This window comes from Biomphalaria glabrata, chromosome 2, assembly GCF_947242115.1.
Source record: "Biomphalaria glabrata chromosome 2, xgBioGlab47.1, whole genome shotgun sequence".
In the NCBI taxonomy this organism is placed as follows: Eukaryota; Metazoa; Mollusca; class Gastropoda; family Planorbidae; genus Biomphalaria; species Biomphalaria glabrata.
In genome coordinates, this window is record NC_074712.1 from 49,772,025 (window position 1) to 49,916,203 (window position 144,179).

General features: G+C 35.1%; 4 protein-coding genes across 10 annotated transcripts; 2 read left to right on the forward strand and 2 right to left on the reverse strand.

Annotated features, from left to right (window-relative positions):
• The first annotated feature begins 5,970 nt into the window (after positions 1 to 5,970).
• LOC106072518 (uncharacterized) lies at positions 5,971 to 16,134 on the forward strand. 3 transcript variants are annotated; one of them, XM_013232903.2, is made up of 4 exons: positions 5,971 to 6,211; positions 7,527 to 9,506; positions 10,158 to 10,255; positions 10,572 to 16,134. In XM_013232903.2, the coding sequence occupies exons 2-4, from the start codon at positions 7,527 to 7,529 to the stop codon at positions 10,873 to 10,875; spliced, it is 2,382 nt and encodes a 793-aa protein (XP_013088357.2). In that variant the 5' UTR covers positions 5,971 to 6,211; the 3' UTR covers positions 10,876 to 16,134. The 3 variants fall into 3 exon arrangements, with proteins under 3 accessions (XP_013088357.2, XP_055877065.1, XP_013088356.2); XM_056021090.1 differs by having other exon boundaries at positions 5,971 to 6,190; XM_013232902.2 differs by having other exon boundaries at positions 5,971 to 6,182.
• Positions 11,545 to 40,303, reverse strand: LOC106072510 (polycystic kidney disease protein 1-like 2). The gene is made up of 34 exons (XM_056021089.1): positions 40,116 to 40,303; positions 37,488 to 37,658; positions 36,767 to 36,919; positions 36,342 to 36,460; positions 35,877 to 36,044; positions 34,530 to 34,619; positions 34,185 to 34,322; positions 32,633 to 32,720; positions 31,944 to 32,122; positions 31,615 to 31,848; positions 31,189 to 31,424; positions 30,855 to 30,965; positions 30,568 to 30,674; positions 30,420 to 30,461; positions 30,225 to 30,325; positions 29,533 to 29,760; positions 28,664 to 28,834; positions 28,131 to 28,291; positions 27,779 to 27,961; positions 27,444 to 27,594; positions 27,135 to 27,291; positions 26,783 to 26,911; positions 26,383 to 26,579; positions 24,908 to 25,025; positions 24,069 to 24,316; positions 20,030 to 20,192; positions 19,448 to 19,704; positions 17,754 to 17,920; positions 16,876 to 17,085; positions 15,657 to 15,837; positions 15,372 to 15,557; positions 14,627 to 14,873; positions 11,791 to 11,866; positions 11,545 to 11,681 (listed from the first exon to the last, which is right to left on the reverse strand). Exons 1-34 carry the CDS (start codon positions 40,192 to 40,194, stop codon positions 11,609 to 11,611), a joined length of 5,319 nt encoding a protein of 1,772 aa, XP_055877064.1. The 5' UTR covers positions 40,195 to 40,303; the 3' UTR covers positions 11,545 to 11,608.
• Positions 40,304 to 56,315: 16,012 nt separating this feature from the next.
• On the forward strand, positions 56,316 to 57,479 carry LOC129924718 (uncharacterized). The gene has a single exon (XM_056021216.1). The coding sequence runs from the start codon at positions 56,316 to 56,318 to the stop codon at positions 57,477 to 57,479; it is 1,164 nt and encodes a 387-aa protein (XP_055877191.1).
• A 15,273-nt stretch (positions 57,480 to 72,752) lies between these two features.
• LOC106065764 (polycystic kidney disease protein 1-like 2) lies at positions 72,753 to 110,492 on the reverse strand. Of its 5 annotated transcripts, none has more exons than XM_056021092.1 (35): positions 110,366 to 110,492; positions 109,068 to 109,261; positions 108,544 to 108,714; positions 107,852 to 108,004; positions 106,382 to 106,500; positions 105,159 to 105,326; positions 103,310 to 103,396; positions 103,055 to 103,192; positions 102,749 to 102,836; positions 102,005 to 102,177; positions 101,672 to 101,905; positions 98,036 to 98,271; positions 97,425 to 97,535; positions 97,136 to 97,242; positions 96,989 to 97,033; positions 96,777 to 96,877; positions 96,029 to 96,256; positions 92,574 to 92,744; positions 91,899 to 92,059; positions 90,547 to 90,729; positions 90,209 to 90,356; positions 89,475 to 89,622; positions 88,325 to 88,453; positions 87,230 to 87,426; positions 86,817 to 86,934; positions 86,387 to 86,634; positions 85,978 to 86,152; positions 84,525 to 84,775; positions 83,732 to 83,895; positions 83,391 to 83,600; positions 81,230 to 81,410; positions 80,869 to 81,054; positions 80,353 to 80,599; positions 73,966 to 74,041; positions 72,753 to 73,817 (listed from the first exon to the last, which is right to left on the reverse strand). In XM_056021092.1, exons 1-35 carry the CDS (start codon positions 110,443 to 110,445, stop codon positions 73,733 to 73,735), a joined length of 5,511 nt encoding a protein of 1,836 aa, XP_055877067.1. In that variant the 5' UTR covers positions 110,446 to 110,492; the 3' UTR covers positions 72,753 to 73,732. The 5 variants fall into 5 exon arrangements, 4 of the variants coding, with proteins under 4 accessions (XP_055877067.1, XP_055877066.1, XP_055877068.1 ...); XM_056021091.1 differs by having other exon boundaries at positions 83,732 to 83,898; XM_056021093.1 differs by lacking the exon at positions 110,366 to 110,492 and adding an exon at positions 110,246 to 110,329 and having other exon boundaries at positions 72,754 to 73,817; positions 83,732 to 83,898.
• Between the last annotated feature and the right edge of the window lie 33,687 nt (positions 110,493 to 144,179).

Below are 144,179 nucleotides of genomic sequence, written 5' to 3' on the forward strand. Positions count from 1 at the left end.
TCTTAAGCGAGCAATTCTTGAATATATGGATGTTTGAATGTATGTATGTATACATTGAAAACGAATCAACCGAGCGAGGCTTGGTCACCTGGTACTATATATTAATCCCCATAAGCTTGGAGACTAAAAATAACACAAGTGATAAGACCGACCAGTTTTTCAAGTTCAATCTCATTACGTCTATAATACTGTTACCACGTCTTAGAGCAGATGTAGGCTGTACAAATAGATAACGAATTACCATAAATACAAATGTTGACAAGAGTGACACACTGTCAGCACAACAAGAGTGACACACTGTCAGCACAACAAGAGTGACACACTGCCAGCACAACAAGAGTGACACACTGTCAGCACAACAAGAGTGACACACTGCCAGCACAACTTTAACTTGATAGTGATGGTTAAAAAATATAAATAGCAGTTGAAAATATTTGGCAATTTCTTAAAATTATTATTTATTAGTCGCAGGCGTGTTCTACTGGAAGAAACAATTTTTTAAAAACTAAATTGATTCATTTTTGCGAAAGTATTCTTTCGAATCTCACTAGTTAAGTTGAGAGAGGGGATCATGTCACATGGACAACTCTTGACCCCTTTAACTAAGGCCAGGGCGTCTTTAGACGAAACTGTAGTGCTGCTGGAGAACTTGTTCGTCTGGGCATACATAAATGTTGGTTAATGAGACTATGGAGTTAATGAAACTATGGAGTTAATAAGACTATGGAGTTAATGAGACTATGGAGTTTATGAGACTATGGAGTTTATGAGACTATGGAGTTTATGAGATTTTGCTTTTTTTTTCAGTTCCCCTTATTAGCTTGCAAACTCTTGTGGGTTCAAAAAGGTGTGTGGACACTGAGTGGGTAGGCATATAGGGATCTCGAAAACGGCTCTAATGATTTTCTTAGAAATTTTACAGTTTATGTATATCGTTAAGAACAAAATACTAGCTAATTTACCACACAGGGGAAACTCTGGTTTGACGGTTATAATTTTAAAAAATATAATGATCTTTAACATTAAATTTGGAGATGAAAATGAAAACTCTCTCTCTTATATTCGCTGAGGAACAGTTTGACGTTCAGGAACATTTTGCAGACATCAGTCTAGCAGACTACTAGCTATGCTTGCAAGTCTGGATATAAGAGATCATTTGTATTGACCCAAACAAATGGAAAGTCAGTTTAAACTACAATTGACCACCTCAGCATATATATATATATATATATATATATATATATATATATATATATAAATAATATATATATATATATATATATATATATATATATATATATATAAATAATATATATATATATATATATAGTAAAAAAGTAAAGTTCCCTTTTCAGACCTTGTGGTCTCTATATATATATATCACTTAACTATAATCTATCTCTAACTAGATCCAGAATTCTCTGTCCCTAGTGCGCAGTGGTCATATAAACAGGGAAGACAATAAGAAAGTATGCGCCTAAATAAAAAAAAAAATACTGAAAACAAAATAATGGTAAAATCATGTGTGGTGGGTGTGTGTAACACTTCTTAACAATGTGGGGGCGCTGTAGCCTGCATACCGAATATAAATATTTCGGAGTAGTAAAACATTCTTACAATTTAATAATGTGTTTAGATTATAATTAGATAGATTATAATTTCCATACAAAATGTGAATACTTGTACATTATCAAATTCATTTTTGCTAATTTAATGTATTACCCCTCCCTTTTTTTTTCTTTGAAACTAAGTTCCGGTTTAGTTAATTAACATGATGTGAACATAGACATATATATATAGACTGGACGATAAAGTAAAAATTATTATGGGAAACATTTGGGAAAAGATAAGTTTGTATGAGTTATACAGCAGTTATGAGCAGTGTAAAATTAAAAGTATTTATAGTTTGTTTGTTTTTCAGCCATAACCTATATAATTGATAGAACCCCTTCTGTATTATTATATCTCTAATCGTGCCTAATTATAAATAGTTTTAAATGCTAGATTTAGATCTAGTCTATATCATGGGCGTAGCCAGGATTTTTTTTCGGGGAGGGTTTGGGGGGGGGGGGGATTCCGGGGGAATTCCCCCCCCCCGCGGAAAAAAATTATATGTATATATATATATATATATATGTGTGTGTGTGTACATAATTAATCTTTATTACATTCTGACCCTTTCGGAAGACGTTTATTGTTTATTGTAGACTCCCCGCCCTTGCTAGCAAGGGGGTCTGGTTGAGTTCGCAGCGCTCCCCCAGCGCGGGGCGAAGCCCCGCCGCCGAGCACTATTTCTGGTATTGAAAGCCAACACAATGCATATTCTGAGGTAACTACAGTGCATTATCTTTTATCTTGCTATTAAAAAGTTTTATTTCAAAAACCTGATGTGCTATTATTACTGACTTAGACCCTCTCGCGCCGTTCGGCGCATTTTCCGGCAAGCTGTTTCCGCAACTCTTATTTTGCGTAATTCATTTTGTCGGAGAACATGTCCCGCAAAACCTCATGCGACGCTCTGTCACAACCTTATTAAGGATTCGACTCCCAGTTCGGCATATGATTTCTTTTATTTAGACCCGATCTCTATGACTGACTCCTAAAATCTGTCTTAGCCATCTTTGTTGAGACACATTTAATGATTTTCAATTTCGGCAGAAGACTATTCACACTTAATTAATGGAGCCCAAGCCACTGGTAGAAATTTGTAACCTTTCTTGACTACGCTCTTGGAATTACATGCCTGTATTTCGCTTTAGATTTTATATCGAAAAGGAAAGTTTTTTCGTCAAATCATCTGTTGAGGGGTTTTAAACTAAGAAATCTCTGGAGTTTTTTTGTTTTGTTTTTAATTCAAAACCATATTTAGCTACGATCATAGAATTTGGTGACTGTAGTTTGCTTTAAAATAATATTGAAGAGAGAGGTTTTCAACTCTAAACGCTCTGTAGGGGAATTTTAAACTCAAAACCATCTGGAGGGGCTTTAAACTCAAAACCCCTTTGGCTACGCTCATAGATTTTATAGTGTGTAATTTACTTTTTTTTTATATTGAAGAGGTACTTTTTAGCTTGAAACCCCAACTGGAGGGGAGGGGGGTTTAAACTCAAAACCCCTTTAGCTACGCTCATAGAATTTTGAGTGTGTAATTTGCTTTTTTTATATTGAAGATGGCGTTTATCGTAAATTTTGGAGGGGGTTTTAAAATCAAAATCTTCCTCAACTGTGCTGTTGGAATTTGGGGATTGTTGTTTGCATTTTTTTTGTTTTGTTTTATAGAAGAGGGGGATTTAACTGCAAAAACCTCTGGTAGGGGGTTTAAAATTCAAAACCCCCTGTAGGGGGTTTAAAGCTCAAAGCCCCCTGGTAGAGGGATTTGTATCTCAAAACCCCCTGATAGGTGTTTTTTAAATCTCAAAACCCTCTGGTAGGGGGATTTAAACTCAAAACCCCCTGGTAGAGGGTTTTTAACTCAAAACTGCCTCGGCTGTGCTGTGGTAAGTGATGATTTAGTGTTAAAATCTCACCTAAAATAAACAAAATGAAAGCAAAAATCAGTCACTTAATTCCGTTCCCCCCCCCCGCAGGGGGGATTTCATTTCGGGGGGGGTTTGAACCCCAAGAACCCCCCCTGGCTACGCCCATGGTCTATATAAATACTATAGTGAAAAAATACTACTTACTACTAGATCTAGTACTATACTACTATACTATACTATAAACTATAATTGTAATCTGTATAGTCTAGTCTATAGTTAGTATATAAATAGTCTAGGACTAGATTCAAGATTGTCACTAGATCTATAATCTATACTTATACTAGATCTAGTCTATAGTCTGCATGCATAGATAATAGACTGACTAGTTTAATAGTTAGTAGTAAAAAGTATGAAAAGTATTAGACCTAGTTATTACAAATATTAGTCATATTTATTAGATTTAGATCTATCAATATTAAACTAGTGACAGTCACGGTGTCAGTGATAGGCCTACTGAATTATTCTGACTTACTGAAACTGAAAGTTAATGTGTATAATATTCATTTTTTTTTCAACCTTTAGAATTTATCCTTGGCCTATCGTACTACGAACATTAGATCACGTTCTGCTCATTTTCTTTGACTTTTTTGACTAAAAACTAATTCTAACAATTTGAATCGATAAGACGACCGCCATACATTAATAAAGAAGCCACGTCAACAAACATAGATCCACATCACAAACCTATATATATATTTGCCTATGTCTATGATTATGAAACAAAGGCAAAATATTGGGAATATGGCAGTTTTGTACTTTTCAAAACTAAAGATCATAATTATATATTGGCTGAAATGTTAGTCCTAGAATTTATAGCTCGATTGCCGCCATTTTTTTTTCACATAGATAGAGTACATAAAACATATTTGACTTCCCCCAAATAAAAATAACTTCCTACTTCCAGTCTATATTTATTTATGTCTATGGATGTGAATTTATTTAATCATCTGTATTTACCATAGACATAAATAAATATAGACTGGCCGATTAAAGAGTTTTATGAAACGAAAATTTTTGACTTGCAATTTTGTGTACTTTATTATACAGCATTTATGAGCAGTATAAAAGTTAAGTATTCATATCTATTTCAGCCGTAACCTATATAAGTATTACATTATTTTCATTAGTGTTTTTTTTTAATCTCTCAGCGTGAAGATCATGCAATTTTTCAGAATTCGGAAATCCGAATACAATAGATGTACATGTTTTCAAGTTACATGAAGTTACTTCCTTCAGCCAGTCTATAATTATTTATGTCTATGGTATTTACGTTCAACTTCTTCTTCCATTTGACTGTGATAATAATAAGAAAACAATTTAAATTTGGAAACATTTCTTTTTACATTATTTTATTGATACAAATCAATAACGTGGTGTTGTTGTTTCAAATGTAGGAGCACTTATAGGCCTACAAAACGGACAGTTAGGCCAGGGATGCACTTAGTCATATGCCGAAACACAAGCCATGGTTTAAAGTCCCAATATACAAAAGTATGTAAGAAATGTTCCCCTTATTATAAATAGGCCCATGTAGCACTGTATTCATTAATATAGTTTCCAGAAATTCATAAGAAATGTTTAGTTTCATTTTTATAAATATTGTTATTTAACTTAAAAAAATAGTTTAAAGTTCAGTCTCTTGAGAGGTAACTTTGATGCTTTGAGCTGAAATAAATGATGTAATAATCCTATACTATAATAGCATACCATTGGTCATGAGATAAATGGGGAAGAAAGTATGTGGACACAAAGGCAGCGACACAGCTGCCAAGCTAAAATCAGACAGAATCGGTTCCATGTTATCCGCGACTTGCGAGTTGAAAATGTACAGGTCTCAGGAAGAACAAGTCAAATATAAATTAAAAAAAAAAAAAAAATCTTGCTTATATCGAGTGAAAATGAATTAACTTTTTGTTAGGGAAGTTTATAATTTAGTATAACTTTGTACATTTTTCATATAAAACAATTATTATTGATTCATACGTTGTCATTGTGCAAAGTTTCAACTTGATCTCAGAATGGAAAGTGCGAGAAAATAAGCGGACACACCAAGTGACTAGCTAGACGCTTGATCGAAAGCTTAGGGTCCAGTGCTTTAGTGACATCATGAAAATGTCAACACAGTAAGGTTTATACATCTAGGACTTTATGTAAAGCTCCACGTCCCCCCCCCCTTCCACACTCCTTATTGCTCACTAGCGTTTGATATTTTGAAATGTTATACAAGATTTTCAACTATTTTCTACTATTTTAAAGTCCATATTCTTTTTAATGTGTTGTATGTTATTACACTTGCTGGTTGAAAGATAAGCCAGAAATATCTTCTTTATTCTTATTATACTGATACCAACTTTTTCGTTTAATTGTCCGCACAATTCTGTTCCAGGAACGTTAGCGATAAGAACAATTTCAGTTTCATTTGTATAAATTATAGTATTGGCCAGCACGGACGGTCTCACAATGTATAAGTTAAGATCTTTAGGATAAAATCTCTTGAAGTCTACATTTAATAAACGACATAAAGACTTTCTTCTAAAAGACTCTCTAGATCTTTAATGAACTTGTTATTGTGTGTGTGTGCCTAAGGTTTGAGAAACAGCCTGTGTTTACAGATCGCAGTGCAGAGATCACATTGTGTTCAGGGTAAGGAGGTAACAATGGGATGAAGGGAGGTACGGTACAAATTTCGTTCTATAATAAAACATTGATTCTACATTAGCCTCATTTTTAAAGCTAGATTTATTTCGCTTAGACATTTATTTTTCTATTATCATACTGCGGTGGCTAAGTGGTTAAGCGCCTGGTTTCCGAACCTGGAGTCCTGGGTTCGAATCTCGGAGAAGACTGGGATTTTAAATTTCGGTATTTTTAGGGCACCCCTGAGTCCTCTAATGGGTACCTGACTTTGGGGAAAAGTAAAGGCGGTTGGTCATTGGGCTGGCTGCTCTTTAACTTTTAGTCAAAGAAACAGATGACCTTAACATCATCTGCCATATCAGTATCACAAGGTCTAAAAGGGGAACTTTTTTTTTATTGTTGATGACAACATATGAATAATTCAAAACATTAACCAATTAGTTAATTAATTTGTCTTATATCAATAATTTTGTTTTACATGAAAAATGTACTAAATCAGCGGCGGGCGACAAGTGACTAACACGCACAGTCGCAACCAGACCAAACAAACAAAACAGTCGTGAACTCTTATAAGAAAACCAAAAAACAAACCTTCTTTATTTAAAAGTGTTTAGCTGGACCCTTAAAAACGGAAACTTTGAGTCGGTATTCAAACTCGAGCAACTATATTTTGTTTTTAAATTGCTTTTGAAAAGGCAGCACGGAAACCTTTTATTTAACACAAGTGATTGGACCATAGCGCTTTGATGCTATAAGCATGAGGGTTGAGCTGAACATAAACACTTTTTTTTAAATTATTTCCAATCGCACACATGTATTATTTCTAGTTTAGATCTATTACAAATTGATTACATTATTGATTCAAAATATTTGATACAATTTCACCCAATATAAGATTGTTATAAAAAAGATTGTGATAAAAAGTAGGCTACGTTCATATTTAACTGTAAATATGTTTGGTGGTGGTGGCAGCTAAGTGTCGAAAACCTCGCAACCCATGTGGCTCGAACTTCAGTCCCGATATAGATAAGAACATTTTCATTCAAGACTTTATTCAAGCTGAGTTACGGTTGCTGATTGCCTAACGGCAGCACGGAACCTTCTCCCGTATATCTCTCCTCCCAGTTAAATGTTCACAAAATAGTTGACCAGAGCGTAATGAACATACTACATGCATGACATGCAATACAAGCATGCTTTACAAAAACAATACTAAAAAATAAAAATGTAATAAAATATTCGCGCACTGTAAGAAAAGATATAAATCTACATAAACGATATGTGACTATAATGTATAACATTTGTATTGAAAATATTACTGAAATCATTCTAAATGCGTATTCTCACCAGATGTCTGCCGCCACTGAAGACGAGATCACTTTCCCAGAGTTCCCCTGTAACTTCAATCTTGTCACCGGAAATAAAGTTTCACAGCAACGTTTTTTGCATGTTAAAAATAACGTGACAAGTGATTTAGAACTTTCCAGGAACTCGCAGGAAGAGCGAATCAGGGATTTGAATCTTTTGACTTGGGTTTTATTTAATTTAAATGAAAAGTCAGAAGCTTTAGAGAAAAATGCAACGGTTCTAGAGCTTACAAACAGAAGAAATGTAACAGCTCTTGGCAATTTGGTCTTTCTATCACAGAGTCGAGGTTACAAGATCGAGTCGGACAAATATTTAGAGAAGTTAAAGGAGCTGCAAAACCAACCAGAGTTTGATCGTTTGAAAACTGAAGCTATAGCGGAACAAGCTTACAGCTATAGTAGACTTGGTGGCGCTGACAACTATAAGCTTTGTCGAAGATACTTTCAACAATGCACTTTAAAATGTCCGAATAATTATCTCTGGAAGTATGGGCTTGCTTTGGCATGTAAACGGCTTTTAAATTACAATATACAGTTTACTAGTAAGCAGCCTATCGACACTGAAGAACTAAAGCTAGAGTGCATTCAGTTGTTTTTTGAAGTAGGCGAGCGTGCAGATAGTAATTTAAGAGGACTTGCTTACGCTCAATTGGTCAATTTAAGACAAGTGTACTCTTACCCTAAAAACAATGCGTCTAGAATGTTTAAAGCTCAAAATATCCACGAGTTGTTGGAATTGGCGCGTCGTTTTGGCGGAGACAACCCTGCTGTGTTGACTCAGTGTGGGAAAAGTTTCAAAAGCATTGACGTCGATAAGGCCATCGATATTTTACGACAATCTTTGATGTTGCAAGAAAATAGCACAGCTTACCATCATCTAGGATTATGTCTTAGCCGAAAAGCAAGCTTGATAGCTGGAGGTAAATATCATTCTAGAAATACCAGATTTGGAGCTCACCCATCTAGATACAAGAGTCCTACTGGATATGACCCATTTGTCAAATTGCCATTTTATGTAACAAATGCTTTTGGACAACTTGATAAAGATGATCCACTAGTAGAGGAAGCGATCAAGTTTTACCACAAAGCCATTGATATCTCCCACGAAGAAAACGTTCCCGCTAAACTGAGTCTTGCTGATCTATATTTCTCAATAGATCAGTTCGAGCACGCTCTGGCACAATATAATCAAGTAATAGATCAACCAGAAGCAAAGTTTCTCCTGTGTTTAATATCAGCACATGAAGGCGCCGGAAAATGTCTACAAAGATTGAGCAATGCTGCTACTGAATCTAATCCAGAACGTCGAAGGAGAGAAGCCAGAGAACAATTCACAAAGGGATTTAGTTTGGCAGCAGATTTAGCATCAAAATATTCTCAATCTGAAATCATGATTTGGGATTCTCTTAAACAATTAATAAATGCTGATGAACAAAGTACCTCCAATGGCGCGAGGAACAATCAGACGATCAAGCTTTTGGAGCTGATGAAAAACAAGGACGTATCCGAAGTATTAAACGAAATGCTAAAGGATGATCTAGAAGTAAACAATGTGAACGACTTTGAAGAAAGACTTGAGCATTACATAGCTGAACGAGATTTTGAAGGTGCTCTCGCGTTTTTGAACCTGTCCAGACTACACAGTGCTCTCGTTAACGACGATAGTTGGAGCAGTTCTAACCTTACTGATTTAAAATACAAGACCTACCTGGCAGCTGCCTGGAATCGTGTGCTCAAGTACAGCCCAGATGCCAGGCGAGTCTTTCAACAGATGTTTGAGTTAACATACGGACAGTGTGTAGGCATGGTGAAAGAAGAAGATGATGACGAGGTCATGGAGTCAAAGGTTAAACACGATGTTCTCATTGTCAGTGACACGACACAGGACTGCCAAGTGACGTTAAATGTAGCAGAAAATTTGTATCTGGTTTTGAAAATAGTATTTGGTATTGATACAGTGAAGGTAAGATCAATGTGTAAATAGAATTAATTGTCATTGTTTGTGCCGCTCAGGTGTTAACAAAACAACATTACTAGAACTGTAGTTTATAACTTGTCAGTTATTAGTTGATTTACAAGTAGTCTTTCAAAAGAGATAGTATGTAGGCAATATTTGTAAAAGATCTATAGACTAGACTATATATATATATCAATACGCGATTGCTGATTGATCAAGCAGTTCGATGCTAGGTAAAAAGTTCGAAACCTGGATTTTTGTGCCACAGGATACTTTGGAAGTCCTTAAGTTAACCTGACTTGTATACCTGAATTATTTGGGTAAAGTAAAGATGGTAGTCGGTTGTGCTGGCCATATAACATTCTTGTTAAATCTTGTTAAAACTGAGTTTTGAGTTTATCTTAGATTTAAAAACAGACAGGTTATTTCTATTTATGTCATTGAAGTTGTGCCTTCACTTTTGTTTATGTCCATGACAACAACACGTTAGGAAACATTAAATTAAACGAAAAAAAAAACCCTAGACCAACGTTTTTTCGTTAGCACACTGAAATTAGATTAATGATGTCATTTTGAAACAGCATTTAGGAGCAAAATGTATTGCCAGACACAGGCTAAGTAAATAGAAAATAACGTATTTTAATATTACTGTTTCAGTATAAAGTAGAGAGTTCTTGCTTTGAACATGATCAACTCTCGCAGGCAATGGAAAACTTTAGCTTGACCCTGTGGGTCCTAGGAGACAATGACTCAGGGTAAGGCACTAACAGCTGCATAGATTTGTTTTTAAAGTTTAAAAAAAAATGTGAATGTTAAAAGAAGTGTACTAAAAGTGCACACTTTCTATTTTGTTTTTTAAATGATCAGAATTGTAGAGTTTTGTTTTGTTACATACTAGGCTGCACAAACTGTTACATTCATGCAAGAAATTCAATCTTTGAATTCGTTTTAATATTTATGATAAAGCTGATTCCTATCAGAAAGTAATTGACCAAATAACAAGATGAACCAATTATTTTAGAGTAATCTAATCCAATATGATTCCAGAGAATTAATTTTTCATCTTTCTAGTGCCTACAAGAAGATGTTGGAAGAAGTCAGAATATCTCTAGCCACAGAGATCATATTCATGAGTGTTAGAGAAAAGACTGCAAGTCCTCAAATTTTAACAAGGAAGCAAGTCTTAGATCTGAAGAAGTCACCCTGGAAACAAACAACTTTATTTGAACACTGTTTGAGAGATCAACTTGTGGAATTGTCCAATAAATGCATTGTGGAGAAACTGTTCCATGGAAATCCACAGACTCTAATGAAACTGTTTTGCTTTCTTGTTGGGGAAAACTTTGACAAGAGAGAAGATCTTTTCTCAAGTTAAGTTATCACTTAGTAACAAAACCTTAATACTGTTTATATTTATTTGTAATGACATCAATGGCTGTGAATGCTAACAAATATTTATTATGAAATATACATAAGTATTTTGAGTTTAATTAGAAAATACTTTCATATTTGTTTTGTATGCACATTCTTAGTCAAAAGTGTTGCAAAAGGCTTCTATATAGAACATACTTTTTTTTTTATACCTGTAACATTATTATGGACAATACTATTTCATTTGTCATATTTCTAACATTTAGTATCATTTACTTACATTTAAATAATCAAGTATAAAAAGAACAATATTTTATTTCTTGTTCTTAACACAACAAAAAAAAACCTTAGAAGGTAAATTTCTTTATACTACTCAAAGTGAAGAGCAATGAAACTTTATATGCATAATAAACAAAGTCAGGCTTGCAGAAGAAATGAAAAATTTTTATTTTAGAAAAATTAATACACTAAACAATGATCAAATGGACCTGATTATACAGAAAACAGGCATTGGAAGTTAATTACAGAAAATAAATTATAAGAGTTATAAGAATTTTGTGAAAATGCATCAACATAGTTATGCCATACTTAAAAAGAGTATTTTAAATATTTTTAAAGGACCATTTTGTAAAACAAAAACAAATGAAGTTATCACAATGTAAGATTTAAAAAATTAAACAAATTAATACATTCATTCAAGTCACTAAACACATCCATTTTGCATATTTTTAAGACAACTATTGCAGAAGATTCAAATTTTTCATCTTTCTTGAATATGGATTGATTTCTTTGTCAAGTTCTTTAATTAATCTAAATTAATGATTAAAAAGAAATGGGCATTAGGAAATGTATAAAAAAAAGAAAATGAAGATGAATTTATTATTACTATTACCTTAATTACTAATTTGAAATTATCCACCTCTCTAATTTTCTCTCAAATTCGTCCATAATATTTTCTAGTGGGTCATATGTGTCCTCTTCACTCACTGTGATATCTGTGTAGAAGGATTATTAAATAGTTTTTATTTTAAAAGGAGTAAAATAATACTGCTACATTTATCAAGTAATAAAATAGTTTTCCCTCTAAGAAATAATGTGTTTTCATATTTATATCCATTAATTTGATGATAAGTTCATTGGGAGCACAACTGATTCGAACCTGGGACTCCTGCCAAGCTCTTGATTGCACAGCCACCGCGCCTCCTACAATTGTTGTAAATGCATTGAATTTTATCATTTTGAAAAAGGTAATTCCCAACTACCAAGTAGCAATATTAATTGGTGTGATGAAAGGTTAGGAGCACCTTTCGAAGCTCAAATCATTTTGTTGCAATTTGATACAAAAATAAGTCTTGTTTATATCATAAAGGAGTTAAAATCATATCAAAATATGTAGCTTCATACTGTATAATGTGAATTTTTTTTTAAAGAAAGATTTTGTTTGAAAGAATTATGATAAGATAAGATAATTTTTATTGGTCCATTCAGCGTAACTACTGTAACAACAACAATATAGATGCAAATATGAACAACATTCACACGAAACACATACACATACTCACAACCAATGCTTTATGTATTAGACTACTATGTACTTCTTGATGACGACAGATGACATTGTAACACTGACCAAAATTGGAATGAAGCAGTTTTTAAATCTTTCTGTTTTAGTCTTTGGTCTAATCTGATGTTACAGTGGGTGCAGGTTGTCTTTAAGAATCGTGTTTTGGAAAGACATCTTTCCTGAAAATGCTCTTCAAGAGATGGTAGCTGTATTCGAGTGATATACGATGCTTTTTTATTTAGTCTATGTCTTTGTGCCAGTGAAGTATTACCATACCAGCAGGTGATGGCAAAGTTAATTAGACTGCTGATGGTTGCTGTATAGAAAATTCTTATTTTTTTGTTTTGTCGATTTTAAATTTCCTCAGCTTTCTAAGATAGAAGAGTCGTTGATGAATTTTGGTGTAAAGGTTTTGACAGTGTTCACTTCATTTTGGTTTGTTGTTGATGGTTGTACCTAGGTATTTATATTCTTGCACTTGATCTACAGTTAGGTTGTTTATCTGAATTTCTGCAAGATGGCCTTTATTAAAAGATTCAATTTAACATTTTCTTTGTCTATATATTTCTAATTCTAAAACATAATTAAAAGGTTTTCCTTCCATGTTAAATGTCTATCTTTATATTTAAGCCACTTTATGTTGTGACCAGAATTCCTAATACCTAGAACTAAAATATTAGTTTCTTTTCTTTATATGTTAATGAAATAAAATGAGCTAGATTGTTTTAGGTAGATAATATGCAAATAATTATTACTGCCTGGTTAATAGTGTGGGGTGTAAGAATATTCAACAAAAACACATTCTCATTTAATTAGGGGATATGAGTTTTGACTGCTTGTGTAGGGTTCAACCAACTGCCATAGGCTGGCCAGGGTATTTTAGAGCATGCGATTTAATGGGCACCTTTTCAAGTCCTGCCCTCATGCTAAGGAGGTGAGCAGTGTACTCCTAAATAGGACTGCTCAAGTAGCTACTGGACTACACAGCTGCTGTGTGTCAGTGGTAAACGACCGTATGCCTGTGTGCAGGGTTACTGCTATGGCTTCCAGTGTGCCTACACCTACCACTTCACTGCTTGACTGCTTGTTAAGTGGATTGGCACAACATGTCGACCTCACTCTCTCGTCCTAAAGACCAACTCCAGAAGAAAGATTTGGTTGACATGTAAGGTCCATCCATCCATTGCATTGGTGCTACAGCTTTCAGAGGGCCCTGACCTGCTTTAGCACATCTCTACATTCTGATCTATCCTGTGCTTTACGTCTCCATGCACAGACTTTTAGCTGTTGTAGATCTGCCTCAAGCCACCGTACTCTTGATCTGTCTTTGGAGCACTTTCCTTTTGGTTTTTGCTGGTGAACAATCTTTGCTCCTCTGTTCTCTGGCATTCTTTCGAGGTGACCTGCCCAAAGTAATCTGCTCCCTTTTATGTTCTTCACTATGGAGGGCTCTTCATATAGCTGGTATATTTCTTGGTTGGTGCCATTCCTCCATCCGGTTTCCTCATGTATGGCACCATAAATTTTTCTGAGGATTTTTCGTTCCCTTGTGTTAAGTAGATTTTCTGTGGTTTTGGTCAGCGTTCAGGTTTGCTTACATATGACAACAGGTCTGATGATGGTTTTGTATGACATTTTAGGTGCTCAGATAAATGTGTTTGTTTTACATATTTAGATGTAATTTGGGATTATAACATCCTAGACCAAACCTCCAGTATGGCAGCAAGCAAACCTGGGATGATAAAGATGACAGTCCAAATTGCATAACACATGACCAGGCTGTCATCCCATGAAATAGAAAATGTACAAAACAAGTATGTGTAGAAAAGAGAAGATCTGACTATCTCATTAAGTATACTTGTAACCTAGCTGTACAGTTTTGTTTTGGAATATTCACAAACATAGTACAATAATCTTTTTCAATTTTCTAAAAAAGCTAATTGATAAAGCAAATTCATCTACCCAATAAATTAAATTATTATAATTTTTCTTACAACACACCTATCCCATATGTTACAAATGTTTAGCTATTTTAAAAAAAATTTCATCTACTTTTAACAAAAACATTGTAACACAATGCATGCTCAATATAACTTTTTTAAAAATCTACTACTATATGTTGTTGTATACACACAAAATGACTCATGCCTGTGAAGCTTTAACATTCACTTAACTAACATGAAGATCTTACCATCTTGAATGATATCCTTTAACCTGTCAGTAGGATCTCTTGTTCTCCCAAACAAGTTCAAAAACGAGTCCCACAAAACAATGAAAATTTTGGTTGATTCCTTACTCTGGCGAGTCTTTTCGTTGGTCACAAGTAGATCCATGAGAATGGCAATGAAGTAGTTGGTCAAAAAAACAACCACAATAAATACGAAGAAACAGAAGTATACAATTGTCATCCACTCATCTGACAAAGGCACATTAGTATCCTAAGAGAGGAAAAAAGTACAATTAGTCAACTCTGATTTTACTAAACAGTCTTACTGTATTTGGTACAGAAAATACATTAACCATATCCTGCATGTGTTTTAGTGATAAAAACATAAGGAGAAGCGTTAACATTTATATAAATAGAGAGGTTAGTGTAGACAGTTACAGTTAGCTCAAGTAAAGGATACTAAAAATTAAAAAACTTCTCATAAACATTTTTTTTCTTAGCTATTCTATGAAGTAGTCATTAATAATAAAAAAAAAGTAGCAGACTTATTAAACATATAAATAAAGTCTGTCTGTTTGAGATATTAATATAAATCTATCTATAATAAAATTATAGAAAGCCTATAAAGTTAAAAAGGTGGCCTTCACAATATCTCTATGTTATGTGTTATGCCCTATTGTAATTTTCACAAGAGATATATGTATTTTCTTTACAGAAATTTTGGCCCATTAAAGGAAATTTGCTAGAGTAGGGGGAATAAAATATTTACTCTAAAGCTTGAGCGCCCAAGTAGGCCCGTAAAAAGTGACTCTGCGGTGGTCCAAATGTCTTTGAAATAATAACTTGTCTTTCCAAATAGAGCACATCCTGTGCCAATAAAGCCAATCAATATTAAGACATTGAAGAGAAAGAAACTAGGAAACACTTTGACTGCCTTCGACAAGACACTAAACACCTGTAGACAAAAACAACTTCATTAACAGATTGAAAAAATACATTTATTATACATTTAAAGCTAGTTGCTAAACATTCCCTAGTTGAATTTATATCTTACTTTCATGGTCTTATCAGAGTAGCTAGCCAGTTTCAACAGCCTTGTGTAACCAATGGCAACAAGAAATGCAAGACATAAATTATAAGTTGAGTCCCAGACAACAATTTGGTAAAAATTGATATAATACTTGCGACTTTCTGACAATTTTTTCAGTGCAGATTTTGTATAACTGAGTCTTAGCCTATTTTGAAAATAGATAGATATATATAAAATTTTAAATTATTAACAATTTTAAAATATATATTGCAATATCATTAAATCATCTTGATATAGCAGTTTTTAAATTACTTCAACTAATTTGTTTAATTAAAATAATTATATTGTTTTTTATATTCTCTTGTAATTATTATAGTTCTACTTATCTTTGTAATTGGAGTATTGTTAATATTTATATTAATCCTTGTGTATCCTTCTATGTAAACTATACATTTTATGAAAATAGGTCAACATTATTAATAAAACAAATACAGTAGCCTAACGTAAATGTATTTTTTTTCTTTCCTTAACAAATGGACATATGTTGGCAAGACTGCACTACTAACAGTGATGTCCTTGCTAATGCTGGTATGGACAGTATAGAGGGACTTCTTATGATCTGACAGTTACATAGGCAGGGCACATATCCTGTATGGGGGATGAACGTATGCCAAAAGCAGTCTTTTTTTGTAAGCTGAAAGGTTAGGGTTAGGGTAACAGAGGTGCCCCCCAGAAATGCTTTAAAGACCAGCTTAGGTGCCAACTTGCTTTAACCGACATAGAAAAGAGTACCTGGTTGCAGGTGGCTTCAGAATAAAACAGCTGGAGGTCTTTTATGGGACACACATTTGAAACCTAAAGAAAATCTGCTGCTGAGGACAGACGTAGGCGGTGAAAAGAAAATCTAAACTGACCACTGGCAGACAATGGTTATGCCTGCACAGGATGTGGCATAGTGTGTAGGTCGCAGCTGGTGCCGTATAGCCACAGAAATACTACATTCCTCATTAATCTTTGAACTACATATATATGTATATATATACTAGTCAAATAGTATAGATAACAAAAATGCTAAAGTTTAACTAGTATAATCACAGTAACATAGTCAACATAGTTTATTTTAGTCAACAAAAATCACATAAACCTGCATCCTCTGAAAGGAACCATACTCTTTTTTTGTTTGTTTATATGTCTGTCTTACAAATGTATGCCAAGGGAAATAATAGGAGCTTCCATAACTTACATGAACATAATGACAGCACACAATGCTAAAATGACAGCACAAATATCCAGCAGAAACCAACCATCTTTCAATGCTGACCATTTTTTCTTGCCCACCATAAAGACAACATACATGAAAGCAAGTATTGTTAAGACTATCCCTAACACTTGACACAGTTGAACATAAGTTCCAAGATGACCGGAAGGGTTGTGTACAGTGAATGGGTACACACTGAAAAAAAAAAGTACAAGACAAAGTACAATTATTAAATTATATTAAGATAAAATTTGATAAATTTTATTGGTCCAAACAAATGGGGATTCACTTTGACTGCAATTGTCCACCTCAGCATAACTACTATAACATTAAAATTATATAGATGCAAACACAAACAACATCCACATTTGTAACACAAGCACAGACAGTTCTTTAAAACTTTCAACCTATAACAAGTTGCTAAATGTAATATTTAGTTAAAGAAGAAGTAAAAATTAAATATTTTTTCTGATAGGATTTTCCCTTCCATTTATTTGAAAACATAGTTTTAAAGAAAAAAACATGGCATGGGCACAACTGGAGGGCAAGCATAAAGGAGGGGCCAAAGGTCGCAGATGGCAAACATGCCAGAAGTAGGAAAATGGCTGAACAAACTGAGTCAAAATAGATTACAAACGCCTAACTTGCAATGTGTATCAAGGTTTGGCCTGATTAGTTGATGAGAAGTTACCAAGGGAACAGATTGTCATACAATGCCATAGACATAGAATAGACACAGTTTTAATCAACAATATCTTATATAAGTATTTTTGGTCTTCAAATAATATATGACAAGCTCATCACTTCTTGTCTATTCTGTTAGTTTATTGATCTTTTAGATAGGAAAATGAATGTCCACTCACTTAACAAATGGAACAATTCTTCCTATTTCTGTGAACTCTGCTAGAAGTATAACAACAGCAAAGTGGTTGATGTTAGGACAGTAAACTGTAAACTCTAAGAACACAGCTCTAGTTTGTTGGTCGATCCAAGAAGTTTCTTTTAATTTTATAATAAGATCTTGCGAAAGCTGTAAGACAGAGGAAAAAAAATCATAAAATATTCTGGCAATTTGATAATTTCAAAGTTCTTGCTTAGCTAAATGAAAATAAATAAATTTTCTTGATAATTCATTCAGTACTATTTTTTTTTTATTTTAAATAATATTTATTAATGTTATCCAGGCACATGTATAGATCAAAGGTTGATTCTACTTTGAGTTTTGTAAGACAGTTGTCATATAGTATAAATGCTTTTAAATTATGATATACATCATCTCTAGCAGGCACTTTGGCTGAGTGGTAAAGCACTAGGCTTCTGAGCTTGGGGTCCAGGGTTCTAATCCTGGTGAAGACTGGGATGTTAAATTTTGGGATCTATGGGCACCTCTGAGTCCACCCAGCTCTAATGGGTACCTGATATTAGTAGGGCAGTTGGTCTTGTGCGCATCTTGCTTGGTATTTTCTTATGAGCACCATAAAGTTTCGTGAGTTTCTGTTCCTAAGGGTGCGCTTTGTTGTCATTACGTCTTTGCCTTTGTTGGGGTTGTGCTGACTTTGCTGAGTTGCGTTCTTGGGTGTTTTCTTCCCCAGTATTGGGTAAGTTAGTTTATTTTACTGCTTTCGGAATGTTGTAGCTCAAAATTCGTTGGTCCTATGATCTTGGGAATGGAGATCTCAAGGAATGTTTATTTTTTATTATTTAGGGACGCAGGCTTGGGACTCTGTTGGAGTCAAGCCTGATAGTGATTGTATGGTCTGGTTGTTGCCTCCAGGGTTAGGGTTGTGGGCTTCTCCGGGCCCTGATCAATGGTGGCATTGAGAATTAAGTTGTGCTATGTTATTGGAGTAAGATGTTTAAATTATATTTGCCTTGTAAATGCTACTAGATCTTATTCGTTCATCATTATATCATAACATTTCATTTGCTTATTAAATTTTTAAACTTACAATTTTGTTGTTAACTAATACAAGTTAACTGATTGTTATCGTTGAACAATTGTTGTGTTCTCTAAATGTTAAATTGAAAACCTGTAATTAGTGTTAGCCAGTCATTGGTTCGATGCCGATATTATTTGCTTGGGTTTAAACTGTCAAGGTGGGAAACCTGGGAGTTTGAGGAACTTATGTCTATGCATAGATATTTTAAGTTATGTTTTAAATACTTAATAAAATAAAGAATTTGACAACAGACCACTTATTGTGTTTAATGCATCACTGGCCAAAGTACCAAAATGTTCCCATCCTTTAAGACTTTATAAAAGAGAAAACATTTTTACATGTAAATATATAAAAAAAAAAGATTTAAATACAAGCCAGTCAACAAATAAAGGTGCCAATCCCACAAAGAAGCAAGTAACCCCCCTCTCAATACACACACAACTGACCACAAGAAAGTCAGTGTTTTCAAACTTATACCATTCCCCTCCCCCTTTTTACAATGAAATATATTTTGTTGTGTCCACTATTAGCCAGCTGGGAGTCTGAAATTTCATATAGTGTTTTAATACACATTATGCCACCCCCTTTCCCTCGGTATGACACTGCCATTGCCTCACCTTGGCGTCGTTAAACAAATTTGTTATGTAGCCTCCTCCACCATAGGTACTGTAAGCTCCAACTATAGGAAGCCCCCAAAGTTCTAGTGGGGACTTGTAAGTCCAAGCGTTAATGAGCCTGTACTTGGTATTAAGATTCTCCAGCACTGAACAAGGCTTTGGTTTCCACTCCAGACAGAAATCATCAGTTTCTTCAACACCAGAACGGTAACTGGGAACACAGCTTTTGAGTTGTGTGTCTAACAGGGAACAATTCTCTATTAGGGGAAAACAAAAGTCTGGCATTAATTTTCTAAATTGATGTTAAAAGGTTGTTTATGATTTACTAGACTACATTTTTTGATGCAAAGTGGTGATCAGGCTTCAAATTTTTTAGCCAAGTCTCATGCAACTCAAGGCAGCTATAGTTGTTGGTTTACCATTACTGATGCAAATATTATGGTAGAGTTTAAAGATAAGTGCTGCTTAAACTAGAATCAACTTTCAAATGGCCAACCAGCCAACTCATTGCTCTATTTCAGCTTTTTTCAACACATTTTCTAAAAATATAAGATAGAATAACAAAACCTGACCATATCAAACCTTTTCGAATACGAACTTGTCGCAGTCTTGCTTCTCCCATGAGATATAAGTCATTTACTTTTGTATACAGTTTTTGATCTTTATAACTTCCATCTAAATCTGGATATAGCCATTCTGTTAGATTTTGAGAAGTCCAATTGAAATATTCACCACTTGAATTAATCTTTGAAATAAAATCAATTAAAAATGTTTTAACTAGGAATTATATAATGTATGTGCTAGAGCAGGGGTGGGCAAATTACGGCCCGCGGGCCACATGCGGCTCGCCAGAGTATTTTATGCGGCCCGCCGACTCCTACTGAAATCAGGTGTGCCCACAGTATATACATATAAAAATGCAAATGTATTAAAAATAATATCCATATAAATTATTGAAACTGTCTCATTATAAAAAAGTTTCAAGTAAACGAAGAATATGCTTATTAATCAATACACTCAATAGAAGACACAATCTCTGGTCAGTATTTATTCGATGCTATGAAGAACTGTGTTGAATGTTGGGTAGGCTTGGAACAAGATGGCAAGTGTAACAACTGATGGAGCTTGATCTTTGACTGAGTAAACTAGTTTTTTTTTTTTTTTTTTTGTTTTTTTTATAAAAAAAAATATCCCAACCATAAACTCTAAACATGAAAGTTTGCACAAAGCTGCATAAAATTTCAATATGTTATTAACCTAAAAGAATTACTATTCAAATTAAATAGAGCTAGGGGATGTTAACAACAGGTAGTTTCGATTTATGAACAAGTAATCCAATCTATCCGCTATCTTAGAATGGGCAAGGCAAATGAGAAGAATATAAAATCTCAAGTAAGAAATTGTTATGTTACTTGAAGGACATTGACTGCAACTTTGTTACCAATATTTCTAATGAAGAGTGGAAGACAGATTTCATGTGTTTCATGTGTTTCATAAATACCATAGCAATGGGCCTCTTGCTTATGAAATAAATATGCATGTTAAATCTTTTCAAACAAGGCTTTCTCATTTCTACAAGCAAGCAAAAGAAAACAGGTTTTGTCATTGAAAGGTGAAACTATTTCTAGTGAAATAATAAGTACAAGAATTATTTAGATTCCTTAATTGTGCAATTTATAAAATCGAATTATAAGACGTCAAGAACCGTATTTCAATACCATCAGCTCACCATTTAGTGCAAAAGCTGATTCTACTCCTGAGGCCATAACTCTAATCAAAGAGAAGTTCCAGTCAGTACTTCCACATGAGTCTTTTGGGGGCCAGAAGCTGTAATTCCACACTTTAAAAAAACTTTGCTGCTGTTCACACTATTTGGGTACACATATGTCTGTTCTTCTTCATTCTCATTTTACATGTTTGAGGGTTCAGATCAGTAATCCTACATGTGAGATTAACCACGCAGTGGTTTCCAGATCAGGCAGTTCTCGGAATAGTTTTGATTCTATATGAGGGTTTAGGGGCCAGAATCTTGTTCGGGTCTCTTGATTTAGTATGCACCCTTGAAGGACATGGCCAGCAATCTCTGGCGATGCTCCGCAAGGGCAAATTTGGCTCGTCCCGACATTTAACTTCCGGAACATATATTGTCTCATTGAGTGAACAAGCATTTTTTTTTTGTGGAAACTAAACAAGTATAATTATTACTGGTCGTTTTTGACTGGCTCTAATTCGACAGCAATCACAAGGGTAACAACTAATAAGCTAGTATCACAGTTCTGGAACATTATGCACGAGTGTAAAAAGTAAAATACTGCACATTAAGTACAACTGTATATTTGTGGGGATAATGTTATATAAAAGACGACAGCAATTTAAAACGAAAATCGTAAAATGGGTTTCAAAATTTGCTAACTCTTGTTGTATTTCCTTAACGTGGAGTGTGGAAAAAAAGAAACGTGAATATAATAGTGTAAATACGAATTAAAAGACATTCTACATAGTTAGCTAGAGTATCTTTCTAAGTTATATATATATATATATATATATATATATATATATATATATATATATATAGGCCTATATATATATATATATATATATATATATATATATATATATATATATATATATATATGCGGCCCGCCCATTCCCAAATTTAAAAAAATGTAGCCCTCGATACAAAAAGGTTGCCCACCCCTGTGCTAGAGCATATGAAATTAAACAAACACAATATAAATTAACAGTTTAGAACAGTGGTGGGCAAATTAAAGCAGCGGGCCACATGCAGCCCGCCATAGTGTTTTATGAAGCCCGCAGAACCTACAGAAATTAGGTGTGACCACAGTATACACATATACAAATATATTAAAATATTTCTAAATACCTCTATAAATTATTGAAACTGTCTAATTATAAAAAGTTTCAAGTAAACGAAGTTTATTCTTATTGGCTCTACTTCAATACACCCAGTCTCAGGTGGCAAGTGTAACAACCAATGGAGCTCCGTCTTTGACTGAGAAAAACATTTATTTTAACTAAAGAATATCACTATTATAAACTTTAAACAGGAATGTTTACACAAATCTGAATAAAATGTCAATGTATTAACCATAATGCAGCATATTAGAGTTAGGGGACTTAACCACAGGCAGTTCCATAAAGTACTTGAAGATATAGAAGCAAAATATTCCGATGGCTGAAATGTAAGTGCATGTGAAATCTTTTTAAACAAGGCTTTCCCATTTGTCAAGACAAGCCAGTAAAAACAGGTTTTTTCATTTCCCTTTACTGAAAGGTGAAACTATTTCTAATAATAATAGTAAGGCTTCTCTTCGTGTTCGAAGATTAATGAGGAATGCAGTCTTTCCCATGGCTATGCAGACCCAGCTGTGACCTACATATTTTGTCTCATCTATCACAGGCATAACCATTGTCCTCCGGTGGTCAATTTAGATTTTCTTTTTGTCATCTACACCTGTCATCAGCGGCAGATTTTCTTTTGGTCTCAAATTTGTATCCCACGCCTTTGTAAGTCAGAGAAACTATTTCTAGTGAAATGGTTAAAAGTAAAAGACTTATTTTGATTCCTTAATTGTGGAAGAACCAGTTTTCAATACCATCAGCTCACCATTTAGCGCAGAAACTGATTCCGCTTCAGAGGACATAACTCCAAACAAATTATGACCTGAAAGAGAAGTTCCAGTCATTTCTTCCACAGGAGTTTTAGGATGCCAGAAGCTGTATTTCCACACTTAAAAAACTTTGCTGCTAAACTTTCAAATTATTTGGGTACAAATACACATGTGAACAAGTACTGTTAGTGGAAACTAAGCAAGTGTAATCACAGGTCGATGCTGATTGACTGTAATTTGACAGCATTCACAAGGATAACAACTAGCAAGCTTGTTTCACTGTTTGGGAACGAATGAGTGTAAACAGTTAAATACTTCACATTAAGTACAACTGTGTGTTTGTGGTGAAATGTTGTGATGTAAAAAGACAACAGCAATTTTTTAAAATTGTAAAATTGGTTGAAATTGCTCAATTGGGAATGTGAAAAATGAAATGTTAATATATATAAGGTATAAATATGAATTAAAAGACATTATACACAGTTAGCGTATTTTTCAAAGTTGTAAGTACATAAATATATTTATATGCAGCCCCCCATTCCCAAATTTTTCTTAACGCGGCCCTTGATACAAAAAGATTGCCCACCTCTGGTTTAGAACATTGATATAACCTTGTGTAATTTTGAACAATGGTAATCTTATGAACAAGAGTTCAAGACTTCTTATTTTCTGATCACTTGGTCTCAAATGTGAATCCTGCGGCTTTTGTAAATGACCTCCAGAAAATACACTGCTGAGAACAGACATAATTGAAGAAAAGAAAATCTAAATCAACCACCGGCGCTGGATGTGGCAAAATAAGTAGGTCACAGCTGGGGCTGCGTAGCTATGGGAAAGGGTTAGGGTTAATCTTCGGACTCAGACACAAGCCTTGTTATTATTATTGTCTGATCAAGACAGTGCATACAAATTATATAAAAATATATATTTGAAGCAATATCATCAATAAAATGTGTGAGAATACTAACACATAATAATTAAATGTTTACCTTCATAAAGCCAGAAACATGGTCTGTAATAAGCTGATCATTGATAACTTTATAAATCTGATAAGCATTACTGCTGCGATTAGTATAACAAAGGCTGCTGACTATCAACAGATAAATTGTATGAATAAGGAACTCTGTCAAGGTGTTTTTTATCATCACATAAATCTTGCGCCTCAGCGTAACCATCTTCAGAGCTGACTGTGACAAGGGTGCTGAAAGGTCCATGATAACAGAAGAAATGTCACGACCTAAAACAAAGGTGGATTATTATTATTTAAATGCAGTTATCAGTATAGATTGTTCCGCTATACTAAAGTAAAAGTCCCACCTTCAAACCTTGTGGTCTGTAGAACAGAAGATGTAAAGATCATATATTTCTGTGGCCTATAGTTAATGAGGGTGTCATGTAACCAGCACAATGATCAACCACCTTTACTTTTCCACAACTACTGTCAGGTACCCATTTGAGCTGGGTGGACTCAGTGGCGCCCAAAGATCCCAAAATAAAAAATCCCAGTTTTCACCATGATTTGAACCCCGGACGCCAAGCGCTTTATCGTTCAGCCACCGCACCTCCTACTATACTATTTGTTGTAAATTTTTTAGGGTAGTCTCCCATGCTCTAATATCCAGTGTGCTTGCCAATTTCTCAAATTTGTTCTTACTGTTTGCATCAGTATTTTATTTATTCATTTCCATATAAAAGAATCACATTTGGAAACTGTTTGCATGTGATCTACATCATTATTGTGATAATATAACACTATTACCAAGTGATATATGCATGTAATATTGTGTCATTTTTAAAAATTAAAAACTAAATCAATACAATGATTTACTTTCTTTCAATCCATACTCCTTGTTGACTTCAGAAATGAGGGATAAATCTAACTCATGTAAACTCCTCTGTTTGACTTTTTTCACCAACAAAGCAAGAATGACTGAAATAACTATAACCTAGAAAAAAACAAAAGTATTTTAACTTCTAAAATTCAATTATGGATTTGTTCAAAAGATCTTTGTAAAACAAAAATTTAATTCTTACATAAAACTAAATATACACAATAATGGCCTCCCTCAGTCATGAAGTGACTATGGATCATCTCATGGACATGAAATGAATGCCTGGGCTGTAGTCGGAACTATGTCACCCACACATCAGTTCCCCCCCCCCTTCCATGCAGTTGATGTATCCAGAGGAATGGCAGCGCCGATACAGTTTGGGGTCAGCAGCGTCACAGGTTCTGCCAGGGTGTAGCACTGATTGCTGCTAACTGCCTTAGCGTCACCAGCTCCTGATTTTTCCTCAGGGTTGACCCCGAAGCCTTTCCCATGATTGGGTATAGCTGCAAGGCAACAGAGGTTTGAATTTAGAGTTTTCCTTCTCCTAGGTGAGTAGCTAGCCATGGCTAAGGCGCCAGTTACTCGCCATTGCCCCTTCTCCTGTTGTCATTGCTGGAAGTGGTAATGGATGTAAGCACTCCACTACCTATAAAATGCTTCCTAATGGCATGCATCTCAAATAGCCTCTGACAACCAGTCTGACTCCTGGCCTTCACAAGTGGCTCAGATATTGAGTCCAGCGGAATTGCTCTCACACAATAATAATATTACACAAATGTGTTTTTATTTAAAAAAAAAATGATCGTATTATATTTTCTAAAGAAAACAAATTAATTCCTTTTTCAATCAGTCCTTTTTAAAGAAATAACATTTCAGAATCATAATTATGTTTAAAATATATTGTTGTAAACCTGGTGGTGACACAGATGGGGATAGTGCTGTGTGTTTTTAGCCTACCCAAATTGCCCCAGTCCAGCGCAGGATGAGGGGTCAACTGTGACCAGTGATAGTACACGCCAGTTCGGCAACGACCTGTGTGTAAATATTACGCACGCAAGTCACGACAATTGTTATCATTCTGAGTGGTCAAGAACGTTCCATCCGATTCTAGAAGGCCAGTAGAGACACTATATAAGAGCGAGTGTGTCAGAAAGACTGAACTTCACGTTACCTCGCAATGTGACCAGTACGAGGCGAGAACCAGCACGGTGTGTGAAGTCAGGCGGAGCAAGACTAGGTTTTTGAAAAGACAGTGTTAATGTTGTTGCTAACTGTACAGTGTTTGTAATGTATTTGCAATTAAACTGACTGATACTTTGGAGCCCTGAGTTGTGAGGTTCTTTAAGTTCGTTGTGTCGTGTGGTGCAGTTTGAAGAGAGCCTGGATAGTAGGAGAGCTATGTAACAATATATATATATATATATATTAAAATAAAAGAAACAGAGTTCTAAATAGTAGACCTTGCTATTACCTTAAAAGGATCCACTACAAAGAGAGACTGTAAAAAAGCTAAAATGAAAGTAGTCAGCCATTCTTTGGTTACATCTTGTCCCCACTCCATGCTGTACAGTATCACAAAGAAACTACAAACTACCACAGTCATAGCTACTAGAACCCAGGCCAAATATCGACATTGTTGAGGCCATGTACCTTTCAGGTCTCGAGAACCTTGAAAATATGCAAGTGAATTGGAAAAAACTTTAAACTAAAAATATAATTTTACATTTACATAAATTAAAAGGATGATTTTTATGCCCTAAATTCATAATTATTTATTTTATTTATTAGACATCAAAGCCCTACTTTTGGTCTAATGAAATTAGATACATGATAATAGATATTAAGTGTCACATTTTTTTCATATAACTTACTTGATTTTATTAATAAAATTTTCTCCATTCCCTCCAACTGTTTTTCTAATTTCACCATCCAAGGCAAGGAACATTTGCACTGTTTTTTCTTTAAATTTTCAAATAGTTCCTTTTCTTTCTTTTTTTCATCTGAAATAAAAAACAATTATGAAAACAAAAATAAAATTTAAATTTCATTCAAACATTCATGTCAAAGAACTTAACAGCACTATTTTTTGTTTTCTGAAAATATAAATGTGAAAAAACATTTGACTTTTTTCTGTAACACCAGTTAAAAAACAATTGATACTGAAGCCATTGCTATTGAAAAACAAAGTCCTACATAATGTAATGATAAAAACATAAAACTAACCTTTATTGTGACTCTGTGTATTTTCTGTAACCTTGTATGTATCTAAATGTTCTTCTTTAACTGGCAGATCTGATTTAGTTCTCGATTTTCTAAATATGGTCATAATTGTCAGCATTGGGGTGGCCGTGATCAAAGCAGAGAGAAACGAATAGTAAATCTGTTGAAAAAAAAACATATACAAAGAAAAAAAAATAAATACACTATAAAAAAATGTAACAAATAAAATTGATAAAATATAAAAGTCTAAGTGCTAGTTATTATTTTAAATATCGAATAGGTCATACTTTAAATATCTAAAAACAAATTTACCTGCTGATAACCAATTCGTAATGGTCCTATTTCAAAATCAACTTTATCCTGCTTCCTGTTAACATCTGGAACATTAATCTTATAAAACATAGCACTAGTGATCATTGCAAGCATAACAAATGCAAGACAACACATTGACCTTTCAACTCGGCTGTAAAAAGAATATTTTTCAAAGTGTAATGTTTTTAAGTTATAGCAGAAAGAAATGTTAATAATTTGTACTTATTGTAGTAAAAACTAAACACATGTTTTCTGACTATCTAAAAAAGACAACAAAAAAAAATTAAAATTAAACACTGACAAAGAAGATTCGATACAAAAATTCAGCTACATACCTAAACCGACTATTCTGTGGTCTAATAAATACAGATAGCCATATGTGATCATCTGTGAGATGCTGTTTTGTATTAGTAAAAAATAGATTCTTCAATGTTTCTAGTTCATCCACACAAGTAGCAGCTATTGTTGTTTCTAATGAATATTCTGGTGACAGCCATTCTCCGCAGACAAAATAAAAGCTAAAATTTAGAAAAAAAAAGAAGCTTTTTTTCTGTTATATAAAAAGAGATATTTTTGTTATTTCAATTAAATTGTCCTTTACAAAAGCTATAAGGATTGCATTATGCTGCAGAGTCAACATTTGTAACTTTTGTAGCAATTAAACCTAAAATTTGTATTCAAACATACGCTTTATTACTTTGTAGATCCACAATATCTATTTGATCCAAATACCATGTAGATGCATTGCCTTTGCCAGAACTATCATGCCAGATTTTCATGCACTGTAGATCCCCTAAGCATTTATCACAGGCCATGACAAAATGACTCACACTACCAGAAGGGAAACCCTAAAAATATATTTGTTAATACATTCTTAAATATTAATCACCATATTTTAAGTATGGAATTGCAGGTTTTTGGTACTTGAATTATTTCTACTTTGTTTACATGTTTGAGATGTTTCTTCAGAATTGAAGATAATTAAATCCTAGCACAAACCTCAAGCAAGGAAAGCAAGGGTAAGTGTAGGGGAGGTTTTCAAACTGGGAGTGTCGAGATGATAACTCAAAGGGCACACCACATCACCAGACAGACATTTTTATGTTGCTACAATGTTTTTACTTTTTAAGGCTTGATGAATAGTTGTATTTAAATTTATTAAAGATTTTTCTATAGAATCATTGTAAAAAATAACAACTTGCATTTATCTCAAGACTCACTTCTTTAATTCCATCAGACAACTTTCTGACCCCAGTATCATGATCTTGTCCAGATAGACAGAAGTAAACATTAGACTTTGTCCCAGCAGACCTTCTGAGCCCAGTGTGGACAGTGATCAGGTAAAAGTAGGTATCATCACAATAGTTGTCAACCAATGGGAACACACCCCACTGAGGAGAACATTTGTTTACTTTTATATACTGAGACCAGATTTTAAATAACTTTTTTTCAAGAAACTAGATCACTAGAAGTTATATTAAACATTAAATGTCTCAAGAAACTAGATCACTTAAACAAGTTATATTAAACATTAAATGTCTCTGTAAATATGAGATATTAAATATAAGGTAAATAGGGGGCAACTGAAAGTACAGCAGATGTTAAGTGCAAAGACAGTGCAAGCAAGTGCCCAAAGTGCAGCGTGAACAGGGCAGATTTAATTGTTTGAATACAATAACTTACTTGCCATAAGTTCAGAGAAAAAAACAACAAAATAATTATTTTATCATGACAATAATTCTTTTATTAAATGTATTTTTCTAAAGATGACCAAGAGAAATTGATTTAAGTCAGAAAAAAAAATGAGTTAGCTTGTTGTTTTTTTCAAATGAAAATCTATAAATCTTATAAAATGTTATAGCTAGTTTTCTTTTATTTATTTATTATATTTAAAGATTTTGAAAAAAAAATAAATTCTTTTCTATATATTATAATGTTAAAGATGTTAAGCACTTTAGTCTAAGCAAAATCATATTTTTCAATTTATCAAGAATGAAGTTTGGCCAACTAATACCAGTCATAAATTTAACTTCAATTTTTATTCCTACAGTCAACTTATAACAGAAATAAACAAATACAAACATATTACCTGAAACATTCCTTTTTTGTCCATGTAGTGAGCCCAAAATCCTGTCAGGGTAAACATTACATACAAAGTGATCAGTACACCAAAGACTATGCCTTGAGCTTTAATGTCAAACTTGCTGAAGACAGTACCAAAGTGAATTGTATTGGGTTCAAAATTAAAAGAGACTGCACTAATTATTTCTTTTCCATCTCCACAGGTACACACCACATTGCCTTTTTCTTTAGTCAGCTGGAAAAATCAATTGATACCTATTCAGCAAAGATTCTTTAGAATTAGATAAAATGGAATGAATGAGAGAAAAAGAATAGATTGAGATAAATAAAATGAGTTAAAGTTTTATTGAGAAAGATTATCATTTCAGTTTAACATCAGAAGTTTGGATCACAATTTTTATTACTCCTTTAGCTATAAGTGATTGGATTTTCATTAACTTTCTTAGTTAAAAACAAATTTATGTTACTAGACAATTCTTCTCAATAAAAATTTAAGGGTTTTTGTTTTTTATCTTCAGTGAAAAATATGCAGCAAAGTTAATCTTATTCTGGAATTTTTTTTATATATGTACATATCTCTTTACAAAGTAATATGTGGAATCATTGAGGGTAGAGCTTCATAATCATGTTTTATTAATGACCCCCAACATACAGTACATAAACAGAGCAAAAGGTAACCAAATAATTCTTTTAAATTACCTTACACTTATCAGTCTGCCAGTCTTTGACTGTATCATTCCATGAGAAACATGCAGATGTTGTCACACCAAATAAATATGCATCATTCAGATTGTAAGAATCTATTCAAGATAGACATTAGTATATATTACATTGAGTAAGGAGGCAACAAATATTGGCAACTAATTTGTATTCTCATGAATGGCTGATCAATACCTGATCTTTTCTGTAAGTTTAAACTTGACTTAACAGTATCATCTGCAAAAAAATATTTATATAATTAAAAAATTGTTTTTTTTAATTAAAAAGATTTTTCAAACATAACATTGATAAAAACTTAGCAAAAAAAATGATATGGACATACTTATATTAGGTTTTAGACCAATATAAACAGTTCCAGCTGTAGAAAATGTTTTAGGTGGAAAACAAATTTCTTCACAAGGTTGAAATGTTTTACTTGTCAACTGCTTTCTAGAAAGCAAAAGAGAAAATTTGTTTTTGTTAAACAAATTAGTTTCCTATTTATAAATCTACATCATAACTTTTAAAATGATGGTAAATTTTAATTTTTTAACAAAGTAAATACTTTATTGAAAGTTTTATAGTCTTTTTCTATCTTTTATCGATACACTAGCAATCCTCTAAACTAACTTGATATCATAGACTAAATCTGTTGGTTCAATGTCCATTCTTAAATACAAGGTATATGTAACCAAAGGGTTGAAAGGACGCAGTTTCAAGCAGAAAAACAAATGGGTTTGTCTGAAAAAAAAATGTATATTATATTTACATTTTATTTATTAATACTGATATTTATATTTAAAATTTTTTATAAAGTTTTTTTTTTTCAGTCAAACTCTAGAATTGAATCTTTTTATTCACATGTGATGTTGAAAGGTGAAATGCATTGGAGCATGTCTGAAATACTCTCTAAGCTGTTATTAATAAAAGAAGAAGACATTACACAATGACAGAGTTTTCTTACTTGTATTCAAATTGGTGATAGAACATCTGGGAGGCATCACCTTCAATAAATTGAGGGGTTATTGTTGTTAAAGTTTCTGTCACGCTACAGTTACTTTCTTTTGTTTCATGGATGATTCTAGGACTTGATAAATTCAGTTTGTTACCATCACTGTCATCAACAGAGCCAATAATGATGTCAGCATTGATTAATTTAGAGTTCTGTCCTTGTATAAATATATTCTTGGTCTTAATAGCCTAAAGTTAAAAAACAACAAAAACTGCAACATGAGAAAATGTTATATTAGTTTTATATATTTAATATCATATTTTTTTCATAGGAAACAATTATACAAAGTTACTGTAAAAGCCATGTGATAAAAATATACACTTATTTGCCTAAGCAAACAAAGGAAACTACAACCCATAAGGAAGGAAGTTGACTTACTTTAACAACCATGAGAGACTGGTCCTTGTCACCAAGGTTTACACCATCAAATGTGAATCCCAGTGGTGGAATGTAGTCTGTTGAGTTTGTGACATCAGCAATGGTGGTCTGTTGTGTTGTCATCAAATAACTTTGTTTAGTTTTATTAAACTTTCCAGTAGGGTCTTCCATTTTGGGCAGCACTGTCAGAAGTTGATCCCATGAGGATGTAATATTGCTATTGATGCTCTCAATCTAAACAAAATATTACAACAGATTTATACATTTTTATAGTATCAATAAATAATTAGTAATAGTAATCTTTATTAGTTTTCATGGTCAATGTTTACCTGTGCAGATTGTTGATAGACTTGTAAATCCATCTTTTGTATCTCAGATTCAATGAAATTTTGAGTCTCTACATCACTGAGTCCCTGCTTCAATGCTTTCATTTTAATATTAGAATAGATGTCATCTAAGTTGTAATTAGACTGATACTCTATGATATTGTGGATCACGTCTGTTATTTCTAGATTTCAGAAAACAATATTCTTAAGAATGTTAAAAAAAATATTTTTAATTTAAAAAATTGCTATCTGTATCAACCTTTTTTTTTAATGGTCCCAACAGTATAAAACTTAAATTATCTATTTTATCCGCTTTACCTTACATGTAAAAAAAATGTTTTACATGTTTCGGATGTTCCTTCAGAGTTGAAGATAATTACTTCCTAGTCCAAACCTCCCGCAGGACGACGGGGGATGGGAGCGGGCAGGGTTTGAACCCGGGACCATCGATAAATCTGTACGACAGTCCAGCGTGCAAACCGCACGACCAGGCTGCCATCCATATAAGTTTATAACTCTAATTAATTGTCTTTTCATATACCTTGCCTTTAAGTTTTATTAAATGTGGTAAGAAGAATGTTTTTAATAAACACAATTTCTTTTGCAATATATTAATATTAAACCAATGTATTAGTTTTGATTAGAAAAGAAAATTGAAGTGTAAATGAAAACAAAGTCAAACTTGCTATTACCATCAATGCAATGATTTAAATCAGGTAACTTTGATTGCACATTTTTCACTTTATTTGTCAAAGACTGAACAGCACTTGATGCTGTTACCTGAATTAAAATAAATAATAAATATAAATTAATTTTTTTATTTATGTATTAGTCCAATCATTTTTACATTTAATCTTTTTTTTTTAACCATAAATTTAATATTTAACAAAGTACAATAAATCTATAAACACTATGTCTCTTGATTCATAATATACATTATGTCAGAATAAACGTTTTATATATGTGGTATATAGTATTTAAATTAAATTATATGTTTGTAAAGAAAATGTTGAATAATAAAATGACATTTAATCAATGACTAATTGTTTCCTCACAATTTCAATCAATAAGGACATTTGAAATAAAGGATAGAAAGTGATGGGCTAAAGAAAATAGTAACAATAATTTAAAATTGAGGAATAATGATAGTGACAAAATACATTTTAATGATTCTGAAGATTAAGGATGAGTGCCATGTTTCACATGACTATATAAACTATGTTGTAACCTGCAGAATTTTACCACATCTGATGCAGATAAATCCATAATCTCCCAGGGGTCTATTTGACTTTTATTTTGTCATCTGAACCTGTCTATGGGTCTCCTGTGACCTTTGAGAGAGCTCTCAAACTCTTTCATAGGCCATCTGCTGCCAGCTACTTTCCTCTAAGCCAGTGAGGAATGATATTGTATTGTAAAATAAATTCCATAGTCACAAAGAAATAATCTTGTACACCTAGACATTTTGTAGTAGAAATTTTTTTAATCTCAAAACAAAATAAAGTGACAAAAATAAATAAAAGTCGATCCAGAAACAAAGGGGAAGAAAACGTGAAGAGGTTCTTAACAAAAAATACAAATAAATGTTCACAACATTTTTTGAACAAGAGACTTTTTGAAAAGTATAATTATAAGGTATCACATGGAAGTGTATATTGAGCTGATGGTGTACATAAGTGGAAGTAGCTATGAAGAAGATTATATAGGATAAATAATTGAAAGTAGCTATAAAGAAGATTATATAGTATAAATAATTGGAAGTAGCTATAAAGAAGATTACTTAGGTGGCTAAACGGCATAGAGGTTGACTTCCAGACGAGGGTCTGAATCCTGGTGAAGACTGGGATAATTAATTTCGGGATCTTTGGGCGTCTCTGAGTCCACCCAGCTCTAATGGGTTCCTGACATTATTTGGGGAAAAGTAAAGGTGGTTGGTTGTTGTGCTGGCCATATGACACCCTCTTTAACGATAGGCCACAGAAAGATGGCCTTTACATAATCTGACCTATAGAACACTAGGTCTGAAAAAGGAACTTTACTTTATGTAGAAGATTAAATAGGATTTGTGCATGTTTAGATATTCATAAGCTAGAGGAATTCAGTATTTTTAACAACCAATTCTTATTTTCTTATTTCTTTTAGTAGCAATATATACCACTTCTTCAATTTACAAGAATTTTAAAAAGTGAACATTTTAATAGTAGTTTCCCCCTCTCCATGCAGATGATGTAAAGGATAGTTTACCATTGAATCAGGTGTCATCAGATTTGTGTCATTAGTCAGAACTGACATGGAGTTAGCCATCATTTGTATTTCTTCAGGGGCTCTGACATTATAATTTTCAATTAAACCCCCCACTATCTCGACTAAATTTGTTGCAGTCTGAAATAAAAAAAACAAACTTCCAATGTAGTACATAAAACCTTAACAATCACAATTTTAACACAATCAATAATTATAATTAATGTGACAACTGTTAATTATAACTCATTTGGTTGTACATTTTTTTGTTAACAATCAAATCATTGTACATCAAAAAAAAAGATCTAAATTTAAAATGTGTTACTTAGATTTAAAAAAGAACAATACCTGAGAAAAAGAGGTAACCACTGGCTTATTTAAAGGAATTGCTGTGGTGGTAGTTGCTTCATTTAATTGCTCCTCACTAACAGATTTAGCCTTTTAAAAGTAATTGTTTTCAATGATTTTAGCAGCAATAATGCTAAATGCTACATTAATAAAAATTGTATAGTGTTTGTGTTTTCTGCATTAAAACAGATAAATATGCCAACCCCTACTTCTTTAAATACACATATCCCCATATATATATATAAATATATATATATATTGTTACAAATGAACAGTGATAGGTAGAGGTCAACGTATGACCCCGGCAAGATGACACAGCAGCGAGTGTTCTCTGGAATGTACATGTATAAACAAAGACAGGATGTGACGTGTCCTTACGTGTTATTCCAGAAGGTACTAGCAATGTCCAGTGACAGATAGAGGTCACAACTTGTGACCCTGGCAAGATGACACTGCAGCCGATGTTTTCTGGAATCTACATGTATAAACAAAGACAGGATGTGACGTTTCCTCACGTGTTATTCCAGAAGATACTAGCAGTGTTTGTGCAACTTTGGAGGAGCAATTAGGGACTATATAAGCCAGAGAGTTAATGTGAAAGTCAGTCGTGAGTGAGCCGTTACAGTCGATACAAACGATGTAAGACGTGTGCGACTCTAGTGGAAGAGAAATGTGTACGACTCGATGCAAGTTAACTAGGGTAGAGTTAACTGGAGTGGACTACTGTCGTTTAAGTCTATACAGCAAACTACAGTGGACTTGAGCCGTTACAGTCGATACAGTCGATGTAAGACATGTGCGGCTCTGATTCGGTAGACTTGAGTACGAATTGGTTCAGCTTTTGGAGACCTGGAGCAACACTGGGAAGTGTGTCGTTGGTCTGTTCTGTGGAATACGGCTCAATGCAAGTTGAGAATAGATGAATTGCAACGAAGTGAAGAGATGAATTGCAACGAAGTATAGCTAACTGTAAACTGACAGATATTGTACAGTCTTCTACGCTACATGTTACAGTAACAAATTGTTAGAGTTAATAGTTTATATGAAGCTGAAAGTTTTAGTCGTCAAGTTCTATACATTGTTTTTATTTGTGTGCCTACTAGTACATTTAGCCAGAAGATTCAGAAATATGTAACAATATATATATATATATATATATATATATATATATATATATATATATATATATATATATGTATATATATATATATATGTATATATATATAAATCAAACATTTGTACATTTTTTTACATACATTAATCCTCAGAATAAAGTTAAAACACACACAAAATATCATAGAATGAAAATGACATTAGACTTATGAAGTGTTCACTAGAAGGACCTACCAAAGATGAAAGTGAGGATGTCAAAGTGGCTGCTCTTTTGGCAATCTTTAAAGAATCCTTGACACTTATACTGGAGTTCATTTTCTTCATCATATCAAAAGCAATATCATCCACACTACCACTAGTTGTAGATGTTGACGTAGTCAGCTGATTATACATTGGCTTGATCTGTTAGTAAACAATTCTAGTATTTATTTGATTATATTCAAACTATTCTGATACATTTTTTTTCTAAATGCATATCTGTAACAATTATATTTGTATATTGTATTGTACACTTTTAAAGAATTTTGGTTGTAAGTTTTGACAAATTCTATGTTTATTTGATGTGATTTCAATGATCTATTGGTTGAGTTACGATTCTTAAGACATTGTTATTGTTGTTAGAGGTCTGAGAATTTTAGAATCTGATATTAAAATTGGCTATATTATTTAGAATAATAACTAAGTTCATTACTCACTAACCTGAACATTAAGAGTAAAGTTTACTTTGCTCCTATAAATGTCTATTATATATACAACTACTTCACAAGACAATGCAGAGTTTGGACAGTCAGATAAAAGAGTTGAAGCTTGAACCTCACCTAAAGAAAATATAGTTACTTCAAGGATTTAGTTTTAATTTTAAACTAATATTTTCAGCAAATAAATTACTTCTGTTTATTGAATTAAATAGAATCTAACATCAAATTCACATCTAGACAGATAACTAAATGTGACAAAATGTTAAAAAATAAATAAAAACAAATAAAAATAAGATGCATTTTGCATGTTGGTTTAAGGTATGAATAAAAGTAAAACTTATCACATGAACACCAAACTTGATGATTTCTTGTCAACAAAAAAAAAGATCTTATCTTGAATGTTCAAAAATATCTTAAACTACTTACTTCCAAAATAAACCAAATGAAACCCAACAGATGTTGTCTGATAAATTGCATACTGTAGACCAAAATTTGTATCCATTTGGCTTCTAGTTGCTCGTATCTCTTCATCTTTCCAGCCAATACATTTAAGTGAGAAAATAGTCTCTAGAGCTATGCCTATTTAATGGGAGATTTCCAACAATAAAAAATTAATAAGTAGCTTCAAAGTCTCAATTTTTTTTCAAATGTCAACTTTGAATTGAAACTAATTAAAATTAAATGTTTATATGACTGCTTAAACACATCTCATACTTTGAACTGAAAGATCTCTTTTATAAAGCCTTTGTTTTTGTTGCTCTTGTTTTTATACATATATTATAGCCACTCTACATAATTTTGCTTAATAAATTCTGCCCAATGAATTATTTTTCATACATTTGAACATTCAAAAATAAAAAAGCAAAAACCTTTACACCATCAAATATGTCACATTAATTAAAATATCACAGTCAATGTAGGTCTAATGTTAATAAAATTATATTTAGTATAGACCTAGTTATATATTCTTCTTTCCTCATTTCACTGAAAACATTTTTTAGTAAAAATCTCAATTTGAGAATAAGTTTTACCTCTAGTAATAGTAACTTTATAGGTTAATGGATTGGATTAGGATTCCTTGTTTAGCTTTATAAGTTAAAACCAAAATGTATATTACAAAATAAATTAAATAAATTAACTTTCTAACCTTGTGAAGGTGTCACTGTGCATGTACCATTATAAGGTTTCATGTTTGTATACACAACATGCATGGCTTTGGTTTCAGCATAATTGCCAACTTGCACAATTAGCTCTATTAGGTAAGTCGTTGCCTCTTCCCACCATCCACCTTCTGTATCAAATCTGCTGCTGTTTCGGTCTAGAGAATAATTTAAAGTGTTACACTAATGCGTTAAACAGTTTTAGTTTAACACATACCAAGCAGCCAGTACAGATAAAGATGTAACATATTTTCGCATAAATAACCTGCACAGGTGTATACCCCCGAACATACGTATACCCCGCACAAATTACAAAATAAGTAAAAACAAAATAGTACAACCCGCATCTTTATATACCTCACATGTGCTATATATGCGTGACTTGCCATAAACTACAGATATATAAAGTTATTGCTCTTCAGACATCTGTCCCTTGAGATGTAATCCTGCACCAGTTGTTGTTCTCAAAAGCGATACAACATATTATATGTGAAATTTTAGCCTAATTGTCATATCTGTACAAAGTGAACTATGAGAGGTATAAAGACCCACAGGTATGTCCATAGATTCCGTTATGCCATGTTTATGAGTAAAATAAATTTTGTAAGCCCAGCCCAGCTGTCATTCGTTTGTACCTCTGGTTATATGTGCAAAAATATGGTATATACTATATATATATACTAGTTAATGAGAAGTAAATTAAGACTAAATCCCATTTTTTAGATGAGACAGAAACCACTAAACTGTAATTTAATTGTTTATGCAGCATCAATCTTTCAACTTACAATATTGTATAGGGAAACTATTTTGTTTTAAAAATCAAAATCAATAAAGAAAAGTGAAAGACTGACTAAGTCATATCTTTGGCATCAAATTAATTACAAAATAATGCTAAATAATTGGTAATTGCACTATATAATTTAGCCTAAATATATAATCTTAGAGCAGTGTTTCCCAAAGTGTGGCCCACCTCAAAGGTATGGTGAAAATATGAATGAGGTACACATTACACCATATTTACTCTGCTGATTTTTTAAAATACCCATTTATTATGTTCAGTTAATAAATTAGAATATAACATTAATAATTTTTTATGTTTTAAATCTCATTTTATTACTATTTTATTTTATATTTTTACAAACTCAAAACTGGTGTTATTTTATATTTTAAGAATAAATTCTATAAAGATCAGGAAATGAATATAGATGTTACATTTTGAGAAGACACTACTTCTTCCTGGCAATCAAATCATTAAATAAGAACAATCTGATATAAACTTTGTCAAATGTAAATTATGAGTGAGTCTGGTGTGAATGTACACTTTGGTTTCTAATAGTTATAATGTTTTTTGTTTGGTGTAATGCACAAATTGAAAGACAAATTTCCATACGGACAATAAAGATTATTATTATTATTATTATTTTTCAACATCAAAAAGTTTCAATTTTTATCAAACTATTTGAGACACTTAAAAAAAGCACAAATTGAATTTTACTTGTAAGAGATCTATATTATAGTTTTTATGTAGGGCCTACCAAATAAAAATGGCATTAAAGATATGTTTATTTTATAAAGCTTAGCCATGTAGAATGGGAGGTCATTTTTTACATATATGTGGAAAACCAACTCCTAGATACCTCCTTCCCCCCATTGGTCCACAAATGAGATTGGACCAAAAGCGCTCTGAGCATGCTATAAGCATGAAAGTAGCGCTATATAAAAGCTATAATAATAATAATAATAATAATATGTCCTAAAATATAGACCTATATATGTTTTATTTCCCTATGTGTGATTTTAAAAAGTTTGGATCACAACATATTTTAATTCTCAAGTATTGAAAAGCTTTTTGCGAGGGGTATGTTATGACATGATTAGGAATTAGTTATTTGTTTCGGGAATAGGGTAAAGTTTTACTTAGCGACGATGACGTAAAGTTGGTTAAAAAACAAGAACGATCTAAATGACGCAAAAAGAAGACGCTTCTTGTAGAGCAGTACAATAGATATATGGATTTACGGACATAGCTGACATCGGACAATTCCCTTCTTGATTATTAAATATATGTGTAGAACAACATCAGCGTCGACTACATATTTGATTGTTTCGGCCTTTCGCCGGTGTTACTGAAGTAGTTGAGTTCAGCGTTACTTCCAGTCAGATCTACACTAGATATATTTCCAAGAATCAACACCGCGCGGAAGCCTTAACAGTACTTGGTGTTCCAATAATTATAGAAGGAGTACACATATGTTTGGAGGTATGGTGGCTGAGTAATAAATTGCTCAGCTTCCGAATTGGGTGTCCTTGGTTTGAATCCTCATGAAGACTGGGATTTCGAATTCTGGGATCTTAAGGGTTTCGCTGAAACAACCCAGCTCTACTGGGTAGCTGACATTAGTTGGGTACTTGACACCCTTTTTAATTGTGGGCCACGGAATCAAATGACCTTTTTTACATCATCTGCCCTATAGATTGTAAGGTCTGAAAGTGGAACTTTACTTTTTTATGTTTTGACACATGTCTAAAGTTTGGGAAACACTGCTTTAGAGGATTAATACAACTAATTAAGGACATATAAATACTAGAAAAGAAAAAAAAGTTATATAGGCTACATGAGGTTATCTTCGTTCCCCAAAAGCTGTCTGAAATCTCTTGAAGTGAATTCGAAGAATTGTGAGCATTTGTATACATATACACAGACCATTTATACTGGGCTTCATATATATCTCTGAATGTGCATATTGAACAATCTATTTCTGCCTTATACACAGTTCTGTCTTCTGTACTGAGTTTTCTATCACAGTTCCAAATACATCTGAAAAAAATAATAAATGAAGAGCTGATGGAAATTTGTTGCATCCTAGATAACTAAAATAACTAAATGTAGATGATAGATCTAAATCTATATAATATGTATAATATTATGTTAACATCAAAGAAATTGAAACATTAATTTTCAATGTCAAAGCAAAATCTGATACCTATAGATCTAATATTAGGCACACGAAATGACAGCCATAAGGTGCCCATAACTATAAGATAATAAGTGCATGAGCATCTTATTGACACTTATTCATTTTTCTCTTGGCAGATTATGATTAAGGTTAAGGTAACTAGATAAAGCTACTAGAGGCCTGGATTTTTTTGTCTTTAAAATTTAAAGGCATATATAATAATATATAAATATATCTATATTATATGATTCTAGATTTACATCTAACTCTAACTAAAATATTTCATAGAGCAACAGGTCCTCAATCATGCTAATTGCTGATCTAGACCAATTACCTTACCTTTACCTATCCCTTAGTCTGTTGGACCGCTGGGGCACCAGGCAAGATTTGTCGACCGTCTTTCTCCATTCCTCTCTTTTTTTGCCTTGTTTAGAACCTCTCTCAATGGCAGGCCTGTCCATTCTTTAATGTTGTCCTCCCATCGCTTTTTCTGTCTGCCTCTTCTTCTTTTTACCTGGCACTGTTCCCTGAAGGAAGGTCTTTGCGAGCCCCGTAGATCTTGTAATGTGGCCAAAGGTTTTAAGCTTTCGTCTTTTCACAATAGTTAGCAGGTCATCATGGGCTCCGATCGCTACAGTAACCCTGTCTCTGATTTCTTGGTTTGTGATGTGGTCTTTGAATATGATGCCTAGGATCCTTCTGTAGCATCTCAATTCCATTGCTAGGATCCTCCTCTCAAGCTCTGCTTTCAACGTCCACGACTCGCAAGCATATAAAAATTTGGCCATGACCAGAGAGCGCATCAGTCTGATTTTGGTGCCGAGGGCTAAGCCCTTATCTTTCCATATTATTTTAAGTTTTGAAAGGGCTGCTAGACCAATATGAACGCCAATCGCGAAAACAGTATGAAAAGATCGACTATATCTAGGTTTAAAACTAAACTTAGATCTAAATCTAGAAAAAAAGTAATGTTACCATTTTAAGTTATCGATAATGGTGCCATTTTTACTTCATTTAAAAACAAATACGCGAATTAATAAGTTGATTATACTTGATTATAGTATTGCAATGAAATCAATATTAGATTTTTTGTCCGTGAAAAAAAAACAACACTTATTTTCAACACGTCGCCCAGACCCTGAGCCTCAAGCAACTGTTTGAAAAACTCCTCTGAATATGATATAGTATAGTCGTGTGGGGCAGTTCACTTTATATATGCGGCATATACTTCGTTCCGACTTGCTTCTGCCTTCTTGTTAACATTTTCAACACTTTATAATTTAAGCTTTAAGGATTAAAGCATAAGATATCTTAATTCTTATCTTATGGAGGCCTATTAAATACGTTCCTTCAAAAGACAAGATATAATCACGTCCTACACGTATCCATAAGTTAATCTATTGACCTTGTAGCGCATGCATGTAAATTAGAGACTTATAACTCAGGGGCGGACTAACTATTAGGACATTCGGGCATGAATGCCAGTAAATTGTTTTAAGATTTTATACAATTCTCTTTAAAAGAAACACCCTGAGCGTCGTGATTTAAAAAAAAACACCATCTTATACACTTAAAGTCTAATAAGCCTATTAATCTAAAGTCTAAAGTATTGTCGTATACATCCGATACGATCCGTATTTAGTGCTTCTAGTAGACGCCAGTTCCTTATACATATTTACTAAACGATAAACAAGAAACTTAAGGCCTTTATTTCTTATAGATATCGACTTTATTTTGAATAATAACCACTCAGCCACCGGGCTCCCATGACCTTGTGTGATAGGCAGTTTAATAATATGTATTTTATTGTCCACGACAAGTGGGAGAATTAGAAATTGTCAGTGGTCACCAGGACCAAGGATTTTGTATTGTAGATTAAAAACTATTAGGCCTACTTACTTTATTGATACATCATTAATATCAGAATCTAAAAACTGCACAATTTGTGTGGCTATTGCAGAACGAGTGTCTTTTGTAACAATCACTTCAAAGAGTATTGTATCGTTCACTTTGAATGACTGTGCACTAATTGTCATCTTGCCTGCAGATGGTGTGGATATGGCTCTACAATGTGGCAGCTGTCTGTAGCTTGTATCATTGTGGTAATAAGGCAAGGCATATCTTGTGATACTTTCTGGCTGTGACAGATAGAAGCAAGACCAATTAAATGCTAAATTACTGTATTCAGCAAGCAACGGTGGATCGATGGATACAGAATTAGCGTCCAGTTGCAAATTCTGATTACTTGGGACTTGTCTGTATATGCCTTTATCTATTTTAGCCACAAGAGGAGCAGGTCCAACTTCTAGATACATTGTGTCTGATTCTTTTTCCCTTTTACCAATAACAGAAACATTTAGTTGAATTTTATACAGACCGGCTGATTTGATGCATATGAAATCCATTACTATTGCCATTGGTTGGGTTATTTTTTCTTCGGTCCAATGATAGTTTTCATACGTATCTGCATGGTTTTGGGGATACCCAAAAGAATTTTTCCAGACCTGCCATGTCATATTAAACTGATCCGATTCGTTGCAGGCACTGGTTCTTTCAGATCTACCGCTTATTTTCGGTAGTGTTGAAAGCCAGGCTTTCAATGGCGTTGTTGGGTCCCTGTAGGTTGATTCAAACAAGTCAATAGTTGAAATACATGGTACATATGTTTCAAAATCGTAGGAGATCTCTTCTGTAATATTATACAATGAAGTCCTGGCCGTTGCTCTTTTAATTGCCACATCTGAGTAAGTGACATTGATATCATTTTTACTTAGTGGATATGGAAATGTTACAGTTTTTATGAGGGGATTCATATCAATATCTGCAAGCACAGGTGAATTCCATTCATATCGAACAAGTTTGAATGTTGTCTGTTCGTTGATTCTTATTAAAAAGCGATGTTTTTCTTGGTAAAAATCAACGAACACTCCAATTCTAAGATTCACCACATCGGAATGCGACATATTAAAAGCTTCAAATGTCACATTGATTGGATAAGTGCCCCTTTTATTAAAGGTGTGCTTAATTATTTTGTTGTTTTCAGAAAATGTGAAAGATGTATTGGATTCACCAGGCCCGAAATCTATTGTAATCATCAAATCAGGATAATCCCCTTTTAAAAAGCTTTGGATTATCTCGAGAGAGCCCACGGCGTTTCCATGGACAGGATAAGGTTCTGGATTTCTTAAGACTTCAACAGAAGAATGAATAGCTGGAGACACAATTTGAAATGTGACCTGACCTTTAACTGTAAGAGAAAAAGGGAAATAAGATGACTTCGTTTATTATGCAAATTATTTTAAATGAATGTTGTTTTATTTTTTCAAATGTCTGTAAAGCTTACATTTCGAATACGACTTTCACGATTTTCCTATAAATTCAACAGACATTGCATTACTTTTGAAAAAAATATCATAAGCTAATTGGCCACACATTGAAACCTCTGGTTTGATCGAAGAAAGTTTTAAAGTTTTGTAATCATATAAATATTAACTCTTTCTTTCCTAATTGACGATACCATCGTTGATTTGACCTCATTAAGATAAATTGATGCTTGATTTTATAAACTGCACTTTGTCTTTTGTAAAAAGAGCATGCATTCCCATATAATTTTATACCCCCCCCCCCCCTCAAAAAAAAAAAAACATGTTCTGATAACAAACGCAAAAGTTATTCAAGTTTTATCATAACAGGGTAAAAAAAAAATACTTTGAGCAAAATGAAGCATTTTGACGGAACATGTAAAATAATCACGGAGAGAAAGAGTTAAATTTGCCTTACGTCTTTTTAGGAATGACATTATTCCGACGTCAAAGAAAAAAATAATTGAACACTTAACGTCACACGGCTTCAATGTGAATTACCTCATTCGACTCAAATGTTTCTTAATAATAAATACAAAGTTGAATCATTATAATGATTCTTATACTCTTAAACGAACAATTTGTGTATAGGCCTATATATATATATATATATATATATATATATATATATATATATATATATATATATATATATATTGTTATAAACTTGGTGGTGGCACAGAGAGGGGTAGTGTTGTGTGTGTAGTCAGCCGACGCAAATCGCCCCAGGCCAGCGCTAGACGAGCGGTCAACCGTGACGAGTTACGACTGTCAGCCGAGACGAGTGTCAACACGGCGGTTCGGGAAGGATCGACGGCGGTCCGGGAAGGATCGACGTCGTGAACAGAGCTCAGGAGCGTCACGAGAGTTGTAGTCATCTGACCACCTAGAAACGTCGAGCGGCGTTCTGTCCGGTTCGAGAAGGCCAGTAGGGACCCTATATAAGAGCGGAGGTGTCGCAGTCAAGACGGTTCACGGCAGGGGTTCAGAGCCCGGTTCACTACAGTCCGGACGACTACAGCACAGTTCAGCGGTGTGGTTCTGTACGGAGCATTACGACGGTTCAGTGCGGAGTACTATCAAGTACAGTTGAGACGAACGGCGTCTTGATCTTGGTCTGTGATCAAGTCCGACACAACGAGCCTAGTGTGTGAAGTCAGTCCTGAACTGTTGAACCCAGTGAAAGCCTGGAGCGAGACGGAGAGGCCAGTGCGAGAGTTGATACGGCGGTACGGTGTTATCGAAGAGGTATTTGTACAGCCTGTGTTACGTGCTGCCAATTGAACAGTATTGGCTCATATTTATTCAACTATTAAAGTGTTACGTTACTTTGGAGCCCTGAGTTGTCAAGTTCTTTAAGTTGGTGGAGTATGGTGCAGTTGCAGAGAGCCTGGATAGTGAGATTCGTAACAATATATATATATTATATATATAAATATATATATTTCATCCCCCGGTCATTTCATCCCCAGTCACTTCATCCCCTGTTATTTTCATCATCTGATCATTTATCTAACAAATAGTAGTTGTAAAAATCGTGAAATGTGCAATATTTAGTGTATTCATTTTTTATGTAAATGACAAAAAAGTGTAACACATTAGATATGAATGGACCTCATTCACCAATCGTAAACAAACAACATTTAGCCACGTGATTCTCTATCTCTTCTATACACATTACGTAATCCATAAAAGCTGTCACGTGATACGTTTTTTTTACTTTGTTTTATCAATATTATCAATATTAAAATTAAATGCCATTTAAAAACTATAAAATTTAACATGTATAAATATAGAGGTAATGTAGAAAAGTTTTTTTTTGTTCATCTACATCAATAAGATAGATAAGATATCGATTGTAAGTACAGAAGACGATCCATCGATTCATATTGCTGAACAATGTTTGTTATTCTCTTAGCCAGTGTTGGATATTTCTTCCCTGGACGTTCTTCAGTGCCGGCGCTAGCCTCTAAAAATGATGCCTTGCAACTGACTTATTTCAAGGCTAAAAATGACACGACCATTTTTAAGAAAGAGCGATTGAAAAATAAAATAAAGTGAAACATGGTCGTACTTTACCACACCTTGGCTTTTGATGATAAGTTATCAGCGGCAAGGTCATAATTATTCTAATGGCACTTCTATCTCTCAAATGATTTTCACTACTTGCACCACATCTTGGCCTTTGATCATTACGGTATGCGAAGAATAATATTTTAATATTACATCCCCCACATCCAATAGAAGCGCCAAGTGGAAGAGGAAACACTTAAACGCACAAGTAACGTGTCCAAAAATATCTAAAAGCATTCTACATAATCATATTTATATATTAGATGAAAATATGGCAGTCAAAGCCTTAACGTCACAATTAAACAATGAAAAAGAAAAATATTTAATTGGGGGTGAAAATGACAGGGGGATAAAATGACCAGGGGATATATGGACGTTATAATATATAATATATATGAATATTTATTAATTGCATTGTAATACTTTAATAATGAATACCCTTTTCATGCAAGTTTCATTCTTAAAACATTCACAGAGCGCTATGGTCCAATCTCTTTGGCAGGACAGTGTAACAGAGATGCCCTACTGAAACGCTTCTTTAGAATACAAACGTAATGTTTTTTGTTATCTTAGGGGAAAAAAGCACCATTTTACTTTGTTTGAAAGTGCATATTTTACTTTATAACTTAGAGATTTTACATCACTTGATGTTTCGTGCTAAAGCCATTATGAATATACTAATGGTAATATTAATCGTCTGAACGTAACAGTTTGAGAAGTTGCACTGCAAATACTTTCAACCAATCCAATAATAAGTCAATAAATTTATGCAAAAGATGCAATGTAAAACTACACGGCGTGAGCTGCGTTTTTTCTAGACACTTATATAGGCCTATATATAAGGCACTTATGATACTTGCTATTGCAGTCGCCTTGTACAATGCCATTTGATACTATTACTACACCAGCGAGCATATACCCGATCGCTCGTTTTCTTCATTACAAAGATGTTTTAAAATGAGTTTCCATAATTTTATATTTTAGCTGTTTATTTTCTATCTATCTATCTATCTATCTATCTATCTATCTATCTATCTATCTATCTATCTATCTATCTATCTATCTATCTATCTATCTATCTATCTATCTATCTATCTATCTATCTATCTATCTATCTATCTATCTATCTATCTATCTATCTATCTATCTATCTATCTATCTATCTATCTATCTATCTATCTATCTATCTATCTATCTATCTATCTATCTATCTATCTATCTATCTATCTATCTATCTATCTATCTATCTATCTATCTATCTATCTATCTATCTATCTATCTATCTATCTATCTATCTATCTATCTATCTATCTATCTATCTATCTATCTATCTATCTATCTATCTATCTATCTATCTATCTATCTATCTATCTATCTATCTATCTATCTATCTATCTATCTATCTATCTATCTATCTATCTATCTATCTATCTATCTATCTATATAATCTAATCTAATCTAATCTAATCTAATCTATCTATCTATCAAGACAGACAGACAGACAGACAGACAGATAGACGTGGAGGGGGGGCTAAGCTACCACGTTTTACAAAGCTTCTATCAACTCACTCTGCCTGTATGGTCAAAAGTTTTAGCACGTGATTTCTCCCACACCCAATCTCGGATTAGACTGAAAGTTTGCACAATCATTTCTTTTACCTAACAACACAAGAATCAATAACTAAAAAATAATCAATTAGTTAAGTATGGGAAAGAAATCGCACCTGATAGATGTGATGGTAAGAGTTGAATTAGTCCCCTCGGAAAGGCGTAAACCCTGAGTGAACACGTTTAGTTTTATGCGAACACATAACATTGACCCAAATACCCCTCTCCCCCCCCCCCCCACACACTTTTTTCCCTAACTGGTCCAGACAAGTGATAGGATCATGGTAGATTGAGAAAGCTAAAAGCAACATAAACAGTTCTTAAGTTCTTATACATATTTCTAATCGCACAGATTTATTATGCTAGTTCAGTGAAGTAATTACATGACTGATCCAAACTAATTGGTAGAATTACACGTAATACTTATAAGCTTTGTCTTTTAATAAAAGTATTTTTATAAATGTTTTTCTTGTTACATCCTAGACGTAATCCTGCACTGCTAACAACATTGGATATCTTTTTTCTACACTTATAATGAAAGTTGTAAAATATTTGTCAACAAAGGTCAATTTGTTTTTTAAAAGTTGGAAGCTTTCTTCAAGATTTGCCCGAACGGGCCGAACGTAAAGTTATACTTCTACACAACTTTGAGTTACACTGGCTATCTTGAGCTGCATCCCAACACAATAAACCTTTTAACAAAGATTTATGATTGAAAAAAAAGTTACCTTGTGAAACTAGATTCTCACACACCACAGAGGCTGTGTATATGCCTACGCTTGCGTACTTATGGTTTTTGGTGTAAATATACAAGGTTTCTGCGTCTGGAGTTAGATCATCGTCATATGTTTTAATCACCTTTGTAAAGTCACCCCAGTCAACAGTACAATTTGGCTATAAGAAAAAAATTGGCAATAAAATAATAGTAGAAATATAAATGTATGAATAAACTGGCCTCATAAATTTGACTTTTGATATGAAATTGCAAGAGTGATCCAAAGTCCCATTAGTTATTATGTAACAAAACTTAACTTTAATATAGGTCTACTAGTATATACATGTACTTGCGATACAGAAGTAGTTTTGAAACTCGGTCTATAGTATCATTGAACCTGAAACTTACATGATACACAATGTAGACATGATTACGATACCTTTCTATAGAGTCTAGGGGACAATGTTAGCACTTAGAAAAACTTAAAAGTAAAATTTCCCCTTTCAGACCTTGCGATCTATTTGGGCAGACGATGTTAAGGTCATCTGTTTCTATGGCCAACGGTTAACTAGTAGGGTGTAATGTGGCCAGCACAACGACCAACCGCCTTTACTTTACCCAACTAAGTCAGGTACCCATTAGTGTTGGGTGAACTCAGGGGCGCCCTAAAAAATCCCAAAATTCAAAATCCCAGTTATCACCGAGATTCGAACACAGGACCCCAGGTTCGAAAGCCTAGCGCTTACCAACTCAGCGGCCGCACCCCCTCAGCACTTAGAAGATTCACTAAATAGATTCCTTTATCCTCAAAACATGCATAACGTTCGTGATCTACGCGTCGTTTTGATGCAGCCATTTTATGGCCACCGCTTTGGCGAAGCCTTTTTGACGCGAGAAGTTCTGACGATAATTTATAAAACACACAGTTTTCATGCTAAACATTTTGTTTCTACTATGGTATAGTAATAATATTAGTAATAATAAGGCTTGTCTTCGAGTCCGAAGATTAATGAGGAATGCAGTATTTCCCGTGGCTACGCAGCCCCAGCTGTGACCTACATATGTTGCCATATCCAGAGTAAGCATAACCGTTATATGGTATACTATACTATACTATACTATACTATACTATACTATACTATACTATACTATACTATACTATACTATACTATACTATACTATACTATACTATACTATACAGAAATGCATATTGCGAACTAGGGATGGTTGCCTGGTCGTGTACTAAGCTTGGGACTGTCGTCTCGTTGGTCCAGATTCGAATACTGCCCGCCGAAATCCAGGCCGTCCTGTGGGTCGTTTGGGCTAGGATGTTGCCTAATAATGTTCGATTCTCATGGAAAATCCAAAAGATGTAAAACATAAAAGCTATGACTACTATGGAAGGTTAGATTACTACCTAAGACCAAGATATTGATTTGCTCCCACCCCCTCTACACACACGTGCGCACATAATATATAGGCGAAGATAAGATTCATCCGTTTTTCTTTTTTTTTTAAATGGTGACACCAAAAAAAATTTAAATAAATCATTTTCATGTCTGTGCCAAAACGCCTGCGCCAGAACGATCACCGCGCCTAAACGGCAGTGCCAAAACGTCCTGCTATGTCTTTTGTAAAATACCATAACAATTTTTGAGGGACTGACTTTTTACAAAATCATACATCAACTCACTCTGTCAGTCTGTCTGGTAAAAAGTTTGTAGGCCTACACGTTATTTCTCCCACTCCCAATCAAGGATCAAGTTGAAATTTCGCACAATTAGTACCTGACAAAACAAGAATCGAGAAAAGAAAATAACCAATTAGTTAATTAACTATTGATAATTGTTTTTTGTATCGAAAAAGGGAAAGAAATTGTACTTCACAGATGAGGTGGTGAAAGTTGAATTAATCCCTTTTATTCTTTGTGTAGAGAATTAGGTAGTCATTTAAAAGTTTGAAAGTAACATATTATGCCTGAACCTTCTATTTTCATAATCGTTTCACTGGCCCAAAAGCTAGTGTATAGGCTTGAGGAAGCTTGAGCCCTCCAATTCAAATTCAAGTGGTACTTCTTATTTGTTAAATTAACAATGCAATTAAAAAGCGATCACTTTAACATTGACACATTCTCCACCGCCCCCTTTCCCACTGGTCCAAATAAGTGATAGGATCATATAAAGCTCTTCCTTCGTGATCGATGAGGAGCACATCTTAGGATGATAGCGCATTGAGAAAGCTAAAAGCGTGAAATTGCGCTAAACAAAAAGAAGTGGTAAAACTATTTCTAATCGAACAGATTTCTTATTGCTGTCTAGATTTATTACAAATTGATCTGACCTAGCCTTGAAGTCTTCCCTCAGCTTCCCCCCCCCTCCCCCTGTCAGTCTCTATTGTATGGAAAGAGAGCTGTCTCCCAGCAGCCTTCCCTCCAAGCCGACTTGGTTTCAAAGCCTTATTTGAAAATATTGTCATGCAAAATGGAAACATTAGCCATACGTTTATCTTGAGGCGATTCAATAAGACCCATGGAAAGATAAGTAAATGTTTCATCATTCTCACTATCTGCCCCTTGACTTTCATCGTTGGTTGTGACATTTAGCGTTAACAAATCCCTCCTCTTTTCCAAGTCAGCAGCTGAGAGAGGCCGTTCCATTCTTTGACGTTATCAAGCCAGCTTTCTTTTGGCGACCTTTCTTCGTGCTCCCTCCACTGTAGACTGTACCTTGAATGAGGACTTTTGACAGAGTCATGTTTTACACTATGACCGAACAAGCTCAGCTTTCGTCTTCACAGTATTGAGGAGTTTCTACTTTTCGCAGCCAGAGTGCCGACTAGTAAAAATACACTCATCTGCATAATGGCGAGTTTTTCTATTGGCCGACATTGTCAATGTTTTTATCGTTAAATAAACGTTAAATTATTCTATTTGATTTTTTTTTACAAAATTACATTTACATATTGATATATTAATATATTTTTAACTAATATATTGCAAATAAAATAATCTATAATTTATTACCTTAATTGTTTATTTATCAAATAATAAACTATTACGCGTAAAAACACACAAAAAACAACAAAAAACTTTCTGCTTGATGTCAAAAAAATGTATCATGGAAAAGGCAAATTCCGGAACTTAAAAAGAAAAAAAATCTCCAGTGTTGTTTCTGTTCTTAAATTGGAGGCAAGCTAGAGTCAAATCCTAACTTGTTTCTCATGACTCACCGCTAACTTTGAAGACATTTTTTTTCAATTTGTTTAATTAAGAGCAGCTCCAGTTTCTATTTTCATGTCTGTATTCCCCCTTTTGTGCCCTAGCGCCCCCTAAAGCCATTTGGCTCTCAGCGTAATCCCATTTTAGCTCTTCTGGGGGCGTTTTCACCCCCGTTGAAGACCGGCCGCTGACACAGATTAACGTTTAAATATTTTATCCTAGATGCATTTTTCTGTATATGATCTCTAATTATTCTTTACTGCATTCCTAATTGATCTTCGGACTCACAGTCAAACCTTATTCTTTACATTATTTACAAATGTTCTTGCGATATCATAAAGCCTTTTAAACATTAAGAATTAATTTCTATACAAAATAATGTTACATTTGTTTTTGTTTTTTAAGGAAAGCCTTCTTTTCTGTATTTATATTAGGCTACTGTTTCGTAATCATGGTTATTTTTTTAGGCAGGTTTAAGAGACACAACGCTTCACATTGCCTACCTTGGTGGGACTTTCAGAGCTAAAATTAACTGCAATAACTTTCAACGCTACGCCAACCAGATCTTTTGGATAGAAAACACTTGGAGTCTTTCTATGGCCCGAAGGTTCGTAACTCAAATCTACAGGGGAAAGAAAAAATAAATTTAACACTTAAAACTATAGACTATCATTTTCATTAGGAAACAACAGTGCATAAAATATGCTAGTTAAGATTGATTTTTGTCTAAGAATCAAATGTAAAAAAAATAGGCCTACTATTAATGAAGTCAAGATAGTAAAATGTCAAGTTCCCCTTTCAGACCTTTTGGTCTATAGGGCAGATGATATAAAGGTCATTTGCTTTTATTTTGTGGGCCACAGTTAACGAGGGTGTCATGTGGCCAGCACGAAGACAAATTGCCTTTACATTTTCCAACTAATGTCAGGTACCCATTAGAGCTGGGTGTACTTAGAGGCGCCCTTAAGATCCCGAAATAAAAAATCCCAGACTTCACCAGGATTTGAAGGCAAGAGCTTTACAACTCAGCCACCACGACTGAAGTGAAGAAACAAAAAAAAATGTTAATAGGTCTCAAAGCCAGATGTACAGTAAACAATTACTTAGCCAGGCTTTAGTTAAACATTTTCAATATAGAAATAAGCCTACAAATCATAACATGGAACAGGTTGCCTGAATCAGCCAGGAAAACCAATGACTTAGTCGAGTTTACGTCTGTAATCAATATGCAAGACTAGATTGACACATCAATGGGCGTAATTATCTTCTGTTTAAAAGGAACTTGAAGAATCAAATGAACGATCTAGATCATGGGTGGGCAAATTATGGTACGCGGGCCACATGCGGCCCGCCGGAGTGTCTTATGCCACCCACGGACACCTACAGAAATCAGTTGTGGCCTAAGATTACACATAACAAAAACGCAAATTTATTATATATAGCCCACCCCTGATCTAGATCGTTCATTTGATTCTTTAAAGATTGTTGCCAAACACTGAGTGGAAGTCTACAAGCAGTCTTGTCCTACTTTGACTAGCGTAGTAAAGTAGGCCTAAGTCAAGTTTCCCTTTCAGACCTTACGATGATGACCACTTTTGTCATCCAGGGGGCTGATGGCTCTTTACTGGGGTTTTGCGCCTCCTCATGTGGCTGGTGAGACCTATATAAGCCCAGAATGTTCAGCTGCACACTGAAAGTCTTCAGCCTTAACCCTGTTATCTTGGAGACGGAAGCACATGATAAAGCATCATGGTATCGCACTGCGAAAACTGGCGCACAAATTGCAGAGAACAAGAAAACAGCGCTGGCGGAAGAAAAGCGTTAAAGAAAAAAAAAAAGCAACACACATAAGACATTTTTGTGTAATCTGTCTGCGTACAAATAATACTTTGTTGCGCAGACAGATTACACTAAAATTGATTGCTTTTTTTTTTCAGTCAGAGGTCTCAAAAAATGAATTGTGTTTAATTGATTTTATTTGAATGTTTCTCAACCCTTATTTCATATAGGCTAGTGAATTAACATCTCTATATATATTTCTCTTTATGGCTCAAGAGTTTGGACACCACGTAAAGGAAAGATCACTCCTTTATTTGTGCTAGTCAGACGAACTAGAGTTACCCTACGAAAAAAAAGAGGGGGGGTGGGGAGAACAAGTAGTATTCACCCGTCACAAAAAGCAGGGCGGGACTTAACCGTTGTGACCAAGAAGTCATGAAAAGAGAACAAGTAATCAACTCTGTATTCATCAGTTACTAAATAGCAGGACCGGACTTAACCATTGTGGGGCCCAATCCAATGCGAAACGGATTTCGCCATGCCCAGTTTTGGTAGGGATATGGATAATAAGTGAAAATTAAGAGTTTGTATTACACAATAAATTCGTCTTTGCATTTATTCATTCTTTACTACGTACAGAATTACTTTACGAGCCTTGCGTGTAGCGAAGTTATACAGTATATCATAAAAAATTCTATTTCCTACATAGATCACGCTCAATAGCAAGAATTACCAAATGTTTCAATCTATCTACGAGAATTGTTGACCTCAAGTAATTCTTCATTAGTTGGAGGCGCGAGAAGTTTCTTTCACTAGATTCCACAATTACGGGTATTGCATAATGGCCTTTTCTATGGTGCGTAGGATTGGCGTTTTCCTTATTGAATGACACCCCAAAATGACAATTTTGTCTGTATATTTCAGGAGATTGGTATGAGTTTTCGAAAGATGTTAATATTTTCCCGATGTTTCCAGAACTTTTTCGTATATTTTGCGATTTCAGGAGATTTCCAGGAGGCCACGGGAAATCTGTTATATAAGTTATAAAAATGGTTTGATTTAATAATTTATACACCTAGAATTAGCGCGGGTCCTATGAAAGTGCGGGTCCTATGAAAGTGCGGGCCCACTGCGGCCGCATAGGTTGCAGTTGTCTAAGGCCAGCCCTGCAAAATAGCGGCGTATGCTACGCCGCCGGTAGACTATTATACATTACACTTGTTCCCATTCCGCTAAATGATCATGACGGAAGCCGAATGTACTTTTGCACTATCGAACAATGACATGATATTCTATATAATATTTGAATTTTAATTAAGAAATTATCGAACTAATAGAACAAAACTTTACTTATATTCTTAATTCGACATTTATTTATTCTAATTTATAGGTTTTCATATGTATGATGAAATAAAAGTTTTTAGTAAGAAGTTTTATTACGTAAGATGCTACAATTTCTACGGACAGTTAATAGTCACACAATAATAATAGTACATTAATGATATTAGGCCTATTACCTATGGCACTTGGCTCTATAGGAGTATGCACATAAAAAGAAACCGTTTGTTGCAGTTTCTCTTGACAAGCTGATGTTGCTACGACAATTAAGTTGTAAAGACCAAGTGAACTTGTAGAAAATTGGACAGAAGCTGACCAATCGTCTATGATGGTTAGACTGTTAGGTGTCTTTTGGGATTTCTGAAACCAAATCTGTGAAAGAAATAATTATGGATATTGCAAATCAAGACTATATAAAGTGTATCCTAAGAAAGCCTCTGTTTTCAAAATCTATTACAATTTCTCCTATTAGATTACAAACTCTTATTTAAAAAAAAGTGTGTGGACACTAGACGGTAGGCCTATTTCGAAAAATGGCTCTTCCGTTTTTTCTTTATGTAGAAATCAACGACTGAACTGTTAATAGAAGAATTTGATTGTGCAGAGTTCAGTGGAGAAACTCCTTGCAATAATGAAACATTACAAGAAACAAATAGACGGACAGGTTTTAGATCACTATCAACTTCATAAAAGAGAAGTGATTTAAAACGTTTTTAAAACATACTAGGGTCGGTGTCACCCTGTGCGGCCCCCCTAGTACGCCACTGTGCATACGGCCAACCTTGTCACATCTAACTCAGGCACTGCCTGACGGGGTGAGTTGTCAAATAAATATCATGTAACTGTTTAAAACACAAGATTAAACTGTTTGGACTGCTTTCTGTTCGTAGGCCTGCTTTTTACTCAATATCAACGCAACATTCTCTTAGATCTAATATTTACTAAAACAGATCTGTAACAATGATAACATCGATTTTGTTGAACTGATTTAGTGATTTGGAACTCAGGGTTTTCGTTCCAATTCGACCAACTATGAACCAATATTAATGACTTGTATTGTTCTATCTAAATTAAAATATGCGAAATTAAAAATACAAAAGAATGAAAAGAATCTAGACTAAAAGTGCAATTGATAGCGCGAATGGAGAATGTCTCTAGATAGGACTAAATCTACTAATTAAATCTACATAGTTTAAACCAAGCTTCCGTAGAGTAGACTTACCTGAAATGTAAAAGTAACATTTAATCCTGACAATACGTTAGCCTTGACGACAATTTCCATCCCTATTGGGTACGCGTTTTTATAGTCCACTGTTAGTCCTTTGAGTTCAGGCCGAGGAACTAGACTCAGAGTTTTGATGGTGTATTCTGTTACTTTGATTGTTGCAGTTGGTTGGATTAGTGAATTACTTTTTGTGTAATTTGTTACCTGTGTTGTTTGAGCGAGTGGGATTGGTGAAGTGTTATTGGCGTAATCTGTGACCTGTGTTGTTGTAGCGTAGTCTGTAACTTGAGTATTATTAGATGGTGTTTGTGAAGTTATTGTTTCATTCGTGTCATTGGAGGGTAAAACAATCGCCATTGACTTGGTCACACTAACATTGACAATTAGATTCTCTGTCACTATAAAAAGAAAGCAAGTGAATAAAACTATTAAAACGATTATTAAGCCAACACAAAAACAAACGTATGTTTCAATATCGTGACATGTGCACAATTATAGTGAACGAATGTATAAAAGTGATCGAATGTATAAAAGTGAACGAATGTATAAAAGTGATCGAATGTATAAAAGTGATCGAATGTATGAAAGTGATCGAATGTATGAAAGTGATCGAATGTATGAAAGTGATCGAATGTATGAAAGTGATCAAATGTATGAAAGTGATCGAATGTATGAAAGTGATCAAATGTATAAAAGTGATCGAATGTATAAAAGTGATCGAATGTATAAAAGTGAACGAATGTATAAAAGTGATCGAATGTATAAAAGTGAACGAATGTATGAAAGTGATCAAATGTATAAAAGTGATCGAATGTATAAAAGTGATCGAATGTATAAAAGTGATCGAATGTATAAAAGTGAACGAATGTATAAAAGTGATCAAATGTATGAAAGTGATCGAATGTATGAAAGTGATCAAATGTATAAAAGTGATCGAATGTATAAAAGTGATCGAATGTATAAAAGTGAACGAATGTATAAAAGTGAACGAATGTATAAAAGTGATCGAATGTATAAAAGTGATCGAATGTATAAAAGTGATCGAATGTATGAAAGTGATCAAATGTATGAAAGTGATCGAATGTATGAAAGTGATCAAATGTATGAAAGTAATCGAATGTATGAAAATAATCGAATGTATGAAAGTGATCAAATGTATGAAAGTGATCGAATGTATGAAAGTAATCGAATGTATGAAAGTGATCGAATGTATGAAAATAATGGAATGTATGAAAGTGATCGAATGTATGAAAGTGATCGAATGTATGAAAGTGATCGAATGTATGAAAGTGATCGAATGTATGAAAGTGATCAAATGTATGAAAGTGATCGAATGTATGAAAGGGATCGAATGTATGAAAGTGATCGAATGTATGAAAGTGATCAAATGTATGAAAGTAATCGAATGTATGAAAGTGATCGAATGTATGAAAGTAATCGAATGTATGAAAGTGATCGAATGTATGAAAGTGATCAAATGTATGAAAGTAATCGAATGTATGAAAGTAATCGAATGTATGAAAGTGATCGAATGTATGAAAGTAATCGAATGTATGAAAGTGATCGAATGTATGAAAGTAATCGAATGTATGAAAGTAATCGAATGTATGAAAGTAATCGAATGTATGAAAGTGATCGAATGTATGAAAGTAATCGAATGTATGAAAGTAATCTAATGAAAGCCGAAAATTGGATGCATGTATGACTAAAATAGAAACATGCAGTGTAGAGATAGATGGTGTTGTACAATCTTGTACACCAACATTGATAGCATAAATATGATAGGTCCCTACCATTTCTAATAAGGACTTAGAAAAAATTAGATTGACTGTAACGTTCAGATGGAGATAACATCTTAAACAAAACATACGTACATTACAGCCAGGAGGGCTGCCTGGTCATGCGGTATGCGCGCTGGACAGTCGTTCAGATTTATCGATGATCCCGGGTTCTAGCCCTGCCCGCTCCCATCCCCCGTCGTCCTGCGGGAGGTTTGAACTACGAAGTAAATTATCTTCCATCCGAAATATGTCAAACATTTATTAATTAATTCTGTAAAAAATTAAATTATACTTTTATATAGCGCTACGTTCATGCTTATAGCATGCTCAGAGCTCTATGGTCCAAACTTTCATGCTTATAGCATGCTCAGAGCTCTATGGTCCAAACTTTCATGCTTATAGCATGCTCAGAGCTCTATGGTCCAAACTTTCATGCTTATAGCATGCTCAGAGCTCTATGGTCCAAACTTTCATGCTTATAGCATGCTCAGAGCTCTATGGTCCAAACTTTCATGCTTATAGCATGCTCAGAGCACTATGGTCCAAACTTTCATGCTTATAGCATGCTCAGAGCACTATGGTCCAAACTTTTATGCTTATAGCATGCTCAGAGCTCTATAGTCCAATCTCATTTGTGTACCGGTGGCGGAAGGGGTATCTGGGAGAAGGTTTTTCCGTGCTGCTTTTAGGCGCTCAATAAACACAACTCTACTTGAGTGGAATGTCGATCCTCGAGTCCCCTTCATAGGTAGCCAAGCCATGCCAATTAACGGTACTAAACATCTCAACCAAGCATGCCTCTGTACATCGTAACTTTCACATATAAGTATGATAGATATTATAAAGAAATCAATGGAAAAAAAGATGTACACTTACCGTTGATTAAAATTAAGTCTGTGACATTTAGGCTCGTCTGTTGCATTGAGTTCACTACAAAGACCCGATCATGTGTTGTGTTTGAAATCTTGACGTTCACAAGGAAGTTGTTGTCGTTCTTGATGTTGACCGTCTCCAGGCAGACATCAGTCTCTGTACGCCTCACCGCGACAGTTGTGTTGTCGTATCCAGAGATCAAGATGTTAGTCAGGGCAAGAGCTTGGGGCGGCCAACATCCGAGAATGAAGCTGCACATCAATAGGGAAACTGTGGAGAAATATTATGCGTGAATTAGAGAGGTTTTATTATTGTAGACTTTCTAATCCCCAGTAGTGTGGGAATCAGTGAAAGGAAGGTGTATATAGCTCCTCCTTCCTGATCGAAGATGAGCACATTTCTCATTTCCTATGGACTCGAAGATGACTGTAAAGTCCAATCCTTGCTTTTAAAAAAAGCCTGCCGCATGTTTCTTTAACCCATTGGCGAAACACATTGTAATAACTGTACCTGTGAGTCAATGGCATGAGACCCTAGAGGCAAGCAAAAATCCTTCCCAAAATACTCTTCTTAATAAAAGGTGACCTTTGAAAGACATTACCAAGCAGAAACGAATTCATCACTACCTGATTTGTCCGCAGCTCGAGACCGAGCACCACAGGGAAGTACGTTCGTTTTGATTCAATTTAAATTATATTATCACTGAAAACAAAGTCTCCCAAGAAGAAGTGTAGAATAGTGAGGAGGATATTTCTCTTATAGATGTTTTTTAAAAAATGGCATATACTTTCACTGAAAGGAAAATAATTATAAAGTTGAAACAATAATAAATAAATGAGGGTATGAAATGAAATTAAGTATTTTGATAAACAACATGAACAAACTTACACTCCACCCAAGAAGTCTTCATATTCAATGTATTATATAATGATAGCTACGTCCTCCAAGTTGAAGCTGTAAAAATAAATGTTGGCTGGAGAACATTAAGAAAAGTTATGGAGACCTATTTGTGTCCTTCATAGTAGGATGTATGTTTTTCTTGCTGGATGTATCATTACCCAGCTGAAATTCAGAATTTATAGTACAATATGCAAATATGCACTTCTGTTATTCTGTTCTTTAATTGTGTGTCTGTGTGTGTTTTCTTGTCGGGTAAAGTGTGAAGACGACCGTAGTTCCGGAACAACAAAGGCGACCAAGTTTGCTGAACGCGGTTGTCTTCTATTTAAATATCGACGTCAGTTGAGCAGTTTCTAAATTAACCACAAATTATTAATGGCAACACTGTCTGACCGTTCTAATAAACAATTTCGATCAACATTGCATTCTGTGATGGCCTTTGTTTATGGTGACATTGGTTAAATAAGATATTTATTTGCTAACATAAAAAAAAATTATCAGTCTAAAAGTTAGGTTATTTTCAAAACATTACAACTTTTTCGCTATTGCGAAAATTGAATAGTACATAACAAAAAAATTATTAAAAAAACCTACAACAACCGAACAAGCAAAAAAGTCATTCTCTGAAGATTCGTGGTTTCCTGGTCACGTTATATGCGCTCTGGGCTGTTGTCTCGATGGTCCAGGGCTCGAACCCTACTCCCCTAATTCCTGATGGAGGTTTGGGATAGGAGATAATAATTTTAACTATTGGAGAAATATACGAAACATGCAAAACAAACAGGTGTCACGTGGCCTAAGCAACGACCTACCGCCTTTTCCAACTAATTTCTGGTTCCCATTAGAGTTGGGTGGACTCCTCCTAAAAATTCTGACGTTCAAAATCCCAGTCTTTACCAAAACTCAAACTCAGGATCCCTTAGCTCAGAAGCCCCCCCCCCCTAACCCTAACCCCCGAACCCCACTGATAAGTAATAAGCTGTAGATGTCAGGAGAATGCGTTTCTGCAGTGAAAAATACAAGAAAACGCTTTTTGCGTCGGGGCTTCGCCCTGAACCCCACTGATAAACAATAAGCTGTAGATGTCAGGAGAATGCGTTTCTGCAGTGAAAAATGCAAGAAAACGCTTTTTGCGTCGGGGCTTCGACCTGAACCCTACTGATAAACAATGAGCTGTAGATGTCAGGAGAAAGCGTTTCTGCAGTGAAAAATGCAAGAAAGCGCTTTTGATTGTCGGGGCTTCGCCCCGAACCCCACTGAGGAAACTTACAGCGCTTTCCCAGACCCCCAAGCGTGTAAGAGAAAGGCCTCAACATGACTGTTTTTTTTCCTTTTTTTTTTTTTATTCGTCAAAGATTGAGAAACAGTCTTATTTTATTCTCATATATCGAATATATATATATATACAAATACATATATCGAATGCTGTACGCACGTTTATGCATAGGGTTAGGGTTTACTGGGCGTTATGGTTAGGGTTTGGAAAAAAATCGTCCCCCCCCACTCCAAAGTTCTGGATCCGCCAGTGGTGTAGTGTAACTGAGTTGTTTATATTCTGCGTGTGTCCAGCGTGTCAGAAGGTCATGCCCAGTGTGTGTATGTTCATAGTAGTTCAGCAATGTCGTGTGAGGTATTTGTGCTTGTTCACTGTCTACTGTAATCTTGTTGAATAAAGCCAAGATATTCGTATTTTAAAATGTTTCCCAAATTTTTGCCTTATGCGTACCCCTTCAATAATATTTGGAACCCCTCGCAAAAAAAAAATAAAAAAAACAATAAGCTCTAATATTTTTTTTTAATTGTTCACAAGAAATATAAATATTATATAAATTATATTTAAGTATTTATATTTTTTATTATAAATAACATTTATTTGGACCAATGAGGAGAAGCATATTTAATGAGTGCAACGCTTACCCCCTTCAAACTCTTCCCATGCCCCTGGGGGTACGCGTACTCATTTTGGGAAACAATGTTCTATGTGACCTTTACATGCATCTTCATATAATAATAACACCATTCCCTTTACAAACATTTTTTTTCTAATTGAAAAAGATGCTAATTATAATTTAGTTAGTAATGTCCAAAGAATATAGTTGATGGTGTAAATGACATCTGTTACTATGGTCCACTAGCGGATCCAGAACTTTGGAGTGGGGGGCGATTTTTTTCCAAACCCTAACCCTAACGCCCAGTAAACCCTAACCCTATGCATAAACGTACGTACAGCATATATATATATATATATATATATATATATATATATATATATATATATATATATATATATATATATATATGAGAAAAAAAGCGCAGCATTTCTCAACCTTCGGCGAAAAACAAAACAACTGGGGCAGCGCTATAAGGTTCCATCTTGGGTTCGGGGCAAAGCCCCGACGCCAAAAGCGTTTTCTTGCTTTTTTCACTGAAGAAACGCATTCTCCTGACATATACAGATCATTATTAAAAAAGAATTCGGTGCAAAGCCCCGACGCCAAAAGCGTTTTCTTGCTTTTTTCACTGAAGAAACGCATTCTCCTAACATATACAGCTCATTATTCATAAAAAGAATTAGGGGCTAAGCCTAGACGCCAAAAGCGTTTTCTTTCATTCTTCCATGCAGAAACGCATTCTCCTGACATCTACAGCTCATTATTCATAAAAAGAATTCGGGGCGAATCCCCGACGCCAAAAGCGTTTTCTTGCATTCTTCATTGCAGAAACCCATTCTCCTGACATCTACAGCTCATTATTTATCAATGGAGTTCGTCAACAGCGTTTTATTCACTGCAGAAACGCATTCTCCTGACAACTACAGCTCATTATTCATCAGTGGGGTTCCGACGCCAAAAACCATTTCTTGCATACTTCATAGAAGAAACGCATTCTCCTGACCTAAAGCTCATTTTTCATACTATTAAAAAAGGACCTCTCAAATAATGTTGTACTTGAAAAATATTCTAATATGAATTTATTGACCCTTAATACATTGCAAATAAAACCGATTTGTTCCTTAAGAAGAACATATTTAGATTTGGCTTTGAGGATCGCCGCCGAAAAAAGAATTATTCGATAAATAATATTCAATAAAATTAAAGTATAAATTGTGAGTTATAGTCCCAAATTTATTTAACTAGAAAAATTTCAGATTGAGTAAAGGTTGGGAAAAGGCGACTATGTTCATGATAATTTGGGTTTAGAACTTCTCAATCATGACTCTTATACTAAAAATTTCGTTTTAATTCTAACTTTCTTAAAATAATTTTGATAAATTCATGTGAAATTACATAAACTATGTCTGGAAATGAGAGGGGCGGTAGAGTGAAAACGATTAATCCTCGCTCCTTTTATAATTTCTGCTAAAGATTGCATTTGGCATTAAAGAATAGGGGTGGGGCGACTCAACTAATTTTGTTCACAAACTATGATATAAAAATAGGACCGCCCCCGCCCCCCTCAGAGGGCTAGAGTGGGAGGGCAGTACGTGCATTCACTCTCCCCCCAACTCCACCGAATCGGCCAAGATACCAGAAGGGGATTGACATAATATAAAATTTATATATTAATTGAATTAATTTTGTTCACAAACTATGATTTCTCTATAAAAGTAGGACCGCCCCCCCCCACTCAAAGGGTTTAGGCAGTAGAGGTATTCGCCCCCCCCCCCCCCCCCAAATCGGCAAACAGGGAACGACATAATATAAAGTTCGGTTAAAATATTAATAACAAGTTTTAATCATATATATATATATATATATTTGAATTGTTTCTGTTAGCAAACTGTGATTTCTACAAATAAATTGGACCGCCCCCCCCACTCGAAAGTGTATGGGGGGGGGGCGGGATTGATACCATCGCCCCCTCCCGACCCCACCAAATCGGCCAACATACTAGAGGGGGGGGGGCGAAATAATCTAAAAATAGGTTGAAATATAAATAATTAGTATATATTATTAACATAAGTAATAAATTCGTATACAAATTGTGTGAATTCCAGTGGCGTAGCTACCAATGTGCGGGTGGTGCGGGCCGCACAGGGCACCAAGTGGAGAGGGGCACCAAGATTCCCCCAGTGTGTATTAATTTCCTATTTCCGTGAGCTTTTCAGTAAAAACGACTAATTGTATGGACACGAACAAACTTAAACTACTGTATTTTAAACATGAACTAACGATTTATAAACTAGTCATGTCGCTATTTTGTTTCATCTCCTTGACTATTTCTTCCATACAATGTAAGCTATAGAACAGTTTGACTATAATTTACTAGATTTATTTCGGACACACGGTACATGTTGTCGCCCCTTTTATAGCGCTCATAGGCTGTAAGTACTGCCCTCTCCCTCTTTAAATGTAAAGGGGCCTCGTTTGTTAAGATTTCAGCAGCGTTTGTTGGGCTTGTCCGAAAGGTGCCACAAATGAACCTTAGTGCCTGTGATTGTACTCGGTCGAGTGATTCGAGGGCAGTTTTACTAGCATATACTTGAGCTGTACTCAATGTGTGATCTAACTGCCCCTAAGTACAATGTGCGTAGCATGTATTCTTTGGCACCCCACTTTGTGCTGGCCAGCTTTCTTAGTAACACTAACTTCTCCGAGGCTTTTCTTTCAACTTCCTGGACGTGCTGGAGCATTGACAGTTTTCTATCCAGGGTCACCCCTAGATTTTTTGGCGTGTTTTCACGTTGGAGTCGCAGCCCACTAAGTTGAAGCTCAAATGGAGCCTTAAGAATGTCGATTCCTAGGCTGAACAGGGACCAGGTCGTTTTGGCAACGTTTATCTAAATCTGTCATTTGTCGCAATACGAGGAGATGGGTTGGAGGTCTGCACTTGCAATGCCGCCTGTATTTGGTCGGCTTTCTTCCCGGTTGACCAGAGGACAATGTCATCCGCATAAAGCAGTTTCTTTGACCGCAGTGAGGTGCGTTTCTTAAATTTCTTAAGTCTAAAGAAGCATCGAGACAATTTCAAGTCACATCATTGCCAGAGTCCACCGACTATAGGCGAGCTGTTAATGGGTATGAATTAACTGAACAATTAAAAGCAACAAAGCAAGATGAGACGGTTATCATTGAATTCAGAAAAAAAGGATGAGGCCGACATCGTGAAAAGAAGAAAATACTTCAATACCGCAGGTTCTAGAGACTAAAGGACAGCACACAAGCATGTCCTCAAAAATTCATACTGAAGAAGCTGAACCATCAGACAGTGTAAACAATACAGAAAGCAGGATAATAAACTCTAGACTGAACGACATTGGAGATTGGCCTGATGTCATCACAGATAATATTCGCATACACCTTTTCACTCAAGGATCTGAAACAGTTCAGCGTATGGACAGTCAATTCAGAGAGGCGTATAGACATCAAGAATCAGCAAAAGGAAAGGCTAGAAAGCTTTCAAAGGCTTGGTTTTTCCGGCAAATGTCAAACTGCGAGAAAGTTCTTAGAAAGTGGATGTGTTATTCGCCAAAAAAAATAAATTATTATTTTGCTTCCCCTGCACACTCTTCTCAACAAGATCATGTACCAAATCTTCATTTAAATCCAAAAATGGATTCAATGAGTGGTGGAGGTTATCCCCGAAAATAGAAAAACATGAGACCAGCAGAGCTCACATTTAGTCATCGCTTGCTTGGAGGGAACTTGAAGTTTGCCTGAGAGTAGGGAACAATATTGACAACAAGGCCCAAGATTTGATTATACAAGAGACGAAAACCTGGAGAGTTAGTAAAATTACTATCAAAGTACGATCCACTCTTGAGGGAGCATGTGCTTCGAACTAAGCTTTGTTCCATATCGAATATATACATGTCTCCACAAATACAAAATGAATTTATTACAATATTGGGGGATCACGCTAAAAAAACAAATCATACAGAAAGTAAAACAAGCCAAATAATTCTCTATTATTTTTGACAGTACACCTGACATCTCAAAGCTGGATCAAATTTCCCAAATTTTACGGTATGTTGTCATGGAGAATGACAGGGTGCAGGTTCGTGAGTCTTTTGTTGACTTCATCCACACAAAGGCTATGATAATGCTGCGGTCATGAAAGGTCATTAAGGTCATGAAAGAATTAACAATATTTGATTAATGAATAGGCCTACATATTATTTTGAAAAAAAGTAAGGTTTTGCAATGTTATTAATTAGTTAGTTGTTTTGTGTTTTTTTTTTTTTGGGGGGGGGGGGGGGCATCAAGATGAGGTACCGCACCAGGCATCATATACTCTAGCTACGCCACTGGTGAATTCTATACTAAAATTCGTCCGCCCCCCCACCCCCCTGGATCCACCAGTGCTATGGTCCATGTTTAAACAAACGAAAGTGTCAAGTGGCTTGTAGTGCAACGACCAACCGCTTTACGTAGTCCAACTAATAGCATGTACCAACTAGAGTTGGTGGACTACTACTACTATTTGGACCGGTTGGGGTAAGCTGGTAAGGTGGAAGTATCGCTGGGAGAAGTGCCCAAAAGAAGATGATGTAGAGAAGTTTAAATTATAAGAATATTAATGGCAATAATACCAAAGATTAATGATGAGTGCAGTGTCTCACATGACTACGCAGACCCAGGTGTGACTTGCATATTTTCCCGCATTTCGTGCCGACAAAGCCGTTGACTATTTAAGTTTTCTTTCCGTCATCTGCGCCTGTCTTCAATGATGACTCACTTGTTTGTCCCGCAACCTTTGTGAAAGCTCACCACCTGTTTCTTTCAGATGCCTTTTGCCGCCAGCTATGCCATTGAGGGCGGAATGGCGCCTGAGTTGATCTTTATAGCGCTTAGGGGGGCATGTCTGTTTTAAATTAATTGGAAGCAAAATTTACACATTTAGTTTTTAGATCGGAGACTCGTCAGGTTAGCCACGTCTCTACACGGTTACAGTCGTTTTTAGTGAACATTGATCTGAGATCACAAAGTAAAACTAACGTCTAGATAGTGGCGATACTTTGATATGAACATGAATAATATTTATCATTAAAAATGCCAATATTGATTAATTATTGATTCTTTTATTGTGCGACTCTTTCCCCGTTGTTTGATCGAAACATTATTCATAGTATGCAATGTGTAAAGAATAAACAATTGTCTGTGGCTCCTTATGAATCATAAATGAAACGTTATGACTCCTTTCGTGTCTTGCTATTGTGGGAATGTTCTCGAAACACTTGTTTCATTTTGAGCGAAGGTCAAGCCAAAGAAAAGGCTAATGTGTTATTGAAATGTAAAAAACAAAATGTGAAAGTTTATTTAGAGAGTATGTACATGAGAGTTATGAACATAAGTTAATCATTGTTATTTTTCCTTTTTACCTACCGTACCATTACCTATCCTCTAGTCTATTGGACCGTTGGGACACCATGCAAGATTTGTCGACCGTCTTTCTCCATTCCTTTCTGTTCTTCGCCTTAGTTAGAACCTCTTTCAATGGCAGGCCCGTCCATACTTTTATGTTGTCTTAACATCACTTTCTCTGTCTGCCTCATCTTCTTTTTCCTGGTACTGTTTCCTGATCGAAGGTCTTTGCGAGCCCCGAAGACCTTGTAGCATGGCCATAGATTTTTAGCTTGCAAATTTTGTTTACGATAGTTAGCAAATCATCATGGTGTCCAATCGCTGCAGTAACCCTGTCTCTCATTTTTTTTTTTTGTGATGCGGTCTTAAAATATATATTGACATTTGGTGCATGATATAGGCCTAGTACGGAAAGAAATATTTGGATGGGGTGATGCAGTGTCTGGGTTACACGTTCTCAGTTTTGAATACTTATTGAACATAGGAATGATCGATCTTTCTTGCAAAGCTTATATCAACTCACTTTGTCTGTCTGTCTGGTAAAACGTTTGTACACGTTATTTCTCAGACACATTCCCGTAGACCGTAGACCAATGTTTCCTAAACTTTTTCCAAGGGGAAAACTTCGCACATTTGGAGTATTTAGTGGAACACTGATTATTCTCACGCAGCTTCAAGAGGTACAAAACTCCATATAATACACAATGGTGACCTGTTTGATCACTTCTCTATAGAAAATGCCGTGAAGCTCGGCTCTGTACTTGCTCCTTCTCAGTTCTCTTATTTGGCGTACCGTTGGGTCAAATGAGGCAGTGACTGCACGAAGGCATCTACGTCAGGTTTCGCTCAGTCGGCAATGTGCTTAATCTTCGACGTCTAATGTCCCATTTAAAATACAAAGGAAATGTAACAGAGCTTCTCTATGCCGGTGATTGTGCCCTACTAGCTCATAATGAGCATGATCTGCAGCTGAGTGTCGCGGTTCCACCCACCCACGTGACCCAACCAAGTTCCTCCATGAAGCTTTGACTTGAATAGAGCAAAGATCATAATAAGTGAAATTGCATCAATTATTTTGAATGAATCGAGTAATTAATTTTATGTAGAGCTAAACTAACAATAATACATTTCTTGCGACTGGAAATTTTAATATTTTTATTAATAGTTTTTAACACAACTTTCCTGCGGTGACCGGTCATTTCATCCCCGGTCACTTCATCCCCTGGTCACTTCATCCCCCGGTCACTTCATCCACGGTCATTTCATCCCCAATTAAATATTTTATGTATAAATATGATTATATGATTATGTAGAATGCTTTTTGACATTTTATGACTTGTTACTAATGCGTTTATAGTGTTTCCTCTTCCACTTTGTTTTCTTAATGAGAAATCTTATATTATATTGTAAATCTGTGTGTGTACTTAGCTATAGCGCTTCTATTGGATGTGGGGGTTGTAATATCATAATATTATCCGGATTGAAGGCCAAGGTTTGGTGGAAGTAGTAAAAAATCATTTGAGAGATAGAAGTGCGATTACAATAATTATGACCGTGCCGCTGATAACTTATCATCAAAGGCAATGGTGTGGTGAAAGTACAACCATGTTTCACTTTATTTTATTTTTCACTCTTTCTTGAAAATGGGCGCGTCATTTTTAGCGTTGAAATACGGTTTTATTTTTTTCTAATAAAGGCGGAGTTCACCCATCCTCGGGATATCATGTCGCCTGTATACGTTTTGCTTTAATTCCTTTTAAACATTAACGTGTTACAATTTTGTCATTTAAATAAAAAATGAATACATTAAATATTACTCATTTCATGATTTTTAAAATTACAATTTGTTAGATAAAAATGATCAGATGATGAAAATATCAGGGGATGAAATGACCGGGATGAAGTGACCAGGGGATGAAATGACCGGGGATGAAGTGACCGGGGGATGAAGTGACCAGGGGATGAAATGACCGGGGATGAAGTGACCGGGAACCCTTTCCTGCTTATAGCATGCGCAGTGCGCTATGGTCCAATCAGTTTTGTGGATCAGTGGTGTGGTAGGTGGAGGGGAGGGGTAACTAAGAGAAGGTTTCCATGCTGTCTTTTCAAAAGCAATTTATTTTTTAAAAGTTGCTCGACTTTCAATTTGAACTTTGGTCTCCACGGTGGAAAGCCGATTAGCTGCTTAGCCAACCTTATAAGTAGAAGGCTTTATAGTTTGTTGTTAGTTTATAAATTTTACCGAAAGACCTAATAAAAGCTTTGTACAAAGAATATAAAAAGACTAAGGAAGGAAACAAGAAACATTCAAATCCAAAGGTTGCTAGACAGTAACTAATAACATTTTTAATAGAGCTTGAATATTGAAGAACTTTTTCATGAAAAATGCCTTTCCTAAATACACACGATTCTTGAAGACAACCTGCACCCATTGTTATATTATCACAATACAATAACAATACTGTTGTTTAAAAGTTACACTCCATATTTATTAAGTAGAACAAGAGAAGAGAAACAAACAGGAGAGTCTAGTACACACTAATGACACACTTAAAGAAAACCGTGAACATACTGAACAGTAGAACAAGGGAGACTACAAGAAAACAAACACACACACACACAACATACATAAACATAAATACACATATAAATGTAACACCCATTAAACCACTGTTACGTCAGATCTGAACGAAGGGGTTGTCTCCTTTCCATTAGGCCTAAAACAGAACGATTTACAAACTTTTCTTTCCCACTTCGGTCATAGTTACAAGGTCATCTGTCGTCATCGAGAATTGCATAGAAGTTTAATTCATAAAGCGCAAGTTGTGAGTGAGTATGTGTTTCGTATGTGAATGTTGTTCGCATTATGTATCTATATTGTTATTGTAACAGTAGTTACGCTGAGGTGGTGAAATTGTAATCAAACTGAATTTCCATTTCATTGGACCAATAAAAACTTATCTTATCTTAGTTATTTTCTCATTAATATCACAGCTGGCGTCATTATCATCATTTCTGTGTAGGCCCATTTATTTTTTATGCATATTCCCATTGCATTAATGGTTGACTCAATCAATTGAAGCGTAAACTTCATAGTTTATTTTTAAATAGATTTCCACAAGATATTATACATTGTGGTGAAGACAACGGTTTGTTCCATGACATTCAATATTAGCGTTCGTAATACAGGAATCGTTGATCAAAGAGGATAGAAATTGATTTAATATAAAAGGCATCAACCAGAGAGAGCTTTAGGCCTACGCATTCAATTGTGAACTCATGTTCACAGCGTTTGAAAAAGCAATCTAGAATATTTTTTAATGTCCTAGAAATTAGCATGTGTTTTATTGTAAAGTTCCTCTTTTAGAACTTGTGATTTATGGGGTAGATGATGTGAAGGTCATCTGTTTCTGTGACCTATGTTTAACGAGGGTGTCATGTGGCCAGCACAACGACCAACCGCCTTCATTTTTCCCCATAGTCTATGCGTTTCCCCTATTAATTTTGCCAGGTACCCATTAAAGCTGGGTGGACTCAGAAGGACCCTAAACATCCCGAAAGTAAAAATTCCAATCTTGGAACCCGGAAAGCCAAGCGCTTCGCCATCCAGCCACCGTGCCCGTGTTTTATTGAATAACAGATAATTAATGTTTCAACAACTCAAGAAAAGGTTGTTGGGGCAACAATGCTGAATATTTTTGTAAACTAAGGTCTTGCTGTTTTTAATAAGTCTGCTATTGGACTAGTCATCTGAACGCTCCAACATAATTAAAACGAGGAAGAGTCAATCTCTGATTCCTCCTATTTTCTTCAGATTTTAATAATATTTTAATAATATTCTCCGACTACCTGCCAGATAATTGACCGACCAACACTTGACGAGCACATCGTCTAACTAGGTCAGGGAAATTTAAACAGGGCTGAACAATAAGTGTTATTTTTGAAAGCCAATAGTGCAAAAGATATATAAATGTATGTATGGATACTTTCACAATGTACACAATTAATTAAATAAGCTTTTAAATATGCTTCAGATTTCTCTCGCACTGAACTAGATCTTTGTCCAGAGATGAAACTAATTATTTTCACTTGTTGGCATTGTTTTCGTTCCATGGTTAGACAATAAAAACTAGATCTACAGCCCACATAGAACACAGAAAAAACTTTCGGGACATTCTTAAAGTATTCTAAATGGATTTTTTTTTTCACAATTCTTTCACATTCTCAATCAATCAACTTAATGTTGAAATGTCAAGACGTGGGTCCTTTATATTAGATCTAATTATTTCCGACGGATTACTTCTGATTCTGATAAAAATATTGACACCATATTGGATCGATTCACGCTAAAACTCTGTCTACAAAGTAATTTTTCCCTCTTTTATTTCTTTAGCACCACTGTTCCTCGGTGCACTTTAAAGGTTTGCATACCGGTATGTATATTTACCTAATAGTTTTTTTTAAAGTTTAAATTTTTGTTAAGATCTTGGTTGTTTACGTCTTGCTTACTTAGGGCCACCAGCGCATTGGGCGGCAAGCTGTCTCCACAAAGATCTGTCACTGGCAATGTCTGAAGTCTCTTCACACCTGGTGTCCACTGCACTGAGTCTGAGGTCCTAAATGAGGGTGTGGCGCCAAGTTATACGAAGAAGTCCCTGTTGGCGCTTTCCTCGTATTGGCCTCCATGTCATCGCAACTCTTGGTATGCGTAGTTCATTTTGTCGGAGAACATGTCTCGGTTTGAATGACGATTGTGTTTAGAAGGGGTATTTTTGTCCCGAGTACAATGGCTTGGCTTGTCCAAATAGACTGCAGCCTTTAGAAAATGCTCCCTGCCTTTCCTATTCGGCACGCTACATCATAGTTAGACCTCCCCATCATTTGTTATGATGCTGCCAAGGGGAGTGAACTTATCCAACTCTTCAAGCTTTACGTCTATAACATTTTTAAAACGTTTCTTCAATTAAAATTAAAAATAGTCTTATCAAAACCAAGCGTAATCAGGTCAATGGTATGCCTTTAATAAATAGCAAGACGGTACTTTTTACAATATTATGAATAAACAGCTTTACACATTGCATTTTTTAGAATAGATAAGTACCTGGACTACATTATTATGAAAAGATAAGCCACTCCGAAAACTGTCTAACCCTTTAGTGGCTAGGCTACATAACTGCCAAAAGATAAGCCACTCCGAAAACTGTCTAACCCTTTAGTGCCTAGGCTACATAACTGCCAAAAGATAAGCCACTCCGAAAACTGTCTAACCCTTTAGTGCCTAGGCTACATAACTGCCAAAAGATAAGCCACTCCGAAAACTGTCTAACCCTTTCGTGGCTAGGCTACATAACTGCCAAAAGATAAGCCACTCCGAAAACTGTCTAACCCTTTCGTGGCTAGGCTACATAACTGCCAAAAGATAAGCCACTCCGAAAACTGTCTAACCCTTTAGTGCCTAGGCTACATAACTGCCAAAAGATAAGCCACTCCGAAAACTGTCTAACCCTTTCGTGGCTAGGCTACATAATTGCCAAAAGATAAGCCACTATGAAAGCCGCCAAACCATTTAGTGCCTAGGCTACATAACTGTCAAAAGATAAGCCACTCTGAAAGCTGCCAAACCATCTAGTGCCTAAGCTACATTACCGGTACTGTGAAAAGATAAACCCACTTCTAAACCTGCCAAACCCTTTAATTAGTGTCTAGACATGTCTCCTTAATTCCACGTATACATCTCTAAATCAGCAAGGCTTCACTTGCCCAAGCCTTACAAATGTTTAAGCTGAGAAAGGCGAACATGCATAAAATGTTTATAATCATCTTGTAACCAAGCTGCATAGCAATATAGTGATGGAAGGCCACAGTGTATGTTGAACAAATAAGTATGTTCTACGGTGTGTCTGTTATGTCAAGAAGAAATTTTGTCCTCCCTTAAAATTTGTCTTGCCTTTAACTTTCCTTGTCCTCAAATGTAATGTATGTATACCATTGAAACAAGATGAAATTGGTTTAATTGAATACAATTATTTTAAAATGAATTTATTTTAAGGGAATAATCCATAACCTAACAATCACTAACAAAAAAACAACAACACAAAAACACTTTTTACAGTGACTGCAAACACTAGTCACTTTAGTGAAAAAAAGTTTATTTTTCATCTTCACAACTGAAACTGGACACAGAAGGCAGTAACCCCTTTTTTTTTTTGCATACAATTTCATATCTTGATCTAACTATGTAAAAAAGATAAAATTCCTACACATTTTTTAATGGATTTTGATCAAAACCTAAGTTACAGAGCTTTGAGATGAGGCACGGTGGATGAGTGGTAAAGTGCCTAGCTTCAAACCAGTGTCCTGGGTTCAAATCCTGGGATTTTAAATTATGGGATGATTAGGGCGCCTCTAGGTAAGCCAAGCTCTAATGGGTACCTAACATTAGTTGAGGAAAAGTAAAGGCTGTTGTGTTGGCCACATGACACCCTCATTAACCATGGGCTATAGAAACAGATGACAGAAACATCATCTGTCCTATAGATCACTAGGTCTGAAGGAGGAACTTTACTTGTTTTACTTTATAGAGCTTTCAAAGGATATCGCTTATACCAAAGATTATGGTTCCATAATTAAATATATTAAATATAATTTCCTTGAATTGGTGTTATATTGAAATATTTTTTTTTTTTTTGCCTTATAACTAAATATTATGTAGTTTTCAATTATTAAAACCTGGGGCTAACAAGCAGGTAAGGCATACTTGACTCAAACTAAATAGGGATACATTAGAATAGAAGGATGTTTTATTAATTTAACAGAGGAAGAGATAATTTCCATTCATTTATTATTCTATGAAAAATATAAACAATATAGGAGCATGCAGAGGACATGAACACTCTTTTACTAAGGTATAGTAATTACAAATACAATTTGACAAATGACTTGACTTAACTTTATGAAAGCTAACAGGCTTTCCATTAATTTCTTCTTTATAAATATAGGAAATAAATTAGGTCATAGTTGCCTATGTGAGTCAAACATTAGAAGAACTTTGTTGCAAGATATTGATTACACTTTACTTTGGAGTTGTTCTGAGCAATGTTTCATTGAAGTCTTGCAGTGCATGGAATGGAAGTTTCTTTCTTAAAAGTCACTGGCTTCAGACTTGTATTGAGATCATCAAATAATCTAAATTCGTTGGTAATAGAAAAGTCACATTAGACAGAATGAGACATGTTTTAAAACAAATCAATGTTTACATAGTATTGTAATCTAAAAAGAAAAATAAGTGTTTAAATTTCCTAATTTATAACACTACTCCTTTCAAATGATCTACCTTTGTAATTTCATCTCAAGCTTAAGCAGATTGTTCTCTTGTGTGTCCAAAGTTTCCTCTTCAATGGCTTTAGTATCTAAACAAAGTGATATTTTATATTAAGTGTTTAGTGGACTAAGACATTTGAACTAAAATACTAGGAAATTAAAAGTGTCTCTTGAAAAAATCTTTTAGGTATTCCTTTCTTTTCAAGCCCTTATATTTAAGACAGGGTTCTTTCAGCACCTATATTATATAGATATATACACAGGACAACAGGAATGTCAATCTGTGGTTCCCAACCAAGAAGTGATTTGATTTGATTTGATTTTTGATTTGAGGCACATCGGCACAATTTAGGCCATGTCGTGCCTGCAGTTCCTTAAGGACTACTCTCTCTCTAAACAACAAGGGCCAGATTCTATACAGTCATATAATTAAAATCAAGGTCTATTCACAGTTAAAATAGTAAAGGTAGTAAAAATTTAAATATTTGGTAAAAATCTAATGTAAATAGTGCATGTTCACAAATTCAGAAATCAGATCTTCGTAGATAGCCCCATTTCCCGAATAAAGCCCAGTACCTTCCCAGGGTCGACATTATTAAATAGTGTTTTTAGATTAGTGGCTCTAAAATATTTCGCCCTGACATCCTGGTATCTGGGGCAATCAACGAGGATATGTTCCACGGTGAGGCGAGAGTCACAGTACTCGCAAAGTGGGGGCTCCTCTCTCTTCAGTACAAAAGAGTGCGTGATGTAGGTGTGGCCAATCCTAAGTCTGGACATGGTTGTGCTACCACGCCTTGTCAGACCCTTAGATGTGGGCCGCCACCTGACATCCGCCACAATCTGCCTGAGTTTACTGTGAGTCTCAGCCTCCCATCGGTTCTGCCACTCTCGATAGGTGGCAGAGGCAATACTTTGTCTCAGGTCCGAGTAGGGAATTTGGGTTCCTGACACCGCATGATTTAGGGCTCTCTTTGCTTCTCTGTCTGCGGCTTCGTTTCCCTCAATGCCAACATGGGAGGGGACCCAGATGAAGGTGACATCCCTACGGTCGGCTGTTATTAGGTCCAACAGCTTCAGGCTCTTATGTACCAATGGGATGTCAGTCTTCATCCGCGCCAAAGCTTGCAATGCAGATTTGGAGTCGGAGCAGATTATAAATTTACTCCTTTCTGATGCTTTTACGGCCATAAGTGCAAGCAATATTGCGTACAATTCGGCCGTAAAGATGGAGCAGCCATCGGGGAGTCTACGGGAGATTGTTTTGTTCCGAAAGGAGCAGGCACACGCGACCTTTCCCTCCATTTTGGATCCGTCTGTGTAGATGGTGCCACAATCTCCGTAGCTCTCCTGCAGTTCCCTAAAGTGGACTTGTAGTATGCTTGGGTCTGTATTTTCTTTTTTGAAATTAAGGAGGGATAAATTTAATTTGGGTTTATTCATTAGCCAAGGAGGATTCTGAGGGGTTTCTATTTTAGAGATTTGGTCAATGGGTGGGGTTAAATTTTGGATGGGTTCTCTCATTCGAAGGCCCAACGGCTGTATGACGTTAGGCCTTCGATTGTATAATTCTACCTCTGTGGGGTTAAATATGGAGTCAAAAGCAGGGTTCGTGGGGTTGGATTTTAGCTTGACTATATACTGCATTGCAAGCTTTTTCATTCTTATATCCATGGGGAGTTCTCCAGCCTCCACATGGAGACTTGGGATAGGTGATGTACGAAACGCGCCGAGACAGAGACGCAGTGCAGCATTTTGTATTGGTTCCAGTATTTTTAGATACGACTTCCTTGTTGCTCCATATATTATGGATCCGTAGTCTAGCTTGGATCGAATTAGACTCCGATAGAGCAGCAGCAAGGTATCTCTGTCAGCTCCCCAGTCCGTATGGCTGAGTACTCTTAGTATGTTTAATGACTTTTGGCATTTCTTCTTAAGTTCCTTAATGTGGGGGAGAAAATTAAATTTGGAATCTAAGGTGAGGCCTAAAAATTTTGTAGTTTTCACGACAGGGATCTTCTTTTTGTGTATAAATAGTTCAGGGTCTGGGTGGAGTCCCCTTAGATTACAAAAATGCATACTAACTGTTTTGGAGTCTGAGAATTTGAAACCATTATAGTTTGCCCAACCCTGAATTTTGTTTAAACATAGCTGTAATTTTCTTTCTAAGGTGTTCATGTTTTTCCCATAAGTAAGAATGACAAAGTCATCAACATACAAAGAGCACTCTATGCCAGGGGACAGCGCATTTATGATGCTATTTATTTTAATGTTGAACAGGGTGACTGATAGAATGCTGCCCTGGGGTACACCCATTTCCTGGTCATGAGTGTCAGAAGCGGAGTTGCCCACTCGAACCTGAAATTTTCGATCTTTCAGAAATTCCTCCACAAAACGGGGGAGGTGTCCCTTAAGCCCCATAAGCGCCAGGTCACGTAGAATGCCATGTTTCCAGGTTGTGTCATAGGCCTTTTCTATATCGAAGAATACAGCTACTAGATGTTCTCTTCTGAGTAATGCATTTCTAATATAAGCTTCCAGCCTTACCAGGTGGTCAGTTGTTGTCCGCCCCTGCCGGAATCCGCACTGGTAGTTTGAGATCACTTTATTCCTTTCCAGGTACCAGACCAGCCTACTGTTAATCATTCTTTCCATGGTTTTGCAGATGCAGCTTGTTAGTGCTATTGGTCGATAGTTAGCTGGGTCAGAGCCGTCTCTTCCCGGTTTAGGTATCGGTATAACTGTGGCTTTCCTCCAGCTGTTTGGGAAAGCGCCTGTTTGCCACACACAGTTATAGACCCCTAGCAGGACTGCCAATGAGGGTTCGGGAAGGTGCTTGAGAAACTGGTAATGGATTTCGTCTTCTCCAGGCGCTGTGTCATGTGACTTGTCCAGCGATTCCCTCAGTTCCTCAAGCGAGAACGGTTTGTTGTAGTCTTCATTGTTCTCTGACCTGAAATCAATGGGGTGTCTTTCCTCCCTGGTTTTGACTTTTTGGAACTCTGGCGTGTAGTGTGCAGTGGATGATTTTTCTGCTATTGAGGATGCAAGGCAGTCAGCTATTTCTCTGGGGGACGTGACTGTTCGTCCTTGGTTTTTCAAATGCCCTATTGCATTTGATTCTTTCCCTTTGATTCGCCTTACTGCCTTCCAAACCGCTCTAGCAGAAGTTTTGGCATCCAGACTGCCGACAAAACTTCTCCAGGAATTCCTTTTGGCTGACCGTATGGTTTGTCTAGCCTTTGCTCTAGCTATTCTGAATAGCTTTAGGTTTTCCTGGGAAGGATTCTTTATAAATGCAGCCAGTCGTTTTTTCCTATCACCAATAGCACTTTTGCAAGCTGTATCAAACCATGGTTTGCTAGGCTGTTTTGGATTTGCAGAGGTTAGGGGTACAACTTTCCTGGCTATACTTAGTAGCTTGCTAGCAAAGGTATCAGCTGGGTTCTGTTCATGGAGGATATTTTCTGTGATATCCTCAGAGCATCTTTTTTGGAATTGTTCCCAATCGGCCTTATTCAGTTTCCACCGCTGAGGTCGTCCCAATGAAGGGAGATTGTTAGTAATGATGATTGGGAAGTGATCACTTCCCCGTAGATCATTGCTAACTGACCATTTAAAATCGTCCAGAAGTCCGGGGACGCATACGGTGAGGTCAATGCATGTGAATGATCCAGTTCCTGGGTGCAAGTAGGTCGGTGATGCATCATTAAGTATGCATAAATCATGTTGGAGGAAGATATCCTCCAGCATACGACCTCTTGTGTCGGTATTGTTGGATCCCCACATGGTGTTATGGGCATTGAAATCCCCAAGGATTAAATAAGGCAGGGGGAGTTGTTTCAATAGGTCCTCCATGTCTGTTCGGTTTAATGGAGCGCCTGGTGGTAGATACAGGCTGCAGCAAGTGATAACCTTGTGAAGGGTTATTCTAGCTGCTACGGCCTGTAGTGTGGTCTGTAGTTCTACCCTCTCATGGGGGATGCTATCCTTCACAAGGATACAGACTCCACCTGATGCTCTCTCTGCATCCTCAACATTCTTGGTGTAAGCACGGTAGCTTCGGAAGCTGATGCAATCTTTCAGAAATGTTTCCTGTAAGCAGACAGCTACAGGAGTCTCAGAGTCCATCAGTAGCTGCATTTCCTCGTAATTGGCCTTGAGGCCTCTACAATTCCACTGTACAATTCTGGAATCCATGGCTTATTCTAGATGACCTACTTGGAGCTATTTGGCCTTGGGAGGCCCCCGGAGGGGTTTCCCTTTATTCCAGTGACCTTGGTATTTTTATTCTTGGGTTTGGATGGAGAGGAGGACAACCCCCTTTTGGGGGAAGTCTTTCTCTCTGGAGAGGGGAGATCCCTCTGGTTAGAGCGGAGGTTATTTCCTCCTCTCTCACCTCGGGCATCCTCTCCGCTTTGATTTCTCCCCTTAGGGAGTTGGTCAACCTCTAACTCGGTAGAGGTTGGGGTGTCTGGCTGGGTTCTCTGAGGAGAACCTGTGTCAGACATGATGTCTCCGGGTTCTCCCGGAGTATTGGTTTTGACATGCTGCTCAGTCTCCATGCTCTCATCAGCGAGCACAGAGAACCTGTTCTTTAGCATGACAACAGGGCTTTCTTGTTTCTTCAGAGGTGTGTTCTTTGGCGGTGTTTTCTTCTGAGTTGGAGGAGGAGGAGGGGGTGGTGGGGTCAATGTGTCCGTCTGTGTGGCTATGGATCTTCCTTTCTTAGCAACAGCCTGGGCGTAGGTCTTTGTCAAGCCGAATTGGCCCTTGGGTAGGGCCAGTACAGCCGATTTCGCCTGGCTAAAGGTACATCCGTTTCTTGCCTTGTACTCCTGCACGGCAACCTCCTGTTTCCACACAGGGCAGTCCTTGGAGTAGGCTGAGTGGCCAGCTTGACAGTTTGGGCATTTGAACTGGGCTGTGCAGCCCTTGTCCTCATGACCCTCTCCAGCACATCTGGCACACACAGTGTTCCTCTTGCAGACTGCCGCGCCGTGTCCATAACCCTGGCACTTGAAGCACCTCATGGGGTTAGGTATGTAGGGCCTCACTGGAACTCGTAGGTATCCTGCCTTCACATACTCTGGCGGTGTCCTAGTTCCGAATGTGAGGATAATAGTGGCGGTTTTGACCTCCTCACCCTCCCTGCGCCTGGTAATGCGCCGGGCATGGGTGACTCCTTCAATGCCCTCCACTATTTCCTTCTCGGAACATTCCAGTAGGTCCCTAGAGCTGATTACACCTCTGCTGGTGTTCAGACTCTTGTGTGGCATGACTTCCACTTGGAGATCACAGAGTCTTCTGCATCTTAAAAGCCCATCAGAGTGTGTCTTGCTGTCTACTTCTACAAGGAGTTCCATTGATTTGTGTAGCTTAGACACACTCTTGGGCTCTCCCACTACTGACTTGAGTCCCTTATAGATAATAAAAGGGCTCAACTTTGTCAGGCTTTTACCCTCCTCTGTGCACCTAACCACCAGAAATGATGGCCAGGTGGCACAGCTTTTTGGGACCTCCTCTTTTTTATCGTCAATTCGACGTTTCTTGCCCAGACATAGGTCTGGGGCAAGTAGTTTTGTGTGTGTTTTTTTGTCCATATATATTTTGGTTAATTCGGCACCTGTGCTCCCCACCCGCCATCGAGTCCAACAAGGGGACGGGCCATTCGGATGTCCAGAATGAGCCCGTCAGGGCTACACAGGTGCTATACTCAGTCAGCTGCTACATCGGACATGTGTCCGATACAGCAGCTCCCTGATTGACCCTCCAGCCACCGCCCTCCAGCATAGGTCGACGACCTATGCTGGTAGCTCGGCATGACCAGCCGGTTGACCCAGAGCGGGCCATCTGGGTCTCAGGTCTAGGGGAACTTGGAGCCAAAGTATTGTGTTGTTGTGGTTTATCCTCAGATAGCCACCACTCAAACACCAGGATCTCTTTATCCCCCCTTACCCGTCGCAGTCCACGGCAAACGGACTGGTCTAGGACGTAGTGAGAATTTAAAGTTAAGGAGACAGTGTGATGATCAATGAAGGCAGACTTAGGAAAAGAGGAGGCAGACACAATGATAGAAAAGAAGTAGGGCACTTTTGAGCTCCAAAAGTGCTAAGGAAAGAGGAGCGCAGTTTAACGTCATGTCTCGGGACGCCCAACCAAGAAGTGACAGCTTTAAATAGGATCACAAACAAACAAAAGAAAAACAGATTACATTATTAAAAACAAAGCTTATCCAAGGGGAAAAAAATGCTAATTACTGCCATTTTCAGTCGGCTATATCTTTCTTACATGTACCACTATAAGAGAATCGGTTGTTCAATTTAACAGACATATAGACATGAATGAACTAAACCTAAACTAAAATGTTTATTTGTTTATTTATTAATTAACTTCTTACCATCCTGAATGAGATCTTTTATCCTGTCTGTAGGATCTCTTTTACTCCCAAAGATGTTCAAAAATGAGTCCCACAAAACAATGAAAACTTTGGTTGATTCCTCATTGGTGCGGTTCTTTTCATTATTGACAAGTAAATCCATGAGAATAGCGATGAAGTAGTTTGTCAAAAAAATAACAACAATCACCACAAAGAAACAGAAGTACATAATTGTCATCCACTGGTCAGACAAAGGCACATTAGTGTCCTAAGGGGGAAAAAGCATAATTACATTTAACATCTTTAAACATCATGTGATGAAAGATGTGTCATTTCAGTTAGCTCTATAACAGGATTAAAATATGTAAACAGACAAGAGTGAATCATAAAAGCTTTCTTTTCTTTTCATCAAGCAAAATAAGCACAATGTCTTTTTTAATGCTATTTATTAAAACTTGTTTTGTGTTCTGTATTAAAAATAACTATATCACTCTCAGACAATTTACACATAATAAACTATAAAAAAGATGTATTCACCCTAAAGCTTGATCGTCCGAGTAAACCAGTAAAAAGAGACTCAGCTGAGGTCACAAAGTCTTTAAAATAATAACTTGTTCTTGCAAATAAAGTACATCCCATGCCTATAAAGCCTAGTAATATGATGAAATTGAAGAGAAAAAAACTTGGAAATACTTTCACTGCTTTAGATAAAACACTAAAAACCTGCAAAAATAAAGATAATTTTTTTTAAAGAAAAAAAGATGTACGTTTCTTAAAATTATTGTTTAAATTTTGCATACTTTAGTTATTATTTTGTGTGTGTGTGTGTAAATTACTAGATAGATAAAAAAAATGAAGATGCTATGGTATAGCATTCTTTTATAAATTACTTTCTTACTTTCATCGTCTTTTCTGAGTAGCTAGCTAGTTTCAGCAGCCTTATGTTACCAATCGCAATCAGAAAAGCCAGGCACAAGGTGTAAGTAGAGTCCCAGACAACAATTTGATAAAAATTAATATAATTCTTTTGATTTTCCTTTATTTTTTTCAGAGCAGATTTTGTATAACTGAGTCGCAACCTGTTATGAAAATGAAAAATCAGTTAAATATAAAAATATTAAAATGTTGACCTCAAAACTAAAATTATGCGAGTGGGATATAAGGCAAAGGGTGTCCCCGTTAGACTTGGCGAGTCAAAGCTTGAAGAGCTGGACAAGTTCACGTACCTTGGCAGCATCATAACAAATGATGGAGATGCTTACCATGATGAAGCGTGCCAAATAGGAAAGGCAGGGAGCATTTTCCAAAGGCTGCAGCCTATTTGGACTAGCCAAGCCATTGGACTCAAGACAAAAATACACCTTCTCAACACAATCGTCATTCCAACTGCTACATATGCATGTGAGACGGAAGTCATCTGTCAAAATTGAGAAAAGACTAAATGTGGCTCAACAGAGATGGCTGAGACGGATTTTGGGAGTCAGTTACACAGATCGGGTCTCAAACAAGGAAATCCTATGCCGAACTGGGAGTCGAACACTTAGTGAGGTTGTGACTGAGCGTCGCATGAGGTTTGCAGGACATGTTCTACGTCAAAATGAATTACGCACACCAAGAGTTGCGATAACGTGGACACAAGGTGGAAGGTGGCTTCAGACATTGCCAGTGACAGATCTTTATGGAGAAAGCTTGCCGCTCAATGCGCCGGACAGCACGGGAGGACCTAAGTCTAAGTCCTCAAAACATTTAAAACATTTTTACAAAACAAACATTTATGGAGAAAGCTTGCCGCCCAATGCGCCGGACAGCACGGGAGGACCTAAGTCTAAGTCCTCAAAACATTTAAAACATTTTTACAAAACAAACATTTTTACAATCTTCCAAATTCAAACAAATCTTTCAATGACCATTTCATTTGTTTTTTTTTTTTTAACTTTTTAATTTTGATAGTTTAAATCATGTAAAAAGCAAGTATTTGTTTTTATTCGAAAAATTATTATATTTGAAAGATTATTGGTTAAAAAAAAGACTTCGTAGTCAAAAGTCAATTTTTAATGTTCAAAAAAGAAGAATTCATGAGGACTTTTTATAAGCATAAGAATTACACACAATTTTGCAGAAAGAACAATTACCAGTATTTATTATTAGAAACTGAAATTCTGGTATGTAAGGTTTTAATTTTACTGAGACTGTGCACTTATTAAAGACTGTGTAGAAAAGACTATTGCATTTTTTTATAGCATAACTCCAGACTATTTTAAAAAGCTCAAAGCTCCATATACAATATCACAACATGTGGAGCTAACACCAAACTAAGGTTAGTTCATTGAGCTTTGCACACACTAAAAATGTCTAGGTCCTGTTTCTTAATATTGATTATGCAATATCTTGTGAAAATTCTATTGTTAATATATTTAGATTTTTAAAATATATGTTTTAGAGACAAGGTAGCAGAATGGTAAAACCTGCTGATCTCTGAATATCTGTGCACTCCTTGCGGAAAGATGACAAGTGCATAACTGAGCAGAGTAGGAGTTGAAGTCTGTTATGTTTCGTGCATTGCAAAGCATGATATCACAAGGTGCAGCAATGTATTCATGATGTTATTATTATTGCAGTTTTATATATTGATAAGCATTAAATGATATGATTCTTATGTAGATATGGTACAACATGAGCCTTACCTAATGATTGTACATTACTGAATCACATTCTCAATCTCATAGTATGTAACTCATATCACTATTGGCACTTTTGATAGTCATTTATAACGTATAAAAAAATGGGTGTTAGTATTGGTAAGGGCCCATTACCCTAGTGAGCCTGTATATTTTTGATTATATATTCAAATGGAACCTGACAAGATCCAACTTAAATGTTCAATGGAGACTGGTATTTTTCAATATATAAGAGACAAATAATGGCATACTGTAGTTGCGCTGCTTACAAAGCCACCCATGGTAAGAAAAACCCAAGAAACTATTTTGTTTGTATATCAAGCTGTTCAGTTTAAGAAAAAGCCTTCAAGTGTAATGAAAGAGAATTAATTACCAACTTACATGAACATAATGACAGCACACAATGCTAAGATGACAGCAGACATATCCAGTAGAAACCAAACATCTTTAAATGCAGACAATTTTTTCTTGCCAACTATGAAGACAACATACATGATACCCAGTAGAGTTAAGACTATCCCAGTGATTTGACACAGTTGGACATAGGTTCCAAGATGACCAGAAGGGTTGTGGACAGTGAATGGATACACACTAAAAACAAACCAAATACAACACAAATAAGTGCTCAATTTTTAACTTATAAATACAGCTTTAAACTGAGGTAAATCTCTAATAATCAATAATATATTATCTATATATATTTTCAATGGATGTCCACTTACTTAACAAATGGAACAATTCCTCCTATTTCTGTGAACTCTGCTAGAAGTATAACAACAGCAAAGTGGTTGATGTTAGGACAGTAAACTGTAAACTCCAAGAACACAGCTCTAGTTTGTTGGTCGATCCAGGAATTCTCTTTCAGTTCTGTTATAAGAGTTTTCGCCTGCTATTTTTTAAGAAAAAACAAATATTCATAAGAAAAAGATTATATACAAATTAGCATATGATAAACAACAATAACAATAATAGCATCGCATCATCTCTTTAAAATCGTATTGGCTGTATTAAACAAATTAATTTAGCCAATGAATCAAAAATGGTGAGAGCTGGCCAATGGCATAATTTACTTCTAGAGATCAAGAAATGTGGAGAGTTGGTCAATGGTATAATTTACTTCTACGACTCAAGAAATGAGGAGACCTGGCCAATGGATTAACTTACTTCTACGAATCAAGAAATGAGGAGACCTGGCCAATGGAATAACTTACTTCTATGAATCAAGAAATGGGGAGACCTGGCCAATGAATTAATTTACTTCTACGACTCAAGAAATGAGGAGACCTGGCTAATGGAATAACTTACTTCTACAACTCAAGAAATGAGAAGACCTGGCCAATGGGAAACTTACTTCTACGACTCAAGAAATGAGGAGAGCTGGTTAATGGCATAATTTACTTCTAAAGCATATGAATAAACTTTGTTTATCTATACTCTGCTAACTTACCAACACAATTTTACTAAAAAGAGAAAATCAATTTTATTAATCTGAAAATGTTGAAATAACCCTCTCACCTTGGCATTAATATTCACAGTTGATATATATCCTCCTCCACTATAAGCACTATATGTTCCAACTATAGGAAGCCCCCAAATTTTTTGAGGCGACTGATAAGTCCAAGCACTACTGGACACACTTTTCAAATTGTCCAACAAGGAACAAGGTTTAGGCTTCCATCCTAGACAGAAATCTTCAGTTTCTTCAACACCAGAACTGTAACTTGGAGCACAGTTTTTGAGCTGTGTATCTAGCAGGGAACAGTTCTCTAATGAGGAGAAACAAACATCATCCTATTCAAACAAACAAAAACTTATTGTAACAAGTTTATTGTGGGAAAGCTCCAACCTTGTACTAGAGGATCAGGGATGATGAGGAGCAGATTTTAACTCTATATGAAGTTTATATTGTGCATGTTCTTGGCGGTCATTGACTTGTAGCACCAACTGCTAGTGGACAACTAAACCTCTGTAGGCATATTATATCTTAACTAATAAAACAATTTGAGCAACTTCTTTGTGGACAATACTAAATGTAACTTTTATTACAATATAGACAAAATCAAGTTGATATGAAATGAAATCAATGTACTAGACTTTGGTAATAATACTTTTTAACAAAATCTTAACTCACTATAATAATACAACCTTTAAGTCTCATGTTCTGAAGTTGTCTCTCCTAACTAAGACAAATGACGACAATGCCACCTATCTTGCATCATTCAGAACCCATCGCTAGCATCTTCCCACCATCACCATAGTAACACACAGACACACTCCATAAATATAGTACAGCTATTGTAATCAACTATTTATGCAAACTTAGGAAAATATAATGACATACACATACTGATATGTGGGAAGGTCTAAAAGATAATGGACCTCATTCACCAATCGTAAACAAACAACATTTAGCCACATAATTCTCTATCTGTTCTACACAAATTACGATCTAATTTTAATACACAATGGCTATCACGTGACAGTTTTTTTCATTGTTTTATCTATTTTATCACATGACTAAATGTTGTTTGTTTACGATTGGTGAATGAGGTCCATTGCTTCAATCCTTAAAGTAATTATCAGAGAATTATGACTTTTTTTTTTTGCATGCATTGTCAACCATTAACAAAATTGTCATCAATTACCTGAGATGAATTTCTATATCAACAGAGCAGGAAGAAGTTATCAAATACCAAATAGGAACACAACACTATTCATGTTTAAGAAAAACAAAACTAATTTAAAACTGCTTTGTTATGGAATGGAAAATTATGATGGCAATACTGTAAGTTTTAAGAAAAAATAGATGAAGCAGCATCTCTAATAGTGTTTAAGGGTAGAATGTCAGAGACTAGAATAACACAAATTGTGATGTGGAAAAAACAAGTTTTTATTTTGTTTGAAAACAAATAGATGAGCAAATACAAATTAAAAAAAACAAACAAACTTGCAAATGATACCATCAAACCTTTTTGAATACGTAGTTGTCTCATTCTTGCTGCTCCCATAAGATATAAATCATTCACTTCTGTATAAAAATTTTTGTCTTTATTTTTTTCATCAACTTTTCCATTTAAATCTGGTAGAAGCCATGGTGTTATTTTTTGTAAAGTCCAATTGAAATATTCTCCACCTGTTTTGAGCTGAATAAAATTACAAATCAATATTACATTGTTCTGATAATGATTTATGTAAGTTACATATAAGCAATAACGTTTTTAATATGGACTATAAAAACAAGCAATCAAACATTATTTAAAACTAATTGAAAAAAAACTTTCAAACAAGTGGTTGCCTTCTCTGATCAAGAATGATTCTTACAAAAAAATACTAAAAGGAATCCAAAAAGCCATGCCAAGTAATTAGTATCTGTTTACCTTCAAAAATCCAGCTGTAGTATCTGTAATGAGCTGGTCATTGATAATTTTATACATCTGATAAGCATCAGTGCTGTGATTAGAATAACAAAGACTGCTGACTATCAACAGATAAATTGTATGAATAAGGAACTCTGTCAAGGTGTTTTTTATCATCACATAAATCTTGCGACTCAGTGTTGCCATCCTCAGAGCTGACGGTGACAGTGGTGCTGATTTGGCCATGACAACAGTGGAAAAGTCTTGACCTAAAATAGAAGTGTATAAAATTACTTATGTTTAATAATTATTACTGTAAGTTATTAATTGATATTTACAAACAAACTATATATTTTGTGCAGTGAGAAAATTATTAATTGATATTTACAAACAAACTATATATTTGGTGCTGTGAGAAACATTATTTAACAAAATCAGTTCAATGATTTACTTTCTTTCAATCCGTACTCCTTGTTGACTTCAGAAATGAGGGATAAATCTAACTCATGTAAATTCCTCTGTTTGACTTTTTTCACCAACAAAGCAAAAATGACTGAAATAACTATCACCTAGAAATAAAAAGAGTTTGGATTATTTAAGGTTTAATTAGATGCTTCAATCTGTACCCTCTAGTAAAAAACAACAAAGTTATGATATAATAACATAAATCATGAACTTATATTGTAAGATTCTTTTATAAACAGGAACTAATCTACATCCAACATAATCCAAGCAAAAATGTAACAAAAAGCTGATCAGATTAAAACTTAACTGATATATTGCAAGCTATTTGATTCAAAACTTTGTCTAATGTAGAAAAATCAAATGAAAAAAAAAAAAAATTAATGTAAAATATTTTTTTACCTTAAAAGGATCCACTACAAAGAGAGACTGTAAAAAAGCTAAAATGAAAGTAGTCAGCCATTCTTTGGTTACATCTTGTCCCCACTCCATGCTGTACAGTATCACAAAGAAACTACAAACTACCACAGCCATAGCTACTAGAACCCAGGCAAAGTAGCGACATTGTTGGGGCCATGTACCTTTCAGATCTTGAGAATCTTAGAGCACATACATTCAACAAAAATGAAAATAATTTCCAATATCAGCAAATTTGAAGAATTTTTTTTCTCTAAAACATTCATTGAGTTTTATACAAAAAAATTTCAAAAGCATTCATACTTATATTTTGAAAATCATTAAAACTTAGGAAACAGTGAGTCAAACTGATGGAATACTTGATGCAAAGTTGATGTTTTCATTTCTGGTGGAGACCATTATTTGTACCTGGAAATTTAATGTAGTTCTTGCCTAAACCCAGTTTTATTAAGAAACGTTTAGGAAAATATGTACATGTTCATTGTGATGATCAAATAACATTTTCATAAACTGTTAAGCAGCTTCCCATTGAAGTAAATATCCTTCAGAGATGCTGGATAGGCAACACCGTTTGCAAGCCTGCATCCAACTTTACAAGGCAAGCCTTCACCTGGAATCTCAAGTAAGGAGGAAGAAAGGAAGATAAGAATGCAAGGTGCCAAGATTTGGAAGCAGATGGGCAAGAAGTGGGGACAGTTGGAGAGACTGACCCAGGACCAAGACACCTGGAGGTAACTGGGTGGTGGTCTATGCCCCAGATAGCACCACAGGCAAGATAAGATGAGATTTGACACCAGCCCTATGGGAGAATAAACTTACTTTAAAGCCAAATAAAGGTGAGCATGATAGATTTCTATGGTTTTAGGTATTTTTATAATAAATGATGTAGGAACCTGGTTTCATTGACTTCCTAACAAAGAAAGTTATTGTATTTACAAGTGAAATATTTGTGAAATGTTTGTACATGAATCATTGAGTAACAGCTAATTTTTAGAAAGTTTACAACATACACATGCCTAATAAAGAAAACATTGTCTTCATTGTTATAAAAAAAAATCATGATTCTTTTTTCAAACTTACTTGATTTTATCAATAAAATTTTCTCCATTCCCTCCAACTGTTTTTCTAATTTCACCATCCAAGGCAAGGAACATTTGCACTGTTTTTTCTTTTCATTAACAATTGTTTCATTTCCTTTAATATTTTTATCTGAAATGAAAATGGTTGAAAATTAAAATTGAAACTAGATTGAATATTTGAATAACATTTTAAATATACATATAAATAGAATGTATTACTCAGGAAACTATTTTATTGTTCTTCTTTAAGATGAAAGAAAATTATTTTTTAAAAATTTAATTCAAGTTTTTTATTGTTACCATACTGTATATGAAAAATGTATTTTTAAAGACATCTTCATCAACTTTTAGACATATGTCAGCCCTTTACATTTAATCCTGGGACACCTTAGTCTTTTGCTTGATTAGTAAAAGTATAAACTGAAATGTAACCAAAGAACAGATGCTAAGTCAGCTGAAAATTCTTGCCAGAACATTGAAGAAAATTACAAGGTGCATTTGCTAAAACATTTGACATGTATCAAACAGCAGGCAGTGTAATAGGTGAAGCTAAATGAAGTTGAACAAGTGTCCCAATCTCAATATCTTTTTATTTTTATAAGACAACCCAATCATTTTCTAACTTCCCAATTTTTCTGTTCATATAAAAATATCAACAGAGCTTAGATAATATATTTCTGATAATAAAGTATCTTGAGGATTATAAATGTTTAGCCATAATATTTTTAAGATATATACATTTTGTATTTTGTTATTTAATTTCTTTCTTTTTTGCTTACTTTATTACTTAATATCAAATGGAACACATATCAAGTTGAAAATATAACCAGAACACATATCAAGTTGAAAATATAACCAGAACACATATCAAGTTAAAAAATAACCAATCTATGAAATAATGGCAGCAGGACTACCAGTGCCAGATATCGACAGAACCTGAGCAAGAGAGCTCTAGACAAACAAATACCAAAGGTATTCTAAGCTCTAATAACTCAAAGGGGGACAAAAAAGAGAGGAAAGTAAAGAAGTAACAAACAGTTTCAGGTCAAAAAAAAAACACATGCAGAGGTAATAACACAGTAAATAAATGAAAAAAATTCCTTTTTGCTATTTCATACAGTAATCACCTATTGAGTACTGCAAAATATTACCTTCATTGTGCTTGCTGTCTGTAAATTTGTTAGTACTCCTACAACACCCAACATATGGATCTCCTTTAGTTCTAGATTTTCTAAATATGGTCATAATTATTACCATTGGAATGGCCGTAATCAAAGCAGAGAGAAAAGAATTGTACATCTGTAAAAGCATATAAAATTAAAGAACAGTATTTTTTAAAAAAAGCACTAAATAAACTTGTTATATAAGACAAATAAATAAAAAACTAAAAAAACTAATTTTTAAAAGTGCATAACATGACCAGACAACCAGAAAGAAAAAAAAGATATAAATAAACCCAAAGCGGTGCTCAGCCACAATATTTCAAGACGATTTCTTGTCTTCAAGAAATGAATAAAAACTTCAATAACTTTGTTATTATTTTATTATTGTAAACAAATCATTTTTAATGTCTCAATAATTTAATATAGTATTTTTTTCTTTTCTATATTAGTTTTATGTGCAAATGGTGTAAAAGTTATGCTGAAAAAAAAAAAAAATTCAAATCAGTAAAATGTTTGTAAATGTTTTCCATGTTTCGGATGTTTCTTCAGAGTTGAAGATAATTTACTTCCTAGTCCAAATCACCCGCAGGAGGACGGGGAATGGGAGTGGGCAGGGTTTGAACCTGCGATCATCAATAAACCGCACGACCAGTAATCATATCTAATACAAACAATTTACATTTCCTACAAACTTAATTAAAAATTAAAAAAACCAGATATACCTGCTGGTATCCAATTCTTAATGGTCCTATTTCAAAATCTACTTTTGGCTGTTTTCTGCTAGCATCTGGAACTCCAGTATAAAACATAGCACTGGTTATCATGGCTAGCATAAGAAATACAAAACAGCACATTGCTCTTTCAACTCGACTGTAAGAAAACATAAGTGCAAGTGTAATATTTGTTGATTATTGTTTGGTGATAAACTATTGACTAGTTCTATTTTTTAACATTCAATGCAACATACTGCTTACTATTTAAAACCAGACTAAAAAAAAATAGTTAGCATTTACAGAAATAACATGTATATATTTATAAGTCAGATGTTTGGATACCATACCTAAACCTGCTTGTCTGAGGTCTAATGAAAACAGATAGCCATATGTGATCATCTGTGAGATGCTGTTTTGTATTAGTAAAAAATAGATTCTTCAATGTTTCTAGTTCATCCACACAAGTAGCAGCTATTGTTGTTTCTAATGAAAATTCTGGTGACAGCCATTCTCCACAAACAAAATAATAGCTTATTTTAGAAAATAAAAAAAAAGCGAAACAAAATGAAAACAGGCTTCACTTATAAACAAATACATTATTCATCATTACAAAATTGTATTTATATTTAACCAAACATCCGCATTTAAGAGATTTTCCAAAGGTGATAACTAAAGACTTAGTCTTATTGTTTTTGTTGATAGTGAAATCTATGCAAGACACAAGTTGTAGCCTAAATGATAATATTTGAAAGAAAAAATATAAAGTCAACTGAAATGTCCCTATTTTTAACATGCTATTTTTAGTATTGTTTGTTAACATCATCATACAGGGATTAGCTAACCCTAACATTGCTCTCATTGAATCTATGAGGTTGGTGAGATTTTGAAATGCATAGAACAATGCTAGTGAACTACTTCTCCCCTTACCATAAACTGTATTTTTACTTAGTGAGACTACCATTACTAGGCTACTTATCCTTACAAGATGTTTTTTTTTTGTGAAATTTTTATTTTAGGCATTACAATAAAAATATGTCAACACATGATCACTTTATATACTTTTCAACAAGTATTTAATTTATTAGGAATAAATTAGTTTGTCCTCAAAAATTAATTTATTTTAAAGACTGCATCTTTTTAAATAACAATTATAGCTTTTATATAGCACGACTTTCATGCTTATAGCATGCTCAGAGCGCTATGGTTCAATCTCATTTGTGGAGTAGGTGGGGGGTATCTGGGAGAAGGTTTTCCGTGCTGGCTTTAGGCGCTCAGTAAACACAACTCTACTCGAGTCAGGTGTTGAACCTTGAGCCCCTTTCATAGGACAAGCCAAGTTCAAGTGTAGCCTACTAAGCCTCTCAATCATGCTTCCCATAATGTGGATATCCAGCCTTTCAGTGCAATCCTTAAATTCTTTGCAAAACTTCACAAATTAAATAAACCTATCTAATGAATCTTTATGCATAACTAACTATTTAAATACCAATGACTTTTATTATGTACAATTAATAACAAATATTATGCAAATTTTGTGCTTTATTTTACTCAAACTCTGCACAAGTTTCCTTCATGTAACTAAATTTTTAAGTAACACTCAATATTACTTGGTCTTTAAAAATTTCATTTTTACCCCACTACTGGGTAATTTAGCCTGACAATAAACCTACATATTGTTTTGATTTCTTCTTAAACTTACCCTTTAGTATTTTGTAGATCCACAATGTCGATTTGATCCAAATACCATGTAGCATCATTACCTTTACCAGAGTTGTCATGCCAGATTTTTATGCATTGTAGATCCCCTAAACATTCTTCACAAGCCATGACAAAATGGCACACACTGCCAGTTGAAAAACCCTGAAAAAAATGTTAAGAATTAAAGCTTAATTGTATTCAGTTAGATTCACACACTTTGAAACTCTTGAAATGGTTTTTACTGAGCCTCCTTCATTTCATAATAATGACCAAAAAAAAATAAGACAAATGAACAGTGGTGTAGATAGGGTGTGGTTCCAAATGTGAAAATCTCTCCAGGGGGTGGAGAGTGTCCAAATGAATGTCCAAAATTAGCTTTTTCATTATCTATTACCTTAATATCTCATGTCATGATGTTGAATGTCAAAATGCAGGGGCCCCTAAAGAGGTCAATCCCCCCATCCCCTTTGGGGCCCCCATATCTCTAGCTACGCCACTGCAAATGATGGAGTCTGAATAACTGTCAAGTTGTACCTATATTTTCAGGCCATGTTTACAATATAATTTTACTCTTTTCCATTATTTTTGTACTTATATTTTTTCTCTGGATATATAAATATACTGAAAAAATAAATGCTTAATCTTATTGAGTATTTACTGTTATCTCAAGACTCACTTCTTTTATACCATCTGATAACTTTCTAATCCCAGTGTCATGATCTTGTCCAGACAGACAGAAGTAAACATTGGACTTTGTCCCAGCAGACCTTCTGAGTCCAGTGTGGACAGTGATCAGGTAAAAGTAGGTATTATTGGAACAGTTGTCTACTAAAGGGAACACACCCCACTGTAGACACAAAATTTTTGAAGACCCTGATAAATTGATCAAAACAGTTGGCACAAGTTTTTATTTACAAAAGACTAAACCACATAAAATTCATTTTTTTCTCAAACAAAAAATAAACAGAATAAAAGTTTTTTTTATTTTTTTCGCACAATATATTTTAAAGCTTAAGCAACTTACAAATGTCTTTTTAAACATTTATTTTCAGAGAACAACATATTACTAATTCTATACATTATTTCTAAGATATATGATTTATGTTACCATGATAAGTTTTGAAACAATCTCTGTACCTATATTTAAAAAATAGCACATGTTAGCTCTGAGGACAACGACAATGTACTTTATGATAGTAATAGTGAAAAGTAACACCCAGTTGTATTCGTTTTTACAAGATAAATCACCCTCAGTACTACCAATGTATCTGTACATATCTATATGTAAGTTTGTGTGTTATGGCCAAATTATGGTGAAGCTGGAAAAAAGGCAATGATTAAGAATGCTGTAAATGGGCTAGTTTATGTGTTTTATTTGATTTGATTTTGGGCATTGGCCAGCCAGTTCATAAAATGGCATTGGTGGATCATAAAAAGCATGAAGATCAAAATCTCGGCCATAATTTGATGGCTTTGTTCTATATAAATTATAAATCACGATAATTCATAATCATAAGTTAAAATTTCAAAATGCACAATAATTCATAGCTTCTACTTCGTTGTGCACTTAGTGAAACGAATGTCATGAAGCCTTGGCCCCCAGTTTGTGATTGGGAAAATCATCATCATCATCAAACTCCATTTGAATGAGGGCTTGAGAGGCTTAAATCCTCTCTTCCAAAAGCCCTGGACAGAAACCCTGCTGTCTTGCATAGTGCATATATATGTCACCATACAGGTCGAGAATTTTTGGTTTCCCAGACCTGTCGAGGCAGAGATCAGTAAGTTTGGGGCAGTCAAACAGAATATGAGGCACTGTTTCTTCTTCTTACCCGCAGCGGGGACACCATGAATCGAAATTTGACCAAAGCAGTGAGAAATATGAGCCAACAGGACAGTGGCCTGTCCTGCACTGTGCTATAATAGCTTGCTCAGGCCTGGACAGCCTCCACCATGGGGAAGTGTGGTCAGGGGCGCCTCATGCGCTCCCAGACTCCACAGACTGTTTGGGACTTTTCCCAGCACTCAAACCACTTTTCCATTTCTGTTTTTTGAATTATAGCCAGAGCATGATAAAAACTTACAGCCTGTTCAGTGGGTGGAATTTGCCCTCCCTGGTGGGCCAAGGAGTCAGCAATAGTGTTGCCAGTCACACCTATGTGACTCGGTACCCACTGCATTATTACAGGGGTGCCATAGCGCTGCTTTATGTTGTGTGAAGCCATGATGACAGTTTGATATTGGGGGTGCCATGGTCCAGGGCTTTGCAAAGCCTGTAGTACAGATTTTGAGTTAGTGACCACAACAATCTATGTTGCCCTCAAATGTTCCTCGCCGAGTTGAGAGTCAATGACCTTTAAGGCTTCACAGACTGCCATGGTCTCCGCATCAAAGCTACAAACACTAACACATGGTCCAAAGATTTTTACTGAGTAAGTCAATGTAGGCTCTATAGCCTGCTCTTACAGAATCTATCAATGCTGATCCATTAGTTTATGCAAAAATAGCACTGGGATTGAAGGCATTAATGGTCTCCAGTGCTAGAATTTGAAGGTAGTTAGATGACGACTTAGTTTAATGACATTAGGGTCTACTAGTTTGGGAAAATAAGAAGGTTTGAAATGATTTTTTTCTATCCTCAAAGAATCAAGTGGGAATAGCTTCTCAAGAAGACTTGAAAAGACAATTGAAATATAATTGCTTGAGGATGGCATATTTTGTTATGTTCCGTGATTGGATAAATGTGACTTCAATTACCATCTGGTTAACATAGGTGCATGTTATCTCTAACTTATGTTGATGGAAATTTTTCTCCATCATTGCACCTTGAGCATGCTTAACAGCATGGGTTGCTGACCACTTCTTCCTGATTAGCTAGATTATTATGACACAATCATCAAGGAATTTTCCCTGCGTAACCAATATTTGATCTTTACTTATTTGCAAATACCAAGGTTGTACTAAGAGAAAGACATATGTTGATGCTGTTGACTTGTAGTGTTGTACAGAATGACTTTCAGGAACTATTTTAATATAAACACTCCAAGCACAATGATATGACAGACTACATATGTGTATAGTTAGTTCAGTCATTATATAGTTTACTCACATCAGCCAATAAATAATATATATATATATATATATATATATATATATATATATATATATATATATATATATATATATATATGCTCATTAAAACCCATAATGAAAACTCTACTTTGGCAATTGGTAATAATTATAATTGAATCATATTCGATCTCAAAATATGTCTCAAATTTTTAAAAGTATCATCTCCAATCAGGTCTAAGGCAAGAAATCACTACTCTCCAATAGTCCCCTAATAAAAATCACAACATGCTCAAAAATTGTTACTATCATCATATAGACTAAAGATATCAGCTTCAAAATCAAAGCCACTTTGCAAAAAGACTGGCCAAAATACAGAGTAAAGAATAAATAAAACTTTAATCATGACATCTTTTGACCAAGGTGCAAAATGGCCAGCCAATTCATCCAAAACATTGATAAATAAAATCACCCTTAAATTATGAACTAAATAAATGACATTGTGTAAAGCTACATCAAGTATAACATCCCTATGTTAGCTCAATGTAAATATTTCTTGTACATCTTTATGGCAGTGCTATACAGCTGAAAAACAAAAAACCACACCATTTTTCATTGACACAGTCTGCTAAAGAGCTCAGCAGCATAAAGCTGGCTTGAAGAAGAAGATACACATCTTTTTAAGTCTACATGTAGGTGAATGTTTTTAACATAAATTTAAACATGAAGTGAAATGTCTATTTTGATTCTGATCTTCAGATTGAGAACAAAATAAGGAGATGGGCAATTGAATTTCATGTATTTTTTTAAGATGAATATTATCCTTAAACAAGTGAAAGCATTTTTTTGGCATAGAGTAATTTAACAAAATTTATATAACCTCATACAAAATTTTAAGTTTTGAAATATCAGAGAAAAATAAAGATATTCAAATAATAAGCTGTAAGTGAGACACAAAAAAACAGAGGGAACTCTTTTTTTTTCTTATTAGTTAGCTAATGACAAGAAATCTGCTGGGTATTTTTTTCACTATTATGTTTGTGTATGATGAAAAATAAGTACCTGAAGCATTCCTCTTTTATCCATATAGTGAGCCCAAAATCCTATCAGGGTAAACATTACATACAAAGTGATCAGCACACCAAAGACTATGCCTTGAGCTTTAATGTCAAACTTGCTGAAGACAGTACCAAAGTGAATTGTATTGGGTTCAAAATTAAAAGAGACTGCACTAATTATTTCTTTTCCATCTCCACAGGTACACACCACATTGCCTTTTTCTTTAGTCAGCTGGAAAAAAAATGCAATTACAGAAGTTCATTAGATGTTCTTGAAAAAGTAAGAGATATATAAGGAAAGTGTCCCGGAGATTTTTTAATGAAAGGAGAAATTCATTTAGTAAAGATAAATATTGTGCCACAACAACCAGATGTCAAGAAAATCCAATAGTAATTTTAGATCATGTTTTGTATGAATTTTTAAAATTTAAAACTCCCCTTTCTTAAATTATTATGTTTTAAATTCAATTATTACTTGAAAGCGGTACAAATTAATTTTTCTTTCTAGCAATTAGCACTGCAATATAATGGAACTGATAAAAGCATTGCGAAGTTTTTAGAAACAAAAAAGTTTTTTCAGAATATTGTTTTTTTCACATAGACTTCTTACTTTACAAACAATCTAATTAAGCAAAGAAGAAAAAATTGTTTCTATTTCAAGGCTTAAACTGAATACATTTTAGGTATAAACTATTTTGTGAAAACCTACATCTTAGTAAGTTTAAGGCTAGCTGATAATCCAATTGAGTTACCTTACACTTATCAGTCTGCCAGTCTTTGACTGTATCATTCCATGAGAAACATGCAGAAGTTGTCACACCAAATAAATATGCATCATTTAGATTATAAGAATCTGTTTTAGAAAGATATTATTACATGTTCACCAATGGAAAGTAAATAAGAGACCATATTAAGACATACACAATTAATTAAGTACTCTAGTCAAATAAAAAGAAAGAAATACCTGATCTTTTGTGTATGTTTGCACTAGACATAAATTCAGTAACATCTGGGAAGAAAAAAAAAATACAATTAGCATCAATGTTTTAAATCAAATAAATAAATATATATATATCTTAAGTGAACCAAAAAAAAATCTGCATTGACATACTTATATAAGGTTTTAGTCCAACATAAACAGTCCCAGATGTTGAAAATGTATTTGGTGGAAAACAAATTTCTTCACAAGGTTGAAACATATTACTGGTCAACTGCTTTCTAGAAGACAGTGTACAGTAAAAAAACTCATTTCTTTATATCAAAATAATGTTTTGAATGTTTTCTCAATTCTAATGTTTTTTTGTTTTTTTTTTTGCTTTTTTTAAAGTTCTAATGTTCTGATTGTTTTTTTTTAACTCATATTGTTTCAAACTACATGAAGCATGTGAAAAAGCACTTACTTGATGTCATAGACTAAATCTGTTGGCTCAATATCCATTCGTAAAAACAAGGTATATGTAATCAATGGATTAGAAGGACGCAATTTCAAGCAAAAGAATAAATGAGTTTGTCTGTTTTAAAAATAAAGTAATATGATAAAAAAAAATAATTGAAAAGCAAGAAAAAAAAAAGCTAATGGTATTATTTCTCACTCTATTTATTTCTTGTAATGTTAACATGTTGCAAGAGTGTTTCCAGTGAGATTGTACAGTCAAGTTTGACTATTATTGTCCAGCTCATTACTACATAAGACAGTGCACAAACTTTTCAAAAGTTTTTTACTGTGTGGTCAATTAGAAGGTTATTTTTTCTAACAGATACATGAACTGTCAAATTTCTAGGAAAAACATAAAAGCCATTTTCAAAATACCCATCCAGTATCCAGGTCCTGCTCAGTCTGAACCCCATGAAGTATTTGCAAGCTAACAGAAGGAGTTGTAATTATGGCATTGGTAATTGGACTCTGAAATTTCTCTTTAATTGGTTATATTTTTATTTAAATGTAAGATGATAGCAAACAAAAAAACAACACAAATAACTTTCTTGAAACTTAGTGACCTATTCAACTTACCTGTATTCAAACTGGTGATAAAACATCTGAGAGGCATCATCTTCAATAAATTGAGGAGCTATTGTTTGTAAAGTTTCTGTCATGCTACAGTTACTTTCTTTTGTTTCATGGATGATTCTAGGACTTGATAAATTCAGTCTGTTACCATCACTGTCGTCAACAGAGCCAATTATGATGTCAGCATTGATAAATTTAGAGTTTTGTCCTTGTATAAATATATTCTTGGTCTTCACTGCCTTATAAAATATAATATAAAAGCAAATGTTGGAAAATTATTTATATTAGTTATAAAAATGTAAATATATTACTTCTAGAGCTTCTTTTTGTTTAAGTGCAGACAAATATAAATATAAATATAAATATATATATATATACATATATACGTATACATATATTATATATATATACATTTATTGAAACATTCATGGAAGAAAATATGCATAATGCATAGATCTATTTATGTTAAAATTTACAGACATTCTTAATTACAGCCCAAGATATAAGATGATTCAATGCTAATTAACTGTACATTATATATCTTAAATAGTGATTTACATTGTACTAAGTCATTGATCCTACTGAATAACTAAGCAAAGAAATAGATGTACGCAGTACTGGTATGCAATGTTTTGTCTCTCGACTTTTTGACAATAATTAGAAACAGCAAAAAGTTTTGTAATAAAACATTTTTTTCACTATACTATAAATACAATCTACTCCCCAATCAAAAAATAGTTTTTTAAAGGTTAAAACTATTTCGTGTATGAATTTTGTCAACAATTATCTTACTCAAGACCATAATATTGACATGCTTTCCCTCGATACATTATAGGCGAGTTGAGCATAAGCATTAGATGACATTTAAGACTTTTTTTTGTTCAATATTTAGTTTGAGATACCATTATTTAAGTGAACATTTCCTATCATTGTTTCACTTTGTTTATGGACAACATTTAAAGCTCACACAAAAGTATGTTAAAAAATATGTTTGAACAGAAACAAACAGAAACATAGATCTGTATCTTTCTTTTTAGAGATATATTAAATTCAACATATATAAAGTGTCTAAAATATTGAGCCACAAGATGCCAAAACAGCAGTATTAAAAGTAGCACTGTACCAAAACCTCCTGCTTTGCTCTTAAACAGTTTGTCCTAGTTTCTCATGCTTAACATTTTTCATTTGATACTACTACATCAACCGGGGGTGCTGGGGCTGAGTGGTTAAGCCCTTGGCTTCCAAACATGGAGTTCTGGGTTCAAATCTTGGTGAAGACTGGGATTTTCAGGATGCCCCTGAGTTCACCCAACTCTAATGGGTAACTGACTTTAATTGGGCACAGTAAAGGCAGTTGGTCATTGTGCTGGCCACATAACACCCTACTCATTAACTATTTGCCAAAAAAAAAGGGATGATCTTAACATCATGTAGCCTACCCTATATATCTCAAGGTCTGAAAGGGGAACTTTACTTAACGTGAACCAAATCTGAATTTCTGTATCAGATTTTTGTTTGTAAAAAGATCTCAAGAAAATTAGTACCATTGGCTAATAAATTTAGATATGAAGTGTTAAGAAGTGTATAAAAAAAACTCTAGGTGGAACTAGATTGGCAATGAAATTATGTTTTATTCGGTGACCCAACAAAATAGCACAAAATTTCCCGATAAAATGGCGCAAGACAAAATAGCGTGGACTTATATATGATGTGTATAATAGTACCAGATTATTAGTAATTTAATGTCCTAGGCAGCATTTTTGTTGATGTCTCTTTTTCAACATTAATACATCAGTATGCCATATTTGCAGATAAATTTTATATCATTCCCCTTTTTCACCAAAGTTTAACTTGCATAACTTGCTAAAAATAGGATTTTGAAATGTGGTGACACCGTTCAAGCACTGATGGAATTTCTATGTGACATTTCATACAATTTAACTTTGTGAAAGTTTGTGTGTGTGTGTACATGAATCTGACAAGTATCTTTGCATGTTTTCAGAGTATTTTGGAATGTAAAGAAATAATATATTTTGAAATTATTCAAGTTAGATTATTGTAATTTTTGCTTAATGTTTGCATATTTATGTTTTAAGATATCTAAAGTGTTTCCAGCAAAATGACTAAAAAATAATGATAACATTAAAAGAAACAAAGCTCTATTCATATTTTACGATATCTAAAGTATTTCTTTCAAAACGACTGAAATATTTTTTTTCCTTCGCTATTTTGTCTGTGCTATTTTGTCTGGGTACAGTTTTATCCTTACTTAGTAGAAGTGAATAAACTAGGAATATTTATCTGTTGCACACATGCATTATATAATTTGCAATGACATAGAAAAGGAAGAAAAATGTGAATTGTTTCTCAAATGTTTTAACTATATTATAGTCTAACTAAATTATAACTAATTATATTCATTAAGTTTATTCGGGATTCTTATTCAATCTTTGGATCAAAGTGTTCTGAATTTTATTCCTGGATTTGTTTATACTTTACATTATTTGAAGCCAACTTGTATTTAATAAGGATATAATACTGCCAGAATGTATTATTACAATTGATATACACACACTTAAAGTAAATAAAGAACTCCAAAAACCATTTTAAACTTGACAACAATATAGCTCCATCTTTCTCGGAAGACAATGGATGCACCCAGCTGAGTCACTAGTTTTGGTTTCGTTTTCATACAGGGCAGAATCTGGAGTGACTAATCAAGCCATTTCTGGAGCGGCAGAGTTTGCCAGTTTGACAACTAGATAGAAAGCTGAGAGCAATTTTTCTAATCTATGAGAACTCAGCCCTGCCTTGAAAAACCAAAAAAGCATATGGTGAAAGTGTTAAAGTTTAATATTTAATTCTTTGAAATTGAATGCCATCTAGTTGAGATGCTTTATTTAATTTACATGTTTATAGCTCATGATTTTTTTTTTTCGTGTTTATAACTCATGAATTTTTGTTTAAGTCCCCTGTTTTTACTAATAAATTAAGCATTAGGCCTTGTCTCCTGGTATCTAGGATGCTGATACAAAATATTTATTGAGAATGTTAGCATCAATTACATTGTGAGCAAAAATTGTCTTTTCCCCTTTAATGGGTTTATTCCTTTGGTTTAAACCATCTCATTTTTATAATGAATTATGTCTTTTAAGCTTAAATCGTTTACACATGAACAATGACAATAACTTCTTAGTTTTTCTGTCAGAAAGACATGCCTAATTATTTCAACAGCCATGGGATACAGAGGGACTTCCCCTTTTAGCTCTTGAGATCTATAGGGCATATAATGTAAAGGTCATCTGCTTCTGTGGCCCTTGGTTAACGAGGGTGTCATGTGGCCAGTCTTCAAACTCAGGAACCCATGTTTGGAAGCAAAACCATTCAGCCACTGTGTCACAGGAGACAAGTCACATATCATATCACACAGATACTAGAACAACTGTTTGAGACAGGAAGACCTAACACATGTAGGTAAGTACTAACTCACATGAGATCAATTACAGTGGCAGCTAAGGGAAACAGTTACACTTCTTATTTTTAGAAACCAAGAGAAGAATACTGCAACAACTAGGAAAGAGTTGTATATCTATAGACAGGCAACCACACATTCAGATAATAACTAAGAGAAGCATGTACCTTAACAACCATGGGAGATAAATTCTCTTTATTAATGTCTACATCATCAAATGTGAATCCTAGTGGTGGAATGTAGTCTGTTGAGTTTGTGACATCAGCAATGGTGGTCTTCTGTGTTGTCATCATAAAACTTTGTTTAGTTTTATTAAACTTTCCAGTAGGGTCTTCCATTTTGGGCAGCACTGTCAGAAGTTGATTCCATGATGATGTTACATTACTAACAATGCCCTCAATCTAAACAAAATATTGAAACAGTCTCAAACATTGTTTTAGCTTTAACAAGGAAAAACAAAAGTATTAGTAGCACAAACTCTTTATTTCATGTATATTTACCTGTTTGGATTTTTGATAGATTTGTAATTCCAACTTTTTTGTTTCTGATTCAATGAAATTTTGAGTCTCTAAGTCAGTGAGTCCCTGCTCCGATGCCTTTATCCAAATATCAGAAAACTTATCTACGTCTATCGACTGGTACTCTACGATATTGTGAATCACATCTGTTATTTCTAAATTACAGACAAAACAAAAAGAAATATAAATTTGCTTAAAACATGGGATACAGTGGATTTATATTTATGTATTGTTTGTTTTAGATGATTTGGATCCTCCTTTTGGAATTGAAGATTAATGTATCCTAGTCCAAAGCTCATGCATGATGGTGGGGAATAGCTGTGGGTTTAAACCAGTGATTATTGAGATTTATTTTGTTATTGTTTTTGTGAAAACTACTTGCCAAATGTGTGACATAGTGAAATAGAGTTTTAATGTCTACTCCTAAAAAATATGAAGTCTTTTCTATTTATTCAGTATTATGTTTATTAATCTAAATTACTGTATGTCTCTGTAAAAACATAAGATTCATTGACCAGATTCCCATTTTTGTAATTGCTATAAAGAGTTTAATCTAAATTACTATTTAACCATATTCAAGTTCTATTAAAACTTACACTGAAAGAGTTTTTGAACAAAATAAAAAACTAAGTTTAATATTTTAATGTGAATACAATGTCTATTGTGTAAATAATAGCTAATAATTAAGGTTAACATAAAACCACAATACATAAAGCTGGCTATTACCATCAATGCAATGATATAAATCAGGCAATTTAGAATTTATGTTTTGAACTTTACTGGTTAAATTTTGTACAGCATTAGCTGCAGTTTCCTGCAATAAAAATGATATGATATTAGCTCATCTTCTCATTCAAGTGTGTATAGACTGTTATTTTTTACAAATGAAATTATTAGCTAAAGGAAAAAAACTATTCTATGTTAAAAAAAAATAAAATGCATAAAAAAAATAATAGTTTATTATGAATAGGTTATTTCAAAAAGGAATGCATCACTATTCTTAATATTTTTTAAAATAAAAGAAACATTTACCATAGAATTAGATGTCATCAATTCCGTATCGTTAGTCAGAACTGACATGGAATTGGCCATCATTTGAATTTCTTCAGGAGATCTGGCATGATAACTTTGAATTACGTTTCCAACTATTTCTACTAAATTTGTAGCAGTCTGATGAAAAGCAAATGATAACATTAAATACTATTCATGAGTTGACAATCCAATTTTAAACACTATTAAAAAAAAACATTTAACTGTCTAGATTTCAACTTTGATTAGAAAACATACCTGAGAAAAAGAGGTATCCTCGGCTTTACTTGAAGGATTTGCTGTTGTGGGGGGACTTGTCACTAGTTCCTCACTCCCAGATTTAGTCTAAATAAAGATTCAATTGATATAACAATTGAAACAATAAAGCAATAATAGAATAAAAACAAGTAGCATAAACATTTTTTTATTCCATTTCTAATTTTATTGAGCTGATGGTGGTCTGTGATTCCTCATTCTATTCATTTCTTGTACTGCTTCATGACTGCAATGAGACTTTCCAGCCAGTGAGCTATGCACAATCATTCACCTAGTATTTTACATTTGTGTATTTCAAGACATTCTTGGAGATTACATTTGTCAATTAAACAATAGCATAGATACGAACCTAAACTTGAAGTCTACCTAAGAAGATTTGCAAAATGTTTATGTACATCATATGATATGTTGAACATATTATTGACCACAAAACAGAGTCGAGTGCAGTAATTCCAGCTGAAGCTATGCGTATGTCAAAACAAGAATATTTTCTTTAATAAAAGATTTAATACAGATTTAATTTAGAGATGATTAAATATTTTTACAAACTTAAATCAACTCACTTTGTCTATCTGTCTGTTTAGTAAAAAGTGTGTACACTATATTTCACTCACAACAATTCTCAGATTAAATTTAAACTTCGCACAATTAGTCAAGAAGGGAATCAATAAAATAAAAAGTAACTAATTGGTCAATTAATTACTGGTAATTAATAATTTTATTTGATACCAACAACAGATATGACTACATTTGTTGGATATAGTCCCCTTAAATGTTAACGCTATTTCTCCCTCTCCCATTCTCCGATCAAGTTAATACTTTAAAAAATTATTTATTGTATCTAACCAAAAATTAATCAATAAAAAAAAATTTGATTATTGGTAATTAATTATTTTGTCTGACATCAAAAAGGGAAATAGCTTGTACATTATTGATAGATAGTTTTAGTTTTAAGAGGGGAGTTATTGCCCTTTAGATAAGCTATGTTTTTTATAAAAAGGATTTGTTTAAAAATCCTAACAGTGAAACTGAATTTTACTATGTCAAAAATTAGTAAGTGATTTTTTTTTAGGAAAATCACAAGACCCAATTTTGAAATACAAGAAATTTTCCTTCCAATTTTTGGAACCCATGAAGAATAAGTAGCTAATAGTAGGCATTGTAACAAGCATTGCAATCATTTTTATTTAATAAAGTACAAATACCTTATTTAATTTCTGTTATTTGATAGTGGGAATCGGAAAGCATTAATAAATGGTTTTAATTAATTAACCATCATTAAACTAAGTTTTTTCAAAAGAAGAATAATCTAGAAAAATCTTTTTATACATTCAACAAAATTGAAACCTTAGTGATGGTTCTTAAACCAAAGCCTAGATTCTAGTTCATATTACTCAGATCTAGATATATATATGCTCAGTGTATTGCAATAAAGACCAACCTAGAATGAATATGTTAAATTTTCATCCACACCCCTTGCCCTAAAGTATGCATGTAACATTAATTGTGGCTTATTAGCTGCAAGCTGGATTGATTTTAATTTTAGTGACCTGGTCAAGATAGATGTGTATACTTTAGTTAACATGTCAACTAGATATACAAAATGAATCTTAAACATAACTACAAACACTACTTAGAAAATGAATGAAATATTTTAAAATATTAGTTACAATTATGTATGAATTTATAAGCACTAGGTTCACCCTGGGCTTGTAATTTCCCTGGTTGTCACTGTATCTAAAGGGATATGTCAATATTAGCCACATTGAAGATCAAAAACTCCATATAAGAATTAAATTGTTTCTCTTAATTCATTATAAAAAAAACCTACCAAAGAAGAGAGTGAAGATGTCAGAGTTGCTGCTCTTTTAGCAATTTTGAGAGAATCTCTGACACTTATACTGGAGTTCATTTTCTTCATCATATCAAACGTAATATCATCCACACTATCACTGGCAGAGGAACTTAAAATAGTTGGCTGGTTATATTTTGGTTTGATCTGTTGGAAGACAGTTTTTGGTATTAGTTATTTATTAAGGTTTTTGGTTATTATGTAAATAATTAGTTACGCATTTATTAACAATACTTTATTAATCATTTAATAATTTATTAATCATTTAATAATTTAATATGACCATTAGACTTTAAAAAACTTTCTTAATGTTTAGACTTTTTCAATGTTTCAATGGCTTTTGTTAATATTGGATTCAAATATACAATAATTATACCAATGCTTGTAGTTAAAAGATTTAAAGAGCACTGACAACATAATGAAATGATTTATAGCCTGTTGGTGTACAAAGTTTAAAAAATGTTAACTTTATTCACTAAAAAGAATAGTTTATCCCATAGCTTCAAAGTTTCAGAGCATATATTAGGATGCCAGACTGCCATAAAATCATCTCTGATGATTAAGCTTGGGTGAGACTAGGGTGTTACATAAATATTTATATGCATATACTGAAGGATGCATAGAATTGACTAATACAGTAAAAAAAGAAATTAGATAATAATTGAGAACAATAAATTGCAAAACTGCAAGATATAATGGCGTTAGGGCAGCTAGTATTTTAAAAATGTTTACAATATTTCTTACAAACTCTTAACTATTTTTACTTCAACAGTTAGGAGAAAGAAGCTCTGGATAGATCCACATGGACAACAAGCATAAAAGAAAGGCCTTGGATCACAGATAATGTACACACGCCAGAAGTAGAAAGAAGGATAAAGGCAGACTCTGGTGATTTCAAATGCAGAACCTGTGATTGCTGATGTTTATGTAGAATTGACCTCTTTAGTCACATTTGAAATTGTTACGGGAGAAAAATCACCAACAAGAGAGAGGTAAAAATGCCACATAACTCCAAAATGTAGACTTACAATACCATTAACATTAATAGTTTTATAATCCTTTTTAATATCTAATTATTTTACTTTGTTTATTGTTTTAATACAATATCAGTTACTGCTTTAAAAAAAAAGTTTAAAGTTTAATCAACAATTTTTACACTGATTTATTGAATTTAATATTGATAATGCTAATTAATCACTGACCTGAACATTTAGAGTAAAATTAACTCTAGTCTTGAAGATGTCAATAATATAAACAACTACCTCACAAGATGGTTTAGAATTTGGACATTCAGATAATAGAGTAGAAGCTTGTATCTCACCTTCACAAAACAAATGTCAATGATCTAAGTATCATTATGTTTTAAATGTTTTTCTGTAAATTAATTTATTGAAAGCTAACTGTATAAATAAATGAAAATACCAGAGGCAACTTTTACACTATCAATTTATTATCACCACAATAACATTTGACCCTCTTTTTGGTTCTGTTTTGAATTGGCTTTACGAAAATCATGGCAACTGTATAAAAACAGACAAGAAGAAGTCTATGGAAATTTTTTTACTTTTGGCAATATTTTGTGTGCTATTTTTTGAAGAGCCAGGATCATTCTGCTAAATCTGGCTGAAAAGGAAGAACTTCTCAGCAGCACAGTTTAACAAATTTCACTTTTGATTGTTATAGCTATTCTGGGGGAAGTTTTTTTTCTTAATTATACACATAATTAACCTCTTCATTGAAATCTAAATTTCTCTTCTTATCAATGTATGTCAAAGACAATGAGTGAAGTAGCAGGTTTGAATGATCATGCATAACTCACAATGCAAAAACATACAATTTAGAGAATAAAGAATATTGTTTTACTCTAATGATACTACCACACCAACTATGCATGCATAAATAATAATATACTCCATTACAACACATAGCTTCTTACATGCTGGTTTAAAAAAAAAATAGAGGTGTATAACATGCAGCATTGTTATATTGATATTATTTTTGTTCAATTACAATAATCACAAGGTTTCTAAAGAATTGTATGTGTAGTTGATCTCAAACCAGGTCTTCAGAGCTTTTTCATAAGAGACATTGTGAAAAAATTAAAATGTGGCATGGCTGGTTTGGCTGAGGAGTAGGTGAAAGAAATGTTTCATTGTTCATTTATTTCAACAGAAAATGATTTCTGTAAATAAGGCTGTATGGGGCTAGATTAGATGAGTTGCTTATGAAAGTTAAATAAACTCAGTTTGCCATTGCAGAAGCACTTTATTTAAATGCAACCATTAAAACCATATTAAATAACAAGCAGGTTTCACAGTTCATGAAAATTTTAAAGACAAATGAGTAATTAAATAATTTCTTGCTCTTTTGTCACATCATATGCCAAATAGACTCTTTCTCCTTCATAAATATTTTAACTGGGAACAATAATCTTTTGTTGTAGTAATTATATAGTACACAGGAAGATATAATGTGAATGTATGATATGATGTGAATGCAATAAAAATACATTACAATATTTATTAGCATTCATTATAATGAAAGGAGATCTACTATCTATATAGATTTATTCAACATCTAGAATAATAAGTTTTCAATGTTACCCTGAGCAGAAAGCATTCGTCCACCTTTGCTTTTCAATGTAAAATAGTTTTAGACTAGATTCTACTTACTTCCAAAATAAATTAAGTGAAACCCAACAGAAGTAGTCTGATAAATTGCATATTGTAGACCAAAATTTGTATCCAATTGGCTTCTAGTAGCTCGTATTTCTTCATCTTTCCAATCAGTACATTTGAATGAGAAAATAGTCTCTAGAGCTGTACCTTTTTAAAGGGAAAAATTGTAACAATACATAAATCATTTCTTTTTAAATACAAAGTCAAAAATTATATTGTCTTATTATTATAAACTAATATGTGAAATTTAACTTGAAACTAGTAAAAATTTAAAAGATAAAAAAAAACTAGTTTAACCTTTATAAAATTAATTAACGAAACATTTTATACAGTCAGGAGCATACACTAAGAATTTAATAGCTTTTTGCAGTTGTTTTTTTATCTTTTTAGCTTATCAAAATTTTAGACCTATTGAGAAAAGAACAATTATGTATACATGCAGATCTTGCATCAAACTTTCACTGCAGTTGTAGTTAACAGTCTAAAATTGGCAATCCAACATCATTTTACATTGCATATAGATTGTAAATATTATAAATTGTAGTAATAAATAAAATTATTATGTTATATAATTATAAAAACAACAACGAACTGATAAAAATTAGATTAATTGAACAGCTTAATGACTTTAAATGAAAATGCATGATACAATATTTAATAAAATCAAAAACAATTTGTCCACTAACCATTAGTCGGTGTCACAGAGCATGCACCATTATAAGGTTTGATGTTAGTGTACACAACATGCATGGCTTTGGTTTCAACATAACTGCCAACCTTGACATTTAACACTATAAGGTATGTTGTAGCCTCTTCCCACCATCCCCCATCTGTATCAAATCTGCTGCTGTTTTGGTCTAGAAAATACATACATAAATAAGTGTATTGTTTTACTTACTTAATCAATAACTTACAAAAAAGATCATATCAGTTTTTTTTTTTTACATTTTTGTTCCCAACAATGACTTAATGTTAATATACATTTTTCAGTTGACCATAAGCCTTTTAGCATATTATATTAGACTAAAGATTATTGATAGATATATACACTGAATGATACAAACTGTTATGTGAGCTTTTAGACACAATGTATATTACATTAAAAAGATGCTCAATGATTTTTCAATGTTGGAATAGTTCGTTACAACAAAATTTTTCTTCTATAGACCTACTAAATGATAGAAAAACAGAAGAAAAAAGTGACACATACATGATGTTATTATTGCTCCCCAGTAGGTGTCTGGGATCTCTTGATGCGAAGAATTTGAAAGGTCATATTTATACACAGACCATTTATACTGAGCTTCATATATATCTCTGAATGTGCAATGAGAACAACCTATTTCTGCTTTATATACAGTTCTGTCTTCAATACTAAGTTTTCTATCACAGTTCCAAGTACAGCTGAAAAAAAAAAGACATCTGAGGAGTACTGGAACATTCTCATTCCTGTAGACTGCAGAGTTAAGAGTTAGATGACTGGTCAGCGACAGCCCTATATTCTCAGTACTAACTCTATTGGCCTGAAAAACCTTTATGATGTAGAAACATGATCAACATGTAAAGACTCTGAATGAAACTGTTTGCTATAATTATTATGGAGCTACTATAAACATTCATACGAACAAAATTGCGGTGGCATAGTGCTTAACTAGTTCAGGAGACGAAAATTACCATACCATGCTAGAAATCTAGATCTAGTAACTAAGTAAGTACTAGGACTAAGAAGGCCTACATGACATATGATGAACATATGATATGATATTAAGTATTAACATAGAATTTACACAATTAGAAATAGATAGACCTGATAGATCAAGATATACATAGATCTAGTTACTAGTAGTAGATCTATCATGATATCATCTAGTCTTGTATGTAGTAAAATAGGCCTACTGGCTACTCAGATATCATGATATCATCTAGTCTTGTGTGTAGTAAAATAGGTCTACTGGCTACTCAGATGACTAAGTCTCAGCCTACCAATAGTGAATTCCAGCTAACAGACTAGATTACTAATCTAGATCACTAGATCTATTTTCTAGATCTAATTATTAAGCCTGAAAGTCTAAAAGTATTATTAGATCTACTATAGTATAGTCTATAGTATATCTATACTAATATACTAGATTACTAGTAAGTTAAGTAAGTATTATAGTAGTCTATAGAATAATAGACCTATAGAGACTTAATTAAGAGTCAAGTTAGACTAGATCTAGATTCTATAATTAAAATATACTCTAGAGCCTAGTCCTAGTCTACATATAGGCTTATATATATTATATTAATATATATATATATATCATAGATTTAGGCCTATCTAGATCTAGAATCAATACAGATATAGATATAGATCATCTAGATATAGAATTATATTTATAGATCTACCTATTTATTATTTTTCTTATATCATATAAGATAAGATAAGACTCTCTAACAAATTAACTCTGAATACATTTTCTGAACTACCCAATACCGGAAAAAAAAATGCATTAATTTATTATATACTTTAAAAACTGGAGAACACAGGTTTTCCATCTTCTAATGTAAAAAGTCCCACTGGATAGATTCACACGATGAGCTAGCATATGATAAAGGAAGGTTCCCGGATTGCAGATGCCATACGTCACCAGTAGCAGACAGAAGGGTGAAAATGCAACGGCGCATGCCCATGGAGATTACATATGCCCAACCTGTGACCGCAGCTATGCATCAAGGAATTTAATGGCCTCTTTAGTCACACAAGAAGTTGCAAAGTGAAAAGATCGTCTCTCGAGACGTAAAATGCCACAGAATAGGCATATTAAAAGCAAATGGGGCAATTAGATCTATAGGATAAGCTAGGGTCACTTACACTGAGTAACACTATAAGATCTAGAAGTCAATAGATATGAACCATCTCTAGATAGATGCGATGGATTGATGTGCAGGCAGATCTGCAACAGCTTTGGATAAGGGCGTGGAGATGAAAGGCCCAGGAGAGATCTGAATGGAAGGATGTGTTGAAGCAGGCCAGAGACCTCCATGGGCTGTAGCGCCACTGGGATGGGATGGATCATATAGGGCCAACTAGGAAAAAAAGACAAATGAGTTTGTACTTTTACAAGTCAACACTCTGGCTGGCAACAATAAAGAATTAGGGCCTACATAACAGGCTACAGTAAAGAGACGAAAGTTGAGCTGGTTCGGTCATATTGTAGGCCATGAGGCCATGACTGACTTCAAAAGTCATTCTTCAAGGTAGGCCTACAGTGGAAGGAGTACGAAGAAAGGGTTATCCAAAGAAAAGCTGGTTGGATAACGTAAAAGACCGGCCTCTCCCTTGATATCCTACAAAGAACAGCTGCTAAGCTGGAAAGTTGGAGGGATTCGGTTCCGCTGTCACATACGACGAAAGTTAAGGGACAGATGATGATTCTATTGTACATTCAGATCTAAATTTAGACAATAGATTTTACTTATTTAAATGTAGGCCTACAGACCTCAAACGACTTCAGTGTACATTAGATATTGATTAATTGAATATAGATATTGCCTAAAGAACCTAATCTAAAACTGTCCTTTCTTAACAATCTATGGGCTCTTGATTAGATCTAGAATCTTATCTTATCTTATATAATACAGACGTTACTTCAAAAAAGAAGATGATTACGTCCAACGCGTCATGCATTTAGTCATGCATATTAACCAATGACTTAAATTCTGCCAAGTCACTGGTTTTCCTGGCTAGCTCAGGCAACCCATTCCATGCTCTAATAGCACTAGGGAAGAAGGAGTATTTGTACAAATTTGTCCTAGCATATGGGACGAGGAATGTCCCTTTATCTTTGTGTCTTTCAGAGTATTTTATTAAATTTTGTTTTTGTATTTGAAGATTATGGTTCAGTGTTTTATGTATGATTGCTACTTTACTTTTGAGCCTTCTGTCCTGAAGGCTTTCTAAATTTAGTGATTTTACTAAAGGTGTTACTCTAGTCAAATGTGAATATTCGTTTGTTATGAATCTCACTGCTCTATTTTGTGTCTGTTCCAGTTTTTTAATGTTTTCTTGAGTTGAGGGGTCCCAAATGGAGGATGCATATTCTATTATTGGCCTAACCAAGGTTAAATAACATTTTAGTTTTATGTTCTTATTTGATTTATAGAAATTTCTTTCAATAAATCCTAATGCTTTGTTTGATTTTTTTGTAGTTTCATCAATATGTGGATTCCATGACAATTTTTCATTTATTATAACACCTAGGTATTTTGCGTTTTTAGTCTGTGTTACTGGTTTGCCATGAATAAGATAATTGGAATTAATTTGTTTTAGTTTTTTTGTTACTCTTAACAACTGACATTTTTCTGGGTGGAAAGACATGCTCCAATTTGATTCCCATTTCTGTAATTCATCTAATTCTCTTTGTAAAATATCTGTGTCCTGTGTTGTTTTTATTGTTCTATATATTATGCAATCGTCTGCAAATAATCTGACTTTTGTTCCTGAAGTAATGCAATTTGGTAAATCATTTATGTAAATTAAAAATAGTAGTGGACCCAAGACTGTACCTTGAGGTACACCTGAGTTTACTGTTATCGGTGTTGATTTAGAGCCATTTATTATTACAGTTTGTTCTCTCCCTATCAGAAAGTCTTTAATCCACTGATGCAGTGGACCATTAATGCCGAAATATTTTAATTTTTTAAGCAAACTATGGTGGTGAACTTTGTCAAAAGCCTTAGAAAAATCTAGTAAGATAGCATCTATTTGTTCACTACTATCTAAACCTTTTGAAAAATCATCAATTAGTCCTATTAGTTGTGTTTCACATGATCTATATTTCCTAAAGCCATGTTGGTATGGTGTGAGGACATTATGTTTGTCTAAGTGGTTAATGATGTTGCTACATATTATGTGTTCTAGGATTTTACATGTGATGCTGGTAAGTGATACTGGTCTGTAGTTCCCTGGGTCAGATTTTTCTCCTTTTTTTAAATAGGGGGGTGACATTAGCTTCTTTCCAGTCCTTTGGTACTCTGCCCTGGTTAAGTGAAGCCTGAAAGAGTATTTTGAACACTGGGGCTACCTCATTACTTAGTTCTTTGAGTAATCTAGCTGGAATACCATCAGGTCCAGAAGCTTTATTTGGTTTGGTGTTGGCTAATAGTTTTTGAATTCCATTTTCTTGTACTACTATATCTTCTATGTTGTCTACTTGGTTCAAATTCAGTAATATGTCTTTGTCTCCTGGGGCTGAGAATGCTGATGCAAAGTATTTGTTTAGAATGTTTGCTTTAGTTTCATTATCATTATGTATTATGTTATGTTCATCTTTTAATGGCGCTACGCCTGTTGTTTCCATTTTCTTAGACTTAATGTATGACCATAGGTTTTTGTTGTTATCTTTAGATATTACATTGTTTATGTATTCACTCTGCAGCTGTCTGCTTACTTTTTGGGTTAAGTGTTTAATTTTTATATACTTTTTGTAAACTCTTTCTGCATTAGTTTCTTTAAATTTTCTATAGAGGTTTTCCTTCTGTTTACAAAGCTTCTTTAGTCTATTATTAAACCAGCATTTATTTATTTTGTTTGATGTGTATTTAGTTGGTATATGATTTTCTATAATGCTTTTAAGATGGTTTTTAATGAAATTCCAGAGGTCATCGACTGGTTGGTTAATGTCTTTTTCTAATAAGAATGTTTGTTGAAAGTTTAGTGCAGCTTGGTGTAGTTGTGTTAGGTTACATTTATTCCAGAGTAAGATTTTTCTTTTGGGTTTTGTATTGGCTACTGCTTTTATCTGACTGTGTATTTTTATGATCTCATGGTCTGATAGACCAGGGATAATTTCATAATCAACTACTAATCCAGGTCTGTTGGTTAAGAAGAGATCTAATGTGTTGTTTAATCTAGTTGGCTTTTTAATGATTTGATCTAAACTTAGGTTGTGTAAAGTTTCTATGAAAAGCTCATTTATGTCCTTAAGGTTTTGGTGTTTATCTATGGTTAGTGTTTTCCAATTTATATCAGGTAGGTTGAAATCACCCATAATCCAAAAAACTGCATTTTTATTTGTCTCTTTAAGTGTAGTAATCTGATTACATAGTTCCTGCATGTATTCTAAACTAGTATTTGGTGGTCTGTAAATGCTGCCTATTATTAGGGATGTTGAGGTGGTATTAATTTTACAAAATGTTGATTCTACATTTTTTGAGTTAGGTAAGGTAATTTCTTCTGCTATAAGAGTGTTTTTTATTGCTAAGAGAACTCCTCCATGATTATCAGCCCTATCTTTTCTAAAAATTTCATAATTACTATTGAAAATTTCTGCATTATAAATTTCAGGATGCAGCCAAGTTTCTGTTCCTGCAATTATGTCTGGTTTCTCACATTCTAATAAAATTTCTAAGTCTGCTGTTTTGTTCCTAATGCTTTGAAAATTTATAACTAAGGTTTTAAGGTATTTTGGTATTACTTCTTTAGTAGGTTTGTTTAGTGAGGCTGTTGTATTAATTTTAGTAGATTTAGGTTTAACAGGAGTGGATCTGGCTAGTGGTTGGTGAGTTTGGTTCGGGATGGTGTTTAGGATGTTGTATGGGTTAGAAGTGTCCGCATCAAAGGAATCAAACAGTCCTGATGTAAACTGAGGTAACCCACACGGTACACAGTGCCATGATGCATCTTTGTTGCCTAAGGCATAATACACAGGTGTATTCATATGGAGACATGATGCATGGTACCATTCATCGCAGGTGTCACATTGAATGGCTTTCTGTTTCAGGGTGCATATTTTTTTGCAGATGTTGCATCTATCTTTAGATCTAGGCCCTGGATTTGACTCTACATCTCAGGCTATTAATATTAACAGTGCTAGGTATTTATTTCTGCTGTGTCTGATTGAGAACTTCCATTTGTGCTGGGTAATCTTCTTTAGTGTTACAGATGTGTATGTTAGGTTATTTTATGTAGAATATATGTAGGACCTAATAGAAATGTGAAGTAGGCCTATACCGGTAGTGTTTAAATGCGATTTTCTAAATTTAAATAAATCCTGGGTCTGTCAATGTAGGCCTACTCTGCGATTCTCAAACTGTGTATTTTGACTCGGCCAATAAAATGACCACTATGTTGTATCTCATCTAATTTTCTCTAATGAATTTAGTCATTTTCATTACAGAGTAGACTGTCTTTTTATGTGTCGTGACTTTTTGCATGTCAAACAACTTAATGGCATTGCTGCCTGGTCTTGCGGTATGAGCACTAGACTGTCGTTCGGACTTGGTCCCGGGTTCATACCCGCTGCCATCCCCCGTCGTCCTGAGGAGGTTTGGTCAGGAAGTGAATTACCTTCAACTCTGAAGAAACATCCGAAACATGTCAAACATTTTACAAAAATTTTAATGTATATTTTTTAAATTTCTTTTTGTAACTATACGATTAATAGAAAATGAAACGGCCCGCTATTTTTTTGTTTTTGAATGTGTGTGTGAGCAGAGGCGGTCTTAGCAGTTTGCGGGGCCCCTGGGCAAATGTGATATGCGGGGCCTGAGCCGTAAGAAAAGACAATATAAATATATATCGTACCACGTCATGCTAACGGGATCGTCCGCCTCTAACGTTGAAAGCAATATTTTTGTTACAAAACATACTATCTTACGTAAGTACTGTATTTTTGTTTTTTAACTACAGAAACTCGAAGTGTTCTCCACCTAAATTTTTAATCTGATACGTCCACAAAACGCTATGTAAAAACATGTGATCTTTGTCTCTAACATCCAGCGTGCCGTCAAATATACCATCAGTTCTATCAGCTCGTTTTGAATCCTATATTCGAGGTACTCGTCGTGAGCCTCATCTTGTTTGGGTTTGAAGCATCTCAACCAAGCCTAAAAAATGACCGTTGTTTGGCGCATTAAGTTTCTCTGTTCTTCCACTACATGAACTTTTTTTTTTTTTTTTTTTTTTTTTTTTTTTGCAAAAGGTTCTGAAAAATCACTAGAATTCTTGCTAAGACTGTGCGCTAATGTAGTTTTTCTTTTCTAGTTTGTTCTAGCATCATGTCATTCATTGCTCTACCATTGGACATTCTCAGAGCTTAATCCAACCACGCTGAGACATACTTATGGTATGGATGGCGGCATGCCCGTGCGGTATGCGCGCTGGACTGATGTTCGGTCGTCTCGAAGGTCCCGGACTAATGTAACAGTATAAAGCCGTTAAAGTGTAAGCAGATTAGAATGCACAGATGCTGTCTTTACCAAAATTGATCTGTATTTTGAAACCGAAAATGTCACTTTAAAAGCTTAAATGGTAAAGGATATCATATAGATCATATAGATGCCAGGAAATATTCAGCAACAAGTCTTAGTTTATAGAACTGGTCTGGTTTTCGAGGGCATCTCTTATCGCGGGGCCCCCAGTAGGCGCGGGGCCTGGGGCGGTTGCCCCACTTGCCACCCACCTAAGGCCGCTACTGTGTGTGTATTTGTTTTCGAATGAAAACTAAGGAGAAACTCTAAATAAAACATTACTTACTTGATATAGACTTCCACAATATCAGAACCGAGTAACTCCACAGTCTGTGTGGCTATTCCAAATCGGCTGTCTTTTGTAACGATAACCTCAAAGAGTATTAACTCTTTCATTTTGAAGGCCTTCGTGCCTATTGTTATCTTGCCTGCAGATGGTGTAGATATCGCGTTGCACTTTGGCAACTGTCTGTAGCTTGTATCGTTGTGGTAATAAGGCAACGCGTATCTTGTGATACTTTCAAGTAGTGACAGTTTGTAGCAAGACCAGGAAAATGTTAAGTTACTGTTCCCTGGAGACAACGGTGGATCATAAGATACCGAAAAAGTATCCAGTGGCAGCTCCTTACCAATTATGACTTGTCTATAAACTCCTTTATCTATCCTGACCACAAGAGGAGCTGGTCCAACTTCTAGATATATTGTGTCTGATTCTTTTTCTCTTTTACCCATTACAGAAATGTTTAGTTCAAGTTTATACAGACCTGATGATTTGATATAAACAAAATCCATAACAATCGCTTTAGGCTGGGTTATGACTTCTTTGATCCATGTATAGTTTATAGACAAATCTTTATTATTATCGAGCAATGCAGAGTTTTTCCAGACCTGCCATGTCATATTAAACTGATCCGATTCGTTGCAGGCACTGGTTCTTTCAGATCTACCGCTTATTTTCGGTAGTGTTGAAAGCCAGGCTTTCAATGGTGTTGTTGGGTCTCTGTAGCTTGATTCAAACAAGTCAATAGTTGAAATGCATGGCACGTATGTTTCAAAATCGTAGTAGATCTCTTCTGTAATATTATACAATGAAGTCCTGGCCGTTGCTCTTTTAATTGCCACATCTGAGTAAGTGACATTGATATCATTTATACTTAGTGGATATGGAAATGTTACATTTTTTATTAGAGGATTCATATCAATATCTGCAAACACAGTTGAATTCCATTCATATCGAACAAGTTTGAATGTCGTCTGTTCGTTGATTCTAATTAAAAAGCGATGTTTTTCTTGGTAAAAATCAATGAACACTCCAATGCGAAGGTACACAATTGTCGACAATGACATATTAAATGAATTAAATGTCACAGTAATTTTGTAATTTCCCCTTCTGACAAACGTATGCTCAATTAACGTTTCATTTTCCGAGAATGTGAACGACGTGTTGGATTCACCAGTACCGAAATCTAGAGTTATCAACAAATATTCATATTCTCCCTTCAAATAGTTTTGGATAATCTTGAACGAGCCTGTTGCTCTTCCATTGACAGGGAAAGGTTCCGGATTTCTAACAACTGCAACGGAGGAATGTGTTACTGGAGACACAATTTGAAATGTGACCGAACCTTGCACTGTTAGAGCAAAAAGAGAACACAAATATAGAGATTTGTTTGTGATATTAGAAAATAAAAACTGCCATTAAGTTGTAGTGAAACTACTATTGTGTAGTATTGACATCTTTATTGAGTTGTAGAGGAACTGCCATTGAGTTGTAGTGAAGCTATTACTGAGTTGCAGTAAAACTGCTATCTAGTTGTAGAGAAGCTATTGCTGAGTTGTGAAATTGTTATCGAGTTGTATTCAAGCTATTAATGAGTTGTAGTGGAACTGCCTTTGAGTTGTAGGGAAGCTACTTTTGTGTTGTGATGAAACTGTTACTGAGCTGTAGTAAAACTAGTATTTTGTTGTAGCGATAATGTTTATTGAGTTGTAGTGAAGCTATTAATGAGATGTAGTGAAATTGTTATTACGTTGTAGTGAAGCTGCCATTGACTTGTAGTGAAGCTAAAATTATGTATTAGTGAAATTGTTATTGAGGTGAAGTGAGACTATTACTGAGTTGTAGTGAAATTGTTATTGAGTTGAAGTGAAGCTACTGTTATGCTATTGAGTTGTGATAAGATAAAGCTACATAAGCATTTAAAGTAGTTTTCATATCACTTAAAATGTGTTGACAAAAAGAAACTAGTTACCTTGTGAAACTAAATTTCTGCATACCACTGAAGCTGTGTATATCCCTATTTTATCATAGCTATAGTTCTTGGTGTAGATATAAAAGGTGTCTGAATGTGGTGTCAGGTCGACATCATAGGTTTGAATAGCTCCTGTATTGTCACCCCAGTCGACAGTACAGTTTGGCTTTAGACAGTATTAGAGAGACTAATAAATACATATTTTACCACAAGTTGAATCTTTGGTAATAAGATAACTTAAGATTGCTTTAGTGATACTGCCCTTTAGATAACGATGTTTTAAGGCGAACATTGTGGCTTTGTTGTATGAAATTCATTTTTTTTTAAAATTATAGTGTGAATCCCACTCATTTTAACTTGCTATTTAAGAATTCTTTTTTTTTAAATAAATAGTAAATGTCTAGATATACTAAACATAGTATTATACTGTTCCTTAAAGGGCCAAGTACCTTATCTTTAAGAACTTACTGAAGTTGGTCTGGCAGAGCTATAATTGGCTGTATTGACAACTTTCAACGCTATGCCAACGAGATCTTTAGGATAGAAAACACCACGAGTCTTTCTGTAGCCAGATGGTTCGTAACTCGAATCTGAAATACAAAGTTAAAAAGAAATACACCAGCGAAAAGATCAATCTCATGTCTTGATCTATTCTAGCTCCTATTATAAAATATTTTTTTTTTAAATATTGAAACTGTTATCCTTGATTCCGATTTTAATGTCACCAAAGTCACCTATGTCAATCTTCTTCCATTTTGTTTTACAACCTAAAATCCTCCGTTGTGTCTCTTGCTAGATCAAATGTCATCAAGACGACTCAATATGAAAGATATTAAACTCCAGATGTCAAATTTGAAAAGGAATTGGATATACAATCAAAAGGAAATTTCAAATATAGTTTATTGTCTTGGATCTTTTCGAAGGACAGTTTACATTTATACAAACAGAGGGAATCATTTGAAGTAACTGATTTCTGAAAGAAACAGCCAGAGAAGACTTAGGTCCCTACAAAGACCTCGGCTCATGAATCTTGTAAGGGAAGGCACTGATGACGAAATGGAAATTTATAACGATCGCAACGAAAAACTTTAAACTGCACTCGATCTTTAGAAATATCTCTCTCAACAGAAGGTTATCGTATCAACTTCAATTACTTATTATTTAGAATTAAAGACAATATCTATATTATGTCTTAGAATATAATTTAAAAAAATAAAAAGAGGGGAAACAATATTGTAACAAAAAAATAATTTCTCTTGAGGGTATTCAGACATTGACAGCTCTTAGATTTACCAGTAGACAAGCTAATGAAACATTATTTTGTCTTTTATTTAATTATAAATTCAACCAATTCAGAGAGATTATGTTCAAAGATTAATTGTAGGTCTACACTAAGAATTGAAGTCTGTTATCTTTTCGAAAATGTTATTGTTATTTCACGAATGCTTAACTGAACGCCATTCTGAATGCTAGCCATCAAGGAGCAGCCACCGTAGCCTTGGCTGAGTAGTTTACCCTTGCCCATTTCTAATTGGCTGAATCAGCCTGAAACTTGTAATTCTCAAGAGGTTTATACGGTTCTGTAAAAAAACAACTGAACTTCACATCATCGTCATTTAATGTTAATGTAAAGAAGAGGCGCGGTTGCTGAATGGCTTGGCTTCCGAACCGAGAGTTACGGGTTCGAATCCTGGTGAAGACTGGGATTTTGAATTTCGGGACTTTAGGGCGCCTCTGAGTCCACCCAGCTCTAATGGGTATCTGACATTAGTTGGGAAAGTAAAGACACTTGGTCGTTGTGCTGGCCACATGACATCCTCATTAACCGTGGGCCACAGTAACAGATAAAGTTTACATCATTTGCCCTATAAATCGCAAGGTCTGAAAGGGGGACTTAACTTTTTTTTAGGGGGCGCCGTTGGTAAAACTTAAGGAACACTGAGTAAACTATTTGGAGATTGAGGAGGGGTAAGGGCCGACAGCCCAGGTGCCTGGCACCATTTCTACGAAACTGCCTTTCATAAGACGATATTCTGTTAATCCTGTAGTGTTTTCTTACATCACTGCAATTCTAAGCGTTCCACTGGTCGTCTGGCCATCGGCCCATGTGGTGCCGGCCCACTGGACATTTGCCCTGTCTCACACATGCACAGCTTACCTAGTGTTTTGATTGGATGAAATCGTAACGAGGTTTTAAAAAAAAAGCAAATATCCTAGACATTAACTTCAAAGATTTACCTACGTTACTTGGCTCTGTTGGAGAAATGACTTCAAAGATTTACCTACGTTACTTGGCTCTGTTGGAGAAATGACTTCAAAGATTTACCTACGTTACTTGGCTCTATTGGAGAAATGACTTCAAAGATTTACCTACGTTACTTGGCTCTATTGGAGAAATGACTTCAAAGATTTACCTACGTTACTTGGCTCTATTGGAGAAATGACTTCAAAGATTTACCTACGTTACTTGGCTCTATTGGAGAAATGACTTCAAAAGAAGCAGATTCTTCCAGTTTCTCTTGACAAGCTGATGTTGCTACGACATTTAGGGTGTACAGACCAAGAGAAGTTGGAGAAAAATTGACAATTACTGACTCATTGTTGATAGTTGTTTGATCGCTCAGTACTAGAATAGATACGTTCCAGGACTCCTCAAATGTTATCTGTGACAATAATTTTTTTTCGTTAAATATAAAATGATTATTGAAAACCTTGACAATATTGGATGAAAATGATATGTCGCATAATATAGTAGCTACATATTGAGACATATTTAATACTCAATTATTTTTATCATGTAAGTAGGCCTACAATAACTTAAGCTTTGTTAGATTGTGTACACATGAGATAGTTAATTATATATTACCGTGCCCCTGACGAATAATTATTTGCATGAATATAGCCATGTTAGGGTTCACTTTTAAAGGGGCGGATTGGGTATCAAAATCGCCCGGGCATTTTTATACAATCTGGCCCATACATTGTATATCATATGATGGGCATTCAATTCTAGCCCTACCTGTCCCCACATTCATTATGTTAAGTTTGATAATGTATCGATAACTGTACACATGCATACAGTGGGTTCTAGATTCTATATCTTTATAACATAGGCTTTATGTTGTTTTTTAATCGCTAAGTGTGTAGGCCCTAAAAGGATGAAGTCTAAAAGTAGCACTGACTACAGACGTAGGCTATTACATTTGGAAAATGTGTTAAGATTAAATTAGAATTACACTGTCGAGTCTGTAAAAACGACGCTCAAAGCCAGTGGCGTAGCTAGGGTGGGGGAGGAGGGGGGAGAATTTGAGTGTCCGAATTTTAAAAAAATAAATTATATATTACGTCACTGTCATATGATCTTGCTTTTCGTGTTGTTATTCCACGCAGAGTAGTAACACTTTCCGTGTGGGGTTAGTCTCAATTTCAAGGAGTAGCTTCCATATCGCTGACTCTCAGGAAGTAACTTGGTATATAGGTTAGTTTATTTCATCATCCCTATCATTGAAGAAGAAACCTGATATAAGCACTGAAAACAAAGGAGACCACGAACGTGCCGAAGAAAAGTCTCACTATTCAGATGATTCATACAAAGATACAGCAGTCGAAGAAGTGAAAATGAGATGAGAGAAGTAGTGCTGAAGAGACTCCAGTGGAATACTTTTTACCACAGTCAGAGAAAACATCTGAAGTAAGTGATGATCTTCTAAAATCACTTTCTCCAGAAGTGGAAGAAGCTGTAATTAAGTACAAAGACTTCGGATATATCCAGCCTATCTAAGAAAATGCGAGCAAAGATTGTGTTAAATAGAAGCTTATTTTTCCAAAACAAAGATGAACGGTATTGTTTCCAGTTTACCCAAAATAAATGACCAAGTTTGACATCATGGTTCACTAGAAAAAAACTGAAAAAACTGAATTCATCCAATCCTGAAAACTTTCTAGCATCTTTAAATGTATGCAGAATTTGATGAAGTAAAGAAACTTTACTGACATAGAATCGAATATGGGAAGACACATTATGTGTCACCTGAAATTCAAAATGAGTTTATTAGACATTGGACTGGACTTTGATATCTGCAGAGGTCAAACCTATAATAACGCAGCCACAATGAGTGTCCGTCTGTCTGGCCTGTAGAAACGTCTCTTAGCATAAATCAAAAGGTAACATTTCTGGACTGTGATAATCACTCTCTGAACCTGGCAGCTCTTCTTTATGCTGAGATAGATTCAGCAATTATCACCGTTTTTGGAACTATACATGAATTGTTCAACTTTTTTTCCTATTCCCCCAGAAATGGGCCAAAATGAAAAAAGCTAGAGCCTGGATTTTAAAAAAGGAGAGTAATACAAGGTATTACGAAATCATCAAGCTGTTGGAGAAACATTTTAAATCAACAACTGAAAAATGGACACTAGAAGCAGTGCACAGAATCTTCTTCTTGCAGTGGAAAATTGTGAATTTTTTGCGTATACAGTATATAGAAACGTCTGGACTACACATAGGGAAGCTGCTAAAGAAAGTAAAACCATTTCATGCTTTCTGTAAAATGATGAGAAACAAACGAAACTGATCAGCCAATCCATCGAAACAGCAAAAGAAGGTAGTGAATGCTATGGAATTCCTGTAATCAAAATAACCAGAAGAAAGAGAAGTCTTGATGGGGAGTTGAGTTCTGACTGTCAATAGAACTGCAATTCAAACGTGTTGCGACAGAAGTGCTACACAGACTTCATATGGAGATGAAGGGCAGATTCCAAAGGCTGGAAAACCATGTGGACACCTTTGGGTTTCTTCTTGAACCAAGACACCTCTTGGAGTCTATGGATGATGACACGCTAATGAAAAACTGTGTTACTTTTTCCTGTTTGATAATATACAGGCAAATCACTTGTTCAATGATGTAATTGATACGCGAGCACTTTTCATCAACAAACCAGTACCACAATCACCAATTGACATAATGAGAAAGCTGGCTTCATATGGTAATGATGTGTGCTCAAACCTTACATTCATCCGAATACCGCTAACTCAGGCCACTTCCATTGCGTCATGTGAGAGATTATTCTCAAAGCTCAAGTTCATCAAAAACTATCTCAGGAACACAATGACGCAAGAAAGGCTTAAAATCAGTGGAGTCACAAATACTAGACAGTATCGATGTAGATAGGAGGCGCGGTGGCTGAGCGGTAAAGCGCTTGGCTTCAGAACCTGGTGAAGACTGCGATTTTTATTTAGGGATCCTTGGGCACCTCTGAGTCCACCCAGCTCGAATGGGTACCTGACATTAGTTGGGGAAAAGTAAAGGCGGTTGGTCGTTGTGCTGGCCACATGACACCCACGTTAACCGTAGGCCACGGAATCAGATGACCTTTACATCATCTGCCCTATAGACCACAAGGTCTGAACTTTTCGATGTAGATGATGTTATAGATGCCTTTGCTGCACAGAAAGCACGAATGAAGCGATATGAATTGAGATTTGTCACTTTTGCATCATTTCGCAATAAACAACTGTATTATTCGTTAAAAGATTGTTAATGATTATTTCTTGTTAATTTGAATGATATGCTGTACCTATTTGAATGTAGGCTTATATATTCATTAAGTACATTATCTCATGCCATGATGTCGAATGCCAAAATACAAGGGGCCCCCAAAGAAGTCAACCCCCACCCCCGGGCCTCAAAATCCCTAGCTACCCCCCTGCTCAAAGGGTCAGTTTTATAAGAAAATGTGATAAAAAAATTAAACCATTTCATACGTGTCATGGTAATCCTTTCGGTGGCCCTACCGGCCGATTGAAGTAGGCCTACTGGCCCACCGAGCATTTGCCCGAATGCCCATATAGCCAGTCCGCCCCTGATTAGAGATGACTTCTCAAGGCTGTGCGTCGGAGGAAGAATAAGTTTGAAGAAATGACTTTGTTGTTTTCACATTCCAGAGTCTTATCTTATAAAATACAGAAGTTACTTTAACAAAAAAAGCGTGACATTATACACACACATACATGTGACATCTAGCATTGCTGGGTTGGTATCGATAGTTTTTAAATATAGTAGGTCTATGTCTCACTTATAGCGTATGTTCCGTTCGAAGACCACCCTCGATTTATCTTATAAATTAGCGATACACTTTAAATAATTATAGAATTTACAGGATTCTAGTTATAAACCTGTCTTTACAATATATGTAACTATGATAGACTTTTGTCAAGGGAGAAAGGAATCCACTATCATCGCAAGCCTGGAGCACATAGACTAACCTGAGAATGGAACGTTACGTTTATCCCAGACTTCACGAGTGCCTTAATGCCAGATGTCATGTTGACAGGATAGGCTTGGTCACAATCTACTGAGAGTCCTTCCAGCTGAGGCCGAGGAAGTAGGTTCAGCATCTTGGTAGTGTAATCTGTCACTTGGAGTGTTGTAGATTGTGAAGTGTTGACTAAATTCGTGACATTGGATGGTAACGTAATCACCAAAGTCTTGACCACACTCACGTTGACGAGGAGATGGTCTGTCACTAAAAAAAAAGGTTCATTAAAATAAACGCCATTGGACTATACACTATCGCCTGAAGAGGTGAATAAAATATGGTAAAAAAAAAAACTAGTCTGCAGATAATTACACTATGGAAACTACGATAGAAAGTTATAGTGATCTGATAATCAAATAAAACAACAAGAATACCAATTATATTCAGCTTGTAAGGAGGGCATTCGGGTTAGTAGTCGTCATAAGACTTAAATCATATTCAAGGCGGCATTTAAATGATCAACAAAGACCACTTAATTCTTACAAACGTTGAAAGAGAAAAACAGGTCTATTTTTAAATTTACTATCGTATCAGTGTGCGTATTGTACACTCCGTTGAGATGGCAGTAAATAGTATTAACTATACATTTACCTTGTTTTAAAAATGGTTTACACACTTGTGCATACAATACACATATATTAAAAACATAAAGTGGCTTTTGCACCTCTTCCAAGAACGATAAAGAAGAATGAATTTTATATACAAATTTAGTTTTTGATATTTAAACGTGACAAACAGATGGACAGATAGACCCATAAAAAAGCATAAAAAAGACTTAAAGAAATCCTTTAAAAATACAAACAATTTTTTTTTAAAAAGGATAGGTTACATAACTTTTCTAGAGCTCTTGTAGCCTGAAATTTAAAAAAAAAAAAAACAGAATTGGAAAAGAAAAATGCAAAAATGTTTAGAGACTGAAGTGAATAGTATTGGTTAACAGAAACTCATCTAATAAAAAAAAAGCAAAACTTAAACACCAATACCAGTACATAAAGTGGTCAGGTATGCTAGAGGAAGCCAAGAGGACCGGAAAGAGCAGGGAAGCCATCAAAAAACTAGCAAGAGACCGTGGAGAGTGGCGTGTTTTTGTTGAGGCCCTATGTTCCATGAGGAACGCAAAGGAAAGATGATGATGATAGACGAATATATTTACAAATACAAAAACTTAACTGTCACTTATTCTCCTTATCCCTATCCAGACTGGGCCCCACGCAATCAGTTTCGTATAGGGCCCAGCAATTACTAGGGCCGGCCCTGACGACATGTATTAATGACCCTGGGAAACCTTTCACCAAGAAAGTCAGCAATGAACACATTGACTAATTCAAACAATTAAACAGTTCTCACAAGGGAACATTCCTAAATTACAATATGAGATCAACGAGAACAAAAAATATTAAACGGCAGATGCATGCATTTGAAATGCATGAGAATAATCTTATACTAAACCTACCGTTGAGTAGAATCAGATCTCTGACGCTTAGACTCAGCTGCTGCATTGAGTTCACTGCATAGAATTGAGAATGTGTCTCGTTTGAAATACTGGCCATAACTGAGAAGTTGTTGTCGTTCTTGATGTTGACCGTCTCCAGGCAGACATCAGTCTCTGTACGCCTCACCGCGACAGTTGTGTTGTCGGATCCAGAGATCAAGATGTTAGTCAGGGCAAGAACTTGGGGCGGCCAACATCCGAGAATGAAGCTGCACACCAATAGGGAAGCTATAAAGAAAATCATTTGAAGACTTGACTTTCAACTTTGAATACGAACAAATCAAATGTTTCCTGAATAAGAAACAATAACGCAGTTTCCAAATCGTTGAGTCCCTTCTATGATAGTTAGCTTTATTTCTTTTAGCGTATTTGCAAATAACTTGTTACATAGAATACAGCTTTGGATACAAATTATACCAATTAAAGATCTCAGTAATAGTTACTAGTAGCGATGTAAGCAGTAATGGGCACACTTTTTAAGGAGAGTGTCAATGAAGGAGTGGAAACATTTTGGATCAGATGACCTTGACTGCAGATCCACGTCCATGTGTTGAGTGCGGTAACAAAAAGGCGGGAAAACGAAAGGCCAAGGCTAAAGATAGCGTGGGAGTGGAAGGAAGGCTATAGAGTTTTGGGGACGAGAGTATAAGAAAGGTAATTGACGTTTGGGAGGTCAGTTGTAGAGAGTTACAATCAGGGTCAGAGTTAGGACTCAGAGAGTGAGAGCTAGAAGTCACAAGTTTAAAGTAAATACTTGGTTAGTCTATTCGTTCATTCATATTACGGTATCCTGCATCTGAATCATATTTACCGTGATTATTTTTTCAAGTTCGAGTTAAAAAGAATTCAAGTCATTAACTGTATCTCAGTAGTGTATAGTCACCCTATAGTGTATGACTTAGACTAACGGCATCGGCCAATCTGCATGTCAGTTGAAGTAAGGAGTGTCTCCTCAAGTCTTGTCGTGATCGTTACAAGCACACTTTATGAAACTATATAGCATATTGACAATAGACGTCATGTGATCCTTACAAGCACACTTTATGAAACTATAAAGCATACTGACAATAGACTTCATGTGATCGTTACAAGCACACTTTATGAAACTATATAGCTTATTATTATTATTATTATAGCTTTTATATAGCGCTACTTTCATGCTTATAGCATGCTCAGAGCGCTTTTGGTCCAATCTCATTTGTGGACCGGTGGGGGGGGGGGGGGGAGGGGGTATCTAGGAGTTGGTTTTCCGTGCCGCCTTTAGGCGCTCAGTAAACACAACTCTGCCCGAGTCGAACCTCGACCCCCCTTCTAGGTGGCCTCTCGACCACGCTTCCCACACAACAGACGTCATGTGATCATCAGATCAATTCAACAAAAATAGTTAAGTACATCGTCCAACATGGACTATAGGAAAAACTTTCCTGCTCAAACAACTCTCGACTAACTTTCAATATCCCCTGTCACCAAGTCTCTCTCAATCTTCTGTCACCAAGTCTCTCTCAATCTTCTGTCACGAAGTCTCTCTCGAACTTCTGTCACCAAGTCTCTCTCAATCTTCTGTCACCAAGTCTCTCTCAAACTTCTGTCACCAAGTCTCTCTCAAACTTCTGTCACCAAGTCTCTCTCAAACTTCTGTCACCAAGTCTCTTTCAATCTTCTGTCACCAAGTCTCTCTCAATCTTCTGTCACGAAGTCTCTTTCAATCTTCTGTCACCAAGTCTCTCTCAATCTTCCTTCACCAAGTCTAACTCTCTCAATCTTCTGTCACCAAGTCTCTATCAATCTTCTGTCACCAAGTCTCTCTCAATCTTCTGTCACCAAGTCTCTCTCAATCTTCTGTCACCAAGTCTCTTTCAATCTTCTGTCACCAAGTCTAACTCTCTCAATCTTCTGTCACCAAGTCTCTCTCAATCATCTGTCACCAAGTCTCTTTCAATCTTCTGTCACCAAGTCTCTCTAAATCTTCTGTCACCAAGTCTAACTCTCTCAATCTTCTGTCACCAAGTCTCTCTCAATCTTCTGTCACCAAGTCTTTTATAATCTTCTGTCACCAAGTCTCTCTCAAACTTCTGTCACCAAGTCTCTCTCAAACTTCTGTCACCAAGTCTCTCTCAAACTTCTGTCACCAAGTCTCTTTCAATCTTCTGTCACCAAGTCTCTCTCAATCTTCTGTCACGAAGTCTCTCTCAATCTTCTGTCACCAAGTCTCTCTCAATCTTCTGTCACCAAGTCTCTTTCAATCTTCTGTCACCAAGTCTAACTCACTCAATCTTCTGTCACCAAGTCTCTCTCAATCATCTGTCATCAAGTCTCTTTCAATCTTCTGTCACCAAGTCTCTCTAAATCTTCTGTCACCAAGTCTAACTCTCTCAATCTTCTGTCACCAATTCTCTCTCAATCTTCTGTCACCAAGTCTCTCTCAATCTTCTGTCACCAATTCTAACTCTCTCAATCTTCTGTCACCAAGTCTCTCTCAATCTTCTGTCACCAAGTCTCTCTCAATCTTTTGTCACCAAGACTCTCTCAATCTTCTGTCACCAAGTCTCTCTCAATCTTCTGTCACCAAGTCTCTCTCAATCTTCTGTCACCAAGTCTCTCTCAAACTTCTGTCACCAAGTCTCTTTCAATCTTCTGTCACCAAATCTCTTTCAATCTTCTGTCACCAAGTCCAACTCTCTCAATCTTCTGTCACCAAGTCTCTCTCAATCTTCTGTCACCAAGTCCAACTCTCTCAATCTTCTGTCACCAAGTCTCTCTCAAACTTCTGTCACCAAGTCTCTCTCAAACTTCTGTCACCAAGTCTCTTTCAATCTTCTGTCACCAAGTCTCTCTCAATCTTCTGTCACAAAGTCTCTCTCAATCTTCCTTCACCAAGTCTAACTCTCTCAATCTTCTGTCACCAAGTCTCTCTCAATCTTCTGTCACCAAGTCTCTCTCAATCTTCTGTCACCAAGTCTCTCTCAATCTTCTGTCACCAAGTCTCTTTCAATCTTCTGTCACCAAGTCTAACTCTCTCAATCTTCTGTCACCAAGTCTCTCTAAATCATCTGTCACCAAGTCTCTTTCAATCTTCTGTCACCAAGTCTCTCTAAATCTTCTGTCACCAAGTCTAACTCTCTCAATCTTCTGTCACCAATTCTCTCTCAATCTTCTGTCACCAAGTCTCTTTCAATCTTCTGTCACCAAGTCTCTCTCAATCTTCTGTCACCAATTCTAACTCTCTCAATCTTCTGTCACCAAGTCTCTCTCAATCTTCTGTCACCAAGTCTCTCTCAATCTTTTGTCACCAAGTCTCTCTCAATCTTCTGTCACCAAGTCTCTCTCAATCTTCTGTCACCAAGTCTCTCTCAATCTTCTGTCACCAAGTCTCTCTCAAACTTCTGTCACCAAGTCTCTTTCAATCTTCTGTCACCAAATCTCTTTCAATCTTCTGTCACCAAGTCCAACTCTCTCAATCTTCTGTCACCAAGTCTCTCTCAATCTTCTGTCACCAAGTCCAACTCTCTCAATCTTCTGTCACCAAGTCTCTCTCAATCTTCTGTCACCAAGTCCAACTCTCTCAATCTTCTGTCACCAAGTCTCTCTCAAACTTCTGTCACCAAGTCTCTCTCAAACTTCTGTCACCAAGTCTCTTTCAATCTTTTGTCACCAAGTCTCTCTCAATCTTCTGTCACAAAGTCTCTCTCAATCTTCCTTCACCAAGTCTAACTCTCTCAATCTTCTGTCACCAAGTCTCTCTCAATCTTCTGTCACCAAGTCTCTCTCAATCTTCTGTCACCAAGTCTCTCTCAATCTTCTGTCACCAAGTCTCCTTCAATCTTCTGTCACCAAGTCTAACTCTCTCAATCTTCTGTCACCAAGTCTCTCTAAATCATCTGTCACCAAGTCTCTTTCAATCTTCTGTCACCAAGTCTCTCTAAATCTTCTGTCACCAAGTCTAACTCTCTCAATCTTCTGTCACCAATTCTCTCTCAATCTTCTGTCACCAAGTCTCTTTCAATCTTCTGTCACCAAGTCTCTCTCAATCTTCTGTCACCAATTCTAACTCTCTCAATCTTCTGTCACCAAGTCTCTCTCAATCTTCTGTCACCAAGTCTCTCTCAATCTTTTGTCACCAAGTCTCTCTCAATCTTCTGTCACCAAGTCTCTCTCAATCTTCTGTCACCAAGTCTCTCTCAATCTTCTGTCACCAAGTCTCTCTCAAACTTCTGTCACCAAGTCTCTTTCAATCTTCTGTCACCAAGTCTCTTTCAATCTTCTGTCACCAAGTCCAACTCTCTCAATCTTCTGTCACCAAGTCTCTCTCAATCTTCTGTCACCAAGTCTCTTTCAATCTTCAGTCACCAAGTCTCTCTCAATCTTCTGTCACCAATTCTAACTCTCTCAATCTTCTGTCACCAAGTCTCTCTCAATCTTCTGTCACCAAGTCTCTCTCAATCTTCTGTCACCAAGTCTCTCTCAATCTTCCTTCACCAAGTCTAACTCTCTCAATCTTCTGTCACCAAGTCTCTCTCAATCTTCTGTCACCAAGTCTCTCTCAATCTTCTGTCACCAAGTCTCTTTCAATATTCTGTCACCAAGCCTCTCTCAAACTTCTGTCACCAAGTCTCTTTCAATCTTCTGTCACCAAGTCTCTTTCAATCTTCTGTCACCAAGTCTCTCTCAATCTTCTGTCACCAAGTCCAACTCTCTCAATCTTCTGTCACCAAGTCTCTCTCAATCTTCTGTCACCAATTCTAACTCTCTCAATCTTCTGTCACCAAGTCTCTCTCAATCTTCTGTCACCAAGTCTCTCTCAATCTTTTGTCACCAAGTCTCTCTCAATCTTCTGTCACCAAGTCTCTCTCAATCTTCTGTCACCAAGTCTCTCTCAATCTTCTGTCACCAAGTCTCTCTCAAACTTCTGTCACCAAGTCTCTTTCAATCTTCTGTCACCAAGTCTCTTTCAATCTTCTGTCACCAAGTCCAACTCTCTCAATCTTCTGTCACCAAGTCTCTCTCAATCTTCTGTCACCAAGTCTCTTTCAATCTTCAGTCACCAAGTCTCTCTCAATCTTCTGTCACCAATTCTAACTCTCTCAATCTTCTGTCACCAAGTCTCTCTCAATCTTCTGTCACCAAGTCTCTCTCAATCTTCTGTCACCAAGTCTCTCTCAATCTTCCTTCACCAAGTCTCTCTCAATCTTCCTTCACCAAGTCTAACTCTCTCAATCTTCTGTCACCAAGTCTCTCTCAATCTTCTGTCACCAAGTCTCTCTCAATCTTCTGTCACCAAGTCTCTTTCAATATTCTGTCACCAAGCCTCTCTCAAACTTCTGTCACCAAGTCTCTTTCAATCTTCTGTCACCAAGTCTCTCTCAATCTTCTGTCACCAAGTCCAACTCTCTCAATCTTCTGTCACCAAGTCTCTCTCAATCTTCTGTCACCAAGTCCAACTCTCTCAATCTTCTGTCACCAAGTCTCTCTCAATCTTCTGTCACCAAGTCTAACTCTCTCAATCTTCTGTCACCAAGTCCAACTCTCTTAATCTTCTGTCACCAAGTCTCTCTCAATCTTCTGTCACCAAGTCTAACTCTCTCAATCTTCTGTCACCAACTAACTTCAAATCTTAAACACCTCATATACCCCTCCACACATTTACGCAGCCCTTTTATCTAGATCTCTAGATCTCGTGTTAGCCACGGTTAACAATGTAACCCCCGAAGTTGAGTAAAGCTAAATCTAGCCCTACAATGAATATTAACAAACATGGTTTGTAAAGTTTGTTTGTTTAGTAAAACAACATTATTGTCGGGGTAGTTTTGATTTTAAAATCTCCCAACATCCAGATACAATAGTCGTAGTATTGCATATTCTTAATGTAAATACCTTCCAGTATTCCATGACCATATCTGAGTGCTATCAACTTTTTGAAAAGTTGCGCTCCCCTAATCAGTATGTTCAACCTTTTGTTTTCTTTTGCCATCGATCATGGTTGAATTAAGAGTGTTTTTATGTTTCGAAGTAAAGTGTCGGAAAATAACTTCAGTGCTGGTACAAGGACACAATTTAATAAGGCACAGTTGTTTTTCTTTAAGAAATTATGAAACAGTGGGTCACTTTCACATCTAATTATCTTTAAAAAAATTTTGAGTCCAAACATTTTTTTATGTGAAATTTTTACTAACATGGAAAGGGCTTTTTTTTTTTTTTAGCACAACGGCCTCGAGACTTTAACATCCCTACAAACCTTATCCCCACTTCGACACTAGAAATAAACTTATTAGTAACTCTGCAAAAGTGGATAAACCTACTAGCAACGTGTGTAGACTTAAAAGACATTGTGAATGACGTCACCAAAGTCATCCAAGTTTGAAATGCTAGAAATGCTAAAAACATGAACTGCAGAACATGACCACATCAATGAACAGCGTTAGAACATCTAGACCTGTGTGGTAAGGTTCTCGCCTGGAGATGTTTAAATACGTATGGGCTACTCAGAATGAATTGTTTCAGCTGAAACTGTACACTGCTGTCTTTTTTTTTTCCCTTCTTTTGTTTTCCTGGTGGAGCCAAGTGTGGCGATGACCGTAAAGCCGGAACTGCGGGGGTAACAAAGCATGGTGAAGTTTTTTGTCTGATGTTTATTGTCTGATGTGTCAATATTGCCGTCACTTTGACTGTGGCTACGTCAAGTCACTTATAATGAATGATCTCTTTCAGGCTATGTCATTTAGCGACTTAGTCTTTAGACCAAATATATATTGCTTTGTTTCTTGACTTTTTATTCATTAGGACTTTTTTATTTTTATGTCATAAAAGATTGTATAATAGTTTTTTTCTTCAGTGCATTTCAAGCTGCATTAGCGAATTAGAAATGCAATCCTTTCTTATCTTATCAAATACATATGTTCCTTTTGAAAAAAAAAATTAGACGATATTTTACGAATATTCCAGTCGTTTAAGTTTATTAGAGATACAAACTATTCTAAACCATAAATTTTCCTGACTAATTCAGACATGTCGGTCCATAATAATAATAATTATAATAATATAATAACACAGGTGATTAAACTAGTATTTTTTTGTTAAATGAGTTAGTCCTGTTCTATGGAGTAACATTAGGTCTCTTTGTATTTTTTGAGCTTATGTTTTAGCCGATGCGTAGTGAGCAAAATGTGCGACCTGGGCAAGGTACAATATTGACGCTCCCCCCCCTCCCCCATTTTACATGAATATCACATAAAACTAAAGGCTGCGTGTGGCGTGCCCCCATGGCCCCTCCCTAACTACGCCTCTGGCTTAAGCAGGCTAGTTATATTATTAATATTAAATATAAAACAAAAACAAGTAACATAAAATAGTGTTTTTTTAAATCAATTTCACCTTTATGAATTTCTGGTAGTCTATAATCTCTCATTTTATTTATTATATTCAATATCATTATTGCAAAAAAAAAGTATTTCCATCAAGCTTGCATTATCAACTTCTTATATTCTAGCACAGCTCATTTCTATAGAAGGCGTCACTCAAAATCTTAACGAAAGTCTATTTTTTAGCGGCCCGCGAAAGGGGAAAAGACTCTTTTAGTTTTGTGTGGAATGTCTGTCCGTCCGTTCGTCCGTTCTGTTTAGATCTCGTAAACTAGAAAAGATAGTGAAAATTCAACATCATAATATTTTAGACCATTTAAAATTCTGATGCAACGTTACTTTTTTCTTTTCTGAAAGCAAAAAATCTAATTTTTTAAAATCACTTATGCAATATTTCACATTTAAAAAAAATAATTTTATTGCTAAGTTAAGTAAGTTCTGTCATGCTAACTACAAAATATGTTAGAAATAATGTTTACTTTTTTTTATTAATAAGTAGTTTTCCCTATTATCACGTGAACTGTAGCGCTGCACTACTGCCATAGAACACTGAACTAAAGGAATTTCTTTTTTTACGAAAATATTTTTTTCTTGAGGATTTGAATAAGAGATTGACCCTTTACAAAACAATTAGATCAATTAGATATTCATTATAGAACATCAGTTAGGCATCACATTTACTTTCACTTATCCTTTGGTCTGCATGATTGCTGGGGCACCACACAAGATCTGTCAGCCTTCTTTCTCCATTCTTCTCTGTCATTTGTCTTTAAATATGAATCAAGTTCAGGAATACCCGCTGAAACTTATTTAAAATACAAAGAAACATTTGAATCAAGTGCGGGAATACCCGCTGAAACCTATTTAAAATACAAAGACACATTTAAGTTGAGTGCGGGAATATACGCTGATAATTTGTTCAAAATAGCATTTTTTGATGATTACATTGTGAAAAATTAAAACCTGCAAACCAGAGTTTCAATGACCAATAATCTTGTATGGTTATACATACACACTTTTCAAATTTGTATGAAAATCGATTTAAGTCGTTTTCTAAATCGGATCTAGTTTCCTGACCCTATTTGGAGTTTATTAGCTAATTAAAGGAATAGTAAAAAGAAATGATAATCGACCTTTGTAAGACCATTTTGTGGTTGATCGACTCAAGACTATCTCCACACAGGAAACTGATATACCTAACATTTGACAAGTTAGTTAAAGACTACGCTATCAAAGGCGTATTGGACTGTTCACTTTGAACTTATGCCTAACAAAATTCGTGTCCTTCTTAGATGTCTATCGTTATAGCGCGTTTCATTTTCATATTGCAATGGCGTTTATTTCACTGATATCAAATCACTCTGTCAGTCTGTTTTTCTGTCTGTCTGGTAAAAAGTTTTGAATACATTATTTCTCCCACACCCACCTTTGAGTCAAGTTGAAACTTTGCACCATTATTCATTGGCATAGACAATACACGATTTAATACAATATTAACCAAAAGTAAATTATCACTTGTTTTTAATTATTTTGTTTGATACAAGGGAAGTTAATTCTTCAGTATTCACAGACAAGGTTAATTAAGTCGGGTTTTGTTTCCCCTGTACACATTAGTTCTCCTACACAATTTCTTGAATCAATTTTAAACTTTAAATAATAATTTTTTTACCTAACAAAACATGAACCAATTAGAAAATTAACCAATTTGTCAATTAATTGCTGGTAAATTGCTATTTTGTTTGATCTCGAAAAAGGGAAATAAATTATACGTTATTGAGAGGTATAGTTATAAATGTGGAGTTCATCCACTTAGATACGCTTAGCTTTTAAAAGTATTTTTTTGTAGTTTGCTTGTTTCAATTTAAGAGCTTCACCGTCAAATCAAATCAACGTTACTGTTATTCCAAGCTTCCCTTCACATTGAGTATCCAATAACTGCAGAACTTCTTTGACAGAAAGTCCCTCCCCTGTCTTCAATTTTCAGCGCTACTCCGTCAAGAAAAGGGAAATGGAAAAAAAAACAAACAACAACTTAATAACACAGTAGGTCCCAACTCTAAAGGTTCAAAAGTCCTCACAGGCCACCACTTGAATTGTTTTTTTTTTCTCTTTTTTGTATTAAATATCAAATATTACGCTACTGCCATGTAATCTTGCTATGCATGTTGTTATTTATGTAAGTGACCTTGTTGCAAAGATTCCACACAGGTTAATTTAACTCTTTCCGTGCGGGGTTACTCTCAGGGAGTAACATGAGTTATACATTATTAAGCTATATATTTATTAAGTACATTGTTCATGTCATGATGTCAAGTGTCGAAATGCAGGGTCCCCTAAAGAGGTCAAGTCCCCCCGGGACCCCAAATCCCTAGCTTCGCCACTGTAATAACATCAGGAGTGAGAGGTGTATAGAAGCTGAAGAGAATCACTAACAAAAATAACATCAGGAGTGAGAGGTGTATAGAAGCTGAAGAGAATCACTAACACAAATAACATCAGGAGTGAGAGGTGTATAGAAGCTGAAGAGAATCACTAACACAAATAACAACAAAGAATAAATGAGCGGGGGAGTCAAGGAACAAGTAAAAAATGTGCGGGGGAGGCAGGAAACATGTTAAAAAATGTGCGGGGAGGCAGGGAACAAGTAAAAAATGTGCGGGGGAGGCAGGGAACATGTTAAAAAATGTGCGGGGAGGCAGGGAACATGTTAAAAAATGTGCGGGGGAGACAGGGAACATGTTAAAAAATGTGCGGGGGAGGCAGGGAACATGTTAAAAAATGTGCGGGGAGCAAGTAAAAAAAATGTGCGCTCAACAAATTAATATTGTTACAGTTATATATATATATATATATATATATATATATATAAATATATATATATATATATATGTATGTAGATACAGAGCTGAGTATTCGTATAGGCGACCTACACTTTAGGGTTAAAAAACTATGTTTGTGAAAAACATTTCGGATGTTCCTTCAGATTCTGACGATAATTGCACCCTAATGAAAATCTCCCATTGGACGATGGGGGATGACAGAGGACTAGGGTCGAACGACATTCCAAAGCGCATACCATATGACCATGTATGTTAAAAAGAAATATAGTTTGAGCACATTTTAGCTATACCGAATCAAATGTCTAAACTGTTCCATTTGCAGCCTAAAGTAATCTCGCTAGGAAGTATTGAAAGAAGCATTACAGAGGCGTAGCTCTATAACAGAGGCGTAGCTCAAGCCTATTCAAAAAGTAATGGACGACTGACCAGCGTCAGGAAGCAGAGTTGAGACGAAGATCAAGTTCTTTTCATCGAAGGTCTAACAAATGTCCAGATGTAAACAAGATAATATTTCCCTGTACAAACTCTTAGGCGGCTCTTGCAGGTCTATGGTGTAAAAAAAAAAATACAGGCCGAATGGTAAGTTAAATTTATTTTTAGTGCAAGTCACAAGGAACATACAGAATATTTAGGTTTTAATAGCGCGTGTAATGAGATCTATACATGACAGAACGAACTAACGAAACAAATGTTTTAACGTCTATTTTCCTTTCAGGAGCCGCTATCGGTGGCGTAGCCCGGGGGCTTGACCTCTTTAGGGGACCCTGCATTTTGACTTCGACATCATGACATGAGATAATGGGGTAACATTGAATATTAATGTAAAAAAAAAAAAATTCGAACACGAATTTGGGCCCCCCTCCCCCAAGTGGTGACCCGGGGTGATTTTCAAATTCTCCCCCATCCCCCCACCATAGGTACGCCACTGGTCTCTATCATTGATGGACTTTGCCTGTTATGAGAATATTTGTTTTGCATCGTAACTATAGTAACTGCTCTATGTTCATCAGAAAATGACAGCATAACAAATGTAGCTAATTGATTACTAAATCCTTAATCTGTAGCCTCAAGCAATCTTCTGTCTGAATGTCAATAAGCTCTGACAAATCAATATCCAAAGTATCACACTGAACTAATGTACAATGTACTGTCCAGGAGAGGATTGGAAACTATGAATAGAGAAGGAATATAATTCAAGGGTCATAGGCGTATCCAGTATTTTTTTCGGCTGTAGAGGATTTTTTCTCCCTTCCCCCCTCCCCGCCATATCTCCATCTCTGTGTGTGTGTGCGTGTGTGCGTAATTAATCTTTATTACATTCCAACCCTTCATTCTTTTAGAATAGGTTCTTCCTGGAGTTAGTGTAAAGACTGTAGACACTCCGCCCTTGCCAGCCACTCACTATTTCCGGTACATTTGCATTAATTTTTGGCTTATAGAAGAGGGAGGTTTTAAACCTACAAAACCCCCTGAGTGAGAATTTTAAACTCAACCCCACCCCCGTTTTGGCTGCGCTGGGGCAAGTGATGGTCTAACATTAAAATCTCACCTAAAATAGACAAAATCAAAGCAAAAAAAATCATTCATAAAATTCCAATCCCCCTGCCGGGGGGGGGGGGGGATTTAATTCCGAGAGGATAATTGAACCCCCCTCCCCCCACCTACGCCCATGCATTGGCTTCCCAATGACTTCAAACTAACTAAAGTGAGCTTGGAATGTGTAAGTATCTATGTCATTACGCGCTTTCTTTTTATTTCATTGAACTAATAGTTGGTGCAAGAAGAAAGAAGATGTTTCAAGCAGGACCCGTCCTCAAACAATTGTATTCCATTGTCACGTGAAAGTTGCTGCTGAATCACCCGGCCTCTTAAGACAGGAACTGACAACCTTTCTATTTTAAAAAAGCATATTGCTTGTAAAGAAATGATTCATTAATTCATTATTTAAAATATCAATGGAAGTGATGCTCTTTATATATGGAGCCAGGCCATCTGATCTGCTTCGCTACTTCGTCTTACGATTTATCTTAAGGATATTGACATTACAGTTGAGTACGGGCAGAAAAGTTAGTTGAACATCACCCGATTGTGTGAACTATACTAGCCAATGCTTTCTCTCTCTCCTCTTTCTCCCTCCCTCTCCCTCTCTCTTCCATATATATATATATATATCTGCCCCTGTTCCACAACAACCTCAGGCTCACTTGTACCTATTGTGTTCATACTCATACCCTGGTGTAGATAAACAAAGGGATATAACTCTTTCACATAGTAATAACAACAAAGAAATGATTCTCTCTCTCCCAACAAACAAGCTACTGACACGCTTAACCAAGATGCTTTCTCGGGAGGGAAGGGGTGGGGGGGGGGGGGGTGGGGGAGAATGAGGCTGAAGAGAAAATCCAATGTTTTTTTTTTATTTATTAAGACAAAAACAGTCTCTTATATAAGTTGTATAAAGGAGGTATTGTTTTATTGTACTTTTAATGTTTCTCTTGTTAAAACTCAATATTTGTCTTTTTCTTTTAATGCTACACCTTTTTTTTTTACGATTGCGTATTGCTCACGTTTTATATGATTCAGTTTTAAGGCTTATTAATAAGATTTCTTCTGAACTTCGCTTGCACGGGAGTTGGGGTTGGTATAGGCACAATAGGGAACTTCATGAACACAAGTGTCTCAAGCTGATCTCTTTTATTCTCTGGGTATGGAAATAAGCATGGCAAAGCAATCTATTTATATAGTTCTCTTCGCGGCCCAACCATGCGGGACAACACCCAAAGTCATGGAAAGACAACTCTTTTATTTCTGCAAGTCGGACTAGAGTTACCCTAACCGTAACATTGCTGCAAAAAAAAAAAAAAAAAAAAAAGAGGGGGGAGAGGGAAAACAAGTAATCTCTGTATTCGCCCGTCACTAAAAAGCAGGGCCGGACTTAGCCATTTCGGGGCCTTATGCGAAACGGATTGCTCGGGGCCCAATTTGGGTAGGAATACAGATAATAAGGGAAAATTAGGAGTATTAGAAAATAAATTCGTCTTTGCATTTTATTCATTCTTTACTACGTACAGAATTACTTTAAGAACCTTGCGTGTAGCGAAGTTATACAGCATATCGTAAAAATTTTGTTTCCAGCATAGATCACGCACAATAGCAAGAATTACCAAAAGTATCAATCTATCTTCGAGAATTGTTGACCTCAAGTAATTCTTCATTAGTTTGAGGCATGAGAAGCTTCTTTCACCAGATTTCACAATTACGGGTATTGTTATATTGCCGTTTTTTTTTTTAATCGCGCATAGGATTGGCGTTTCCATATTGAATGACACCCCGAAATGACAATGTTGTCTATATTTCAAGAGATTTTTATGAGTTTTGAAAAGATTTTTTAAATTTTCGGAGATTTCCATGACTTTTTCGTATATTTTGCAATTTCAGGAGATTTCCATGAGCTCCTAGTAAATCTGGAGGCCTGTGGGAAATCTGTTATAAGTTATAAAATGGTTTAATTTAATAATTTATACACCTAGAATTAGCGCGGGGCCACTTCGGTCGCAAAGGTTGCAGTGGCCTAAGGCCGGTTTTGCAAAATAGCATATCTATATTTATATCTATATCTATATAGTTTGATCCCAGATTGGTTGTGGGAAAAATAACGTGTACAAACTCTATACGAGACAGACATGGTGATTTGATATAAGCCATGTAAAAATGGACAAAAGTATGTTTATTTTACTATTTGAATATGGGATGAGCGGTGGCTGAGCGGTAAAGCTCTTCGCTTCCGAACCTTGGGTCCAGGGTTCGAATCCTGGTAAAGACTGGGATTTTAAATTTCGGGAACTTTGGGTGCCTCTGAGCCCACCCAGCTCTAATGTGTATCTGACATTAGTTGGGAAAGTAAAGACGCTTGGTCATTTTGCTGGCTGCTTGGCACCCTCATTAACCGTGTGCCACAGAAACAGATGAGCTTTACATCATTTGCCTTAGTGACCGTAAGTATATTTTTAAATGTACATTGTGAATCCATATAATTGTATTATCGGTTTTTGTCTAGTCTCATAAAAGTACTAAATCTCCAAGTTAATTTTTGTTAATCATCATGTTGGTTTATAATTGCGTGTACTACTGTGTATTCTTAATTTGATTTCTGACAGGTCCGTTTACTCAATTTACTCGAATACATTTATTGATGTTTTCATACTGTTTATTTCAAGCAATGGAAGAATAGTTCTTTTCAACAACTTTATTTCTTTGATAACTTTCTTTTGATTAGAGTAAAAAAAATCTTTCCATTTATCAATTGTATCAGGATTCCAAATCGTGGATAGCTAAAGTCTCCGAGCGATTAGGCAAAAAAAAAAAAGGTTCACCGAAATACTCCCCCACATACACAGTTAAATAAAAAACACATGGACACATCCTTACATATGCACTCATGTATGTGTCTATTTGTAGCGTATGTGCTCAATATTTGGACCTGTATTTGTTCTTATCAACAGATACATTTCTATACAACTTTCATTTCGTATCATCAAATAGAAAAGATGCACAATGTAAAGCCATCTTAATCCTATTGCGTTACACCTCTCATGTACACTTTCAACAATTTAGTCCTACCCTGCTAGCCCATAATAATTTAATATCTTGAATTCGTCTAATCATATAAAACAGTCTACAATGCACTAGCGGATCCAGAACTTTGGAGGGGGGGGGGCGATTTTTTTTCAAACCCTAACCCTAACGCCCAGTAAACCCTAACCCTTCGCATAAACGTGCGTACAACACACACACACACACATTTATATATATACAACAATTTTTCATTTTGTATTTACTAATGATAAAATTGGAGGTCAGAGTCTATGTGCGACATAATATACAAATGGGTTAAAACATCAATATGTATCTATATTATATAGCTATGCAACTAATTTTGTTCACAAACTATGTTCTTCATGAAAATGGGACCGCCACTCCCCAATCAGAGGGCTAGAGTGGGAGGGCCGTATATGCAACCGCCCCCTACCTTACCCCACCGAATTGGCAAAAATACCAGAAGGGGAGCGACATAATATCAAAATTGTATTTTAATTCAACAAATTTTGTTCACAAACTATGATTTCCCCATAAAAGTAGGACCGCCCCCCCACTCAAAGTGTTTAGGCGGGAAGGGTAGAGGTATTCGCCCCCCCCCCCAATCTGCCAACAGGAGAACGACATGATATAAAGATTGGTTAAAACACCAATAACACGTTTTAATCATATTTAATTGATTCTGTTAGCAAGCTGTGATTTCTACAAATAAATTGTACCACCCCCCCCCTCTCAAAAGTTTAGGGGGGGGCTGGATTGATGTCATCGCCCCCTCCCTACCCCACCAAATCGGGCAACATACTAGTGGGGGGGGGGCGAAATAACCTAAAGATAGGTTGAAATATAAATAATTAGTATATATTATTAACATAAATAATAAATTCGTATACAAAATTGTTTGAATTCTTTACTAAAATTCGTCCGCCCCCCTTTCTTCGGGTGGGGGGGGGCGATCGCCCCTACCGCCCCTACCTGGATCCGCTAGTGCTACATTGGGGCCTCAGTGGGCACCCTTTCACTCATTTAGTCTTGTTCCTAACACAACGAATTTTCATTGGTTCATTATTAGTTCTAGATCTAGACTTTAGATCCAGCCCTAAATCCATATCCGTCATTTCTAGAGACTTTATCTTGTATTAGCCCTGTCATAAGTCGTCGAGTTACCTAAGGCTTACAACCTTTTCAATGCTTCAAACAGCTCTTGAATTGGTTGGATCCCTAGACGTTCATGGATCATTTCGTTATCGTAAACGAGAAATAGATCTGCGGAAGAACAGCAATGAAAAATGAAAATGTTCTTCGTCAATAATAAATAAATCGCGCTATTATTAATTAGTTCTAGATCAAAAGCTTTTAGAAATAATCTTGACCCTTCAGGCGAACCTTGTAAATCATGCTTCCTTAATTGAACAGCTGACAGCGTCACATTAGTGACATAGTTCTATTTTTCTATGCTTCACTCCCTACGCTAAAATAAAATCCAATTCTGAAATCAAAATACGCTTCTATCGTTATTCACTATTATTGGTATGTGAAACTAAATTTTTACAAAGAATGTGTTTGGGAAAAAGTAAATAAAATTTTTAAAAATATTTTCGAAATAAAAAATAAATTTAGAAAATGTAAAAATGTGTATGAAATTAAAGACAAAGCATCACGAAATAAGTGCAAGATTGTTTCCTTTATCTTGTTTCTTTTCTCGCAATCTCTCTCCAGCGTTTACAAGTGCCTCCCCCCTCCCAAACGAAACTAATTCGTCCGCACTCCTTAACCAGCAGGGAGTCTGGGGGACCTTGTACTTAGACTGGACGCACCGATCTAGTAGATTAATAGCAGTATTTAAAGAAAATATTTACAAACATAATCCTGATACAAAAACGGCTTTTTGTGTTATGCAATCGATCAGGACAAAGCCTTAGGGTTCAGAAAAACTAACGTTTAATTAATAAAAAAAATGCATGCAGTTGACGTAAATGGGATAGGTAATAACCGTAATATTGACGTTTACAAAAGAGAAAATAGTTTAAATAGGGGATTAACAAAGCAACAGAAAGAATGTCAAGCAGTTGACTGAGTCCAGTTATAGAATTGTTTACACGTCATGTTGACGGAGTTGTCACGTTATTGTGCACACAAATCTATATGTCATTGTCTGGTGTCAGCAGGCTAAATAAGGTGTGTTCAGACAAACCTAAGATCAGGCTCATTAAGGATTGGGCCTGCTGATTGTCTACTTAGAACCAATGACAAGATCTTATCACAACGGACAGTCGTAAATCCTACCATTACTGTCAACCCCAAAATAAAACCTACAGTCATCTGCTGTTCATAGCACTCTGGTCGATATTTGACCTAAAGAGTGGTGGTCTGCGCAATTGACATTCCACTAAAAAATAACCTTGCGCAGGCTGGATGCCTTGCAGTGTTTCACAAATCCTACGTAATTTATATTTAAATAGTCTCGTGAAACATATTAATCCTCGCAATCGAAGACATTGCCATTATTATTACTATCATAGTCCATCAATGTTGTAAGTTCATCTTTTTATGACTTTTAGATGCGAGAATCAAAGCACTGGTGAGGAGAAAATAAAATTCTCAAACGGAGGAATGTAATTTTTAGCGACTCCCGAAAGGGGAAAAGCCGCTAATAGTTTTGAGTCGTTTTTCTCCGTCCCGTTTAGATCTCATTTACTAGAAACCAGAGTGAAAATCCAAAAAAGATATTTTAGAACTTAAAAAGGTCCTGATGCAACGGCTACTTTTTACAAAGCTTATATCAACTCACTCTGTCTGATGGTAAAAAATTTGTATACGTTATTTTCACCCACACCCAACCTCGGATTAACCTGCACTGAAACTTTGCACAATTATTTCTTAAAGCTGACAACTCAAGAGTCGATAAAAAAATATCACCAATTAGTTAATTATTATTATTATTATTGATAATAAATTATTTTGTTTGGTATCTTGAACAAGAGGGAAGTGACTATTTAGCATCTTTCCAACACATTTATGCAAAGGGTTTTAGCTTTTTGATAAAAAAAGGTTTTTAAAAAAATTGTTATACTAAATTAACCTGTCATGCTAGATACTAAAATTAAACAAGGTTACAAAAGACAGTTTGTGTGGAAACACAAACTCAAAATCGGCCCCCGAAGAAAAATGTTTTACATAATTCGGATAATCCTTCAGAGTTGAAGATAGTTTACTTCCTAGTCCAAACCTTCCGCAGGA

Excerpts from the sequence above, each read along its gene's own strand:
- LOC129924718 (XM_056021216.1), top strand. The coding sequence starts at position 56,316 with ATGTATAAAAGTGATCGAATGTATAAAAGTGATCGAATGTATGAAAGT.
- LOC106072518 (XM_013232903.2), top strand. The coding sequence starts at position 7,527 with ATGTCTGCCGCCACTGAAGACGAGATCACTTTCCCAGAGTTCCCCTGT. Across the intron at positions 9,507-10,157 it reads TTGGTATTGATACAGTGAAG|TATAAAGTAGAGAGTTCTTG; the intron begins GTAAGATCAATG and ends TTACTGTTTCAG. Across the intron at positions 10,256-10,571 it reads CTAGGAGACAATGACTCAGG|TGCCTACAAGAAGATGTTGG; the intron begins GTAAGGCACTAA and ends TCATCTTTCTAG.
- LOC106072510 (XM_056021089.1), bottom strand. The coding sequence starts at position 40,194 with ATGTATACAAATGCTCACAATTCTTCGAATTCACTTCAAGAGATTTCA. Across the intron at positions 36,461-36,766 it reads TCATTTGGTTTATTTTGGAA|GTGAGGTTCAAGCTTCAACT; the intron begins GTAAGTAGTTTA and ends TATTTTCTTTAG. Across the intron at positions 24,317-24,907 it reads GGAGTATGGATTGAAAGAAA|GTCGTGACATTTCTTCTGTT; the intron begins GTAAATCATTGT and ends CCTTTGTTTTAG.
- LOC106065764 (XM_056021091.1), bottom strand. The coding sequence starts at position 110,445 with ATGCTAGCTCATCGTGTGAATCTATCCAGTGGGACTTTTTACATTAGA. Across the intron at positions 86,635-86,816 it reads GGAGTACGGATTGAAAGAAA|GTCAAGACTTTTCCACTGTT; the intron begins GTAAATCATTGA and ends CTTCTATTTTAG. Across the intron at positions 81,055-81,229 it reads ACTCAGAAAAGACGATGAAA|GTTTTTAGTGTTTTATCTAA; the intron begins GTAAGAAAGTAA and ends TTATTTTTGCAG.